Raw genomic sequence first — 121,896 nt, forward strand, 5'->3', positions numbered from 1 at the left:
TACTTTTCATAAAAATATCAAAAATGGAAAAAAAGTTACTTTTTTAAAAATTTGCTATACAAACCAAATGGCAGCTGTTGAAAATCTCATTAAAATGAGAATAAAATGCATTTGCTGGCAGTGGTACCCTTTTTCCTACAGTTGGGTCATTATATCATATTGCAAGGGGCCGTATGCGTGGTATGTGTTTGATTTTGTCTCAACGTGGATCACAGTTTTAGTTGCCTAATTTTCCATTCTAAATGGTGTTACAAAGTAGTACAAGCATTGTGTTGGAAGTCACAGACCTGAGTGAATCCCACCTGCACCACTTTGTGCCTTTGGCCTGAACCTGTTTATTGGTAAAGGTGTGACACCTTCCTCCTGGGGGCTATTGTGAAAATTAGACCAAATTTAATTTCAAAATACTGCCTGGCATATGATAGGCACTTAATACATGGTAGTGATAGTGGCAATAATGTGTGTGGCTTTGAACAGAGGCGGTAACAGGAAATCCTTGGGTTTGAAGGGCAATTGGATAGCTGATATTTTCCTGTTCCTGGGGAAAACTGACTCATCTAGAAAACAAGTAAAGGGCTTCTGTATCTGCCTTTCAACTACTGAACAAGTTTGAGAACCTGCTAGGTACCAAGCATTGTCCTGGGTACCAGGGCTGCTGGAGTTAACAGGCAGACATCATCCTTGCTCTTGAGAAGGTTGGTTAGTCTGGTAACTCTTACTCGGTTTACACCTAGCTTGAATCTCCCAATGATTCTCCGAGGGGCTTTACAGTAAAAAGATCATGGGACCAGACCACAGCCAATGGGTTTTGTTTTGAGTGCTTTTATTTGCCTCCTTCGTACAATCAGGTTTAAAAAAATCTGAGCTAACTTGCCTATTTACAGCTTTTTTAGATAGTTATGTCTATACAGGGCCTAACTATTCACAGCCTTACAGACGTGAATGGTGTATTCATTCACTTAAAATTTTCATTAAACTAAGTACATTAAAGAGAAGTGCAGATATTGTAAGCAGTATAGTCCATAAATTTTTACCAACTTTCTGTTGGTATAAGGTGTAACGGTATACTCATTTTTAATCCTTATATTAAAAATCCTTAGAGCACTCATCACAGCTAGAAGACGTTCAGTGAACATTTGCTGAATGGATGGCGCAGATGAGGCCGTGCTGTCCACGAGATCACACAGGTAGATGAAGGCAGTGCCGGCCTCTTCAAGTCCAGTTCTTGTTCCCAGCTCTCTTGTTTGGCTGTTAGAAGCTCAGATGAGATGAATACATACATATTTAATGCCTTGGCAGTGCAGAATCCCATTAATTGCTCCTGATATCTTATTAGTGAAGGAGATTATAAGTTTAAAATTAAAGGGGGAGAACCTCATCAAAAATCACTTATGACCTGCACTGCAACCTCTGTGTAACAGAGCCTAACTGGAGAATAAGCTACCCCATCACATCTCCTTTGACCAAAGGAAAAAGAAACACAAAGTGACCTTATGCAGTTTAACATTGCCTTCATTTTTTCAACTAATATTTAGTGAATACTTATGAGCTGGCACTAGAAAGTCAGTCAAGCTGTGCTCTAAGCCCTCCACTGTCCATCTGGAATAGTAGAGCCTGGACAATGGTAAGGAAGTGATGGCTGTACCCTGAAGAACATAAATATCTTTTTTTTTTTTTTTTTTTTTTTTTTGTGGTACGAGGGCCTCTCACTGTTGTGGCCTCTCCCGTTGCGGAGCACAGGCTCCGGACGCGCAGGCTCAGCGGCCACGACTCACGGGCCCAGCCACTCCACGGCATGTGGGATCCTCCCGGACCGGGGCACGAACTCGCGTCCCCTGCATCGGCAGGCGGACTCTCAACCACTGTGCCACAAGCCCATAAATATCTCTTTTTAAACTCTTCACCAATAGTTTTAGATTATAAATCCGAAGTACTGCTTGATCCTGGTCCTGAGATCATGTGAAGACTTCTCCAAAGTTCACCACTCATCAGTAAGTGTTATCAGGACTGAGATGGAGCAAAGGCACTCTGCTGTGTCCCTGACTCCTTGCAAGCTTTTTAGCTGATGATGTACTGGTGACTTGCTGAGAGCTGACCCCAGTGGTCTGGGCCATACCTAGATGTGAAGAGGGCTGGCTGTCCCTTCAGAAGGGACTTGTCTTGAGTTCTTATTGTTGTGTTGAGCTAGAGCTGATGGGACAAGAGCCGCTACCGTTGTGTTCTAGACAGTGAAATAAGTGTCATCTGACTTGGGAAACAAGTATTCAAGACTCCGTTGAGAGCCTAATCAGAGCTCCAAAATTATTGGGTAGAGCTCTCTCAAGTGCAGATCCTGGACCTCTGCAGCAGAAATTACTCAAGGTATTTGGTAGAAATGAAAATCCCCCATCTCATCTCATCCTTGACCTAATGAATCAGACACCTCATGGACGGGGGAAAAAATAGAAACCTGAGTTTAAAACAAGCTCGTGAATAACTGATGCACAGCAGTTTGAGAACTGACGTTTAGGACATGACCCATGCCTCTAACAGCTTACACTCCAGACACCTGGAGAGGCAGCCACTGTAGATCGAGACTCTGGCTTCAGTCTTCGCCAAGCAGCACGGGCAGAACAGGAAGCTCTGGGCTTGTCTTGACCAATCAAACTGCAGTATCCAGAGGACAGGAAATCATGTCTGCTCCTCACTGATGTTCATCATTCCCGCTGCCACACAACAGTGTCATCCTGTAACCAGAGCCAGGCCAGCAGTCACCAGGAACACGTAGGCTGCCTAGTTGTGTCTAGTTGGCCTTCTTGGATATCAGCCATCCTCACAACTTCTTAAGAGCTCATTCATGCAGAAAAGCTGCAAAATGTGCTGTTCACCTGTAAGTACCAAATCCAGTGAGGTAAAAATTCTCCCAGATTAGAATTGTACCCTGTCCCCTAAATCCTACTGGGACTATCAAGAGAGGGTGTGATATAGCTAAGGTTATTGCTGGTGATGTTCTCCATGGACAACACTTAGTTCCACTAAAAATGGTCAGGCAGCTATCTTGACCCTTACCTTTGACTGGAGAAAACTGAGATCACAGGTTAACTGGCAGCCACATGGCGTAAGTATCTAACGTGGTGGGCAGGGGCAGCACACAGGTTATCTGCCTAACTGTGTGGCGAGCAGATTGCAGACCACAGGCCAAGCATCTGGGGGTGGGGCTTTAAACCCTGGGCTAAAACCATCTCTGAGCCCTCTGGGATACCTGCTGGCAGGTGAGCTGAGGATGTACACGGCAAACGTACTTGATAACACAATCCAACTGGGGAGTGGGTAAAGTGCGTTTATTTTCTTCTGTATGTTTCTTTTTCAAAACAAAGAAAAGGAAAAGGAGAAAAAGCCTCCTGCCTTCCAGCACCCAATGTCCACTGGGCTTGGAGGGGGTGGAGCCAGGGCCAGCCCCCTAGGAGAAGGTGTAGGAGTAGAAGGCAATGGCATTGACGCTGTAGTCCATGGGGAGGAGGTGCCCGATGTGCCTGGCCCCTAGGCTGGCCCCGCCCAGGGCAGAGGAGTGCCGTAGCTTCAACAGGGTGAAGCTGGAGAAGGAGTTCTGAGCCTGGATCTCTCTGCCCTGGGTCAGCGCCAAAAGGAAACCTGGAGGAAAGAACGTAGAGGATGGAGGTGAGAGACCAGGGAGAAGGTGGGGACAGAGGGAGGGAAAGAAGAGGCCCAGGCCCTGAGGCATCCTGTGGAGGTCCCACATGCCAAATCCCTAACAGATGGTTGCACCAGGGTGCGTGAGTCCAGTAACGGCTGTGGGGCGCTGGAGCCCGAGGCCCCCAGCCCCCGATGCCTCCCGGGGGTTCCTAGGTAGCATCAGGGATCCTGGAGCTACTTCAGAGTATCTAACGGAGACCACACAGCCACCTGAAACAAGCTGCAAGGTTGCAGAAGGCACATTTCTTTCCTTCTAGCTAGGATTATGGTGACTGGGATGTCACCACATGCTGGCCAGAAGCTCCGATTTCAAGTCAGATTTGTCTTTAATTTTTAAAAGGTGGTGCCTATTTAATAAATCCTTTGGAAGAGAATGTCTTTCTAAGAGTGCAAGGAAGCTGGATGGGACATTGTAAAAGGGCTCCCTGGAAGAGTGAAGGATGAGGGTCTTGGTCTGAGACATCTGTGGCCTGCCTGTCCAGGCCTCAGGGCCCGGGTCCCAAGTCCTCCCCAGGGCAGGCTGTTTTCCCAGGCCACCCCCTTTCCAGCCCCATCTTTTGCCCTTGCCTGTCTCAATCTGCCTCCCATCCTATACTCACCTTCCTTCAGCAGCTCCCAGCTCTTCCACACAGAGCCCACACACAGGATGGGGAGGCCAATCTCCCCTTGGAACAAGACCTGGAGGAGAGCAGAAATGGATACTGGGGGCAACCAAGCCTCTCCAGTGCCAGAGGGGGAAGTTCGTTAAGACTAGCCCAACCTATCCCAGTCACTCTCCCTCTAGCTGAGAACCAGAAGGTGGACTCAAAAGGAAAAAAAAGGGAGAAAAATAGAGAGATTCATAAAGGCAAGGTAGAGAGCGGAAGGGAAAAAAGAGTTAAGCAGCAACACAGAGGAAGAAGAGAGAAGGGAGGCAACGGACAGGAGCAGGACTGAAAGAAAGGGGGCAGTGCATATACCACAGTAAGCCCGTCTGCTATACATAAACACGGGTGACGGAGGGCACTGACCCAAAGAACTTTTTTGTGTTCTAGACTTCCTGCAGAATTTTTCTCATACCCTAAGTTCCTTTAAAATCGTATCCAGTTTACAGTTTGGTGGGACAGTCTCATTCTAATGGGAAAGGGCCGAGTCTGGCCCAGCAGCTCCCCAGACTCCACTTCCCCCCTTCAACTCACCGGGTCAATCTCAGGCAACACTGCCACAACGTGTCTGCCCAGCATCTCCCCAGCCTTCCTGAAGATGTAACGGGAAAGGGGATCTCCCTGCTGAGCACCTGGCGTAGGGAGGAAGGAATGGAGTGGGTGAATACCCAGGGAGGCTCCGGTCCTCAGCGACTCTCTTTCTCTCTCTGTCGCAGGGCAGCAACAGTGCAGTGCGAGTACGATGGCTAGCAGAGGTCTCAACCAGGAACAGATGCTCACCTCACGGCGTGTGGGTAAGCCAGCCTCCAGAGCTGCCTCTCATCCTTACCCACCAGCCCCCACCAGCTACTTTCACCCTAGGAAGGGTGTCCTGGACAGAGGTGGCTCACTCCAGGCACTCAAGAAGGGCAGCTCCGCTGGGGAAAACACTGGCACCTGGTCTGTACTCCAACTTACACTGTTATTCAGTCTGTCCCCGAAGGTCTCTCTGCTCTGGGGACCCAGGACCCTACTTGAACAGCTGGCTGGTACTCCTCTCGGGGCTGCCCACCCGCCTCCAACAGTCTGCTGTTAGTCAGCCCAGCCCCTTCCTAGCTCTGCTCTGAAAGGGCCTCAGACCAGCAGGAGCTAAGAGGGCCCTACAATGCCCTGAGGCTTCAGGAATCCAAAGTAAGGGAACATGGACCGCACACTGGAGCAAAAGCAACGTGCAGACGAACAAGCCCTATGGTTCAGCTCCTCCTGAAACCCAACCAAATACGCCTAACCGCTCCGTGATTCCCTAGGCCTCTGGGTATCACTCGTTAAAAAAGAAAGTTATAGATCTGCCCAAAGGATAACTGCTTCATAAATTTCTCAGAAATAGACATACAGCCTGCACAAGCCGTGACAGCTGTCACGAAGAGAAACAGGTAATATAAAACGACTGGCAGTACAACCTGCGTGTCCTTCTGTCTCCACCTCAAGGCTCACCAGTACCAAGGCCCACGGTGGCAGAAAACTGACGGCACTTGGTCAAAGGGAAATTGGCTTCCAATCCCCATCTGAACCCTGCTCCACCCTCCAATTAGGGAGGTCTTTGCAGAACAAAGTCAGATAAAACCCTACCCCATCTCCAGTACCTTCTGCAACTTTCCGGCAAAACCCAGCAAACCTGCATTTATCAAAGTCCCTATACAGGTGGGTGAGGATTCCTAGCCGATCTGGCACCTGAGAGACACAGAAAAGGCACAAGACAGTCATCAGAAGCAAAGGAAAATTCCCAGTCTGCCCACCCAGTTGGCCTTCCTGATGTCTCTACTGTTTGAAAAGCTGGAATAATATTTGTTTAAGCTCTAGAGTACAAGGATTTGAGATTTCTCATTTGAGAAAAGTTATTTGTTTTCCCAGCATGGCCTCTACTGCTCTTTAGAGGTTAGCCTGGACGCAACACAGAGCACAGACGTGCGCTCACCAGAGAGTCTTCTGCAGCTCCTTGAGGTGCTCTTGAAAAGATTTCTTTGGTCGAAGAAATCTAACCACTACTGCTCATTGCACCTCTCCCTTAAGAGTCACAACGCAGATCAAAGGCTCTGAGAAGTCAAAATTGATTTGTTTCTCCCACATTTATTTCACCACATATAGTCCATCTTCTACCTCAACTACCTTACACACCTGTAACGCCTCTGAAAGTCCCAAGAACCAGAGATTCCCTAGAATACGTTACTAAAATGGAAGAGGGCGTGGGGGGCTAAAATCTGAGCATCTGTGGCAACGTATTAAGCATGTCATACGTACTTTGTCATTTAATCTTTCTAATGTCTTAATGACTAAACAATAAGAGAGGGAGCAGTAGACATATTAGTGGTGTTCAGAACCCATCTGCTGAGTCAGCTCGCCTAAGTGGCCCTCAGCCAGAGAGATGTCTCTCAAATAAACTTACTTGCCTTCTCCTCTCTCGGCCTCCACCTCTGGTGCAGCTAAAGGCAGCTGTTTCCTAACCCGCTACAAATGAGCACAGCCCAGACAAGGAGGGCAGTCAATCCCTGATGCCCTCCCTGGGTGGGAAGCTGTACGCTCCCAAGAACTCTCCCTGCCCCTCTTTAACAGGCTCTCCTCCCTGACCCATACAGCCAGAGGCAGCTCACTGGCCAACATACCTGTTCAGACTTCACCTGCTGTCCCTGTGTCTGTGTGCACTGTCTCCTGATCTCACCCCGCACCTCTCACTTCAGCCTAAACGGCGTCTGCCTTCAACTCGCCGCAGAGTCTAGCTGCCCAAGGATGAAGTCCAGCCTGTCCGCAACCTACCCTCTCCTCATGCGGGGAATGCATGCCCACCTCATTCTGAATCCGGTCCTCACAGACGACTTCTCCATCCTCCAGCTCTGACAAACAATTCACCCCGACTTCCCCGGGCCCACCCAGTCCCTCTCCTGAATTCACTCCTGCTCGGTCTCCCGCTGCCCTATCCCAGGTATGCACGTTTACCGGGGGCAGGGGAAGTACCTGGAAATAGTTGAACATGGCCTGTTTGACATAGCCAATGTCATGCGGAGCCGCCTCTAGGTTGTCGATGGAGTCAAACACTATTTTCACTGCTTGGTGTGCAATCCAGTAGGCTGCAGAGAGCAGAGAGGGCTAAGAAGATGGGGCAATCTCCCCGAGTTCACAGGGAAGGAAACTCACACCTACACAGGGTTGAGTATTACAGAGAAGTAGGTGCCCCAGTTCCCAGCCTGGGGTCCTCTAATTAAACCATATCTGACTGATCCACGTAAGGGAAAGCTGAAGGGGGAAGACTGAACAGGTGAAGCTGCGTCACACCAGCTCCCATCCCCACGTAAAGACCAGGTCAGTCAGCTGCCACCCAAACCACGAGAGTCACGGCCAGGAGCTGGACCCTAAGGGCCCTTATGAAAATGTCCACCTGCTACCTATGAAGAGGTGATGGTGGGAGGAGCTTCTAGACCCCCTTCCCACTAGCAGACTGGTACGGCACTTCCTGACATCTATGGCCTTAACCTTCACAGTGTCAATTCCCTCCTAAGGACTCCAAAAGTCAACACGGGTAGGCAACGGCTATCAAGCGGAGGCATGAATCTGAGTCCTGGGTGCAAACCACTGCTGAAGAGCACGGCCAGCCAGTAGTCCGGCATTTGCATCTCTAGATCTCTTAGTCATTATCTTGGACTCAGAGTCAGGCGCTCTCCCCAGGGAGCCCCAGGGGGTCAGCAGGCTGAGGGGAGGGGAGAGGAAGATGGGGAGCTGCAGGAAGTGAACGGTCCAGGACCCTGAGCCAGGCCCAGTCGGCGTGAGCTCACCTGAGCCCTCATCTCCCATCATGTGGCCCCAGCCACCACAGCCGCTGTCAGAGCCATCGGGGTTGATGAGCCTGCAGTTGGAACCTGTCCCAGAGATGAGCACGATCCCACCTGGGGAGAGGGCACAGGAGACTCAGTGCGGCCGAGGCCCTGCACAGAGCGCACAGCTTCTGACTGAGGAAAGAAAGGACAGAAACCGGCCCCAAGCAAAGGGATCACCACCCAGTTTTGTAGAGGAAACCGAGCCCAGCTAGTTTCCTGCCTGAAGGTGGAGGGCCTGGGTCTCAGAGAAACTCCAATCACATGGTGCCCTTCTCTAGGGAACAGAGAGGCACACGAGTCTGGGTCTCCTTGCCCAGCCAGCCTTCAAGTGACTACCTGCTTTACTGAGTCCCTACCGTGCGCCAGGGATTGTGTCAGACCCTATTCACACGGTGATACTCATTCAGTACCCTAGACCACCTTATGAATACAATTACCCCCATTTTATAGATAAGGAAATCGAAACTCAGAGCGTTCCATAACTTCTCCAAGATGGTATAGCTGGCAAAACAGGAGCTGAGATTCAAATGCCAATCTCACGATACCATCACTTCTTATACTCCCGTCACAGAGTTCCTCCCATCGGCTTTTCAGCACTTGCTGCTTTCTCCAGCCAGCTTCGTCGCTGCACTGCCCAGGGGCTCCCTCCTCTGCAACAGAGTCTCGTGTTGCATGGACTCCTTTCTTGCTTCCCATCAGGACACCCTTCCTGCCCTCCCACCTGTCCTGTGCCTGCTCTGGCAAACCTCAGCTAATGAAGGGAGCAGGGGCTGTGATGAAGGCTGCCTCCCAGGTATTTACTAATCAACTTCTGCCAGCTAAATCTAAGGGGCTTCCCCAGGAAAACCGGTTCTCAACCTCACCCCGCCCTCCACCTCCTCACCATCCGGCGTAGCTGTGGCGATGGAGCCGGCGGCGTCAGTGGTGATTAAGTAGCTTTCGCTCAGGTAGGGAAATCGGTCCCTCAGCTCCTCCATCAGGATCCTCACCGCGTCCTCCTGATCCCCACCGCTCAGGGATAGGCCCTAGGCCACGCGGGAGGTGAACGAGCAGGCAGCGCCCCAGACCCAGCTCCTTTCTCGACCCCCTCCCCTCCTACATCTGCTCCCTGCTTGCTACCACTGGGCATACCCTGTTCACGAAGCCCCAGTCCTCCCTCGGCCACACACAGTGCCTCATCGAAGGCTGCGGCTGCAAGAAGAACCTGGACTGAGCCCTGCCAAGACGAAGGATTCAACAATGCCAGGTCAGGAGCTGGGGAGGACGACAGTGCCCTTAACAGAAGAAATCAGGCAGAGGAGCCAGTCGAGGAGAGGTAAACTTGGTTCAGAATGCGTGGGGTTTGGCTGTGCCTGCAGGACATCTCCCTGAGGATACGTCCAGGAAGTAGACGGAGCTACAGCAGCTCGGCAGAAAGCTGAGCCAGGAATAACAGGTAACATTTAGTCAGACCTTATGGGTCAGGCTCTGTGCAAACCACTTTGGGATGTATCATGCCATTTTACCACCCCAGCAACTCTGAGGTAGCTACTGTTTTCCGTATTTTCCAAACGAGGAAACTGAGGCTTCGAGCAGGTAAGTAACCTGCTTAGGGTCACACAGCACAGATGCTGAGTGACAAAGCTGGGATTCAAACCGAGGTCTCATGGCTCTCCAAAGCCCTGTGCCCTTCCAATCCTTGTGGCTTGTAGGTGACAATGCAGCCACAAGAGTGGATGTGATCAGGTGAGTTTCCAGACCAGAGACTAAGCCCTCAAGGCCTTTCCCTTTGCAGTCATCGGACTCATCTAGTTCAAACTCGCTGTCTCAGTGTTGCTGTGACCTAATTCCCAAACTCTACCCAGACTCACCAGGCTTCGTAGAGGAACAAGAGGATCCACCCCTGCTTTCCGTTTGGCCCTGTTCACCATCTCGTTGATCCTCTCCACACACTTGTCTGTCCCGATCAGCTGGCCCCAGTCAAGGGAAGGAGGAGTTACAAAGGCCTGCATGACCTCTGTCGCCCCTACAGGCTTCCGAGTGAGCCCCCAGCCCCCACCTTAACAGGAGTTACAGAGAATGAAACCACAGTCAAGCCCACTGGTCCCCTCAGTGTGGCCTTTACCCAGTGGTTTGTGCTGAGTCCATCCGCTTCTGCCAGGATCTGCCCATCCTCTGAGAGTAAAAGGACCTTGGATCGTGTGCCTCCCCTACAGAACACAAGGGGGCACTCAGTCTTGCTCAGAAAAACCTGCAGATACAGCTCAACTTGTGCAGTCCTTGTCATAGGCAGAGCCCAGAGTGAGGGGGACAGCTTCAGCAAGCCCAGTCACCATTCCCAAACCCTCCTCTGCGGTTGGGTGTTTGCTGGGCTCTTGGACTTCCAAAACATAGCTCCTGCTCAGCTTCCCTTGAGGGTATCCTACTGATCCTGCAAGACCCTACTCATATATCACCTCGTCCTCGAAACCTCCGATGTGTGGCCCACCACTATAGCTCCATTAGTTCAGCCATGTCAGTGCCCCCATGGACTCCTCTGTATGAGAAGTGCGTTAAGCTGTTTTCCTGTCTGCCTCTCACTAGACTACAAGTTCCACTGGGTCAAGCTCTGGATCATTTATTTACCCTCATTCCAGGCACAGGTGACACTCAGTAAACGTGACTAAAAAGAATGGCACGTCTCTCTGCTTCTCTCACAATAGCTAAAGGCTGCCTTTAGCAGCTCCAGCTGCCAAGATTTTCGAGACACGCTTGTGAGAAATGCTGGCCAGATGACAGGAAGAGTTAATACCTGCTTAAGCAACTAAAGGGTCAAATGCTTATTACTGGGAGAAATGGTAGTTTGGAGGGAGGTCTGTGGTGGTGTGATGTATGTTTCTTTATTGATCAGTACTTTCAGGAATATCACAAAAGGACACTGAAGACCTGCTGATCAAACTCAAAGATGACAAGAAGTTTCAAGGGGTAGTTAATGCATGAGGTGGCAGATTATCGTCCCAAAGAACCTCTTGACAAACTGGAAAAATGGGTCATATGTTACTCATGAATATAACAGGGCTGAACGCGAATTTCTCTAGTTTTTTTTTTAAAAAAAAAAACAGTGCAATAAATACAGGGCAAGGGAGATCAATCATAACAATGCATGTGAAAAAAAAGACTTTGGGGTCCATGAGTCAGCAGTGAAATGTGACTGCCACTGAAGTAATGCGATGTCAGATTCAAAAGTAAGTGCCCCAGCTCAGACCCTCTACTGTGCCCTGATTTGACACACCCAGGGGACCCACACCCACATGCAGGGGACTTAGCGATCATTCGGTTCATCCCTCTTATCACTTCACACACGTGGTAACTGAAGCCCAGACAGGGCAAAACTCTTGCCCATAGTCACACCGAGGGGAAGAGCTATTACAAAAAGTCCTGCAGACAAACTTCCGAACAGGAAATAAGCAAGAATAACAGAGGGTTGGATCTAGAGTGAGTAGCCTGGAGTGCCAAGAATGGAGGGGTTTCAGCCTCCCCCAGCTTTAGGTCCCAGATACCTTCCGGCAAAGATCACTGTCCGGGATTCCACCACACCCCCGCTCCCGACCCCCAGTCCAGCAACTTCACACCTGACACCTGTTCTGCAAAACTCTCTCCGGAGCGGGAATGGAAAAAAGAAGCTTCTCCAGCGGAGCACTGTGGAGTGGGTCTTTCGTGGGAGAAAGGGCTGTGGTTCCGCCGCTAAACACAAAGGACCTCCCCCGGGGTGTGGCTGTGGCACACAGTGCCCGCAAAGCACACGACCGCGCGCGCAAGGGCACCGTCGCGCGGGCACACACTCCTCCTCCACAAGACCCCGCAGCCCAAAAGCCCAAAGTGGCCGGACCCTGACTGAGGTGGGAAGTCACCAGCCTGCCGACCTGGCCACGGCCTTCCTCCCGCCCCGCCCTCGGGCCAGAGAGTGGTCCAGGCCGCCCCTTCCGGACTCCCTCCTCCGGACCGCACTCACCCCTCTACACCCCCATAGAGCGCGGCCATGCTGCTGCTACCGCCACCGCGGATCCCGTCGTTTGCTTCCCTCCTGTCGGCGATCCCGGCCCTCCAGCCCGCTGGGCACCGCCCCGCGTCACGTGAACGTCCGTGCGGTCCAGCCGACTCCCAGTGCGCGTGCGCGAGGCGTGGCACCGTGGCCCGCCCCAAGCCTCAGGGCTGCTGGTCTGGCTGTGGCACCGGGCTGGGTGAGTGCGGTCCTCAGCGGCTCCTGCAGATCGCCTCCCCGCCTCCTGAGTCCTGCTTCTGGAGGTGGATACGGGATCCCAAGCGGAGGAGCCAGGAAGGGGTGTTTGGGCCGGACCCCCTAGCCCCGTTGCACTGCTTTCCCCTCAGTGCCCGGAAGTTGCTGGCAGCTCCGCCTCGCGCGTGCGCAATGCGTGGGAGCCACGTAGACTGGGTGAAACAGGACAGTGAGGTACACCTGGCCAGACCCCCACTGGGGTGTGGGATCGGGGAGCTGCACGAAGCCAGGGGACCACTGGGAGTCCTAAAAAAGTGCACTGTTCAACCCAACACCTGCCTGGCGATGGCAGAGTCACACCGTGGGCACACGAGCACCCACTAAGACTTTACACTGGACTTGTGTGAATATGTGTAACCAGGAGTAACCAGAAGCAGGCTGGGAAAGGAGAAAGCCCCCCAGGCTGTCCTTGTAAGCCTAGAGATGAAAGAGTTCAGCTTTCACTACTTTCCAAAGAAAATTGGGTTCTTTGTAGAGGGTATTTGGGGGCTGTAGACTGCCAGGCGAACTAGCAGATACAGTTTGTGAAATAAAATTCATATTTTATGGCAAGACAAAAATTTAAACATGAAAAGTTTTATCTGCCCTTTGGCCTCCTCTCTCCCCCCTATTGTGCATTGTGTATCTGCATTATGGATCGACCAAGCCTCCCCAAACTCTTGCAGGAAGGGGGACCCCTTCCGGAGCCGGAGAGTGGGCTCTTGTCTAACGCTCAGAAATGAATTGTTCGAGGAGACACACGTGCTGACAAAACAAGAGACTATATTGGGAAGGGGCACCCAGGTGGAGAGCAGGAGGGTAAGGGAACCCAGGAGGACTGCTCTGCCACGTGGCTTGTGGTCTCGGGTTTTATGGTGATGGGATTGGTTTCCAGGTTGTCTCTGGCCCATCATTCTGACTCAGGGTCCTTCGTGGTGGTGCACACATCGCTCATCCAAGATGGATTCCAGTGAGGAGGATTCTGGAAGTTTGGTAGGACAATATGGACTGGAGTCCATATTGGGACAATAGGACAATATGGAGTCTCTTTTTGACCTTTACCAAATTCTTTGGTTTGGTGGTGGCTTGTTAGTTCCGTGTTCCTTACCAGGACCTCCTGCCATAAAACTACTTGTGCAAATGGTTACTTTGGAGCCTGGCCAGTGTGGGTGGTTTCGGTCAGTGGTTCCCCTAAACAAAACCTCCATCGGCAGAATTACCAGCTTAATCATAAAGAGCAACGTTCTCCTAACATCGGTAAGACAACTCCTTAAAGATAACATTCCTTCTTGATAAGGGGTCACATGGCACTTAGATCTGGATTATGTAAACTGTCAATAATACATCACTTAATGTACAGCCATCTTTCTCAAAAAACTTGTATTACTGTGCTTTGACTTCTAACAGGTGGAACAGTGCTGAGAGCTTTCTGAGATGCTCTTCTTGGGTTATAATCCTCAAATTTGGCTGGAATAAAACTTTCCATTTCTTTCTTAGATCAACTGATTACTTTTTTGTTGACAGGTTTTACAAGCCTTTTGTTGCCCTCCAGCCACCACTGCACTCTCCTTCCTTACACGGGGTCGTGACAGGGAAAGGGAGGACAAAGGGGAAAGATGCCAGGTCTGGGAGTCAAGCTGGGGCTCCTGCGTGCCTCTGCAGGCTCCTCTAGGTGGTTCTGGGCCCGTAAAGGGCAGCAACTCGTGCTAGAAGGACAGTCAGCTGCCCTTGGTGTCTCTTCTGGAACATCAGTCTAGGGAGGGGTCCTTCGCAGGGCCATTCTCAAGCTGGCCTGTCCCCACTCCCCACCCCCATCTACCTGCCCAATAAAAATTAGTTAAGATCTATGTAGTACTTTATGGTTTTCAAAACTCTTTTAATAGTTAAATCCTGTGTTAGCCTGTGTAGGTGGCTGTGTATCATCTCCATTTTGTAGAGGAGAAGCAGCAGCAATTATGTGTAATTCACCCAAGGTCATCCACTAGTAAATGGTGAAAATTCTTATCTTCACAACTTTCTCTTTTGCTTCCTTTTCTAACGAGAAATACAAAGGGAAACTTTAATATTGTCGTACACATAGATCCCAAGGCTCATTGCACTAGTGCATGGAAAGGTACAGTCTTTTCGAAATCCACCTATATCTCCTTTCCTTCAAAACTGCCAGTTTGGGGACTTCCCTGGTGGCGCAGTGGATGGGACTGCCATCTTCTTAAAGAGAAACGCTGCACTAGGAGCCTCTTCCCCTGATAGCCAGCTGGGTCTGGTTATGCTTTGGTGTGAACATTTGGTGTATATGTACTTTTTAAACTAGAAGAGAGGACTCTTTTCAGTTCTTACATATTTGGGACACTGAAACTCTTCAGTTTAAGCCCCAAGAATAATTAAAAAGTAAAGCACTGCGTCATAGGCAATATTGGAGAGAGGAGTAGGATTGTTTTTTTTTAATGCCCACCTGTATCATTTACATCCATAGCACATCAGACCTGGAAGGTGCTTAATCCAACAAGCACATATTTTTAGAATAATGGAAGTAATAGATTCTGGTGAAATTAAACTGGCAGGATTTTTTTTTTTAATATTTATTTATTTATTTATTTGGTTGCACTGGGTCTTAGTTGCGGCAGGTGGACTCCTTAGTTGCAGCTCGCCGGCTCCTTAGTTGAGGCACGTGGGCTCCCTAGCTGCGGCTCGCAGGATCCTTAGTTGTGGCATGTTAACTCTCAGCCGCAGCAGCATGTGGGATCTAGTTCCCTGACCGGGGATCGAACTTGGGCCCCCTTCACTGGGAGCGTGGAGCCCCATCCACTGCGCCACCAGGGAAGTCCCAAAACAGGGAGGATTTTTGAAGGAAAGGAGATGTAGGTGGATTTTGAAAAGGCTGTACCTTTCCATGCACTAGTGCAATGAGTCTTGGGATCTGTGTGTACGATAATATTAAAGTTTCCCTTTGTATTTCTTGTTAGAAAAGGAAGCAAAAGAGAAAGGTGTGAAGATAAGAATTTTCACCATTTACTAGTGGATGACCTTGGGTGAATTACACATAATTGCTGCTGCTTCTCCTCTACAAAATGGAGATGATACACAGCCACCTACACAGGCTAACACAGGATTTAACCATCAAAAGAGTTTTGAAAACCGTAAAGTACTACATAGATCTTAACTAATTTTTATTGGCATTACTAATCAGTGTCTGCTCTCCAACACAGTAGCCACGTGTGACTATCAAGCACTTGAAATGTGGCTGGTCCAAAATGAGATGCACTGTGAGTGTAAACTACAGGATGGCAAAGATTTCGTACCAAGACAGAATGTCAAATATCTCCAATAACTTTTATACAAGTTACATGTTGAAATGATATTATTTTGGAGACAGTGGGTTAAAATTATATATTATTAAAATCAATTTTGCCAGTCTGTTTTATCTTTTTTAATACAGTTACTAGAAATTTTAAAATTATACACGTGGCTCACACATTTCTATCACACGGTGCTATTTTCTATCCTGTCTCCTAGACATCTGGGCCAGAATCTTTCGGTCATTAAGTGCCTGTTTATGAACTATGATTGATTGAAAGAAGAAAACTGCATTGAATAAATGACTGTACATTTGTGTTGTACATTAAAGTTCTATATAAAGCTCTTTTAGGTACATTTATCTCATTTGATCATTCTAACGACCCCATGAAAATATCAGATTTCTAACCACATATTACAAGTGAGGAAACTCTGAGATCCAAGTTACTAGCCTAGGTTCACACAAATAAGAGATGTTGCTTAAAAGGTGTGTGGGTAGTTCCCGTAATGGGAAGGAAATAAAGATATTGCAAGGCAGACAAGTGTTCACCACCGTATAGCTTGTAAAAGTTTAATGCCCCTTTGTACTGGACTTGCAGCATCCTGACAGCTGCTCCTGTGAAACTCACGAGGTTGGTAAAGTCCTCTGAGTATCTGCAAGCCACGGTTTCATTTTCTGTCTTCTCTAGTTTGTCCCCATGACTCCAGAGAGGTCCTATTTCCTGGGGGATGGAGGGGTCAGGTAAGAGGGACAGGAGGGGAAAATATCTCCCCTCCCAAATCCACTTAACGATTTTGGGACAGAGAATTTGGTGACCCAAGGTCCTCAACAGGTTGTGTTGACTTGGTTCATGAAAGCACAACCACATCCGTTTTTACTCAGCGCTGTATTTCCAGGGCTAACCTCACTATCAGGCACAAGATAGGAGGTCCATGAATGGTATTGAGAGTACTTATAAACTATAAAGCACTCTACCACAAACGTGAGAGCTAGTAAATGCTACTGTGAACTAAAGAAGGAAGCAAGCAGATTCTACGGCAGAGACAATTTGCAGAACAGACTGGGGAAGAGAAAGACGTTTGGAGAAAATAGAAATGAAACTGCGAATCGGGGAAGTGGGAGCTGGACAAGTGGTCAGGGGGCCTCAAAGGGATCTAGCCCTAATCTGTCCTGCATTGGGAGATTGCCAGTACATGTGTGACCTCAGCACCACACTTTAGGATAATTAATCTGGCAGGTTCCTTGTAGCAGGACAACTGGGAGGGAAGAGCCTGGAGCAGGGAGACATTTAGAAGGCTGGGGCAATGGCCCAGGCAAGAGGTGAACAAGGAAGTGATAAGGGACAGGGCAGAGGTCATGGGAAGGGATTGAAGTTGGGGTGCGGATCATACTGACCTCGTCCTCTGTTGATCTAGGATGAGGGCAGGGACAGAGGCTGGAGTTGGCTTTCTTACAGTGAAAGAGAGAGGGGTGAGGGGCTGCCTTGCTAAGGGTGGAGGTGGGACTCTGAGGCTGGTTGATGTAAGGCAAGAGCTCTTCGAGACCTGCAGGTCCCCCAGGAACAATCCAGAAGGGGCGGGGTGCACACAGAAGCAGGTGTGGATACCTGGCCATACACAGTCTGCCCTTCAAGTCTCCTCTGCCTTGACCTGAAGTGGTTCTGAAAGGGGGGCTTTGGGCCAAGGCAGCTACCCCAGAAAATCCTGTTGGTTTTCTCCCTCTTACTGGGCATGTGGGTGTTTATGTATGTGTTTATAAGCACGTTTTGGCTTGTGTCATCTATATGTAGATGTGTGTACATTTATTTATATATTTGAACTTGTCTTTGTATGTGTTTCTAAGTGACTACACGTGTCTACAAGTGCATGATTTGAGATAATATCTTTTTTTTTTTTTTTTGGCCACCCCTGGAGGCATGTGGGATCTTAGTTCCCCAGCCAGGGATAGAATCCGTGCCCCTGCAGTGGAAGCGTGGAGTCTTACAACTGGATCGCCAGGGAGGACCCTGAGATAATATCTTTATGCACTTTTTTACTAGTGTATGTACAGAATTAGAATTAGCATTTCAATTCTTTTTTTTTATAAATTTATTTACTTTCGGCCACATTGGGTCTTCGTTGCTGTTCGCGGGCTCTCTCTGGTCGCTGCGAACGGGGGCCACTTGGCTACTCTTCGTTGTGGTGCTCCGACTTCTCAGTGCTGTGGTTTCCCTTGTAGCAGAGCACAGGCTCTAGGTGCGCTGGCTTCAGTAGTTGTGGCATGCAGGCTCAGTAGTTGTGGCGCACGGGCTTAGTTGCTCCGTGGCAGGTGGGATCCTCCCGGACCGGGGCTCAAACCCGTGTCCCCTGCATTGGGAGGCGGATTCCCAACCACTGAGCCACCAGGGAAGTACCAGCATTTCAGCTCTTAAAGGAACCTAAGCAACCTGCATATCTAGGCACCTTTGAGCGGATGCACAGATGTACAAGTGTAACTTTGCAGGTTGTGCTGGAGCTGGCCTGCACTAGCTCACAGAGAGCTAATTGTGCACATCTTTCTAACTTCTGTTCAGTGGTATGGTATTGGTAGCTCTAACTTACCACGGTGTGAGTATTTATACCACAGAAATCAGCAACTGGTACCAATCACGTTGTTGTTATTTTTATTTCCCAGAAATCTGACTGTTAAACATTTACAAGCACACACTGGATAGATGTTTGTCATGTGTGAGAATGTCGGTGGTCTGTGTATATCAGTGCAGAAGTACGTATACGAAAGCGTGTCTTGTGTAATGGGTCCAATTTTTTTTTTTTTTTTTCGGTACTTGGGCCTCTCGCTGTTGTGGCCTCTCCCGTTGCGGAGCACAGGCTCCGGACGCGCAGGCCCAGCGGCCACGGCCCACGGGCCCAGCTGCTCCGCATCACGCGGGGTCCTCCCGGACCGGGGCACGAACCCGTGTCCCCTGCATCGGCAGGCGGACTCCCAACCACTGCGCCACCAGGGAAGCCCAGGGTCCAATTTTTTTATAGACCACAGACTCAGGGGTGCAAAAATGCAACTAAGTATTTTCCCACAACTAAAAGTAATTTCTGTCTCAACCCTCTGCTCTTAATCTAGTCACTTACAGGGGAACTCGGGCATTTCAGGTTCAATTTAGATTGAACACTCGTCCGCCTCCTGGTTCCCCGTGTTTGTGTCTGAGGGCCAGGCGTAAAAGGCGCTGCAGCAGCAGTGAGGAGGGGCGGCTCCAGGCATCTGCTGAGACGGTGCGGTTTTCCCATCCGGGCCTTTGCTTATTCGCATCCAGTCTCCTGACATCTCCTGCGATTCCCTCGGCCCTGTGAAGCATCCAGTTTCCCAGTGCACACTGCTGTTTTTGAAACCTGTAGTCTTGGCAGGTGTCAGGGCAGATTATGGTTCCCTCTTCCTGAACTCCCTCCAGTCTGCCGCCTCCAGGAGTCACAGAAGAAGAAAAGCAGTGTCACATCCCCTCACAGCACAGTACCCTATAAGATAAATCTTATAGAGGCTGAAATTCCCAGAGGTCAGGGGCCAAGCTGGGATTTGAACTCAATTCTCTCTGACTCCAAAGCTTTTTCCACTCTACCAGACTTCCCCAGTTCTCCATGGATTAGGGGCAGTTGGTACAAGCTTTTGATCATGATGGGTTAGGCCACTGGTACTTAAGTAATCATAGAATTCCCAATTCCATCGTTTGACCCTGTAGCAGCAGGTACTGCTCCCGACACTGCAGTACAACGGGAATGCCAGAAATAAGTGTGTGTGGAGGGAGGGCTGTGAGCTGAACCTCCTCTAGGAAGTCTGTCACATGTAAAGCCAGTGGCGTAAGTTTCACCAACTTCTCCTCCCCAGCCTGTCCCGCTCCTTTATCAGGATTTGTTTTTGGTGCCTAGCTGGAGCCCTGGACACAGAACTTTCTGAGCTACTAACAGTCTATGTCCTAAGAAAGAGGGCCCGAAGACTCAAGGTGGGGTGGGTTATGTGGACCAGAACGGAGGCCGGATTCTCCCAGAATCCTCCTCTGGAAGAGGTCCCCCTGCAAGGGAGGTTGGACAGACATGTAGAGGAGGAGCCTCATCTCTCCCAGGCTCCTGTCTTGCCCCTTAGCAAGTGTGAGGAAACCAGAGCTCCCCTTTTATAAAATTGATTCTTTTTTAATAAATAAATAATTGTTTTTATTGAGATAATTGTAGATTCACATGAAGTTGTAAGGAATACTGCAGAGAGGTCCCATTTTCCCTCAAAGGTAACATCTGGCACAACTATAGTACAATATCACAACCCACATGTTGACAGATTCCATCCATCAGTCTTTCCAATTTCTCCTATTTCACCTGTACCCGTTTTCACAAGTATTTGTGTGTGCGTTTAGTTCTGCAGTTTTATCACATGTATAGGTTCGTGTATCTACCACCTCAGTCATGAGACAGAACAGTTCCATCTGCAAAGGATGCCTCAAGTCACCCTTGGATACCTGCCCTCCCTCCCCCCACCCCCGCCCCTGACTCCTGGCAACCAATAATTTGTTCTCCATTTTCAAAATGTTGTCATTTCAAGAAGGGGATGTAAATAGAACCAGACAGTGTGCAACCTTTTCTCATGCAGCGTAATTCCCAGGAGGTTCATCCAAGCTGTGGCATGTCCCATAGTTCCTTTTCGTTGCTGAGTAGTATTCCATGGTGTGGCTATTGTATATTTCTTTTTTGTTGTTATATACATATATTTTTAAAAATTTATTATTTTATTCATTGATTTTTGGCTGCATTGGGTCTTCATTGCTGCACATGGGCTTTCCCTATTTGTGGCGAACGGGGGCTACTCTTCGTCTAGGTGCGCAGGCTTCTCATTGTGGTGGCTTCTCTTGTTGCGGAGCATGGGCTCTAGGCACGTGGGCTTCAGTAGTCGTGGCGTGTGGGCTCAGTGGTTGTGGCTTGTGGGCTCTAGAGCGCAGCCTCAGTATTTGTGGTGCGCGGGCTTGGTTGCTTCACATCATGTGGGATCTTCCAGGACCAGGGCTCGAACCCGTGTCCCCTGCATGGGCAGGTGGATTCTTAACCACTGTGCCACCAGGGAAGCCCTCTTATATATTTTTTAATTGAAGTATAGGTGATTTACAATGTCGTGCTGGTTTCAGGTGATTCTACAGCAAAGTGATTCAGTTATATATACACACACACACACACACACACACACACACACACACATATATATTTTCAGATTCTTTTCCATTATAGGTTATTACAAGGTATTAAAATAGTTCCTTGTGCTATACAGTAGGTCCTTGCTGTTTATCTATTTTATATATAGTGCTGTGTATCTATTGATTCCCAAACTCCTAATTTACCCCCTCTCCTTTCCCTTTTGGTAACCATAAATTTGTTTTCAATGTCTGTGAGTCAATTTCCATTGTGTAAATAAGTGCATTTGTATCCTTTTTTTAAGATTCCACATATAAGTGATATCATATAAGTCATCTCTGTCTGACTTACTTCACTTTGTATGATAGTATCTATGTCCATTCATGTTGCTGCAAATGGCATTATTTCTTTTTCATGGTTGAGTAATATTCCATTGTATATATACACCACATCTTCTTTATCCATTCATCTGTTGATGGACACTATTGTTGCTTCCATGTCTTGGCTATTGTAAATAGTGCTGCTGTATTTCCTTTTAGTTAAATATTTCACTAGTACAAAAATCTATGCAATGTACATAAAGGTTATAAAGTCATGGATCCTTATCTGCAAACTCTTGAGCCTCACAGAAGAACCTGGGAAATGAGGAGAAACTCTGTTTTGGTACCGACCCTCGAGCCCTTGCATGTGAGAATCCCTCCTTGGGTCTGGAGGGACTGTCTGCAGGGAGAGGGGGCTGATGAGAGCCTCAGGATGAAAAGAGGAGGCAAACCAGGCCTGGGGCCAGACTAGTGCCTGCCTAGAGTAGGGCCTCCCTTTATGCTCAGACCTGTGGTGCAAAGAGGCTGGAGCAGACAGCTGCTGGTGGGGGCTGGGCAGAGACTCTTCTCAGCGCAAGTCACCACCTGTTCCAGCACCATCTGTTACCAGGGGCAAGATGAGCACAGAGGCAGTGCCAGGATCAGACAGACCTCTGCCAGGAGGGTTCCCTGGAGGAGGTGGGAAATCAGCAGAGACACCTCTGAAGCTTTATCCTCAACTCCTGGAGCTGATCCTGGCTAGGACTTCCTTAGCAAGCACTAAGTCTCTGCTTTGGGTATACGCAGGCAGCTGGAGTCTTGGACTGGTCAGGGCCCCAGGGAGATCCCAGCTGAGAGAAGGGACCTGGAGCCTGCGGGAGACAAAGTGTGTGAGGAAATCAGAGGCTGGGAGACTTGCTCAGGGCACCGCTGTCCTGACTGGCTCGGCCACTCCCTACCACATGCCCCAAAGACTCTCCTTCCAGGCTGAGTGCCTTCCTCCCAGAATCCTGAGGGCTTGCAAACCACTTCCCAACTTATCCATCCCAGTGGCACAATTCCATCTTTGTGTGCTCCCCTCCAACCTGACTCTCTCTGGACCCTCCTAAGGGTGGACCCTCACTGAAACTCAGGAGTGGGGAGGTGAGAGAGAGGAGCTGGGAGGGGCAACCAGGGCACTGGCTTCTGAGCCTTTCCAGGTGCCTCATTCAGGGTTTGGCCAGGCCTGGGGGAGGACAGACATGGGTCTCCCAGACGGGCTGGGGAGGCAAGGAGTCAACCGCTGGAGAGTTCAATAAGCCAGTGATACCGAAAATCGGCCTCTGTATACCAGCACGGAATTGAATCTCAGAGACAGAGTTTGGGTGAAGTAGAAGAGAACAGCTTTATTGCTTTGTCAGGCAAAGGGGGCCACAGGGGGCTAATGCCCAGAAAACTGTGTGTCCTGAGACTTCCCTGGTGGTCCAGTGGTTAAGACTCCATGCTCCCAATGCAGGGGGCCCGGATTTGATCCCTGGTCAGGGAACTAGATCCCCCATGCTGTAACTAAGGACTCGCATGCCTCAACTGAAGATCCTGCATGCCTCAACAAAGACCCGGTGCAGCCAAATAAATAAATAAATATTAAAACAAAACTGTGTGTCCTGACAGGGGGATATGGGGAGGTGTTGTGAGGAGTTTTGTTTTGCTTTTTGGCCGTGCTGTGCGGCATGGGGGCGTCTTAGTTCCCCCACCAGAGATTGAACCCTCAGCCCCTGCAGTGGAAGCGCAAAGTCCTAACCACTGGACCACCAGGGAATTCCTTGCGTTGTGAGGAGCTTTATAGTCAAGGGGATGGGTTGCTGATAAGGATCAGGGTACCTGCAGGGCCTGCATTTCTTCAATCCAGAGATCATCCAGAGTCAGGTGGTTTTAAAGATACAGTTGTATAGATCCCTTGAGGGGGAACCAGGACCCTGCCCCAAGGCTGCACTACTGTTTGTTGACTGCCCCTCCCTTGTCTCTGCATCCCCTCCCTTCCCTGATTAGCAACCATTTAAAATTGCCCTTTGGAACTCAGCGAAGGTCATGGAGGCCGAACGAAGCCTACTTCCTACAAACAAGAAACGGGAGACACAGAAAGACTTTTGTGCCCAGGAGCCCCACATGGTCCTGCTTGGTTTCACCAGGAAGTCACAGGGAGGTGGTCAGGGAGTCCAGTGAGTATTGTGGACTCCAGGTACAAAGAGGAGGCCAGAGAAGACGGTGGTTAGAATGGGCTGGAGCACCCAGGGAGGCTTCCTGGAGGAGGGATGTTAAGTAGATCTTAAAAGCCTGGGCAGAGAGAAAGGGCAGGAAGAGCACTGTGAGTCGGGGGAGGAGGGTCTGTGCAGGGCAGGGAGCCAGGAGGAGCAAGGTCCTTTAGGGTTCCAGAGCCATGACTCAGAGTGTCACGTGTGGGGGCAAGGGGTGGAGCCAGGCAGCTTTCCTTTTCTTCTCCACCTGCCCAGGAGACCCGGCCAGTGTGACCGGCAGGGTGGGAGACTGGACAGATGGAAGAGGAAGGGCCGGCTGGTAGCTTTGAGACAGGAAGAGGGCCGGGCACAACCTTGAAAAGAATGACATAGCTGTTGAGGACACGACATAAACGGGTTAGAACCAACTAAGTCCAAGAAGGTGGACAAGTCGACTTCCGCTAGATCTTGAACCTTAGTATACGCTCATTGTAATACATCAGCGCGCTAAATGACACATCCACAGGCGCTATGACAGTTCCGAGGCCGACCATAAAAGGCCAAAAAGTGGGCGGTGACCCAGTTCCTGGAAATCTCCACCCCTTCCCCAAAATAGTTGGAATAATCCTCCCACTCATTAGCCTATGAAATTATCCAGCCTATAAAAACTAACCACTTCAGATCTGGGGGGCCCCTCTCACCTTCTGAGATGGCTCACACTCTGTCTGTGGAGTGTGTATCTCCCTGAATAAAACTTCTTGTACTTTATGGCTCACTCTTGAATTCTATCCTGCAAGAAGCCAAGAACTCACGTGTGGCGGCCGTCCCAGGCCCTGAGACCTGGGACACCACCGTCTTCTCTCCCCTGACACTCTTTCCTGCAACAGCTTAATCAGTTAAAGCAGTCCCTTTCATGGTGCCCTGCCGGTCTCAAAGGGCTCCTTGGAGCCAATCCCCCCTATTTCAATACCTGCTAAGAAATAGGGAGACCAATGGTCTGGTTTGCTCAGGACTGATGGCGTTCCTGTGACATGGGACTTTCAGCTTTAGAAATGGGATGAATTGGTTGCTCTATCAAAAAATCACTTCTGGGGGCTTCCCTGGTGGCGCAGTGGTTGAGAGTCCGCCTGCCGATGCAGAGGACGCGGGTTCGTTCCCCGGTCCGGGAGGATCCCACGTGCCGCGGAGAAGCTGGGCCCGTGAGCCATGGCCGCTGAGCCTGCGCGTCCGGAGCCTGTGCTCCGCAGCGGGAGGGGCCACATCAGTGAGAGGCCCGCGTACCGCAAAAAAAAAAAAAAAAAAAAATTTCTGGAGAGGAGTCCTAGGGCAACTCTGTCAGTCGCCCCAATGACCCATGACAGGTTATATGGCTCAAATGTCTTTAGAAGGAGAAGTGTTTGGTTTTCAGTTCTATAAAACTGTCCCCCCAATTATTTCGGAGCGGGATTTACCTGTCACTGCCGATAACAGAATGAGGTATTGTTCCACAGATCAATTCTGCATTGTTTCCCAAATGGTGTTTCCTGGAAGGTTTAATTGGTGCTTCCAGAACAAAGGGTTCCTGTGGTCCCTGGGCTGAGTCCTCTTCAGTCTTCCTGCTCCACCCTTCTTGGAGAGTCCGGCTGCCCATCAGTACATTAAGGCTCAGAAAAGCCCCAAAGGAGAGAAACCTGTTTTGTCCTGTTTAATGGCTCAATAAACAAGGTGGCACCAAGGGAGTCTTTTCTCACAAGAGGTATTAAGCCCCTAATACATCTGCCCCCGCCAACACACGCGCGCGTGCACACACACACACATAGATTTTCTCTCTCTTTTTTTAAAAAAAAATATTTATTTTTGGCTGCATTGGGTCTTCGTCGCTGCACATGGGCTTTCTCTAGTTATGGCGAGCGGGGGCTACCCTTCCTTGCTGTAGGGCCTCTCACTGCAGTGGCTTCTCTTGTTGCAGAAGACGGGCTCTAGATATACGGGCTTCGGTAGTTGTGGCTCATGGGTCTAGAGCGCAGGCTCAGTAGTTGTGGCACCCGGGCTTAGTTTCTACGCGGCATGTGGGATCTTCCTGGACCAGGGCTCGAACCCGTGTCCCCTGCATTGGCAGGCACATTCTTAACCACTGAGCTACCAGGGAAGTCCCCCGATTTTCTCTTAATTCCAGCTTGAAAAACTCTGGAAGAGGGACTTCCCTGGACGTCCTGTAACAGGTCACTGTTAACAGGTCATCCTACATAGACATTTGGGCTCGGGGCCTTCCTCATACCCTTGTCATCACACCTCACCCCTCCCCAGGGCAGTCCTGTGTGCTGAGCCATCTCTGCTCTCTCCCAAGAGTGAGAGGGGCAGGGCCCACCATCAGAAGTCCCACGCGGCCGGGCATGTGCGGTTCAGTGCCTGTCTGAGGCCTAAGCAGAGGGGACAGCAGCGCCTTTCCTGAGACAAGTGGGAAGAAGGTATCAGCCATGGCTGACCGAGCGGTGACCCAGGGCCCAACACAGAGCCAATTAGCAGCCACCACAGTGGTAGTGGGCTTGCCTCGGCTTCCGCGAGAAGCCCCACGTGCAACTGGCATGTCAGGCCAAGTTAGCACCAGGAGGGCTGAGTGGAATCTGGCTGGAGGCTGCCTGCGTGGGGGAACGTGGGTGATGACACTTCTCCGGGGCTCGGAGGAGCTGGGCCAAGTGAGATGCACGAGCACGTGTGCCCCTGCCTGTGTGTGTACATGCGCGTGGTGCGTGTGACACATGCGTCACCCAGGGCTCGTGTGTCAGTGTGCGTGTGTACACCTGCTCACGTTCCTTCAGCATGTTTAGTGCGTGCTTTGTGGGCCTACCTGGCAAAAGCTGGGAACTCTAGGACTGAGCCTGCCAAAGTCCCGGCCCTCACGGGGCTTACATTTTAGTGGGAGAGACCGAAAACCAAGTAAACACCTACTATATTGACGTGTAGTGGAAAGTGCTGCGAGGAGAGGCAAAGCAGGAAATGGGATGGGGTTCCTATTTTGCACTGGGATCAGGGAGGGTCCCCTGTGGACACGACCTTGACCTAGTGCGGAGGAGACATCCTGTGAATATCTGGAGGAGGGCCTTAGACAGAGGGCGGGGGGGGGGGGGGGGGGGGGGGGGCCAGAGTGAGGGAGCTGGAATTCCACCACGTGGCCAGTGGGCGTGGTGTGGATGGGAGGAAAAGGGAGACCGCATGTCTGGGATGACCAGGCCTGGGGACCTCCGTCAGCGAGAACCTACCTGCCCAACTCGGCTCTGAGGGGCAGCTCTGACACCCTCCCTAAGTCCAATCCCACTGTCCAGCACAACGAGGCACCATCCCCAGGTAGGCCCCTCAGCTCTGCCAATGTGTCTGCATGGTGACCAGCAACAAGAGAAGCCACTGCCCAGGGAAAGAGAACAGGGCTCTCACAGCCAGGCTCAAAACTGGCCTTGAAGATGCATCCTAGTGACCAGAGGCAAGGCTGCTTGTGGGTGCCCTGATGTGTGGAACCCACTAGCAGATGGCATGATGGGACTGCTAAGAGGCTGCTGGAGACACTGGAGACCCTGGACCAGGCTCTCTCAGCCCAGACTTTCCCTTGGGAGGCCTGGCGGGTGCAGCAACCAGGGCTGGGCCTTGGGAAAGCTGGAGGCCTCACTGCCCCTCACCCCGCCTCTCCGTGGGAAGGGCAGGCTCTAGACCCCAGCAAAGGTTCCAGAAGCTGCTCTCAGACCTTGTCCTCCATTTCCCAAACCTCGCAGCCCTGGCCAGAGAGCCTCGCAGGCCCAGGAGGGGAAGCTTAGCGGCCCCGCTGCAGAAGGCCTCCGGCAGACGTTGGGTGGATGAAAGGAAAGGGAGGTTGTTAGGCGGGAAAACTGTTGTCACCCCATCAAACCAGCCAAAGGCTTCCTTCCAGGGGGGCAGACGGATTGGGGTGTCTTGGGATGACGGCAGGCATGGGGCCTGTGTCCGTGTGTCTTGCTGGGAAGCTGCGTCTGCGGGTCTGTTTGTGTGTGTGTGTACAGGTGCGCATCGCATGTCTGGGTCAGTCTGGGTCCTTCCTGGTTGTGTGTCTGTGGGCGAGTACCCGTGCCTCTGCACCCGTGAGCACCTCCGTGGCCCCCGCACGTGCCGGCTGTGTGGGGGCCTCTCTGGGTACGTACCTTTCTGGGTGTGAGTGTGTGAGGGGTCTTGCGGTACGTCGCCTGTCAGCCTCTGAAGCTGTAACACCCTGCTCCCTAGCATGACCCCCAAGCTCTCGGGGAGAAACCGCCTCCTGCGTTCTCGTCCAGGCGGTGGCCTGGGTGGTGGGAGACAAGCAGCTCTTGGGGGATGCGGCAGTGCTGGGCTGGTGGGCACAGACCCGCACCTAGCTCTGCCTTTGCTGTCACTGTCGCCCGCCGCTGCATGGCTGGCCAGGCCGGCGGCCCCCAAACCAGTCCCGCACTGATCGTGGCCTCTTACTGACCTCTGGCTGTGGTCTCAGACTCTCGTCACTGCCACCGCCGACCCTGAAGGGGCACGGAGTGTGGCGGCGAGGAGAGGAGGTGGGTTGGTTGGACGACAGCTGGTGGGAGGGGCTCAGAGATTTCAGATTCGGGAGGCAATTCAGAGGGAATCTAGCCCCCTCCCAGTGTATCCACGCAGCGGCACAGTTCCATCTTTGTGTGCTCCCCTCCAACCTGACTCTCTCTGGACCCTCCTAAGGGTGGACCTTCACTGAAACTCAGGAGTGAGGAGGCGAGAGGGAGGGGCTGGGGGCGGCAACCAGGGCCCTGGCTTCTGAGCCTGTCCACGTGCTTTCCCCGGGGTTTGGCCAGACTGGGGGAGGGCAGGCGTGGGTCTCACACGCTGGCTGCGGAGGCAAAATGTCTGCTCCTGGGAAAGTCACCAGGAGGCAGTAAATGAGCCCGGTGAGGACCATGGACTCTGGATGCAAACAGGAGGCCAGAGAAGATGGGGGCTAGAATGGGCTGGAACACTCAGAAAGACTTCCTGGAGGAGGAATATTAAGTGGGTCTTGAAAAACTGGTAGGGACTGGATGGGCAGAGAGAAAGGGCAGGAAGAGCACTGTGAGTGGGGCGAGGAGGGTCTGTGCAGAGCAGGCAGCCAGGAGGAACAAGGTCCTTTAGGGCTCCAGGGCCATGGCTCAGTGTTGTGTAGGGCTGCGGCATAGGGCCGGGAAAGCTTCAGGGATTGCCCTTTGCTGAGTAGGGGCTGGAAGGAAGGGGAAGGAGAAGAAGAGCAGGCTGGGCACGGCTGGCCATACAGGCAGGCCCCTCCACGGCCAACGTCACTGCTGTCTTACCTGAGGGGGGTGGATACTCCAGACTCTAGTGCCCTGTGTACTTCTCTCCCCCAGGGCAGTGGATCCCATCCTGGCTGCCCTGTGGAAGCCCTGTGCAAACAGTGGGGTATCCGGTGCAAGGGGGGCATTTGAAAAACTGCCGCAGCCGGGGCCCCAGCCCAGAGTCTGATCCCACTTGGTCTGAAGTCATTACGCTGTGCAGCCGGACCAAGAACCCCCTGACTGAGGGTTAAACAACGAGGGGAGAATAGATGCAGCTGACTTCGGAGAAGGCGGTGGGGGGGTGGGCAAACTTCGCATCAGTGTCTTTTGAGCCCTGGTAACCTCTTCCCCTGGGGCAGTTAGGACTCTTGAGTTGCAAGAAACAGAAACTTCGATAAGAGGAAGCTGGGATGGGAAGGGATTGGAACTGGGATCCAGAAAGACTAAGCCACACCCCACTGACCATATCTTCTCACACATCAGCCCGGGGCCTTCTCACCACAGCCTAGCTTCCTTCGTTGTCACCCACATAGTGGGCTCTCAGGTTGACATCTTATTGGCTAAGTGCTACGTGCTACACACAGGCTGGCCCAGCTTTCTCTCAGGCCGCCTTTCCACTTCTGGGAAAGAGAATCTGGCTGTCCTTAAGGATCCACCCCTAGTGTGATCTGGCTAAATATTGCTGCAGGGGCCAGCCCTGTAGGCAGGATGGTTCTTGCGTGCCAGGCCCTGTGCTGGGCACTGGGGACAAGGAAATGAGCACACGCTCATCGCCGTCTCAGGAAACATTTGAGCTGGGTCTTGAAGAATGAGTAGGAGTTTGCCAGGTGGAAAGGTGGGACAGGGTGTAACGGGTGAGGCTGGGGAGTCTGCGTCTCAGACAAGAACACCACAGAAAGAGAAGGAACCTCCAACTCTCTTAACTCTGTGTGAACAGAGAGAGCGAACGCCTGCGCAAGGAGGGACCCTTAATAGGGCAGCACGCTATGGTGCAGTTTGGGTTTGATATGCACCGTATTTCCCCTGCCTACTGCTACCACCCAATCCCCCAATGGTTGGGCTGAAGTTGATAGCAGAGAGCTTTGTTTTGTTTTGTTTGAAAAGCAGGACACATCGCTGCCCTAAGCAAAATAGATGTTCTGTTAGGAAGGAAAAAGGAAAAGAGGGCGATCGGGCAGCAGCCCTTCAGCCTGCACATCCTCGTTCCCTTGTATGGTAAGCACCTGACTCTGCCCATCACAGGAGGTGATACGAAAAGCCTGCAGAAGCGGAGGAGGCTGGCATAGGAGACGAAAGTGTTCCATATGAGAACGACTGGAAGGAGAGGGCTGGGGGGAGTGTGTGTGTGTGTGTGTGTGTGTGTGTGTGTGTGTGAAATATCTGAAGAGTGGATATTCGGAGGCAGTGTATCTGTTGGGAAAGGCATTCTCCTGTGCGCAGTCTTTCTACCCTAACTGGGCCTAAGGACAGGCCTTGGGCCTGGAACATTTCCTCCCCAAGAGATAAAGAGCCCATACAGCCTGTGCCGGGCTTATCACCTCGTGTGGGAATATCCTTCCCCGTTTCAAGCTCAGCGTGTGCTCCTTTGTCCCACTTATACGTGCACATCAGTGCCCTCCGGCACGTCCCCAGCTTTCAGTATTCCGGACTCCAGGAAGGAGGGGTTGGGATGCTTCTGATTCAGCACAAGAGGGGTGCACAGAGGCCAGCTGCCCCGCGATGGCTGCACCTGCCATCAGGGCCACCTGCTGGCCATGAGGAACCAAGGCCCACGGCTGAAGCTGCCCTTGCTCTGTCTTCACATGAGTAAAGGAAGCATTGGGCCGTTCAGTGCTTGACCGCGCTGTGTTTTCCTTGGCGACTCCAACACCCAGATGCAGCGGGCAGAAGTGTTTGGACTTTTGTTCCAGTGGCTGACGCTGTGATGACCTTTGTGATGATCCCCATAGTTGGAGTCCTCCTCTGGCACTGGTTACGGGTACAAGATGTTCTGGGGTTAAGCATGTGGGTACCGGTGCCAGGAAGACGAGGGACTGGGGGTGACCAACTCAATCCAGTTAGCCCGTGACTTTCCTGGTTGTGGCCCAGAAAGTCCTGTATCCTGGGCAGAGCAGCATGGTTGGCCACCCAATCTGGGGCTTCTTAGCTGTGTGACCTTGATAAAGTTACCTAACCTCTCTGTGCCCTGGGTTCCTCCTCCGTAAAATGGGTATAAAAATAATACCTACTTTAAAGACTTTTTTTGAGGATTAAACAAGAGAGTTTGTATAAAGGACCTAGCTTGATGCCTGGCACAAAGACATGTTCGACAAATCTTAGCCATTAATAACAATATCATAGCAGGTGTATAGACTTTTTCTGGGTAGTCCCAAAGGGGAAAACTGGACCACTCTCTTCAGTACAAAGAAATATTTCCTCACAGATCATGGGGTAGTGAATTTTCAAGGTGTTCAAATAAAGGCCCATGTTGGGCCTGCTTTGTGAAGTGGGAGGTAGAACTTCCTCCTGGCCCTGACCCTCCTTAGTCCTTTGATATATTCATCTCAGCCTCCTCTTTCCCCCCACGACGGGAGTTAGCTCATCAGAGAGAGCTGTCCCTCTTCTTCTAATCAGGATTTCCTATCACGGGGGACCACTCAGAGCTGCTTGAATCAAGACAGGGAGACACTCCAGCTATCTGTGTGGGTAAAGGTGGAGTGAATGTGAATGGCTGGCTGCTGTCCGGGCTCCTGGGGCCACCTCCTCTCCTTGGAGAGGAGCTTCCAGCTCTGGCTGGACTTCCATCAGAGGAGGTCCCACAGCCCTGCTCAGGGGCTCTTCTCTCTGTGTGTGTGTGTATGTGTGTGTGTGTGTTTGCATGAGAGAGAGAGAGAGGGAGAGGGAGAGGGAGACATCTGCAAGGGTCTCAGTTGATATGTGCCGAATCCCAGAGTGCTTGCTTTCCCCTGCCTTGTTCTTTCCTGTCATTCTCCAGACACACACACACACACACACACACACACACACACACACACACGCACACACCCTTCCCCACCCCCAATCCGGTCCTCTCAGCTCGCAGGCCCGGCAGCTTAGCTGAGGCAATTAACAGAGCCTTTTGAGGACTTGTCACTAGAAAGCTCTTTAACTCAGCCACCTGAATTGGGGCCCCAGGCATGTGACAGGGATGGGGGAGGGGTGCCAGGAACACCAGGGCAGCTGCCTGGGTGGGGGCAGAGGCATAGCAGAGAAACAGGGTCGGGAGGCCTGTGGATTATGGGGACATAGGAGTGGCCATTGTTTTTCACTGTTTCTGGTTCGTCTCTTCCTAGAATTTTCCTCTGGCCGACCTGCTGCAGAACCAAGGCCTAAGAGGTGAGCTTGCAAACGAGAAACCTGCTGACTTACATGGACTGTCACAGGAAAGGTGTTCCTCTACGGTGTGGGCACCTTAGAGAGGGGACTTTGTACGTGTTAGGGATAGAGTGGGAGGGGGGCGACAGGTACCTACCCCAACACTGTGCTTCTGTTGGCACTGGGGAGCTGGCCAGGAGAGGGGCAAGAGCTACACAGCGGGAGGAGAGGAAGAGGACGGAAGAGGGGCCTGGATCTCCGGGCCTGTCCCTGCCTGTCTCTGACTCCATGGTGTCTCTCACACAACAGTCATTGTCTGTAGCCAATCCAGGCAGGGGCAGCAGAGGCCCGGATGCTGAGGGGGACCCTGTCTCCAACTGTGTGTAGTATAAGTGTGCACTTGTGCGCTCGCTCTCTCGAACCGGCCCTGGCTTTGGTCCTCTTCAGGTCCTCTGGTCGCCACTAGAGGGCGGCAGCGAACATAGCCAGGTCAGGGGAACTGGAGCTGCAGGGTCCCGCACTGCCCAGCCTCTTCATTCCACGCTTCCCCGCCCTTCTGAGCACCTAGGGATGCTCAGGCCCCGGCCATATAACCACTGGGACCACAGAACAAACTAAAGCCAGTCCCCAGCCTTGGGTGCAGTGAAGGTGTAAGTGTGTGAGAATGTGAGAAGGTTAGCTAGGGAGGATGCTGAAGGGGACCAGAGGTGAACAGAGGTGGCCAAAGCCAGAACCCTGATGTGTATTCATTAGCTCCTATAAGGATAAAGGTAGAGGGATACAAGGAAGAGCCAGGGGACCAGACAGCCTTCAGGGAGATAAAGCGGGGCCCAGCCCACGACCAGGCAGGCAGAATCACCCTGACAGCAGGTTAGTTAAAGAGACCAGAGAAAACCATGTGGGTCTGGAGCCAGACTGTCCAGATTCAAACCCCAGCTCCTCCAAGTACTAGCTGTGTGACCTTAGATAAGGTATTGAACCTCTCTGAGCCTCGGTTTCTCATCTGTGAAATGGAGACAGTAATAGCATTATGTCCTATGCTAGATGTGAGTGTTAAATGGGTTAAAACATACAAATCACTCAGAACAGTGTCTGGCACAGAGTAAGAACACTATACGTGCACTAGAGTGCACTTACAGAAACTATAAAAAGAAACAGAAGGAAATGATTGTCTTATGAGGAAGAGATCCACGTGATGCTGAAAGAGCTAGTTTCCCTAGAACACCATCCTGAGATGTATGGGAACTGATCCCCACACACGTGGAAATCAAATGGTAACGTATGAGCTTGCGAATCAGTAAAAGAGGAGTATGTGTAACATTGGTATGAGTGTATGTAGTTACTGAGGTCTGTCCATATGTAAATCAACAAACCTTTGAATCTACAAATCTTTTCACTCTTGAGTTCCTTGAATTGAGCATGGAAGCCCTTCTGCTTCACCCCATCCCTCCTTCAAGAGAGGTTGTTTTTTTTCATCCTGGTGACCTCCTGCCTAAGCACAGGTCCCAAAGAGCCTTCATGAGGCCTGCCCCACCTTCTTGGGAAATCATGGCTTCTTCCTGCTGTCCAGAGGAAACATGAATTCTCAGCCTTGGTACCTGGGGCCAGTTTTGGCTCTGAGACTGTGGGGAAGTAAAAATGCCCAGCTCTGGAATAACAGTCCTGGGTCAGCCATCTGAATGCCCTTAACATTTTCCAGCCTCAAGTTTCCCTTATCTACAATTCTGGGGAGGAGTGGGAGAATACTTTTATATTTTCCTTCCTCCTTGGGAGGATAACGTTTAGGAAAAACTAAGACGAATTGAGATTTTATTGTGCTTCTACTCACTGATGCTTCTGTGTCTCAAATACAAACTCCGCGACAGAAAAGACCTAACCATGAAGCTCCCCTATTGGGCCAATCAGGGGTGGCCAGGTCACGTGATCCAAGGTTAGCTGACTTACCCGTAAGGCGCCACACGCTTTTCTCACAAAGGGACTGATTATCATGACAGACAATTTGAGACATCCTGGCAGGTCCAGCATACTACAAACATTTAAATTTTAAACTTAATTCATGAATAGGTAATACATTTACATACATTTACATAGTTCAATGCTTTAAGGATATAAAAAGGAATATGGAGGAAATGCCCTCTTACTCTTGAACCCCACTCTTTCTCTTCCTAGGAGGCAAGCAAAGTTACCATTTTTTAATGGACTCTTCCAGGGATATTCCATATGAAGAAATATCTATGCAGATTTTTTTGCTTTTTTCAAAAGAGGATCCTCCTCTATGGGTACCTAAAGAACATCCTCAATTTTTTTTATGGCTCTGCTTTATAATGTACCAAAACGTACTTGTCCAGTTTTCTAATAATGAACATTTAGGTTGTTTTCAGTCTCTCCCGGTGCTGTAATGAAGAGCCTTGTAAATAAGCACACAGTCTTTTTTTTTTGGCCGCATTGCATGGCGGCACAAGGAACTTCCCCTTCTCTGACCAGGGATTGAACCCGCACCCACTGCACCCCCTGCAGTGGAAGTGTGGAGTCTTAACCACTGGACCGCTAGGGAAGTCCAAGCACACAGTCATTTAAGGTCCCACTTCTCCTTATACACAACCCTCAGAAATTCTTAACCAGGGGTGTGGGGACCCCTAAGAAGTCAGCAGATATAAAATTCAGGGAGACAAACTGAAGGACTCTAGAAAGTTGGAAGGGAAAAAGTTCCCCTCTTTATTTACACTAAGGTCTAACTGAAATTTAACATTTCCTTCCATTATGAATGCAGGCAACAAACTCAGTAGTTGGCAGTATCTGTGACTCTCTCTTCTTATATGATTGAAGATATTTTGAAAATATTTACACTCATCCCTCCTTTGTCATTGTGGTAGTAAAGGAAAACTGTCTCTTTACTCACCACACTTCTGACACCAAATGTGTGGTTTTTCCCCCCACATCAATCAATTTTCCAACTCTCTGGGCACCACCTGGGTGTCCTATAATTTTATTCAATTCTGAGACTATCTACCTGGAGGTATCGTCAGACTCCACAGCTTTAAGACCCCAGTCCCACAACACTGCCTTCAATTCGGATTCCAGTCACAGTCATGGGTCCCTGTGGTACCATACTTCTGTCTGACTTGGCTACAAAATTGGGGGTTCCCACATACTTCCCCTCAGGTTCGATAATTTGCTACAATGGCTCACCAAACTCAGAAATATTTACTTAGTTTACCAGTTTATCGTAAAGGATATTATAAAGGACACAGATGAACAGCCAGAGAAGAGGTGAGGTCTGGAAGGGTTGAGCTCGGGAACTTCCGTCCTCGTGGAGTTGGGGTGCACCACCCTCCCGGCATGTGGATGTATTCACCATTCCGAACCCTATGGTTTCGAGATTTTCATGGAGGCTTCCTCATGATTATTAAGTCAATCTCCAGTGCCTCTCCCCTACCTGGAGGATGGAGGGTAGGATTGAAAGTTCCAAGCTTCTAGGGCATTCCCTGATGGTCCAGTGATTAGGAATCCTCGCTCTCACTGCTGATGGCCCAGGTTCGATCCCTGGTCGGGGAACTAAAATCCCACGAGTCACGCAGTGTGGCCAAAGAAGAAACAGTTCCAAGCTTCCAATCTGGTGACCAGCCCCCTTACTGAAGCTAACCAGGACCCACCAAGAGTCACCTCATTAGAACAGAAGATGCTCCTATCACCCAGGAAATTCCGAGGAATTTAGGAGTTCTGTGTCAGGAACTGGGGGCAGAGACCAAATATATGTTTCTTATTATGTCACTGGGAGGTAGTTATTAGACTTTCTGTTAGATTGGGTTATGTTACACTTTAATAAAGAAACATATATATTATTATATCACACAGTTTTCTAAAAAACTTTTTGATATCTGTATTTCAGTGTAATTTCTTTGCTTTGTAATCTTATGTTTTTGTTTTGCCGTACGCGGGCCTCTCACTGTTGTGGCCTCTCCCATTGCGGAGCACAGGCTCCGGACGCGCAGGCCCAGCGGCCATGGCTCACGGGCCCAGCCGCTCCGCGGCACGTGGGATCTTCCCAGACCGGGGCACGAACCCGTGTCCCCTGCAGCGGCAGGCAGACTCTCAACCACTGCGCCACCAGGGAAGCCCTGATCTGTACATTTTAGATGGTTCAAATGGTAAATTTTATGTTATGTATAGTTTACCACGATTAAAAAATACATAAGGGCTTCTTTATTTCTTGATAGCATGGTAATCCTATGTTTAATTTTTCTGAAGAATATTTATTTATTTTTATACATGAAAAAATTCTGAGATAAGAAACATACCAGGGGCCCGTTATACATTATTTTGGCATGCCTATCTCGGCCACCAGATGGGGAACTTCTTGACAAGGGCTGCCCTGCTCCTTGGGGCCCCTCAGTTAGCTCTTCCAGAGGTGTAGTAAATGCATTCAGTGCCTAATGGGCGAAGTCAACAGAGAGGGAGAGTTAGGCTTGAGGATGACTAATCAAAGGTGCCCCAATTCCTACCTGTGCCTCTTCCTAGATGTACAATAACCTGAGGCAAAGTAACCTTCCTAGGCCCTGGCTTCCCATCCATAAAATGATCTACATCATCGGATTAATTTCCATCATGAACCTAGAGCCTAGCTTTTACCATAGTGCCTGGCACACGTTAGGCACTCAACAGTTTTGTTCCTGTTACCTGCGGGAGCAAAAGAAAGCCCTGGGCAACTACAGGCTGGCGCAGGAGTGCACAGGGAGGGGCCGGTGGCTACGTTCCAAGCTCCGGTACTAGCGCTGCGTCCCCGCGCCTCAGGACCGTCCCGCCTCCCCGTGGTTGCATTGCCGACCGGCCCCTCTTTGCATCCTCGGGAGCCCGGCGGTCCGCGGGCGCGCGCCGGTCTGGGCAGCAGCGGTTGGCCCTCCGCGCCGGCGGGCGGCGCTAGTCCGGACCCGGCTGGGGGCGGTGCTCGGGCCGGGCTGCTCTCGGCGGCGGCGCACGACCGTCCGCGGGGCGGGGACGCGGCGGCGGTGGCTACTACTCCGTGTTGCCGGAGCCCGAGCGCGCAGGCCCGTCCCGGCGGGCTGGCTGGCGGGCGGCCGGGGCGGGGGCGCCATGTGGTTCATGTATGTGCTGAGCTGGCTGTCGCTTTTCATCCAGGTGGCCTTCATCACGCTGGCCGTCGGTGAGAGTGCGCGACCCCGGGCCGCGCGGGCTCCAGCTCCGGCATCTGTGCTCGCCGGGGGTCGCATCACGAGGGCGCCGGAGAGAGCCGGGAGACCCCCGCCCGTTCCTTCCGGCCTTCGCATCCCCCTTCCTGCCCCGCCTGGTCCTGCCCCTCCTCCTGACCCCAGTAGCCTAGCCTGACCTCGGGTCCTTCCAGGAGTCACAGAGTGCGCCCCAGCGGTGCCCAGGGGAGGCTGACTCAAGTGCCCCTTGCCCGCGCACGGCCAACCGCTGCCGCGCTCTCCGTCGCGGGGCCGGCCGCACCGAACTTTTCCCAGACACCTACCCCCGCCCTTTCGCCTCGGGCCCTTGGTGCTTCCCACTCTGACTTTGACGGGCTTTCTTTTTTGGCTAGTTCCTACTCTTGATCTCAGCTGAGACTTCACCTCTTCCGGGAAGCACTCCTTATGGGGTTTGACTTGTCCTACTGGGATCGTCTGACTCCCCTTCCCACTCAACACCCCCGCACCCCCCGCAAAGCTGGTCAGGGAAGGGACCTCGTCTGTCTCGTACTGTACTCAGCTCTCAGCCCAGCAGCTGGCGCATACTAAATGCCAGCGAATATTTACTGAATGAGTGAAAGAAATTCCCTTTTATGGGCCAGAGGTTAGGTTTGTGCATCAAATACAGGTTTCCATTCACTTTTATGAAATCTTTCCTTAGTTGCCCTGACAAAGTTTTACTTCCGACTTGGGAGGGTAACACACGGATTGTTTGGTTTGGTCCTTACCTAATGGAGTCATGAAAGGTTGAGTGGAATCCAGCTGCAGAGAGAGGGGTGATCAGCATGGTGGGAGTGACCCTGGCTAACGTTCTCCCTGCTTGCTTCCCCCCGCCAGCGGCCGGACTCTATTACCTGGCAGAATTGATAGAAGAATACACAGTGGCCACCAGCAGGATCATAAAATACATGATCTGGGTAAGTGGCAGTTTTCCTCAGGATCCCCCTCACTCTTGCCCTGCCTCAAAAGGAGGAAGTGGGGAAAGTTTGGCCTGGGTGATGAGACCTGTGTCCTTGCTGTTTTCTGAGGGCATCACCCCCTATCTCCCTGCCCTGTACCTTGTACCCCTGGGTCTGCTCTCCTGGGCCTAGGTCTTCCCTGGCCTCCTTCCCCAAGTGGGATCGCTTCACTGCGGGCCTCGTTCTTGGTTCCTTAAGGCGAGAGCTGAGTGCCCATTCTCTGTTGACAGGACCGTGGCTTTGCCTTTGTTTGACCACCTTCAGTGGTCTTAGCCCCTTGCTCTGCTTACAGCATTTAGAACTGAGAGGGACCTTAAGGACAGTTTTGAGTACTTGTTCTTTGCCCTCTTTCTAACTGGATCAAGTGACTTGGTCTAAGAGGGAGACACCTTCCCTGCCCCAGGCCCTGCCCTGCTCAGGGCTCGTGGAAGGCTTCTCTTCCTGAAGACACAATCCTTGCCGTTGATGTCCAAGCCACAGGCGTGACTGCTGGTGGACAGATTTCTGCAGCTGCAGGAAAGGCTGGGGAGGGTCTGGGGGCACGTTTGGACAGGACGAGCCCAGTGCCTCACAAGTCACCTGCTGTCAAAAGCCACTTCCACTTTGGGCATGGCCTGGGGTAGGGAGTTAGTGGTGGAGACAAGACCATAGCTCTCAGCTCTGGGTTCAGAGGCCCAGCTCATGAGTGTTGGTACAGGAATTAGACCTTCATTCAACCAACTGCCTGCCTTTTGTTGAGCACTGACAGTTGTAAGTCCTTCAGAACAATGTTTTTCAAACTGCAGGAAGGATTCATTATTGGGTTGTGCAATCAATTCAGTAGATCATTATCAGCATTAAAAAAAAAAAAAGGAGGGCTTCCCTGGTGGCGCAGTGGTTGGGAGTCCGCCTGCTGATGCAGGGGACACGGGTTCGTGCCCCGGTCCGGGAAGATCCCACATGCCGCGGATAAGCTAGGCCTGTGAGCCATGGCCGCTGAGCCTGCGCGTCCGGAGCCTGTGCTCCGCAACGGGAGAGGCCGCAACAGTGAGAGACCCGCGTACCACAAAAAAAAAAAAAAAAGGAATGGGAAAGACTAGAATTGAAATCTGAACTTTGATCATGTATATGTACATGTGTTGGGGTCACAGTGTAAACTATTTTTCTTACTGTGGGTTGCTGTCAAACAAACTTTGAGATTGAAAAGTGCTGCCCTTTGGGAGCTGAGAGACTAGCTGGGGAGGTCAGAACTGTGGCTGTGAAACAAGGAGAGACTGAAACATGAACAGAGTGTTGCCCTGAGTAGACTGGAGGTTAGTGAGTCCAGAAAGGCTGCCTGGAAGAAGCTCCCCACACTGTGTGCCTCTGGTTGTTTTCAGTTCTCCACAGCTGTGCTGATTGGCCTCTACGTTTTTGAGCGCTTCCCCACCTACATGATTGGTGTGGGCCTCTTCACCAACCTTGTCTACTTTGGCCTCCTCCAGACCTTCCCCTTCATCATGCTGACCTCGCCTAACTTCATCCTGTCGTGCGGTGAGAGGGGACATAGTTGGGGAGGCAACTGAGTTGGTTGGACGTGCCCAGCTCAGTCTAGGGCACTGAAGGGGATATAAAGAAAAGAGGCAAACCACTGAGGTCCTCCAGGAGACCAGGCTGATTGGAGGTTGGGGTTCTCACACATGAGGAGCCTAGAGCCCGTGTTGGCTCTAATGACTAGAACTTGGGGGGCTGGGATACTCAGAAAGGGAGGGCTTTCCTAGGGAGGTAAGTTTGACAAAGGGTTTGAGAAAGGAAAAGAGGTGGGTTGGCCGAGCAGTTATAGCCCCTAAGAAACCACTTGGCCAGGAAAAGCCCAAAGCCTTTCCCTGGCCTGCAGGCAGCTCCCCATCCAGTCCTCTGGCCCAAAGTCGTGATTAAGACGAGCCTCCTGGGGCTCTGGGGGTCCCTGCAGACAGCTGCCTTGGGGTTGACAGACCCAGTTTGGAGGACCCTGGCCTTCCTGCCTTTGCTCTGCCACCAGTTTCTGACCCCAGGGGGTCATTTCCCCTCTCTGGCCTTAGCTTCTCCATCTGTTCAGTGATGTTTAGGAGACTCATTTGGCACATAGATGCTATAGTTATTCTCGGAAAAGGTTCTAGACAGTATCTGGTTACCGGGATTGCCTTTTCTCCCTTTAATCATTACTGGTTATCATAGCCTTTGGTCAAGATATCAGATTGATTGGGGTTTCTTAGAGCTGCTTTTCTGTTTCTGTGAGAGAATCTGGAAAGAGACTGTTACTCACAAGGAGGGCACGGTGTTAAAGCCAGGACTGAGTGCCTTGGTGTGATTCCACCAAAGGATTTGTTCTGCGGGGATTGGTGTGAGGAGTCCTTCCCTGGAGACCAGGCTCCTCTTGCGTCTTCCCAGGGGGGAGGGTGCTCCCCAATCCCCCCACCCCTCGGGGAGCTCCCTTGGCTTCCCTTTGTCACTCCCCTGACTTGCCCTCAAGATGCCTGGGAGAGTTTTTCTGAAGATCTGTGGGTGTCAGGTACCATCCTATCTTCCAGTATGCCCTCGCCCTAGAGCGCGGCTAGGAGCGGCAGAGCTGTGGTTGTCTGCCTTAGAAGGGGAGAGGCAAGAGAGGAGAAAAGAGGAAAGATTCGTGGCAGTTGGCTGTGAGGTGTATGTGAGGCGTGTTGGGTGTGAGGGGATGCCTTGTTCTGGTGCCTGCCCTTCACCTCACCGTGGGAACCGGCAGGAATGCCTGTCTCGGAGCAGCGAGTCCCCGGGATCTCTCTCTGAATTTGGCTGCATGCTAAGGAGGTGGTGGGATCCAGAACATACCAGTTCACACCAGTGAACCTTATCCTGAGGACGGACCCCTCCCCCAGAATTTTGAGGAACCCTAAGATTGCACTGCAAACCGTCTAGCAAACTGTGCCCTTTCATTCCTGAGGAGTGAGAGCCTCCTCCCTGCTGCCCCGTCTGGAGTGGACTCCTTGGGAGCGTGTGCTCTGCATGCCCGTGACACCCTCCCACACAGCCCTGCGGAGCTCTCTTCAGGACTCATGGCTGCTAAAGACCAGGTCAACTGGCACCGTGCTTTGGAGTGTGTAGCGCTGGAGTCTCGTTTTTATAATATTCAAAGAGTGTTTTACCTACTTCTGATTGGATTCATGAGTGCCCTCTGTAGCGGGCAGGTGGGGTGGGGCTAGTTCTTCCATTCTAACAGACGGGAAACTGGGTTCTGGACAGCAGTGCGCTTGGCACGGAGCCATACTCTGAGCTGGGTGTGAGGTCAGGACTAAGAGTCGGCTTCCAACCTCCGGGGCCTTGTGAAGGTTGAAAGTCTGCTTTATGTTATCCACCCCAGAATAAATGACTCTTCATTCCCTCAACAGGGCTAGTGGTGGTGAATCATTACCTAGCGTTTCAGTTTTTTGCAGAGGAATATTATCCCTTCTCAGAGGTAAGAAGTATTCAGTACGTCATCAAACTACTAACCGGGACAGAGCGAGTAAAAGGGACTTGCGTGATTTCTTTGTGAACTTGACTATGATTTGAAACTGAGTTTATTCAGGGATGACACATTTTTTTAAAAAAATGGTATAGGTGATTTTAGAAAGCAGTGAGGGTGAGAAGCAGGCACCCCTTTGGCTGCGGTGGGGAGGACACTGCTGAGTCCTTTGGGGATGCCAGCATCCCAGCCTAGCATCCTAAGGTCAGGAAGGGGCGGTGGGGTGGCCTGGTCTGACGCAGACCTCACAGGGCAGGGGTGGGCCACAACCCTGAACCCTGCTACTCCAGTTTGAACCCCTGGGGAAGAACAAGGTCGCTTCTCTAGGGAACATGGGTCATTCATGGTTTTGCCCTCCATCTGCCTCCTTTGGTTCAGAGGAGTTGCTTGTCCTAGTGACCACGATTTGGGGATTGTGGCCACACAGTCATCTTTGGTCTCCACCTTTCGCCACTGAATTTTCTCCATGTCTGGGGGTGTCCTGTCTCTGCTTCCCGGGCCCTGGTCTCCTTCAGAGATCAAGTGTGGGGCACGCTTGACCACCTCTCTAAGATACATGGTGAGCACACCTGGCCCAGCCTTGGCATCTCCAGGGGCACCCTCATCTCAGTGTCTCTGTTGCCAGGTCCTGGCCTATTTCACTTTCTGTCTGTGGATAATCCCGTTTGCGTTCTTTGTGTCACTGTCGGCTGGGGAGAACGTCCTGCCCTCCACCATGCAGCCCGGAGGTGAGAAGGGGTTTGTAAGGTGGGAGGCTTGGTGGGAGGACGCCAGCAAGGCCTGAGTTGCTGGGGGAGCTGGAGCCCGCCCTGTGATGGAGACACTTGGACTCTGGGTGGGTGGGCAGAGCTGTGTTCACTCACACACACACACACACACACACACACACACACACACACTCCCTGCACACACACACACACACACTCCCTGCACACACACACACACACACACACACACACACACTCATCTCCCTGCCTGTGTCTCCACAGATGACGTGGTCTCCAATTACTTCACCAAAGGCAAGCGGGGCAAACGCTTAGGGATCCTGGTTGTCTCCTCCTTCATCAAAGAGGCCATTCTACCCAGTCGGCAGAAGATGTACTGAACTTCTGCGGAGGGGATGCTGGGGCAAGATCAGGAGAGTCAGGCCCCTGGGCCTCTGCAGTAGGTGGGTGCCGGGAGCTGGAAGGCACCTTCCCCCAGCGCTGGCCCTCCTTCCCTCGACTCCCCCAGAAGCCCCCATCCCCACCGTCCTCAGGAGGCTCAGCTTGGCTCAGATCTGATGCTGCCGGAGGCTGAGACCTCAGAGGGTGCCAGGGAGGATGCGGTGCCTGCTTAGCCAGGAGGCTGTGGTCCACCTGGGTGTGCAGAAGCTGAGCTCCTGTGGCCCTCCCGCCCCCTCCTGTGATGGGTCCGGAGTTCTGGCTCAGCCAGGGCAGGCAGGGCAGGGGCTGTGAAGCTGGAGAGCAGACAGTGATAACTGCTATGGGCAGATGGCCATGGGGAGGGGCCGTGGCTTAGCACTTGCAAGAGAAAGTTTTGCTGTTGAACTGCGATTTCTGTCCAAGTGCTGATTCCCGTTTGAATAAAGATTCTAGGTGGCCCTGTTTGCCTTAATACCCTGAAAGTTCATCTTCCTTTCTTCCTGCTGACCTTCCGCCTGGACTGGCTTTTCTGCGCCAGGGGCTCCTTTTCTGGGTTTGGGTCTTGCCTTTCCGAAGGGACTGTTCTTGTGGCCCTTAGTGGGAAGGGGACAGAGATGAGGAGCTGAGCCTGGAGTGGGGAGGTGGGGGAGTGGGGATGGATGCGGCCTTTCTTAATCCCCTTCTCTCTCCTTCCATCTCTTCTTTCCTCGGGGCTCCGTGACTGTCAGACTGGGGGCAGAGAGGGGATGGTGTGGGACTGGGTTAGATTTTTCAGGAGAACATGTACAGTATCCTATTTATGTCTTCGCCTAGGGAAGAGAGTGGTTTCTGGCTGAATTCTGTCTCAGGCTCGAGGAGAAACGTTAAAAATTGGCTTCTTGGCAGCCTGGGCTACAGCCTGTTTTGTAAGAAACAGGGCTGGTGAGAGAAACTGTTTGTCACTGTAACAGCACACAAGGGCTGGCCCTCTCTTCTGAGTGGTCTTGGCTCCTGGGGAGGTGATCAGTCTTCTAAAAAGTTAGGCCAGGTCCTGGGCACAGGCCAGCATTTGTTGACCTTGCGTTCCAGCTACAGTGCCTTACAAGTACTCAGCAGTACATATGCGAATGAAGTCCCCACGAGAGCCATCACCGGACATGTCCTATACCTCAAAGCAAAGCAGACAGGTGCGGAGATGGACTGCCCACATGTGGTACCTTTCAGCCACAGGGAAGACCTCTGTGCTTGAAAATCTTACCTCTACATCCCGCCTCAAGTCCCACCGTAGCCCTTCATTTCCTTGGGTCTAGCATTCCCGTTCCCTTAAAAATACCAGCCTTCCCCTTTCCTGGGGAGGAGCAGTACATTTTGGCCTTCTCTCAGTGGCACTGAGATTGCCAGGCCCTTTTGTCCTATGCAGACAAGGGAGGACAAGGTGGAGGACACTGGAGGCCAGTGTCCTGACTGCTGGCCAGCAGCTGGCCTTGCTCTCCGTTGCTGTCCATTTCTTTGTTCCTCACCCCAATGGTGTGGCTTTGCCCTCCATTCACTCCACTGCCAGTGTTCTGGGGTTTAGCAGTGACCTTGTGCTAAGTCCAGCGGACCCTCTTCATATCTCCTCTTCCTGGATTTGTGCAGCATCGGGCAGGGCTCGTCACCCCCAGCGTCCCAAGCACTGCTGTGGCTGGTTCTCCCCCTCTGGCTGCTCCTTTCCGGGTCCTGTGCAGGCCCCTCCACTCACCCCCCGCGCAGTGGGGTTTCTCAGGGTTCGGTCGTGTGTTCCCTGGAGGAGCCCATCCGTGCTGACGGTTTCAAGGAATTGAGAGCCGACAGCCAGCCCCAGCATCCCTCTCGGGCCTCTGAACCACAGTTCTGCTGCCTTTGGGCACACAGACAACTCTCATGGCCCAGAGAGCCCTTGGTGCCACCCTTTGCAACCTGCCTTTTCTGGGTACCTGCCTTGGCCCCAAGATCACTCAGGAGCCCGACCGGAGACCTGCTTTCTCTTTCTGCCCCGACATCCAATCTCTAACAACCGTCAAGTTTCCCTTCTTAACATCTCTTGATTTGAGCCACCCCCTCTGTCAGCACCTTTCACCTGGATTATTGTGACAGCCTCCTCCTGCTTCTCTATCCCACAGCCAGAGTTGTCTTTCTAATGCATGGTTGATCTAGTCACTCCCTGGCTTACAACCTTCCATGGCTCCCCCCGTCAGGATAAAGTCCAGACCCTTGAGCATGGCTCGTGAGGCTCGTGGTGTCCCGGCTCTCGCTCGCCTCTCTGGCCTCATCACTTGCCACCTTGCATTCTGATTTTCAGCCTCCTGTATCCAGAGATGCCACTTTAATTCCCTTTCTTCTGCTCGCCTGAGTACCTTCTCTGTCAGTTCTCAACTTAGATTTCACTTCCTCCAAGGAACTTTGAATGTCCCCTCTCCCTCCAGCACACCACACAGATCACTCTGGGCTTACTTGCCTGCTTACTGGTTTATCTCCCCATTAGACTGTAAGCTCCTTGAGGGCAGGAATCGTCCTTCAGTTTTTGTATCAACCGTGCCTAGCTTGGCACCTGGTACATAGAAAGTACTCAATAAATGTTTGTTTAATGAATGATTTGTAGTGGTGTGTACACGGGATAGCAGGGGACCCAGGATAGCTTCCTGGAGAAAGTACAAGTGCTTTCAGTCTCAAACTGAAGCCATAGGTCCTCCCTCCCTTCTCCAGAAAGGCTGCCTGTGCCTCCCTGTGCTGCAGAAACCCCAGTGGCAGCTGGGAATGAAGGATGGCAGCCCATGGTGGCAGGGAAGCCAAAGACAGGGTGACACCTTAGCTCTCTTCCTCCCTGTTCTGGAGATGCAGAGTGAGGCTTAGAACCTGCAGCAGGAAGGACTTAATATGAACAAGAGGCAGAATTTCCCAGTGGTCCCTCATCCTGGAATCCTTGTCCCTGGTGAGCTGTTGGGTGTGAGGAAGGGAAATGGGGACACCAAGGTGTCACTTTTACGATGGTAAGGCCCAGGATAGAGGAGGATCCCCACTCTGAGCCTTGGGCTACTGCCCTAACTTGGATCTCCTGGGGGGGTCCAAGAGATTCCTTTGTGGAGAGAAGGGAGACCTGGGAGCTGGGTTTTGTCGGGGAGGGGGCTCCGATCCTTGAGCTTGGGGGTGGGCACTCCCCTTCCTCCCCATCCATACAGAATCACCACACCTCAGCCTTCACTGGGCAGCCTCCAGTCGGGAGGCTACCAAAATAAGTTTAAGTGGGGGGTGGTTTGGGGGAGGGCAGAGTGGGGAGCCCTTGATGGGCTCGCACAGCTGCCAGGAAGCCTTCGTCAAATGTCTCTCGCAGGTTCATGCTCAGAGTGTCGGTCCAGAAGGTGCCATCACCCAGGCGCCGCTTCCGGGGCACCTCTCTCATGGTGACAGAACAGAAGCCCTGGGGTACCTTCATCCTGCACGGCTGCAGCGACGGGTACAGCTCACGGATTATCACCTCTAAAGGCAGCCGGGGCACAGGCGCCACCTGGTTGCCGGCTACCGTGCGCAGGAGCGCACCGCCGTGCCCGTCGGACCTCACTTCGAGGAAGCAGCGGAAGTCGTGCTCCGGCCTGGGGTCGGGATGCACGCCCAGGCGGATGCCCTGCGGGTAGCCGATCTGGGCGGTGGGGGACCTGTCAGGGTTGTTGCTGAGATTCCACACCTTGGGCCGCCTGACCATGAGCTGCTTGCAGGTGGGTGTAGGCATCACCGAGGGCTGACAGGGCTGCAGTGTCTGCCGCAGGCGCGCTTCTTGGGAGGGGTAGAAGCTCTTGGGAGGCCACAGTGCCCCGTGCTTGGGGGTCTTGGAGAGCACACTGGCCTGGGGTGGAGGACGGGGCTCTCCCTGAGTGTTGCGGATCAGGGATTGGCCTTGGGGCAGCAGCTTGCGATGGAGCCACTTCTTGAAGTCAGCTTCTCTCAGAATTTGGTGCTCTTTCTGCAATATCAGAAGGCACGAGATAGTCCTGGAGGGCTGCTCCCCGTGTGCTTCTGTGGAAGGGGGCCCTGTGGCTGCAGCCCGGGAAACCTCAGGTTTCTGACTGAGTAGATACCTTCCTGCCTCCGGGGAGCCCGGAGTCTGATGAGAGAAACCCCTGCCTGTGGGAGCCCTTGTTCTGTTGGGGAGACAGCCACTGCCTGGAGGGGGCCCCTGGGCTCATGGGACAGACAGAGCCTTTCCCATAGGAGAGATCTCCAATCTGATGGAGATACAGCCTCTGCCCTAGGTGAGGTCTCCAACTTGAGGGGGGAGACACAGTCCCTGCCCTATGGAAAAACTTGAGTCTTAATGGGGGAGACCAGCCTCCACCCCCACTAAAGGAGTTCCCAGTCTGCTGGTGGAGACATGTCCTGCCCTAAGAGAGTCTCTGGGTTGATGGGGAAAAAGGCAAATGAGTGATGTAGACTTATCCTTGACCCTGGAAGGAGAAAGCAGAAAAGTTTGGAAGGCTAGGAACTGGATGGAGCTAATCTGGGCAGGCTTCTTGGAAGTGGTGGGCCTTGAGTGGTCAGTGTAGGGAGAGAGACAGTTTTGGCTGGCTCTCCAGGCTGGGTGCTGATGCTCTCTGTCCTTGCCTCCACTAGAGCTGAACCTTCGACTCGTTGTCACAGAACCGATCCCTTCCCCCCCCCCATCTCAGTGTCTCACTTCCCAGACTGTTGCTAAGCAGTCAGGGGGTTTGGAGATTGACCCAGCTTCAGATGTAGGCGCTGGTCAGGCTAAGCCAATCATAATAATTCCATCAGCCTCGCCCCAGACCTAAGTCAGTCAACACATGGCGTTCTTTTAGCTCTAGGGATTGGAACAAGAATGGACACATGATCCAGTTGAGGCCAATAAGAGATAAGGGGAGATCTTCAGGGGGCTTCTGGGAAATCTTAGAGCCACAGGAACAGATGGGCTTTGCCTCCTCTGGATACATACATGACTATGAAGGCTGGGTGACACTGACAACGGAGGGTAGGACAGGGAAATTTGGCGAGGAATGCAGCTGGAAGAGCTGGAGTACCGGATTTTGCCAGCCCCGAAGCCCTCCCAACTCCTGGATCCACTTAGGATTCCCAGCATCTTCTTTTGGGGTTTTCTGGTTCTTACATCCTGTGTAGTTACACCTGCTTAAAATCCTCTATTCTCCTTTTCTGTACCAGCTGAGGCCTGACCTTGATCTGGGCCCCTGCCGGGTCTCTAGCTTCAGTCTCCAGCTCACATCTGATCCCCTGGCTGTACTGAATTTGCACTTCTTGACAAACTCCACGCTCTCATGTGCCCCTCTGCCCCTCCGCAGGGCTCTCTGTTCCTTCTACCAGGTTAGTCCTTTCCTGATTCTTCATGTGGCCAACTGCTGCCCACCTTTAAAGAGTCCTCTTAAGCGTTATCCCTTCGGCGCCCTCCTCCTCAGAGGAGGGGGTGAGGGAGGCTTCTTCTGGATGGGACCACTTCTAGCCACTCTTCTAACTAACTGTGCATGTGGGTCCCTGCCTCCTCTGCTCACATGCCTGGATGGCCGGTGCCGCTGCCCGTCCTACTGGCCCTACCCCTTACTTGATACTCAGTCAGGTAGTCCTCCTCCATGAGGGCCAGCTGGTTCTTGAGCCTCTTCAGTTTCCCCATCTCATGGGCAAAGTCCTTCTTGTCCTGTTTCCACATGGCATCCTTCAAGAACCTGGTGCCGAGGCAGGGGCGTGTCATTCCCCAGTGACTGAGCTTCGCCCTGGGCAGGGAAGACTGGCTGCTGCTGAGGGCCTGGGTGGGAGTGGGCAGAGCTGCCAGAGGTGAGATGAGCAAGATGACCCATCCCCACTGCCCGAGGCCCCTCTGGCTAAAGCGTCTGATGGATCACCACCCTCCTGCCGAGGAGCTGAGGCCTCAGGGCAGTGCTAAACCCCAGGGGTGAGGCCCTGTGGAGAGCCCTGGGAGTAGCATCTTGGGGAGAGGCGCCCTCTGCAGGCTCATCCCCAGACCCTCCTCTTACATGCTCAGCTCTGGGTGAGGGCCCTGGGGAAGGGTGACAGGCAGGGTTGGTTCTCACAGCCTCACCGGGCACAGATGCGGTGGTTCCATATTTTGCAGTAGTCGATGGGCTTGCAGCCCATGGCATCTTGGGCATGAACATTGGCACCTTTCTGCACCAGGACCTTCACACAGCTCAGCAGGCCCTCGCGGGCTGCCAGGTGCAGGGGTGTGGAGCCGTTGCATGTCTGACTGTGGAGGGCCCCGCCGGGGTGGGGGTGGGAGGAGGGCAGAAAGGAAGGACCAAGGGCATCTGCCTGTCAGATAGGTGAGCCAACCAGCTTCCAGGCCTGCTCTGCCACCAGTCCACTGGGTGACACTGGCATGTCCCTTCTCCTCTCTGTACCTCAGTTTCTTCAACTGTAGAAGGAGGGTTTGTACTAAATGAACAGCAAAAGTCTGATTATGGGGTGTGTGACCGTGAGGAAATGCTAGAAGGAGAGCTGGTTGGCTGGAGCTCAGAGACCACTAACCTCATCTCCTCTTAAACCACTCAGCCCTCCTGCCCCTTCCCCACACCTAGCCACGGCCCACAAGGCCTGCATGGCCGGGGCCCTGCTTCCTCCCCAACTTTGCCCTCTGACCTTACCCCACTCTCTCCCAGCATGGCCTTTACACCTCTGCCCGGCACACTCTTCCTTGGCTTTGCTAGGCTGGCTCACCTCTCCATTCTCTCCTTAGAGGTAACTGCTCTTCCCAAATAGATCTTCTCCCTGCCCGCTTTACTCACCACCCCACCACCCTGTTTACACCCTTCATAACCACTTACCACACTCTGCCATTTTGCTCATTTATCAGTTTGCTAATTGGCTGTCTGCTCCTGCGCTAGTGTACCAGCTTTACGAGGGCAGGGACCATTGCTGTATGTTCACCACTGTGTTCCTCAGCTCTGGCGCAGCGCTTAGCACATGACAGCTGGATAAGTATTTTGAATGAATGCAGTCTCCTATATGCCATCCATGCGCTTTCCATGCATTTTCTCAGTTATCACAATAGTCTCACGTGATGGGCACTGTCATCCCCCCAAATTTCAGTTGAAGACACTGAGGCAAGTAGTTCCCAAACTCTGCTGCAAATGAGAAATAGCTGGGGATCTTTTGAGCCTTCCAGAGTCCAGGCCACACCTCAGACCAATTAAATGACAACCTTTGGATTGGAACACAGGCATTGGTACATTGGCACAGGTGATTCCAGTGTACAGACAGGTTTGGGAACCAGAGCACTGAGGCTTAGGGTTGAGTGACTTGCCTGAGGCTTTTCTGTCTGGTAGCAGGTAGCAAAGCTGGGACACGAACTAGGTCTGTCCTCTCCCAAAATCTCTTAACCACGACACCATGTGGGATCTCTGACTGTTCATGTGGGAATCAGTCCTTGTCGCCCCACAGCCCCTCTGCCTGTCCTGCTTGGATCTGCCTGCCTGGAGGTGGGGTTCTTATCTGCCCAGGCTCCAGGCCACTCTCCCCTCACAGGCTGGACTCACGTGTTGAGGGCCGCCCCTTGCTTAATCAGATAGTGAATGCAGGGCAGGGCCACGGTCTTGTTGTCACTGTGGATGACAAGGTGTAGAGGTGTCTGGCCACTCTTGGTGGGCAGGTCCGCGGGAAACTTGTACTCCTCTACCAAGACCCGCAGGCATGCAAGCTTGCCGCTCTGGGCTGCAAAGTGGATGGCAGTGAAACCCTGTGGGGGCCAGAGGAGGCGGGAAGAGGCTGAGCAGGACTGGCACCCAGGGCCCACAGCCTAACCTAGAGAGCAATTTCTTGGGGTTGCCCTCCCCCTCTTCTCTGTGCCCCGGGGAATCGCACGTACCCCTTTCCCACTCCCGTATCGCTCACCCTTCCTCGCTCCCCCCAAAATGGCCTTCCAGACGGTCGGAAGGTGAATTAGGACCGTCTACCCAGAAAAGGACATCTCCGGATGCTCCACTGTCACTCTTCGCCAGGTAGCTACTACGTACGGAGCTCTCTGTGGGGTGGAGACGACCTCGGTCCCCGCCCCTGAGCTCCGAGCCCTTACCTTGTCATCGGCCGGGATTTTCCCCCGGTGCCGATTTAGACAGAACCGCAACCATTCCAGGTTGCCCAACGAGGCCGCGAACAGCTCGTGGTAGCTCCCGATCGCCCTCTGGTCCCACACCTCGGCGAGACTCACGGAGCTAGAGCAGGCGCGGGGAGGAAGGCGGGAGTGAGCCGGGCAGCGGCGGCCTGCGGGGCCCGCGCGGGCCGGGCCCCTACGTGCACGAAGGCCTTTCTGGAGGCCGGGCCAGGGCGCGCTGCGCGGCAGGGCAATGGGGACGCGACCGTCGTCTAAGGCCCCGGGCACCGCTCAGGAGGCGAGCCTGACTCGGCCGACCCCAGCCGCTCCACGCCCGGCCGCTCCGGGAGGCCCGAGCGGTTTCCCGCGCCCCGACGCCCGCACACCCGCTCCTAGGCCCACCTGGGCCGCTGGGCCGCCGAGTCGCCGCACCTAGCTGACACCTTCTCCGCCAGCCGCATGGGGACGACCCCTGAGAGGCGCCGCCGCCTGCGAGGTGCCGCCCGCCCGCCCGCCGAGGTTCCAGCTCGCGCTCTGGATGTCGGGCGGGCGCTCTCGGGCGAGGGTCGCGGTGTCGGCCCCGCTCGCCTCCTCCACCCCGGCGCCGCCCAGCCTGCCACCCCACCCCCGCGGCCCAGTTGTCCTGGAGACTCGACATCGCACACACCCCACACTGAAAGACGCTTACCTTTTGTTTATGATTATAAAATTGGTTAAGTGCTGATTGTACAAAACAGAAAGGACAATGAAGATATTACAAGTCAATACCACCACCCACAGAAATCACGGTCTATTACTCTATGTGTATGCATATTGTATACGTTTTTGTGCCTCTTTTCTTTCAGCGCTAAATTATGAGCCAGCTTCCATTGTCAGTCCACATACTAAACGTGTATTATGACGCAACCAGAGCCCAACATCGTGATGGATGCGCTGTCAATTTCACATGTGCTGCCGAAAACTAAATGGCTCATTTCTGGTTGTTTTCTTAGGATGGATTCCTGGGAGTAGAATTACTAAGTGAAAGGGAATGAACATTTTTTAGCTGTTGATATGTTTCCAGACTGCCCTCCAGCAAGGTTTTCTATCCCCTTACACTTCCACCTGAAGCGAAACAGATACACTGTAAATCAGCCACGTGACTTTGGTCAAGTAGCCAAGCAATAAATGTTGCTTGAATCAGTGTTAGTGTTACTGAACCATCCACATTCTCACCCCTTCTCAGGGGAAACAGACCCCAAGCTTATTAGAGGGCTACTGAGGCCCCAGGGTCGACTCTAGGCTTATCTGGCCACACCACCCACTTCTAACGACCTTCTTCCTTCTGCACCGGACTTCCCAGTGTTTCCACTGGGAAGGTCTATGATGGAGGGGAGAGGGTTTTTTATGACCACAGTGACCTGCAAGGAGAGACAAAAATGCAGATTCTCCAACCAGAAGGACCTCTCCCCCTTTCCAGGGAAAACCTCCTTTTGTAGCCCACTTGCCTTCCAATCCCAGTGGTCAGAAGGAGCCAGCACCTCTCCTGAGCACCTTGAAAACGAGCAACTCCTACTGGATATTTGCCCCAGGTGGGGCCTTAGCAACTGGCTTCAAAGTAAGATAAAGTGACAATGTTTTGCAGGGACAGATTTTGAGGATTTCCTGGAAGCTGAGGGATTCTTTGGGCTGTTGCTTTTGGAATATGAGGATCCAAACAATGGCAGCAAGACCTTATGTCTGTGTTAGGGGTCGGAGGGTGTATCTCAGGACCTCTTCAAGTAAACGCTCTTTATCTTCACCTGGGGTATCTTGCAGTCTCTATAGCGGTGGTTGCAACCCTGGCTGTACATTGGAATCACCTGGCGGTGGGGGGTGCATATCAATGTGGGGGACTTGTGCCTAGCGATTCAAATTACAAGTCGACCCTAGAACAACGCGGGTTTGAACTGCGCAACGTGGGTTCATTCATACGTGCATATTTTTCAACAGTAAATGCTACATGGTCCCTGGTTGGTTGAATCTGCGGATAAGGAGGAACCGCGTTTATGCAAGGCCAACTCTATGTTAGGTGAGGATTGACCCCCACGTTGTTCAAGGGTCAACTAATTGATCTGGTTTAGAGCCTGAGCAGTTGGTGTTTTGTAAATTTCTCTAGGTGATGGTCACATGCAGCCAGGGTTGAGAAGGACTTTGAGGCATTCCTGCCTCAGTCCTCTTCCTGAGGAGGCCAGAGGCTGCAGATGATCCTGAGGAAAGAAGGTCACAGAGTGAGGCAGGGGGGAGATGGGAGGAGAGGATGGCTTTTACCCTAAAGACCCTTGGCCAGAGCTAGAGCCATGCGGCTGGGCAGACAGTGCCTGATGGAACAACAGAAGCCAGACCACGGGGAGGGCAGATGGCAGAAAATGCCCAGAGCGGGTGGATTTCCTCTCTGGAAGGGGATGATAAGGGTATATCTCCTGAACAACTGGTTTGACAGCCTCCAGGCAAGGGTGATGGAAGGCAGAGGGAAGAGGCAAACCCAGAGAGAAACGGAGGCAGGACCTCAGAGCCTGCTGTCTCCACATCCCGGTCCCATGCCCAAGGCCCGCTCCTCATTGCTCCCGAAGCCACTCCGAGATCCTTCCAAAGCTTAAGCTAGTTTGGATTGTTTCTATCACTTTTAACTGAAGCCCGACTAGTAAAAACTTCCTGAGGTTAAATTCTCCATAGGGACAAATTATTGGGACCAGTGGGGTGGTCCCTGGAAGATGCCGTGTGGGCCAGGGCACTGTGGAACCCCAGAGGACATTGGGACCAGTTCCTAAGGGGTGGGTGTGCTTTGGACGCCAGGACTGGTTGGTTTGAGCAGGGGCACACTCACCTGGGCTAGGGCAGGAGGAGGCTGGCACTTTCCCTGTGGCCTGGCTGGTGCTAGCACATTGTCTGAGGATGGTAGTAGGACAGGGGATCTTGGCTGCAAGCACTTGAAGTCCTCAAGTGATGGGTCTGGCTTCTGCTGTGGTGGTAATGGCATAGGAAATGGGGCTGACTGATTTTGAGGTAGTTTGAGCTGTAGTTGTGGGAGGGAGGAATAATGCTACCTTGATGGGGTAAACACTCCCATCTGTGGTAGAAAGGAAGCTTGGAAGACAGGTCCTAAGAGAGGAGAGGGAACGCCTGCCTCTTGAGACCAGATTTGGAGAAAGACAGGAATCTGGGTGCCTATTACATTGTGAGCATGGAGCTGGAGTCTGTTCAGGACAGGAACCCCTGAGGAAAGAAGGTCACAGAGTGAGGCCTTTTTCAGATTTGTGTGCCCATTTTCTTATCTGTCCTCCCTAGTACTCTCAATGAAGGCGTCAAATCTGAATGAATCCTTTGCTTCAGCCTCAGAGCAATTCCAAAGGATCAGCAGAACCACAGCTGGGCTGGTGTTTTCAACCCACCACCGAGTGTCTCAGAGATTGGAGGTTATCATGAAGCTTTCAGTAACAGTATCGTGCTTAATTCTAACAACCCCAGAAGGGATCTAAAATGTAATTCTAATGTCTCTTGAACTGCTGAGGGCTACAGTGAGTTTGTCTCAAATCCCTACGCCCGGCTTCCACTTCTGGAATGGTAGCATGGGGAGCTTTGTTGACCCACTGTCCTACTGTAACTGGTAAAGATTATTTTACAAATCAATTGTAAAAGTCTCTGGAAAATTTCCTAAGGGCATACAGCGAGTGAAGAAACTTATTCAAGAAAATCTACTAAATCTCAGCGAGAACAGTGAGAGTCTGTGGCACTTAAGCTACAACCTGCTCCCTCCCTCCTCTCTCCCCATCTCAGAGCAATGACTGAAGCTCTGATCCAGGTGAGTGTGGCCAAGAAAATGGGGTTCCTTTTCCCCTCAGCTCCCAGTCAAGAGATATGGTATCTCACTGAGAGGAGCAGGCTGCCAGCATCTCACCAATGCCTCCTTTCTCTGCTCCAAGTTGTAGAGGCTAAATTCCTGGTGAGTGTAGCCAAAAGATTGGGGCTCCCTTCCTTCACCCAGCCCTCACCAACGGGCAGAGGCTTCATTTCAGGCATGGCTGTCTGAGAATACTGATCACCCTTGTCCCAGCTTACATGCTCATGGGGCAGGGGTTCTGTGTTGGGAGAGGCTTACTGGCAACCTAAATGTCCATCGACAGGATCAGAGGCTACCACCAGTGCCCAGAACCCTGCTCTCAAAGCCGGATGTCATTCTGAGAGATATGAGCCACTGTCCTTGCCCTCAGCTCCTCAACAGAGACTCAGAGATTATGCCCAGTCAATCCATAAAAACTAAGAGCTCCGAAGCTCTTCCCTAAATCACTGATTTTAGGGAATTCCTTGGCAGTCCAGTGGTTAGGGCTCCATGCTTCCACTGCAGGGGGCACAGGTTCGATCCCTGCTCCGGGAACTAAGATCCCACAAGCCACAAACCCACAAAAAAAAAAAAAAAAAAAATCACTGACTTTATTTGGAACAGAGCATGGGGACATTCAAACTTAAGAGTGCTCTGAAAACAATGGGGATTCTGGTTGTAAGCAATTAAAAACAACAAGCTGTAGGCCAGCTAGTTTACCAGAGAGAACCAGGGAAAGAGAAATCTTAGAAGAGCCCTCCTGGGGTCAGAACAAACCTCAAAGAATGGCTTTAAAAACTACCTTCACAAAGGGACCCAAGTTTAATTGAATGGGACCCTAGAGCAATTTATGTCATAGGGCATTGTTGACAATAGAGCAATAAGCTGACAATTAGTGGAGCCTAAAAGTCGAGTATGATACCAGCAGAGACAGCCAGTTTAACAGAGAACTCGGGGAAAGAGACAGTCTGAGAGAGTCCTGCTAAAACTACTGCCATCCCAGAGTTACCTGCATATATCCAGAGCTGCATCCTCTTAGCAGTCATATCAGAGGCTTCACACTGATGGGGAAAAATACTTCACTAAAATATTCCATCCAAGTCACTAAATGAATAAACAAGAAAACAACAACAAACAAACCTTGGAGAGGGGGCGGGAAAATCAGTATCCACAGTTGCTACAATATATTACTTAAAAAGTCCAGTTCTCAACAAAAAATTATGAGACATACAAAGAAATAGAAAAAGTATGACCCATAAGCAGGGGGAAAAAAAGAAGCATACAACAGAAATTGTCTCTGAAAGGGCACAGATATCAGACTTAACAAACCAAGATTTCAAAACAGTTATTATAAGTATTTTCAAAGAACTAAAGGAAACCATACTAAAAAGAAAAGAAAGTATGACAATGTCTCATCAAATAAGGAATATCAATAAAGAGAAATTATTTTTTTAAAAAAAGAGCCAAATGAAAATTCTGAAATTGAAAAATACAATAACTGAAATGAAAAGTTTACTAGGAATTCTCAAGAGTAGATTTGAACTTGCAGAAAAAAGAATCAGCAAACTTGAAGATAAGTGGATAGAGACTATGCAATTCAAAGAACAGAGATAAAAAAAAAGAGTGAAGAAAAATGAACAGATCCTCAAAAAAAAAGAAAAATACATATGGGACATCATTAGGCACACCAACATACACATAGTGGGAGTACCAGGATGAGAAGTGAGAGAAAGGAGCAGAAAAAATACTTGAAGAAGTAACAGTTGAAAAAGATTAATCTACACATTTAAGAAGCTCAACAAACTTAAAGTACAAAAACACGAAGCGATTCACACCTGAGCAATCATACTAAAAATGCTGAAGGCAAGGAGAAAAATTTGAAAACAACAAGAGAAAAGTGATTCATCACATACAAGGGTATCCAAAAAAGATAAGCAATTGACTTCCCATCAGAAATAATGTCATAAGGCAGTGAGATGACATATGCAAATGCTGAAAGAGAAAAACTGTCAACCAAGAATCTTATATCCAGCAAAACTATCTTTAAAAAAATGAGGATGAAATAAAAACTTTGCCTACACCCCCCAAAAACAGAAAACAAAAACTGAAAATATTTTGCTAGCAGTCCTGCCTCACAAGAATTACTAATTGAGATTCTTCAGGCTACTAGCAAGTGACCCCCTGCCATAATTTGGGTCCTTGTAAAACAAAAACAAAACAAACAAAAAACCCAAAGAACACTGGTAAAGGTAGTTACGTACTTATAAAAAACAATATAAATGTGTATTTCTTCTCCTTTTTCTCTTAACTGATTTTAAAAGAAATTGTATAAAACAATATACATATAATTGTATTGTTGGGCCTATAACATATAGAAACATATTTCACAATAACAACTACATTTACAAAGGAGGTAGATGGGAGCAAAGCTGTATGGAGTAAGAAAATAAGATTTTAAATATTTATTTATTTATTTTTAAAATTTTGGCTGCGCCAGGTCTTTGTTGCGGCATGTGGGATCTTTTTTAGTTGTGGCATGCAGACTTCTTAGTTGCGGCATGCAAACTCTTAGTTGCGCATGCATGCGGGATCTAGTTCCCCGACAAGGGATCAAACCCGGGCCTGCTGCATTGGGAGTGCGAAATCTTACCCACTGGACCACCAGGGAAGTCCCAGAAAGTACAATTTTAACTTGAATCCACAGGAACAAATGAAGAGAACCAGAAATTGTAAATTAGAAAATTAGTATAACAAAATCTATAAATATATACTGTTCTCAGCGTCTTTAAAGGCTGTAAAATTACATAAAGCAATGGTAACAATGCATGTGTAATATATACAGGTTGTAATATGTATAATAATATTACAAAAAAGTGGAAGAGAAAATAGAGATATACAGGACATATAGGATATTCAGTATCTCCTTGGAATTAAGTTAATGTAAGTCTAAAATATATTCTGCTAAGGTGAGATTGTCTATGGTAAGCCCTAGAGGAAACACTAAGAAAATAAATAAAAAACAAGAGTTTAACTCATCATTAACAGAATTAAAATGTTAAACTACGAAAGATTCACTTAATGTAAAAGAAAGCATTAAAGGAAGAATAGGGGAACCATAACAACAAAAAAGACACATATAGAAAATGAAAAGTAAAATGGCAGATGTACATCCTACCATATCAGAAATAATAGTCAATATGAATGGATTTAACAATCCAATCAAAAGACAGAAATGGGCAACCTGAATAAAAATCAAGATCCGACTATATGCCTTCTACAGGAAATATACTTTGGGTTCAAAGACACAAATAGGTTGAAAGTAAAAGGATAAAAGGAAAGAAAAAGTTATATTTTGCAAACAGCAACCATAAGAAAGCTGGAGCGGTTATACTAGTATCAGACAAAAAAGACCTTAACACAAAAAACTGTTACTAGAGCTAAAGAGGGACAATTCATAATGATAACAGGGTTAATCCATCAGAAAGATATAGCAATTATACAGATACGCAGTTAACAACACAGCCCCCAAAATATGAAGCAACTGACAGAATTGAAAGAAGAAATATACAACTTAACAATAATAGTTGGAAACTTCAACACCCCACTTTCAACAATGGATAGAACAAGGAGACAGAGTACAACAAGGAAATAGAAGACTTGACAAAACTATAAATAAATGACTTAACAGACACCTATAGCACTCTTCACCCAAAAATAGCAGTATACGCATTCTTCTCAAGTGTACATGGAACATTCTGCAAAATAGACAACATATTAGACCATTAAAAAGCCTCAATAAACTTAAATAAATGTAAATCGTACAATTGTGTGTTCTCTGACCACACTGGAATGAAATTAGAACTCAATAACAGAAAGAAATTTGGGAAATTCACAAATCTATGAAAATTGAGAAACACACTTCCAAATAACAAATGAGTCAAAGAAAAAAATCAAAAGGGAAATTACTTTGAGATGAATAAAAACAAAAGCACAGCATACCAAAACTTATTGGGTGCAGCTAAAGCAGTGCTAAGCAGACTATTTATAGCTGTCGATGCCAATGTTAAAAAAGAAGAAAGATCGCAAATGAATAACCTAAAATTCCACCTTAACAATATAAAAAGAAGAGCAAAGTAAAGCAAAGCAAGTAGAAGGAAAGAAAGATTAGAGTAGAAATTAATGAAATAGAGAATAGAAAACAGTAGATAAGGTCAACAAAACTAAAAGATGATTCTTTGAAACGATCAAGAAGACTGGCAGATCTTTAGCTAGACTGACCAAGAGAAAAAGAAGAATTAAATTACTAAAACAGGAATTAAAGAGGGGACATTACTACAGACCTAACAGAAACAAAAAGGACTACAAGGGAATACTATGATCAATCATTTCCCAACAATTTATATAGCTTAGATGAAATGGACAAATTCTTCTTTAACAAAAAAAAAATTTTTTAATTAAAAAAGTTTTTTTGGCCGCACTGTGCAGCTTGTGGGATCTTAGTTCCCCAACCACGGATTGAATCCAGGCCTTGGCAGTGAGAACACGGAGTCCTCACCACTGGACCCCCAGGGAATTCCCTGAAGTGGACAATTTCTTAGGACAAAAATACCAAAATGGACTCAGGACGAAATACAAAATATAAATAGAACTATAACAAGTAAAGAGGTTGTTAGTAATAATAAACTTTAAAAAACCTACCCACAAAAGAACATCCCAGGTTTAGACATTTGATGAATCTACCAAATATTTAAAGAAGAATTATTACCAATTGCTTACAAACTCTTCCAAAAGTAAAAACTAAAAGATCAAACAATTTCAACTCATTCTGTAAGGCTAGTATTATCCTTATACCAAAATCAGACCAAACATCACAAGAAAAAAAAAAATCCTACAGGCCAATAGCTCTTGTAAATAAAAATGCAAAAATTCTCAACAAAACACTACCAAACAGAATCTAGTAACATATAAAAAAGATTGTACACCATGACAAAGTGGAATTTATCCCAGGAATTTATCCCAGCCAATGCAATATTGGCTTAACATCTGAAAATCAATTAATGTAATATACCATATCAATAGAATAAAAGACAAAACCCATGATCATCTCAACAGACACAGAAAGAGTGTTTAACAAAATTCCACACCTATTCTAGATAAAGCACTCAACAAACTTGGAATAGAAAGAAATTCCTCAACTTGATAAAGAGTATCTGTGTAAAATCCACAGCTAACATCATAATAGTGAAAGATTGATTTCTCTTTAAGATCAGGAACAAGACAATAATGGCCACTCTTGCCACTTCTATTCAACATTGTATTGAAGGTTATAGCCAGGGAAATAGGGCAAGGAAATGAAATAAAAGGCATCCACATTCAAAAGAAAGAAGTAAGAAGTAAAACTATCTCTACAGATGATATGATCTTGTATATTGAAAATCTTAAGGAACCCGGTACGGGCAAAAGGATAGACATACAGATCCATGGGATAGATCTGGAATCCAGGGGGAAAAAACCCTCACATTAATGGTCAATCAAGTTTTTTATTTATTTATTTTATTTATTTCTGCCTGCATTTGGTCTTTGTTGCTGTGCGCGGGCTTTTCTCTGCGAAAGGGGACTACTCTTCGTTGCCATGTGCGGGCTTCTCATTTAGGTGGCTTCTCTTGTTGCAGAGCATGGGCTCTAGGCGCGTGGGCTTCAGTAGTTGTGGCGCACGGGCTTAGTTGCTCTGGGGCATGTGGCATCTTCCCGGACCAGGGATCAAACCCGTGTCCCCTGCCACCAGGGAAGCCCCTGGTCAATTGAGTTTTTATGAAAGTGCCAAGATAATTCAGTGGGGGCAAGAATAGTCTTTTCAACAAATGGTGCTGGGACAACTGAATATCCACACGCAAAAGAGTGAAGCTGGACCTCACTTCGTATCATAACAAAAATTAACTCAAAATGAAGGAAGATCTAAATGTAAGAGCTAAAATCATAGAACTCTTAGAAAAAAAATCATAAGTGTAAAGCTTTGTGACCTTGGATTAGGCAATGTGTTCTTAGATATGACATCGAAAGAAACAAACAAACTGGACATTATTGAAATTAAAATCCTTTGTGCTTCAAAAGATACCATCAAAAAAATGAAAGGACAACCTACAGAATGAGAGAAAATATTTACAAATTACTGATTAAGGACTTGTGTCTAGAAAATATAAAAAACTCTTACATTCAACAATAAAAAAGACAATCTAATTTTAAAATGGGCAAGGGATCTGAACAGACATTTCTCCAAAGAAAATATACAAATGGCCAATAAGCACATGAAAAGATAATATGCTCAATATCATTTGTCATCAGGGAAATGCAAATCAAAACCAAAAATGAGATATCATTTCACACCCCCTAGATAGCTATTAATCAGAAAGACACAATAGGGCTTCCCTGGTGGCGCAGTGGTTGAGAGTCCGCCTGCTGATGCAGGGGACACGGGTTCGTGCCCAGGGTCGGGAGGGTCCCACATGCCGTAGAGCGGCTGGGCCTGCGTGTCCGGAGCCTGTGCTCCGCAACGGGAGAGGCCGCAACAGTGAGAGGCCCGCGTACCGCAAAAAAAAAAAAAAAAAAAAAAAAGACACAATAACTGTACAGCTACATGCAAGAGAATCAAACTGGACTCACACCATATAAAAAAATAAACTCAAAATGGGTTAAAGCCTTAAATGTAAGACCTGAAACCATGAAGCTCCTAGAGAAAACAGGCAGTATGCTCTCTGCTGTCGGTTTTAGCAATATTCTACTCAGGCAAGGGACACAAAAGCAAAAATAAACAAATTGGGTCTACATCAAACTAAAAAGATTAACACAATGAAGGAAACTATTAACAAAATGAACAGACTGCCTTGAATGGAAGAAGATATTTGCAAATGATAAATCTGATAAGGAGTTAATATCCAAAATATACAAAGAGGGACTTCCCTGGTGGTCCAGTGGTTAAGAATCCGCCTTCCAATGCAGGGGACGCGGGTTCGATCCCTGGTTGGAGAACTAAGATCCCACATGCCACAACTAGAGGGCCTGCGCGCACAGTGAAGACCCAGTGCAGCCAAAAAAAAAAACCCCGAAAACCAAAACCAAAAACAAAATACACAAAGAACTCATTCAACTCAACATCAAAAAAACAAACAACCCAATTGAAAAATGGGCTGAATAGCTGAATAGACATTTTCCCCTGATTAAAAAATGGTAGAGGACCTAAACAGATATTTTTCCAAAGAGTACAGATGGCCAAGAGACACATGAAAAGATGTTCACATCACTAATTATCAGGGAAATGGAAATCAAAACCACAATGAGATATCACCTCACACCTGTCAGAATGGCTAATTTCAAAAAGACAACAAATAACAAGTATTGGCAAGGAGATGGAGAAAAAGAAACCCTCGTGTGCTGTCGGTGGCAATGTAAATTGGTGCAGTCATTATGGAAAACAGTACAGAGATTCCTCAGGACATTAAAAATAGAACTACCAGGGCTTCCCTGGTGGCACAGTGGTTGAGAATCTGCCTGCTAATGCAGGGGACACGGGTTCGAGCTCTGGTCTGGGAGGATCCCACATGCCACGGAGCAACTAGGCCCGTGAGCCACAACTACTGAGCCTGTGCGTCTGGAGCCTGTGCTCCGCAACAAGAGAGGCCGCGATAGTGAGAGGCCCGCGCACCGTGATGAAGAGTGGCCCCCGCTTGCCACAACTAGAGAAAGCCCTCGCACAGAAACGAAGAACCAACACAGCAAAAATTAATTAATTAATTAATAAACTCCTACCCCCAACATCTTCTTTAAAAAAAAAAAAAATAGAACTACCATACGATCCAACAATTCTGCATCTGGGTATTTCTCTGAAGAAAACAATAACCCTAATTCAAAAAGATACATGCACCCTTATGTCCACTGCAGCATTATTTACAGTTGCCAAGACATGGAAGCAAACTAAGTGTCCATTGATGGATGAATGGATCAAGATGATGTGGTATATACATATATACACACAATGGAATATTACTCAGCTATAGAAAGAAAGAAACCTTGCCATTTGCAACAACATGGATGGATCTAGAAGGTATTATTCTAAGGGAAATGTCAGACAGAGAAATACAAACACTGTATGATTTCACTTATATATGAAACCTAAAAAAAACCCACAAGAAAACAGAAACAGACTCAGATACAGAAAACAAACTGGTGGTTGCCGGAGGGGAGTAGGGGAAGATGAGTGAAATAGGTGAGGGAGATAAAAAGGTACAAACTTCCAGATAAAATAAATAAGTCACGGGAATGTAATGTACAGCATAGGAAATTAGTCAATAATATTGTAACAGCTCTGCATGGTGACAGACAGTAATCAGACTTTTGTGATGATCATTTTGTAATGTATAAAAATATCGAGTCACTGGGTTGTACACTTGAAACTAATATTGGAAGTTAATCATACTTCAATTTAAAAAAGGGGGAAAAAGATAAGTGTGCTTGAGGGTGTAGAGAAATTGGAACCCTCTTGCATTGTTGGGGAAGGTAACATGGTGCAGCCACTTTGGGAAGTAGCTTTCAGTCTGGCAGTTCCACAAATGGTTAAACAGGGAGTCACCATCTGACACCCAGTTATTTCACTCCTAGGTATGTACGCAATAGAAATAAAAACATACATCCACACAAAAACTTGTACATGATTTGTTCATAGCAGCATTATTTATGACAGTGAAAAGTTGCTTCAACCACATGTCCGTATACTGATGAAGAGAAAAAGGTGTATCCATACTGTGTAATATTATTTAGCAATAAAAAGGAAAGAAGTACTGACACAGGCTACAACATGGATGAACCTTTAAAATATTACACTAAGTGAAAGAAGCCAGACACAAAAGACCACATGTTGTATGATTCCATTTATATGAGTTGACCAGCGTAGGCAAAGCTACAGAGATAGAAAGATTAATGATTGTCTCGGGCTGGGGAGGGGGCAGAAGTGTGGTTTGAGAAGTGATAACTTGGGGTACAGCATTTCTTTTTAAGGTAATGAAAATGTTCTAAAATTGATTGTGGTGATGATTGCACAAATCTGTGAATATACTAAAAGTTGTTGAATTGTACGATTATAAGTAGGTGAACTGTATGGTACATGAATCACATCTCAATAAAGCTGTTATTAAGTCAAAACAACCCTATGTCCTGTGGACACCCAAAAGCTTTCCCTAAAATGGCTGTAAATTGTCTTGGGGATGGGAATTTTGTTCTCAAGTCCTCCTTTGGTGTCAGCTCTTGATCCAAGAATTCTGGCCTGGTTCCATAACACATTGACCCAGAAATGGAACTCAGCCTTTTGCTGAAGTTCTATCTTCCCAACCTGCCCTACCTCTTAGGAAGCATCCATGACTTCATCGTAGGTGGGGCAGAGGAGACGGGAAGGGATGGCATTACAGAAGAGCAGGCAGCTTTCAAAGGAACATCAGGTATCCTGGTTTTTAGGAAGCTCTTCGCCCATTTCTTAACTGGGGGGCCTTTCCTCAGCCTTTGCACACTGCCCCCACTGTTCCTCAGGCCATCTTCCCAGCAACTCCCCTCCCCATCTGGAGCAAACCAAATTCCTTCCTAGCATCTCTTAGGCAGAGCTGTTTAGAATCAGACACGTCTTTTGTGGCCTTGAGATTGTCCTTTCTATGGCCCATGAGCTCACATTCCACCCAAGAAATTTATCAAGATATTTTTTAACAAAGATAAATATCTCCCTAAGAAGAATTCTGTTGTCACCTGTTAAGACACTAATGTAGCCTTTTTTGTTTTTAAGGTGGAGAGAATAGTTTAGTGAACTTCATGTACCCCCGCAGCTCCAACAATTATCAGTGTTTTGCCAATCTTGTATTTACATGAGATAAATTCTTGGAAGAGGGCCATGGTACTTTTAAAATACAAATGCTCCTATCAGAACAAGACAGAGAATATAGGCTTAACCACCTTCTGTTTCCCATGTCGGGGAATCCAGGGAGAGGACTGGAGCGTAGGAGCCCCCCTATAACCTGTAGGGGACTGAGGGTGGGCACGGAGCGATGGGTTAAGGTGTGCGGACCAAGACGATAGGGCGGGGTGTGTAGATCGGGCGGCGAGAGCGGTGCCAGGACCTGGCTCCGGGGCCAGGCTTCCCGCGGGGCTAAAGCGCCGTGTCGGGCTCGGGGTCCGGCGGCGCCCCCTCGCGGGAGTAGAATTCATCGATAATGTTCTGCGGGACGCGCTTCAGCATCTCCTTGGGGAAGATGCGCAACAGCTTCCACCCCAGGTCCAAAGACTCGAACACCGAGCGTTTCTCGTAGGGACCTAGGGACAGAGCAGGAGTGTTAAGGGTGTGTGCGCGTGTGGGTGTCAGACCAAGGGGGTTGCTGCCTGAACGCCCCCAACGCGCCTCACCCTGGTTGATGAAGTTCTTCTCAAATTTCTGCAGGAATTCCAGGTAGAGCAGGTCCTCGGAAAGGAGCGCCTCCTCCCCCACCACTGCCTTCATGGCCTGCACGTCCTTCCCGACGGCGTAGCAGGCATACTGGTGAAGCGGGGAGGGGGTCAGCGGTCACGGCAGGCTTACCGCAGGAGCCCCGTGTTCCCCCATGTGACTGTGCGGGGACCCCCAAAAGGGGAGGAATTTTTTTCTTCCAGGAGAAAAGTTCGTGGTCCAGCTAGGGCTCCAATCTCCAGCTTCTGAAACTTCCCCACCAGCCCTTGGGCTCTCTCCTTACCAGCTGGTTGGAGACATCTCCATGGTCCTTTCTCGTCATGCCCTCCCCAATGGCGGACTTCATCAGCCGCGAGAGGGAAGGGAGGACGTTGATGGGGGGGTAGATCTGGGCGGGGCGAAGAATGCGTGTCAGAAGGCAGGGTCCAAACTTTCCCTTCTTTCCCACCTCTACTTGTCTTCCCTCCCCTTGTGGTTCTCAGCAGACTGGTCGTTATTCATCCCACAGAGAGGTCAGCTGGTCACACCCCGCCCTCTATCGCCCACAAATTCTAGGGCTTGGGTATAAAGGTGCCTACATGTGCGCACCTAGACAGGAGAGTGGAGGGGGAAGATGCCATGATATTAATTCATGAAAGTCTCGCTCTTTCAAAACTTCTGATTATTTGGACAAAAGCCAGGTAGAACCTTAATAGTTCATAGTTGCAAAGAAAAACTGCCAAACAAAGAGGAAAGAGTAAGGGGGTGGCCTAAGATGGGACAGACACATTTTCTAACCCTTTGGTACGTTATTCACCACCTACTTGTGTCAGTTACCGATTGTTTTTGCTCACCAAAGCAAATTACTAGAAAGGAAAGAGAAGTGATATTTATTTTGTATCTACGATCTGCTAGATGCTTTCTGTGGGCCAACTTATTTTATTTTATTCTCCACAATGCAACTGTGTGACATATATTATCATTCCCATTTTATAGATGAGGAAATCTAGGATCAGAGAGATGAAATGATTTTCTCAAGGTCCCACATCCAGGTAGGCTGGATTCCACCCAGACTTGTCTTCTGTCTGGGAACCAAACAGTCTTCCTTCCTGGGGATTATCTCCTGTTAGGGGTTAGCCTTGTCTGGCCCCTCCTCATTCACAGGGAGATGAAGTACAGGGGGTGGTGGGACATTGGTTATTAGTCAGCGTACTTGGAGATGGTGGAGAGAGCAGGAAGTGGGTAAGGAGGGGACAGTACCTGTCTGTTATGAAGCTGTCTGTCCACATAGATCTGTCCCTCTGTGATGAAGCCCGTCAGGTCTGGAATCGGGTGGGTGATGTCTGCAAGGAAAGGCACTGGTGTCAGTGTAGATCCAGGTCTCCACCTACTCAGGGCCATGTAGGTTCTATTCCCTCATGGGAGTGGGTGATCGGGGGAGGCAAGGAAGGGACAGTGTCTACCCTGATGGAGGAACAGGGCTACTGCACGCCTATATAACGAAGCATGGGCCCTTTAGGTGTCTGGGTAGGATGGGAGGGCAGGAGGGTTGCAGAGGGTAGTGGGCAGGGAGGCGGCTCACCGTCATTGGGCATGGTGAGGATGGGGACCTGAGTGATGGACCCGCCCCGGCCCTCCACACGGCCTGCCCGCTCGTAGATGGTGGCCAGGTCTGTGTACATGTACCCGGGGAAGCCTCGGCGCCCGGGGACCTCCTCTCTGGCAGCTGAGACCTGCAATGTTCGTGGGCCTTGGGGTAAGAAAGGGGGCAAGAGGCTGACACAAAGGAAGGGGAGTGGGGTCCCAGTGACCATGAGGAAAGGGGTGGGGACAGGCCTGCGTGGGCCAGCTCTGGGCACAGTGACTACAGCCACCTCACCTCCCGCAAGGCCTCTGCGTAGGAACTCATGTCCGTCAGTATGACCAGCACGTGCTTCTCACACTGGTAGGCAAGGAATTCAGCCGTGGTCAGTGCCAGGCGCGGGGTGATGATCCGCTCGATCCTGCAGGTACGGCCAACGTTTAGAGAGCCTCGAGGCCCAGGCCTGTGCTCCATTTAGCCCGTGCTGAGTGGGTGGTGAACTGGGAAGCTGGTACAGTGAACAGCAGCAGAGGACTGGGTAAGATGAGCCCCAGGCCCCAGCCCCCAGATCCAGGCCATGGTTCCTGGGAGTGGGCCCTCAGTCACGTCCTGCTATTCAAGGTAGGAATGAGGACAGAGGCGGGGACAGGCAGGGAGCTGGGTGAGAGAGGGACAGGCAGGGCCAGGAGTGACTGATGACGATGACAGTGTCCCTCGTCCCCCAGGACACCCGAGCTTGGGTCATCTGGAGCACTCACACACTCTGTGTCCTCGGGGTCCTTTCCTTACTGTTCCCCTCACTATTCCTTGCTGGGCATGGGTCAGAGGCTGGCCTGCCCCAGCAGCCCCTTCCACTGGGGGCAGTCCAGGCACTCTCAGTCCCCGGGCTCTGTGCCTGTGGAGCTTTTCTCTGGTGACGTCATCTGGGCCTCCTGAACTCTGCTACCTGGTTTGAGTTCCTTCTGAGTACCTTCAGTTCCCAGGACAGTTTATTAGGTTCTTTTTTCATCACCTAACCTACAAATTTAAACTCACATTTTCTCAACTTTTAAAATAGCAGTTTTTCTAAGCAAATGGTTTAGGGAAATATCTCTTTAGTGGTGACTTTGTGGAAGTGAGTCTCGGATGAGGGGTCCTGACTTGAGATGGTGGCTGGATGCAGGTTGTGGGCAGGGCAGAGGGGTGACAGGTGGCAGGCGGGCTGTGGCCCAGCTCCCTGTCTCTCCGTGTGCTGTCCCTACCTCTTCCCCAGCCTTGGTGTCCCCATCTCCACAATGAGGGGTTGTTCTCCCAGCTCTGGCCCATGGCTGTAGTTCTGGGATGCCTGAGACCTGGTACTCTGGGTCTTGGAAGGGGACAGGGCCTGCTGCCTAAGGGCAGTATGGGTGCCAGGGGATGGCTCACGTGGGGTCGTTGGCCAAGTTCAGGAAGAGGCAGACATTGCCCATGGTACCGTTCTGCTCGAAGTCGGACTTGAAGAACCTGGCTGTCTCCATGTTCACCTGGACACACAGCAGGGAGGGCTGGAGGCGGGGACCAGGCTCCTTCCCTCTCTTCTCAGTAATGCCTATTGACTGACCTGCTAACGGTCACTGGGGTGAACCTGGGGCTTGAGAGGGCAGGGGCTGGGTTTGCTGACCAGTCCGGGATAGGGTCTCATCAGAGCCCCAGAGAGAGGTTCAGACTTCAGGCTCAGCTCTGCTCAGTGCCACCCCTGCCCCTTACCCTACCCGCTGCTTCCCTGCTAAACTCCCCGTCCCTGCCTTGGGCCCTCTAAGGGCCCCCGGGAACCCAGCTGTCCTGGGTTCATCTTATAGCTGCCGTGGCCTCTGAGCTTCTGTGGGGCACACACTGCCCGCTCCTCCAGTCATGCTCTCGCCTCTCTCACCAGACAGACTCCGACTTTGACGGCTTCTCAAGAAGGGGGATAATGCTTCCCCCATAAGACTGGGTGTGCCAGGGGCCAAGCCTGCCTGCCCATAGCTTCCAGAACTTGCCAATCGGCCCAGCCCCTCTTACCCCCATGGCTGCAAAGACGATGGCAAAGTTGTCATCGTGGTAGTCCAGCACGGCCTTGGATTTCTTCACCAGCCCAGCCTGGCGGCAGATCTGGGCGGCGATCTGGGGATGGGAGGAAGGACAGCAGAACCGGAGCTCGAGTCAGCCCTCTGAGCACCACTGAGGAGCACGGACAGGGTAACTCCTAGCCCATCCTGCCGCCAAGGCCTTCGGCGGGAGGGACCCAAGGTCAGCAAGGAAGAAGGGCTGCCCTGGGTCCTACAGCCGCTCTCAGGGGAGGGCTGCCTTATTCTGTGGCATCTGAGGACCCAGGGTGCCTGTCATGAGGAGCAGCGTGGAAAAACAGTTCCAGAGAGCAACTGCCTACCACGGGTTAGGGGCAACTTGGCCCTTCAGAGTCCCCTCTGCCCCGCAGCCTGCTAGGGGTATCTCTGGGGTTTGCCCCAGGCCTGCAGCGTGTGGAGTTTCCAGTCGTCATGTCCAGATCCAGGATGAGCGTGTGTGTAGGGGGAAGGCAGGGACACTTCTGCCGTCTAATCCCTCTGAGCATTTTGAGGGGGAGCCGGGGCGCATCCAGGAGTAGAGGAGTGGGGGTGGTCGGGGGGGGGGATCATCTACAAACCTTGTCACACCAGCCGCTCTGGGAAGAAATGGGCTGTCCACTCTGGGTAGAGGGGGTAGGGCAGGAAACCTGCACAGGGAGGCTTCAGACGGCCGTGGGGCTGGCCCGAGGTGGGGTTCGCTCAGTGCAGGCAAGTAAAGACCATTGCAAGGACCAGTGGTAGAGCCGTGGGCCCAGCTGCGCAGGACACTCAACACTGGGGCTACCCGTGGGCTCTCTCATGAGCCAGTGCGAGCCCCACTCACTCAGGATGGAGGCTTGGAGATCTGTCTGGGGGCCCTGAGTCCCTGAGCTGCCAGGAGACAGCTGCCGGAGACCCCAGCCTGCTCGGCACAGGAGGCCCCCCTCGCTGGCCCACCAGCCCCGGCCTCTGCTCCATCCCTTCCCCTTGGTCGTGCCCACAGGCCCCTCGAAGTCCTCACCTCATTGTGGGGGAGCCCAGCTGCTGAGAAGATGGGGATCTTCTGGCCACGGGCAATGCTGTTCATGACGTCGATGGGCGAGATGCCCGTCTGAATCATCTCCTCCGGGTAGATGCGGTTGTGGGGGTTGATGGGCTGGCCTGGGAGACGGTGACCATGGACCCTGCTCAAGCGTTCAGGTCTTGCCCGCCCTCCCCCACCCCTGTCCCAGACTCCAGGGCAGCACTGTTTAAAAGAATTTTCTTCCATGATGGAACTGTGCTCTAACTGCGCTGCCCAAAACGTAGCCCTGGCCACGTGTGGCTATTGAGCATGCAAAATGAGGGGTTTTTTAAAAAATTAATTTATTTTATTTTTGGCTGTGTTGGGTCTTCCTTGCTGAGAGCGGGCTTCTCTTTGCAGTGGCTTCTCTTGTCGCGGAGCACGGGCTCTAGGCGCGCGGGCTTCAGTAGTTGTGGCTCACGGGCCCTAGAGCGCAGGCTCAGTAGATGTGGCACATGGGCTTAGATGCTCCGCGGCATGTGGGATCTTCCCAGACAAGGGCTCGAACCCGTGTCCCCTGCATTGGCAGGCGGGTTCTTAACCACTGCGCCACCAGGGAAGTCTCGCCATGTGGTTTTGAAATCAACTTTTATTTCATTTGAATTAGTCTGTATTTCAATAGCCACAGTCCAGTGCTCCCTTGGACGGTGCCACCCAGGCACATTAGAAGTGGCAGACAGGTGGATCCCAGAAGGCAGGAGAGTGAGGGTCTTGGGCACCTGGGGAACTTTGCACAATGATGATAGCATTTTATAGGAATGGGACATGAAATGCAGCTGGCCCCAGACACAGGGGCCTTTGCTCCTCTTGTATCTCACCTGACCTGCCTGTTAGTATGACCAGTCCTGGGGGTGAGCCCTGGGCAATGGCCCTGGTCTTTATCTGGGGCAGAATTTCCAAGGGCGAGGTGACAGAGGCAGTGACTGGGGGGGAAAGGTAGTTGGGGGCTGGGTCCCGAGAGCTGTCCCGAGCCTCCGGTCACTTACCATTGATATCCAGGAAGTCCTCTGCCATGACCACTGGCCCCTTGTCAATGGGTTTGCCAGAGCCATTGAAAACCCGACCTGGAAGTGGGTGAGAGGGGTTGAGTGGTGCTCAGGAACAGCCCTGGGTCTCTCACTGCCACTCACCCTGCACACCACCAGCTCTCACCCAGCCCTCGCGTCCCAATTGCCCCATGTCCCCCTCCCCTCAGCCCTTGGTTACCCCCAGGAAACTGGCTACAGCGACTGCCTCCTTGCGGGTCTTTCCTCCTCTCCTGGAAACCTTTACAGGCAAGGCCTTGGCCCAGGACAACGACTCTAATGGGGAGTTTTAGGGCTGGAAACAGGAGAGGGCCAGGTATGGCAGATCTTGGGAGAAAATTAGGGGATGTGCACTTCGTTCCAGCTTGACCCCAAACAGACGGCTACCTCCTCTGCCTCTAATTTACTGAAGCTGCCTTCCTCATGTATTGAGCACCTGCTGTATGTCAGGCCCTGAGCTGGGGTTGGGGGTCAAAGACAAGGCACAACCTCTGACCTTAAAGGGCTCCCAGGGGAGGCAGACTAGGTAAAGAGGCAATGACAGTGCGGTCTGCTAGGTAAGCACTTGGTCAGGGCAGCTGGGCTGGTGGGACAGAGGGATGCCCTCACCCTACCCATCCCTACCCCTCACCCAGCATGTCCTCCGACACTGGAGTCCGTAGGATGTCCCCTGTGAATTCACAGGTGGTCTTCTGGGCATCGATCCCAGAGGTCCCTTCAAACACCTACAGGGTAAGAGGTTAGTTAGTCTAATAAGTGGTTTGCTGCGGAGAACGGGGCCTCCCATTCTAAGCTCCCTTTGTGTCCAGCTCCGGGCAAAGCTCTCTCAGGGGAAATAGAACATTTTCTGCCTTTGGAGTTTATAAGATAGTGTGGAAACTTTGTGGATTCATTCATTTATTCAACCACCAACATCTTATTGACACCACTTACCTGAACAATTGCCTTGGTCCCAGCCACCTCAAGCACTTGCCCGTTCCTCTGAGTCCCATTGGGGAGGGTGAAGTTGACGATCTCAGCATACTGGGCAAACTGGCAGGAGGGGAGAGCACCCCAGAGTGTCAGTGAGACCAGAGGTGAAGTCCCTGTCTCCTCCCCAGACTTCCTTGACCCATTCTCAAGGTCCTTTCTCCCATCTTGTGCCCAGATACTCCTGGAAATGAACTTCAGAGACTGGTAAGTGGAAAGCTTAAATTCTGTTTGGGAGGCAGTATACCTGGGTGGGTAGGAGCACCGTCTTCAGAGTTGGAAGACCAGGGTTAGAATTGAAGCTCTGACACTTAGAAGCTGTGTGACCTTGTGGAAGTTACTTAATGTCTCTGAGCCTTACTTTCCTCATCTTTAAAATGGGAATAATACTAACACCTATTTCGTAAGGCTGCTGTGGGGAGGAAATATATGGAAAGTCATTAGCTGGTGCCAGGACCTTATAACAGCTCAATAAAATGTAGTAGCTGTTATGGCTGTTTAGGTCTCCTGACAGCACCATTGTTTCTGCCCCTGTGGACTAATGGTGAACACACTGGCAAAGTTCTCTCCTCAGCTCCCAGATGGCCCCATCTACCAGTGGCAATCTTTCCCTAGCCATGGGGCTGGGATCAATTCACATGTAGTCCTCACAGGCTTCAGGAAAAAAACGAATCAGGCAATCACTTTGCTTTTGGCTAAGATCAAGTGAAGTATTCATTCTTATCAATGTAGAAAGCATCTGGCCAACATCTGGAATATATAAAGAAATCTTACAACTCAACAATAAAAAGACAAATACCCTCTTTTATAAATGGCAAAGGATCTAAATAAACATTTCTCCAAAGAAGATATACATGCGCCCAATAAGCACATAAATGATCAACTAATTAGTCACTAAAGAAACGCAAAATCACAAAATGAGACAGCACTTCACACTCATTAATATGGCCGTATTAAAAAAGACAGATAATAACAAGTGTTAAGGTTGTGGAGAAACTGGAACGTTCAGACACTGATGGTGTGAATGTAAAATTGTGTGGTCACTTTGGAAAATAGTCTGGTGGTTTCTCAAAAGGTTAAATAGGGCTTCCCTGGTGGTGCAGTGGTTAAGAATCCGCCTGCCAATGCAGGGGACACGGGTTCGAGCCCTGGTCCGGGAAGAACCCACATGCCACAGAGCAACTAAGTCCATACACCACAACTACTGAGCCCCCGTGCCACAACTATGGAAGCCCACGCGCCTAGAGCCCGTGCTCCGCAACAAGAGAAGCCACTGCAATGAGAAGCCCGTGCACCACAAGGAAGAGTAGCCCCTGCTCGCCACAACTAGAGAAAAGCCTGCATGCAGCAACAAAGACCCAATGCAGCCAAAAATAAATAAAATTAAATAACTAAATGAAAATTTAAAAAAAAAAAAAAAAAAAGGTTAAATATAGAGTTACAATATGATCCAGCAATTCCACTCCCAGGTGTACACCCAAGAGAAAGAGAAACACATGTCCACATAAGAACTTGCATATGAAGGCTCATAGCAGCATTATTCATAATAGGCAAAAAGTGAAAATAACCCAAATGTCCACAAACTGACAAATGGATAGACAAAAGGTGGGATATCCAGGCAGTGGAATATGCCAGCTTTAAAAAGGGATGAAGGGGACTTCCCTGGTGGCGCAGTGGTTAAGAATTCGCCTGCCAATGCAGGGGACACGGCTTTGAGCCCTGGTCCGGGAAGATTCCAGATGCCACGGAGCAACTAAGCCCGTGCGCCACAACTACTGAGCCCGCGTACCACAACTACTGCAGCCTGTGCGCCTAGAGCCCATGCTCCACAACAAGAGAAGCCACCGCAGTGAGAAATGAGAAGCCCGCGCACCGCAAGGAAGAGTAGCCCCCACTTGCCGTGACTAGAGAAAGCCCGCGTGCAACACAGCCAAAAATAAAAAAATTAAAAAAAAAAAAGGGATGAAGTACTGATCCATACTACAACATGGATGAACCTTGAAAACATCATGCTAAGTGAGAGAAGCCAGAAACAACAGGCCACACAGTATATAATTCCATTGATATGAAATGTCCAGACTGGTCAAATCCATAAAACAAAAAGGTTAGTGGTTGCTGGGGACTGGAGGAGGGAGGATTGGTGGTGACAACTAACAGGTTCAGGGTTTCTTTCTGAGGTGATGGAAATGTTCTGGAATCAAGTAGTGGTGATGGTTCCACAACTCTGTGTATAGACTAAAACCCACTGAACTATACACTTGAAAAGAGTAAAGTTTATAGTATACACATTATAACTCAATTTTAAAAACCAATCAGGCTGTCCCTTCAGGACCCCAGGCAGCAAGTGGGTAGGTGGATGTCTGCCCCAAGGGAATCCCCGAGCTCCGCTGTCAGTGTGTGCTTCAGGAACCAAGTTCTAGATGAGGCTATGAGCCAAGACAAAGAAGCTGGGCTGGGAGAGCAGACGCTCCCAGCTGACACTGGTCCTCAGCTCTGGTCAGCACCAGGAGAGCTAAGCCCTCCACCTGCACCTTCTTCCCAGGGGAGGTCCTGGAGAGAATGCATGGCATCGCCCAGGCTCCCTCACCTTGCTGCCCATCCACCTGGCTTCCTTGATTCACTTCAGGGGTAAGTCATAATCTTAATCCAATAAGAATACATGTAAAAAAGACTGCATCTCTCCCTGCCATGTTTCTAATATTCTGGGAAATTAAAGTACTCCTCTAAGTTACTCCTTGGACATTAGAAGAAATCAAAACTAAAATCACAGAAGAAACAGAAAATAATGAAAAGGATATCACTTCGAACACATCAGTGTTTTCTGATCATAATCAAAGTAAGTTAGAAATCAATAACAAAAGGATAGTTAGAAAAACTTCATACATTTGGAAATTTTGAAATGTTCTAAATATAGAAAAAGTGGGACTTCCCTAGTGGTGCAGTGGTTAAGAATCTGCCTGCCAATGCAGGGGACATGGGTTCGAGCCCTGGTCTGGGAAGATCCCACATGCCGTGGAGCAACTAAGACCATGTGCCACAACTACTGAGCCCGCATGCCACAACTACTGAAGCCCGCGTGCCTAGAGCTTGTGCTCCGCAACAAGAGAAGCCACTGCAGTGAGAAGCCCACGTGCCACAAAGAAGAGTAGCTCCCGCTTGCCGCGACTAGAGAAAGCCCGCGCACAGCAACGAAGACCCAATGAAGCCCAAAATAAATATAGAAAAACTTATAATCAGATTAGAAAACATTTAGCACTAAACAATAATGAGAAACTATTTTTCAACACACATGTGATGCATTTAAAGCTTTAAATGCTTATATTAGAAAAGAAAAAATGTAGAGGTAGTTTAAATGTATGCAACATGAAAAGTTAGAAAATAGAACAGCATTAAAATTCCAAATAAAATAAAAGAAATAATAAAAGGGCAGAGATCGTTAAAATAGAAACAAATATACAATAGAGACGATCAACAAAGCCAAACTGGTTCTTTGAAAAGACTAATAAAATAGACAAATCTCTGGCATCACTGACTAAAAGACATGAGTAAATAATTGTTGGAATAAAAAAAGTCAAAGCTAGCCCTACGAATAATATTATAAATAATTTAAAAATTATGAATAACTTTATGCAATATATTTCAGAACTTAGATGAATAAATTTCTTGAAAAATACAAATCAAACCAAATCCAATTAAAAACACAATAGAAAGCCAGGATAGTCCTATAATCTTCAAGATATTGGATAAATAACTTAAAATCTTTCCAGGAAGAAAACACCAGTCCCAGATAATTAGTGAGTTCTAACAATCAAGGAACAAATAATTTGAAACCTACTTAAGCTCTTCAAAAGACTGGAAGAAAAACTCCAGTCTTAATTAATTTTATGAGGCAAGAATAATCTTGATAATAAGATAATAAGATAATATCAAAATAAGATAATAATGGGAAATCTATAGGCAATCTCAATCAGGAACATAGATGCAAAAACACTAAGCAAATATTAGCAAACTAAATCCAGCAATGTACCAAAAAAGACCACAAGTTACAAACAAACCAAGCAATAAAAGAAAAAATTTAAAAAACAAAAAATGAAGATAAACACATACACACAAAAGACCAAGTTGGGGTTATTCCAGGGATTCAAGGTTAGTCTAACATTAGAAAATCTACTAATAAATTTATCTTATTAATGAATTAAAGGATTAAAAAACATGTTATCTCAACAAGTTTTACAAAAAGTTTAGAAAAACACTATGATTGAAAACAAAGAACAAAACTATTGTTTGAAAACAGAATAAAAGGGAAATTCTTTAACCCCAAAAAGTAGCCTCAGAAAACCTACAGAAAATATACTCAATGGTATAAAGTATAAAACAGTCTCTTTAAATTTAGGAGCAAAACAACACCGCCTGCTATCAGCATTCCATTCAGCATTGTACTGGAGGAACTAACCAAAGTAATAAGATGAAGAGAAAACAGAGATTAGAAGAAAACAAAACTATAAAATGGAAAACTCCCAAACCCCAAATCTAATATAGTACCCCCAAAAAACTATAGACTAATTTCTCTTATAAATATAGATGCAGAAATTATAAATAAACTACTGGCCAGTCAAATCAAACAATGTATTAAATAAATAAACACGTATGACCGAATAGGGTTTATTCCAAGCATATAAGTTTAGATCAATCAACCTCTGGGAAATTCTGAACCGGAGTCAACATTTCACAACATCATTTATAATAATAGGGAGTTTGTGAACCTAAAAGAAAAACCCCACAGGATTATGCAAATAGAAATCAAAAGGCTTTTGATATAACTCGGCAGCTGTTTGTAATGCAATTCTATGTGAAACAGGAATGGAAGGTAACTCCTTGAATACTAGACTATTTACCAAAACCAACATCAACATCCTTCTAAATAGTAAAATGCTAAGCCTATTTTCATTTCCAATAAAATCAGTAATGCACAGAGAGAGATGCCTGTATCACCATTGTTACATAATGTTGTTTTGGAATTTTTGGTTTATACAATAAGACCAAAAAAAGAAATTGAGAAGTATACCAATAAACATAAATAGAGAATGTTCTATTTTTAAAAAAGATAGTGAGGGAAGACCGTATTCTTCAGAAATGTTAAAGAAAGGCTGTAGAGGGCTTCCCCGGTGGTGCAGTGGTTGAGAATCCACCTGCCAATGCAGGGGACTCGTGTTCGAGCCCTGGTCCGGGAAGATCCCACTTGCTGAGGAGAAACTAAGCCCATACGCCACAACTACTGAGCCTGTGCTCTAGAGCCGATGCACCACAACTACTGAGCCTGCGCTCTAGAGTCCGTGAACCACAGCTACTGAGGCTGTGCACCTAGAGCCTGTGCTCCACAACCAGAGGAGCCACCACAATGAGAAGCCCGTGCACCGCAACAAAGAGTAGCCCCCACTCACCGCAACGAAGACCCAATGAAGACCCATTTTATAAAATAAATAAAGTTATCAAAAAAAAAAAAAAGAAAGGCTGTGGAAATATTCCAGGTTATAGGAGGCTGAACAGACATGATGATTAAATGTGATACCAGGCCCTAGACTGGATCCTATACTGGAGGGAGAAAAATGCTATAAAAGACTTTATTAGGTCAGCTTATAAATTGGAATATAGATTGTAGATTAAAGTATCAATGTAAATTTCTAAAGTTGATAACTACTGTGGTTGTGTAAGAGAATATCCTTATTCTTCGGAAATACACACTAGAGTTTTGGGCATAACTTACTCTCAAAATATCTAAAAAAAAAAAAAAATTAAGCACACACACACACACACACACGCATATACACTCAGAGCAGTGATAGAACAAATGGGTAGATGGATATTCCTTGTACTATGTTTTTTTTTTTTTTTTTTTTTGCGGTACGCGGGCCTCTCACTGTCGCAGCCTCTCCCGTTGTGGAGCACAGGCTCCGGACGCGCAGGCTCAGCGGCCATGGCTCACGGGCCCAGCCGCTCTGAGGCATGTGGGATCTTCCCGGACCGGGGCACGAACGCAAGTCCCCTGCATCGGCAGGCGGACTCTCAACCACTGTGCCACCAGGGAAGCCCCCTTGTACTATTTTTATTTTTGCAACTTTTTATAAATTTGAAATTGTTTCAATAAAAAGTCAAATTAAAGTATGCCAGTGGAAAAAGAGACACGATTCCCTTTATTTGCAGATGATATTGTATATCTAAAAAACTCTAAGAGGATCTAGTTAAAAACAAAAACAACCCCATCCAGGATTAATAAGAGAATTTGGCTGTATACAAGATAAATATATAAAAATCAATCTCAGATTATTTTCCATTGTGTTATTATAAGATATTGAGTATAGTTCCCTGTGTTATAGAGTAAATCTTTGTTGCTTATCTATTTTATTTAAGTAGTTTGTACCTGTTAATCCCACACTCCTAATTTATCTCATAATCTGAAAAAATATATATATAGGGCTTCCCTGGTGGCGCAGTGGTTAAGAATCCACCTGCCAGTGCAGGGGACACTGATTCGAGCCTTGGTCCAGGAAGATCCCACATGCCGCAGAGCAACTAAGCCCGTGCGCCACAACTACTGAGCCTGCACTCTAGAGCCCATGAGCCACAACTACTGAGCCCACGTGCCACAGCTACTGAGGCCCGTGCGCCTAGAGCCTGTGCTCCACAACAAGAGAAGCCACCGCAATGAGAAGACCGCGCACCACAACAAAGAGTAGCCCCCGCTTACCGCAACTAGAGAAAGCCTGCGTGCAGCAACGAAGACCCAATGCAGCAAAAAATAAATTTATTGAAAGAAAAAAAAGCTTCTCATTTAAAATATATATATATAAAACTGATTCACTTTGCTGTACACCTGAAACTAACATATTGTAAATCAACTATACTTCAATTAAGAAAAGTGTTCCCCCCAAAAGAATCACAGAATATTAAAACGTATCATTAAACAAAATTTATGCAAAAAGTGAAAGAAAAACAATCGCTATTTTTTTCTATTCCAGCAATCAACGGAAGAGGAAATGGAGAAAAATATTTCATCCACAAGAGGGCCAAAACCCATAAAATATCTGGAAATAAATTTAACAAGAAAGGTACAAGAAAATAATAAACTCTTACTGAAGGACAGAAAACAAGCCCTGAACAAATGGAGAGCACTAGTGCTTTCCAAGACACAATGACTTACTATCACAAAAATATAAATCCTTTTCAAAAATATATAAATTCAATGTTTTCCCAATGGATTGCTTCTCCTGGAACTTGATAAAATGATCTTAAAATTCATGTAAATGTCTGAGAATATCCAAAAACAGTATGGAAAAGATCAGGGGTGGAGGAGTTGCCTTGTCAGATATTGAAACGTGCTCTAAAGCTACTGAGGTCAAGTGGTCAGTGTTGGCATGAGGCAGATGAACGGAGATGTTGGAAGGCTAGAGTCCAGAAACAGATCCCAGATGTTAGGAGACTATTAGAGAACAAATGTGGCATATAAGTTCATAGGGAAAAAGAATTTATTGTACAAATGGTGCTAATACACTGGGTATCTATCCCTATCATAAACACAAACGCATTCCAGGCATATAAAAATTTAAATATAAAACTAAAACAAAATACCAGAAGCTTTTCTTCTTTCCTTTTTTTATGGAACAATCCAGTTAAAAGCTGGATAAGAGAGACATCTTTAAGCAAGATAAGAAATCCAGAAGCCATAAACAAAAGAATAGAAATCTTTGATAATATAAATATTTGAAATTTCTGTATGGCAAAGATACCATAAACAAAGGTGAACAATAAAGCAAAACGTACAACTCAATGTGTAGGAAACGGTCACAGAGGAGGAAGTGCGACCTCAACTGATAAAAAGATACTCAGCTCCGCTAGTCATCAGAGAAATGCAAATAAAAGCAAGATAGGACTAGTCTTAACCATTAGGCAAAATTACTGGAGAGCACATATTCATTGCTGGCAAGGATGCTGGGAAGTGGGTCCTCTCATGCATGGCTGGTTGGAATATGAATTACCACAACCTTGCTGGGCAAGCAATTTTGCTCCGAATTGTCAATATCTATTTTAAAATATATATAAACTTTGAACCAGTAATTCCATTTTGGGGGAATCTATCCTGTAGCAATAAGGGCACCAGTATAAAAAGGATATATATCGCTATGCTATTTGTAATAGCAAAACCTGGAAACATGCTGATTGTCTATCAAAAATGGAAGACATCACGGTACATCCGTACCACAGTATGTCCAAACCATAGTCGCTATCAAAAAGAATGAGCAAAATGTGTATCTACTGACATGGAGGAAATACTCGATACATTTTAAGAGACTAACACCAACGTAAACATCTAACTTGCTTATTTGCCCGTATAAGCAGGATCTTTACATTGGTTATCACACGAGGGTGGGAATAAAGAGGTTAGGGGCAAATAGTTAATTTTGTGTATTTTATTTCACTAGTTACAAAAAGCATGTTTTGTGTGTGCGTGGAATTAAAATGTAAAAAAAAAAAAAAATGGGGGGGGAATTCCCTGGCGGTCCAGGGGTTAAGACTCCGCGCTCTCTCTGCAGGGGGCCGGGGTTGCATGCCAGGCGGGGAACTAAGATCCGGCAAAGCAGCGCAGTGCGGCCAAAAAAAAAAAGGGCGGGGGGAGTAGGGGAACATGTTCAAGTACAGTGACGTCGTTGTCACCATCACGACTATCATTATATCCCCTGCTGTCCACACACCAGTGACCTTCAGGGCCAGGGAAGAGGGGTGGATGGCTCAATTCCCCTAAGCGGTGTGAGTAGGGTGAGGTCCTCCCCCCAGGGCTCCCTGCGACCGGAAGTTGAACCTGAGACAGGAGGATTCCCAGCTCTGACAGTCACTGAGAGAAGCTCTGGCTTGGGGATGGCAGGAAGGCGATCTTCTTTCCTCCCAAACCACCGTCAGGCCCCGCGGAATGGGGTCACTGGGGGAGGGGGCTCGCCCCAAGAGGAGTGCTGAGGTCCACGGAGGGGCTGATGCCGGACAGCTTTTGGCTTCATAAGCACAAGAGGGAGCCCAAGAGCAAGGACTGCGAGGCCCCGGGAAACAAGTTAAATACAAGTCCTGGCTCCAACCCCTCTTCCGGTCTCTGTGGGCCTGTGTCTCTCTCTCTCTGAAATGGCCACTGGCCTCATTGTCTGGGGCGCAGATGGTGGGCTGCTAACCTCAGGAGGAAAAATGCTCGACAGAACACCAGCCTGAGCGGGCCCCAAAGCAATTAGGCAGTGGGCCCAATGAAAAACAGGCAGCAGGCTGATAAAAATCGATCCTTTGGGAACTTCCCTGGTGGTCCAGTGGGTAAGACTCCACGCTCTGGGAACTAGATCCCACATGCGTGCCGCAACTAAAGATCCCGCATGACGCAACTAAGACCCGGCACATTCAAAATAAATATTTTTTTAAAATTCTCTATTACCTTAAAAAAAAAAGCGATCGTTGGTATGTGGGTTTGTGCGGGTGATGGAGAGGGGAGAAGAGGTGGCACACTGTGTGTCCCTGAAAGATGAAACATCACAGAAAGGGAACTTTAAGCAGCAGAGAGGTTACAGCCAGATAGGAGGAAGAACCCTCAGAACCATGGAGCCCAAGCATGGAGGGTGTTATCTGGAATCCTTAGGAAGAGAATGCCCGTTATTTGTTTGGGGGGGAGGGGGTTTGCAGCGGGAGTATTCCAATGTGCAGCAGTGAGCTTTTATTTATACCCCGTTTCCCAGCCGCAGACGTGATTCTCTCAGCTCTCATTGTTGGTTACTAAGAGAATTGCAGGGAGTGTGTGGATGATTCAGTGCAGCCCACCTCCTCTGCTGGAGATTCAACCGAGTTCCCAACCAGCCAGGGGTCAGGCACAGGGGTGCTGTCGCATCCACTCAGGAGCCTGGGAAGTTCTTAGCAAGCCTGGCAGGACTTGGACAGGGCGTGCTGCCTCCAAGGCTTCCCCCCATGACAACGCCCAGGGCAGTTTGGGAACTCCTCTTTGGAAATTGTTTTTGGAGCTGACGCACACACTTTTTTTTTTGGTTCGCGGGCCTCTCACTGTTGTGGCCTCTCCCGTTGCGGAGCACAGGCTCTGGACGCGCAGGCTCAGCGGCCATAGCTCACGGGCTTAGCCGCTCCGTGGCATGAGGGATCTTCCCGGACCGGGGCACGAACCCGTGTCCCCTGCATCGGCAGGCGGACTCTCAACCACTGCGCCACCAGGGAAGTCCTGCACACACTTTTGAAAGCTTTTTCCCTGATGAGTTTGGGAGCAGCCACAGACATTTGGAACTAGTCTGGTGGGTAATGTGAATCTCAAACAAGGGCCAGTTTGAATCACAGAATATAGCAGGCGGAGATCGTCTAGAACAGCGGTTCCGAGGGTGACCCGGCCCTCCGGCAGCATTAGCCACCGGGAGCTTGTCAGGAATGCACATTATTGGGCCTCAACCCAGGCTGCTACCTTAAGAGGTTTTCATACAATTTCAAGGCCCTGATTACCTGTCTAAGAACTTTGGATCTATGCAAAATTCTTCCCCCCAATATTTTTCCATTTGAGAAGGATGGAAGCAGAAAGTGTTATTGCCTGTGTGATTCAATTCACACAGAAGGTGGCGCTACAGAGACAGAATTGTGGCACTTTTGCCCAAGCAACTCTAGAACAAGGCGTGTGGGACAGTGGAGAGGGGTGCATAAAGGTGCCTTCTCCATCTCCTGCACTTACGAGACTGTCAACTTCTGATTCCTTTCCCTCCCTCTGCAAGCCCAGGATTTTCTGGGTGTCTCCCTCACCCAGTTACTCTGTTCTACTTGAGTTACCGATGTGTCCAGTAATCACAGAACCATAGCCTGGGAATCTATGCCCCACCTTACAGCTGGAAAATGCATGTCGGCATAGGTACTGACTCTCCATACAGAGTCCTATGTAGACTGACAGGGAGTGTGGCAGAGGTGGGCAAAGGGGCAGGAGATTCACCAGCTGTTTATTTAATGAGGTATATTAGCATTTCCGCATTCCAGGCAGGGCTCTGCTAGCTGTTCTCAAGGAGGAATAATAACAATACATTTATCGGATTTGATCCTCACAACAGTCCTATTGTCTTTTTTTTTGGCCTTGCTGCAGGGCATACGGGATCTTAGTTCCCCAACCAGGGATCAAACCCATGCCCCCTGCAGTGGAAATGCAGAGTCTTAACCACTGGATGACCAAGGAAGTCTTCTATTGTCTTTTAATGGCTGAGGAAACCAGGATTTACAATCCTAGACGGATGGTTCTCAGATCACCTGGAGGGCTGTGAACACAAACTTGTGGGCCCTCAGAGTTTCTGATTCTGTCAGCCTGGGGTAGAGCCCGGGAATCTGTAGTTCTAACAAGTTCCCAGGTGGTGCTGATGCTGCTGATCTAGAATTGACGGGTAGCTGATAGAAAGGGTGGGATGGATCTGGGATTAAAGTTCAAGAAGTCTGAATCACACGGGTCTGGTTCCAGCGCGCACGTGCAGACCAACTCCGCCACACTTCTTCCCAGGGCGTCCCTGACACTAATGGGCCCAACTGTGATGTCTCCATGAGCTTGGAATCTGTTTTCCAGAAATGAGTGAGTCTGATCTCTTTAATATAGTTGGCTCAGATTTTGACAGGCCCATACTTATTCATGCTCTTTTCATTCATTCATTCACTCACCCTTCCTTTGAACAAACTGAGCCCCCATGATGGGCTAGGTGTTCAGTAAAAGTACACCGTGGGGCTCTGGGAGCTTGGGATTTACAAACACCATCCAAGTCCAATAGGAGGGCACATTGTGGTGGGCGGAGAGGGGCAGGGAGAAGACATGTGGCCAGGTGGTGACCAAATGCCTCGATGGATGCTGCCAGCAAGACAATACACAAAGCTGAGAGCAGGGATAGGCTCACCGCTTCCAGGAGAAGGTGAGTCAGAAGAAGGGACCAGGGGGACAGGCAGTGGAGAAGGCAGAGTATGCGCAAAGGCCCAGAGACATCAAATGTCAGCTTCACACAGAGACAGTGTGGGTTTCTAAGTGGGGAAGGGAGGGTGATGAGATGTGGAGAGGTATGCAGGACCCTTAAAGGACAGAGGGCCTGTAAGGTGAAGCCATGGGGAGACCTAGTGAGGTTGGAGCAGCAGAGGGAAGGGGTCAGGGCTCCTATGGCTGCAGGGTAGAGGATGGGAGGGCGCTAGGCTGGGGCCCCTGAGGCCATGGCCATGATAAGGGTGTGGTGGGTGGGAGATTGCCGACAGAACACGGGCCAGGAAGGGAGGAGTCAATGTGGCACCCAGATTTCCAGTTTGGGGTTGGGTGGCGTGGGGTGGGAGACAGGGGCGGAACTGGTTGGGGGGGAAGCAGAGTGATCGGGTAGCTTTGCAGAGCTCTTTACGCCTCGAGAATCCCCAACCCCGGGACTCAGAATACTGCCAGTGTCTGCCATGGTCCTACGGTTCCCTGAGGACACCAAGTCGCCCACACACCACCTCCTCCGTGAGGCCCGCCTCACTTCCCTCAAGCTCAAGCTGCTGGCTCCCAGGCTGAGACAGTCCAAAGACCTTTGAAAGCCTCAAGCTCTGGAGAGTCAGCTGGTATCCATCTGCCTGCCGCCTCCTCCTCTTCCTTTTAAAAGAAGACCCGTGAGGGCTTCCCTGGTGGCGCAGTGGTTGAGAGTCCGCCTGCCGATGCAGAGGACACGGGTTCGCGCCCCGGTCCAGGAAGATCCCACATGCGTGGAGCGGCTGGGCCCGTGAGCCATGGCCGCTGAGCCTGCGCGTTCGGGGCCTGTGCTCCACAACGGGAGAGGCCACAACAGTGAGAGGACCGCGTACCGCAAAAAAAAAAAAAAAAAAAGAAGACCCATGAAAGACAGCCATTCTACTGATGAAGAAAGAGGCACGATAGCTGCAATGCCCCTGTTCATTGCTGGTAGGAGCAGGTCTCTTAAGGCCCACAGCGGGGCCCACAGAAAAGGCAGGAAGAGAAAACCTCGGGTGGCCAGGGAGGGAAAACGTGGAGGTGGGTGTCTGGGGATCTGGAGCATGGGGGCCACCAAGGGGCAGGGCAATTTAGAAGAGATCAGTACAGGGGCCGGGAGTACTGGGATTTGGCCGTGGTGCCTGGGAAGAGACAGAAGTCTTACCTTGACCTGGTCCAGCACCACCAGGGGCCCATTGACGCTGCACACGGTCCTGTAGGCTGGGGGAGGGGTGGGGGGGTGAGGGTCTCACACCGACACCCGGAGAGACAGACACACACGCATAAGCATCCTCCACCTTCCCTCCCTCTAAGCACCACCCCCTCCCCTCTCTGGAGCCTGGGCCGTCAGGGTCATTAGCTGTGACAGGGCCAGCCACCATTGCTGTAAGGGTCATGCCCCTGCCCGCAGGGCCCCCGCTGCCTCGGACACCTGCAGGAGGCTGGGGGAGGGCCAGGGCAAGGGCAGAGGCCCCTCGAGTCCTTCCCTCCCACACCCCCAGCCATCAGAGGCCTTTCTCATCTCTGAGGCTACTTCCCGTCTGGCCTCGGCCCCCACTTACCCACTACTCCCTCCTCTCTGACCCACAGCATTTTCCAAAAGCTAGAGATGTGATGAGAGCTGCCCTCCCTACACCTCAGCAGGGCCACACTTCTCTCCATCACCCCACACTGACTGGGCACTCCTGTGTGTGTGTGTGTGTGTGTGTTGGGGGTGCAGGCATCAGTGAGAAAAGTCAGCCAGGGCCCTGCGCTGTCACGAGGCCGGGCTCACTGGGCGCCTGTGGGAGCGGGGAGAGAGCAGAGCCACAAAGAAGGAGGATGAAGCAGATTGCCCCCGTCCTGATGGCTGGAGAAAGCCACAGATGGGGATGTGAGCTCGGCTTACAGGGAGGGATTGGGTTAGACATCAGGAAATACTTCCCAGCTCCAGTGCTGGGGACCCCAGTAGGAGAAGCACAGACTGGCAGACAGGAAGCTTACTTTGGTTCTGTGAGGCACTAGCTGAGGGGCCCTGGGTCCTTCCATCACCCATGACCCCGGGACATGGTAGCCCTTCTCCAGGGTCCTTTTGAAGTACCATTGGGACAACTGGGGTGAAGGGACCTGGCAGGGCAGGATGGTCAGGGGTGACTGTGAGGTCGCTGGGTCACTCCCAGGCTGGAAGGCCCTCCGACAGGAGAGCGGTGCAGCCCTCCTCTCAACAGGCCAGGAGAATGGGGCTCAGAGGAGTGGAAAGTCCACCCAGGGACACAGAGCCCTGTGGCAGAGCAGGGGCAGGGCCCCCCTCGTGCTTCCTATCACACCACATGGGCTCCCACCTGCCTTCATGGTTTTAGCAGGCCTGCTGCCCAGCTGCTCCCGCCAGGCAAAGCTAAGCGGGGCTCAGTGGTCAACCCCTTATTTTTGTCAGATCGAAGTTCCTTTCCTGGGGACTTAGTCTAGGAAGACCGACTAGGCAAGGTGATCCTTGCACAGATGTTTTCTATGTTCTCCCAAACTTAAGGACTATTAGGAAAACTCAAGAAAGCTAAGTTCTTCTCAGACTTGGGCCCAGAGCTGGGGCACTCCCCTCTCCTTCCTGCCCTCAAGCTACCAGCCCCCACGTGCACCTGAGCCACTCTCTTGTCCTTTTCCCACGGAGGTGGTGTCCCATCTTCCATCTAAGCCAGCCCCTCCCCGGCACTGGGAACCAGGCCCTAGAGAAGGCTGAGCACTAGGGTGACCCGCCAGCGTTCCTTCTCTCTGTGGCCTTCTCATCAAGCAAGTTCTGGTATTTTCCATCTTAAAATCACACCCTCCACCCCAATCCTTGTCCAGCGACAATCACAGCCCGGCTCCACTGCCCTCTCCACCTGCCACCCACACCTCACCTTCCAGTCTGGCTTTGCCCCTGGAAGGAACCAGGGCCTGGATGTACTCTCTCCTGCAGGTTCCTGGAGGCCCTGCCCCTCCCCTCCCCCCCCCCCCACCCAGCTACTCCTCAGCCTATTTCCTTACCTTTGGATGCTGAGACCTCAAGGCTGGGACCTGGTTCTTGACATCTCACTCCTGCCCTCCAAGCTCTGCTTCCCTCCTCCCTCCTCCCGTCCTATCTTCAAGCCTGCCTCTCGGATGCCTTCACAATACTGGGCTAGGCAAATAAAGGAGGCAGATGAAAGATGGAGCCTACAGTTTAAAAGGGGATAAAGACAAAACAATTGCCAACTGGTCTGAAGGGAAAGAGCAGGGTGGGCGGGAACGGGCTTGAACACCAGGCTTGGAGCTCATGGAGGAGGCGCCTTGCAGGAAGGGCCATTTGAGCTGAGGCTCCAAGGTCAAGTGGAGTCATCCAGGCAGCACCCAGACAGCTGGGCAAAGGGCACATCTGGCAGAGATAAGGAGGCCCAGGGGCCCAGAGAAAGAACTGGGGGCCTTTGGGGAACAGTGTTCACTGCTGGATTCCACCTCTTAGAAGAGTGTGGGCCTATGATGGACACTCAGTAAATATTTGTTGGGTGAATTATGGAAGGTGTCACTTTGTCCCACCAGCCCATTCCCGTATATCCCACATCAGGACCTATGAGTTCCCCCTACATATACACACACACCTTCCCATCCCTAGACCAAATGAGGAACCTGTCGCCTACTCTGGCTCCTGCCACCCCTGTGAAGGTAGAATGGAAGGGATGATAAAGCAAATACACAGGCTAAAGGGGTTGTAGGCACAGGAAGACCCCAGCCTCTGGAGGGTTAGGGCAGAGGCCAGGGCATCCACCTGCCCACCAAGAAAATCACCAAACAGCCCTTCCTGCCCACGGGGCATTTTGATCAAACCCTCTGGGTTACTAGGACTGTGTGAAGTAGAGAGGAGCCAGGGAGCCCAGCAGAGGGAGGGTGGAGGATTGTGAGAACAGGGGAAGGAGCACGGGACGGGGAGACCCGCGTTTTCAATAGCCCTGGGGAAGAGCTGGCATCTTACTGGCCCTGTGGAGAAAATACCAAGACAACTCTAAAGTACCAACAACTCTACCTGCCAAGGGGAGGCGCGGTGAAGATCACAGGCACAAAGAGGGGAGCGATCTGGAGGTGGGGGGGGCCACTCCAGCTCCCAAGGAGGGGCTGGTCTGCAGCAGAGCTGGGTGCTCAGCACTTCTCAATTCTATGCAGCGTGAGGTCTCTAAGTCCCCATTTCATCACACCAGCCTCATCCGTAAGCTGCCTTCCCAGGATTCCCGAGGACTCGGTGGTTCTGGGCTCTAGTTGCTGGGTGAATACATCGCTCCATAGCCTGGACCTTTCATTGCAGATAATCCACTTCCGTGGCCATTTCGGTTCAGTGTCTGGCTATTGCCTTCCTTTGTCCGAGGCCTCGCCCTTGACTGACTACGGCAGCTCACTGGGCCCTTTCCCCTCTGAAGTCCCACAGCTGCCACCCAAGTGGGTGCCCTGCCCTCCAGCTTGTCTGGAACTGGAGACAGATCGTGTCGTCCCTTCAGACCAGGGTGTCTCCTCTGTAGGACTAGACAGTATCTTTTCTTAGAGGCTGTCTGGTTTGGACACAGCCAAGGTGGTCCTTGACCAGAAGCCAGGTCTTTTGTCTGCACCCACCAACTCTGATGGTGTCTGTCGCATGGAGTGGCAAACTGAGGCCCAGGAAGTCGGCGGATTTCTCCTAGGGCCCACCACAAGTCAGGACAGTAGCCTGTGGCACTCGAGGCCTAGGGCCCTACCCCAGCCCGGGGCACGTCCCTGACCCTGGAGGTGGTGCTGGAGGCAAGGGCTGGACGAGAAGACCCCTGCACGGACACGTTGCAGACACTCCCTCCAGCTGCTCTGCCCACCCCCTCTCCATTGTCCTAGCTGACACTTCGGGTTGCTCTTCGGGCTGCGGGCCCCTTCTGCTCCCACCTCCCCACCGCCTTCCCCGGCAAAGGCTCAGCGGGGCTCCGCTAATTAGGGCCGGCTCAGCCACACCTGCAGCGTCCTGGGAGCCAGCAGAGGCGGGCGTCCATGCGTGAGGCCGGGGGGCGGGGCGGAGCGGATCAGGCCCTGCACCTCCTCCCAGATCCCCGCTGGAGGGATTAGGGGAGGGAGGGCAGGGGTGGAGGGTTCTTAGAATCGGCCCAAGACCCTGACGGTGGAACTCTCTCCGTGTAACCTCCCTTGCCTTTCTGTTGAGGAAACCAAGGCAGCCAGCGGTTTGGCACTCGGGGCCCTGGGCCATCGTACCGGGCTCCAGCCCTCCAGCCAGACTGCCAGCCCGTCCGTCCTAACCTCTGCTCCTGCGGGGCGCCCCGACCCCTCACCCCACCCCTTCTGCCCCACACAACCAGCTAGAGCTCCTGCCGCCTCCTCTCCGTGGAGCACAACTCCAGCTCTGAGGAAGGCAGAGGGGTCCCTTCCTTCCCAGGGTGGATACTGCTGGGGTTCCTCCCCATCCTGATTCTACCCACCCCCCTTTCTGCCCTATTCCCTCCCTCAGCCACTGCAGAGAAATCACCTTTAATGCCTCTGGCCTGTTTAGTCCACCTCCTCCTCCAGGAAGTCTTCCCCTGGACCCATGCGCATGGCCAAGCGAGCTCTGGGGCTGGGAGTCAGCTGCCCCGTCCCCTGGCCCTCTGGTCCCCCAGCTCTCCTCCTAGGCTCCTTCTGCCTCTACACAAAGTTCTGCCTGGAAGTGCTGAGTCCCCTGGTGGGGCAGGAGGGCACAGAGGGGCACTGGAGTCCACCTGCCCAGGCCCCCGAGGAGGAAGGGAGGTGTTGGAGAAAGCTGCAGGTGCAGACGCACGCTGAGGAGTCCAGCCTCCCTCGGGCGGGGGGTGCCGGCCGGCCCCCGCGTGGACCTGTGAGGACAGGACGCCGGTGTGCAGTGAAAAGCACAGGAGCTGCCTGTCTTCACAGCAACACCTTTAACGCGGCACTGGGCGAGGGGCTCACCTCGCGCTCACCCGTGACTCTGGGTGGGCTGTTGGGTGTGAACACAGTTGCCTGGCTGGGGGCCGCATGGTGCCAACGGGGGCGGGGGGGACACTGCTGTTCCTGCTTCCAGCCGGGGTCAAACCTCCTGGGCCTTGGCCCTAGTGCCAGGGCTTGTGGACTATAAATAAGAGGCCGGCTGGGAGGGGATCCCGGGTAAGGCTGCACCCTGGGAGGGCACATTCCAGGGAAGAGGAAAGCCGAGCTGTAGGTCCAGACCTCAGACCCCACCCCCCACTCAGCACCCAGGCGGCTCTGACGTTCTCACAGGGGGAGGGGAAGACGGGGGAGGAGCCTGCGGGGGTGGCCTGGACAAAGGTCAGCCGACTCAGGTCTCCGGGCCCGGGCTCTGGACCCCGGGGGGGCACAGTCACTGCATATTTCTGGGCCTTGGTGACCCCGGCTTTGCAGTCGGGGAGGATCTGGACCTTGGTCCTCCCCGGGCCCGCGGGGCCTTCTTGATAAATCCGACCCCACTCGCTGTCAGTTTTTCCTTAGCTGGAGTGTTCCGCACCCCGCGGTGCCTGCCTCGGGCCTCAGGTGGTGGCCCACCCAGCCGAGGCGCTGCTCCCCCCGAGCCCTGGGCCTGGCCGTTCTGCTCCTGCTTTGCTCTCCGTGGTGTGGCCCCGCCGACACGCAGCTCTCAGCTGCCTCTCCAGACACTCCCCCTGCCCCGGTGGGGCTGGCTGGCTGCAGAGGGAGGGGTGGCCGTGCTAGGCCAGCTTCTCCCCATACACACCCTCTTGGGAGCCTCTGGCTCTGCTTAGCTGGTGCCGGCCAGGCCGGTTTACTCCAGTGAACGGGGCTGTCTGAGAATTCAACAATTCACCACACCAGGGAATGTGACCTTGGACAAAGAAATATGGCCGGAGCAGGGGTGCTCACTTTGGTCCTGGGGACGTCCAGGGTTTTCTGCCCCAGACACCCGGACTCGGCCCACCCCTGCAGGACGGGCACTCGAGCCACACCCACAGACGCCCCCGATGCCCCCTCGGAAGCCTGCAAGGGTCCACTCCAGTGCCCGTGGTCCCCACACCCCTACGCCCGGATGCCAGGCATGTGCCCTTCTCCTAGCTGCTCACACAGACATGTGACATCATCTGACCACACACTCATCCATGTTCTCCCCGTGAGCACGCATGCTTGCACACACACCCCCACCCTGAGTGTACAAGCACGCACACACAGTCTCACACATTTCCTTTCTGATCACACACACGCTGTCACATACATATTCACACACGTATGTCATCACCCAAGTGAAGGTGGGGGCACACGCCCATCCAGGCACATGCCTGCCCCTGGTTCCACACCCAGGCACCCTCCCCCAGAATGCACACATGACGTGACACACACGGTGTCAGGTGTTCCCCATCCTGAGAACGCACACGTACTCTGCGTTGCCACATACATCCCCCAGGGACACTTGATTATACAACTCCTCACACGGAGTATTCTGGTGTACACATGCACACACCCCGAGTGCACACACACACACACTCTTGGGGGCAGTTGGGAGCTCTCTGTGGACTTGGGGTCTCAGTGAAAGATCACTGATGACAGGAAGGTTCCTGCAGCCACTCCCCTGCCCTTTCTTCCAAGGTACCCTGGGCTGGGGACCCCCATCCCCCTACCCGCATCACTCCGCAGGACCGAAAGCCCCTTAGGTCTCCCCAGGTCTCAGGTCCTTCGTTTTCCCTGAGGCTAAGAAGGAGGACCTGCAGACCCAGCAGCCCGCCCGACCTCACCCACTGGGGGTCATACTCACTGACACGGGGGTGGGTGATGTAGTTTCGGGTGACCGCCTGCATGTGCTCTCGGGTGGCACCCAGGTTGGAGCCACTGCTGGGGACCCCCCGGGGGCTACTGTCTACCTTTGCGGCCATGGTGAGGTGGAGGGCTGGGAGCTGAGTGCCTGAGCCTCCAATACTTCTGGCCCAGCTGGAGCTGGAGAGAGCCGGCCGGCCTCCCCCTGCGGCCACCCCTCCCTTCCACCCTCCTCTCCTCCCCCGGGGTTGATTGTAAACACGGAAACCTGGCGCTTTGGCTCTGAGCTCTTCCAGATCTGGGAGGTGCCCTAGGCCACCTGGGAGTGGGAGGCTGGGGGAGGGGCAGAGGGGTAGGGCAGGCTTCTCCCATCTCTGTCTGTTCCTCCATTCCCGCCCCCGGCCCTGCAGCCGGTGTGAAGTCAGCCCTTCCCCCGGAACCTCAGGTGCTCTGACAGCCCCATGCCCCTCACATCTCCTGCTGGGCTCCCTCCCACACCCTGCTTCCGGCAGGCTGCCATCTCCTCAGGTCTTCTTTCTCACTGTCCTCCCAACCTGCTCTCACCCTGCCCTCCTTGCCCTGACCACATCTGGGTGCCTCTTCCCCCGCAAAATTCCATCATCATCTTTTTTCGCACATCTATAGAGGATCATTCTTGGGCCAGCTTCAGTGCCACCTCCTACAGGAAGCCTTCCCTGGATCCTCCAGCACCCTGGATTCACCACACATCTGATCTCTTTCCTATGTCCTGCCTTTTGGGGAGTTCTCTCATTGCCACCACTTGGCTGTGAGCCCCCACAAGCTCAGCCTGTGTTGTTCCATCAGACTTGGGTCTCCTTAAGCCTTTCTGTCTCATAATATTGAGGGCTCCCTGAGAACCAGGGCATGTCTCTCTCCATTGATCACAGGACCCTGTCTCACCTTATATTTCACCTCCAGGGTCCCGGACAGCAGGTCTGCCCTGACATTTTCAACCCAAGGTAGAAAGTACAAATAGAGGATCCCTCTTCATCCCTGGTGGCTAAAGAAGTTGTCCCCTGGGCCGTGGAGCATGCACAGGTCTGTTGGGCAAGGCATCGTGGGCACCGGTGTTTGGCTGCTCCGGTGACCTACGTGTCTCCTTGCAGACTCAGGATCTCCCAGCATCTCTAAGGACCTCCCCAAACTACACTGCCCCACAGCACAGCTGTCTGGGGCTCCCTGTCTCCCAGCACCCCCTTCTGGGTAACTCAGGGCAGCCAACTTGAAACCAAATATGCTTCCCAGAGCAGACTGGAGTTGAAGGTGCTTGCCTTTTCTTCCTTCAGAGTCAAAATCTCACCCTGCATCCTCCGACCTGAGAACCCATTTCAGGGTTCTCCGTCTCCCACTTCAGGTTCAACCCCCTCACGATTCCTTGTCTTTCAAAGAACTTTCTTGGGCTGGGGTGGGGGATGGGTGTGACTTTGAAGGGCAGCACAGGGGAGATCTTTGTGGTGATCAACAGTTCTGTATCTTGTTTGGTGGTGGTTCCACGAATCTTACACAGGTGATAAAGTGACATGGAACTACACACACACACACACAGCACCAATGCCAATTTCCCAGTTTTGATACTATACTGTAATTATGGAAGATGCAACCATTGGGGGGAACTGGGTGAAGGATACTCAGATTTCTCTGGACTACCTTTGCAACTCCCTATAAGTCTACAGTTATTGCAAAATAAAAAGTTAAATAAAAGTGTCTTCTTTAAGCAAGAAAACATCTTAAGAAGTGCTTCAAATTGGGGTGTTTGTAATGGGTGGGTCCTCTAAAGCATTGTGCGGTCATGCCTGGGTTTACCTGTGATGCCCTCTCTCCAGCTCTCTGGATCCTGGTGCCACCCTTCATTAGTCACCCTCTCCAAGGCCTTGACATCCCCCCTCTCGAGTACACGTTTGAAAGAGAAGCTTGCAGAGGGCAATGCTTACCAACGAAAGCATCGTTGGTGGTACCATGGGACCTGTAATGCCCGGTGGGGGCTCTAACAGGCAGCGGGAGTCAGGTGGGTACCCCTATCCCCCGCAGTTGCGAACGTGGCCCCAGCTTCCGCCTCTCCCATCAGAGGTCCCCCTGTCTGTAGCCCATTTTCCTTCCCAGTGAGGAGCGGGAGAGGGGATTGAGGGGCAGTGGCAGTGCTGTGGGGACTCCGTTTCCCTTCTTGTCATGTTTTCCTTTTATTTCAGTTAGAGGCACACGCACACACAAGCTGCGGTACCAACGTCATCCACTGGAGAGTCTCTGAGCTGCAGGGCGGGCGGGGCAGGTGTGTGGCTGCCCCTTCAAGTCTCTGGGCCCAGGAGGCCAGGGTGGTGCTGTGCTTGGGGACCCAGTGTCACACGGGGGGTGGAGACTTAAGCGCTGGCCTTCTTGCCGCCGGGGCTGCCTTCCCTCCCGTCCAGCCGGCTGTAGGGCTCGAAGGCCGAGGAGCCCAGTTCGTAGCCAGCAGGCAGGTCCAGGAGCGGGGCGGTGCAGAAGCAGAGGGCTGGCGGAGGGGGCGGCAGCGGGGGCGACGCTGAGGCTGAGGTCAGCGGGGTGAGGTGCGGGGACGAGTTCCTGGGGTCACCCAAGGAGGCGCCCCTGTGGCTGGCAGGCAGGCGCGGCGGGCCGGGGGTCAGCGTCAGAAGGCTGGGGGCGCTGGGCGGGGACAGCAGCCGGCCCTGCTCCAGCAGCCGCAGGATGTCGGGGGTGGCGAAGGCCTTGGAGGCCGAGGAGGACGCCCGCTTCTCCAGGTCTCTGCTCTGGTCTTTCTTCTGCTTGGTGCGGCGGTTCTGGAACCAGACCTTCACCTTGGGGTGGAGCAAGGGGAGGGGTGTCAGCGAGGGAGAGGGGACAGGCAGAGCAAAGTGGCGGAGGGGGGTGGGGGTGGGGATGAGCAAAGGAAGGGGCAGGGGAGTGGGGAGGGGGGAGCAGGGGTGCAGTGAGAGAGGAAGGAAGAGTAATCAGACTGACATTAAGATCTTCCCACAATCAGGCTGACTGGGGGAACTGATAAAGAGACACTGGCCCCCTAAATCATGGGCACCCTTCCACTGCTACGCTGACCCTAGGATGGAGGGCTGGATTGGCAGCTGGAGGGTGGAGGTGGGAGGGCACAGATGAGTTCCCCTCTTGACCCGCACTCCTTCCACTCTTAGCCACCCCCCTCCTCCTGTCTCGGCCCCCATGCTGCCTCTGAAGGGAGCTCCCTAGCCCATCTGGCCATCCCCCTGTTTGAAACTCTCAGCAGTTCCCTCCCACCCCATCACCTATAAGGGCTTCTCACCATGATACCAAGTGTTAAGATGTGTCAGGATGGTGAGGGACACTTCCAACGGCCACACACCCAAAGCTGGGGACATCCTAGATGGAGCCACCAACCAAAGGGCAGAGACGTCTTTCAAGGCCTTTGAGAGGAGAACTTGCCCTCTGCCAGCACCCGGCACCCGGCACCCAGCACCCAGCACTCCAACCCCATCCTAGTCTGTAGAAGGAAAGGAAGGCTGGGGGTTGGGAAGAAGCCCAGTGGTCAGTTCTGCGGGCCCCCTGACAGTGACGGGATTTTCTCCCTTCTCTGGGAAGGACAGGGTGCTCCCCCCAGGAAGCAGGTTTTGGGTCCTGAATCACTTGCAGGACCTGGAAATGCCTGAGAGAAGGAGAGACTGACAGTTGCTCCTCAGCTGGAAAACCTGTCAATCACTGCAGCACCCAGACCCGTGTCCCCAGGAGCACAGAGGCTGGTCCTGCCTCTGGCCCACAGGCTGGCAGCTGGCTGGGTAGTCTGTGCCAGCAGGACCAGGAGGGACCACGGAGTGGAGGGCCCAGAAAGAAAAGCGTGGGGAGACCCGCTGTTTCCCTCCAACCTCGGAGGACGTAAGGGAAGCTGCAACTCATGTAGTCCCGGGTGAAGGAGAGGTGGAGAGGAGGAGGCTGGCCTGGGCAGGGTGAGCGCAGAGCTAAGGCTGCCTGGGGCCATGCCTAACATGCCACCTGTGGGAGCAGCTGCCCCTCTAGCAAAGACCTCCAGCCATGAGGCTCCTCAGGCCAGAAGGTGCCACTCTCTTTGCCCTCCTACCCTGGGGGAGGTTGCTGGTGGGCGAGGGTGACAGGTGGCTCAGACAGAGCACACTCCCTTCTAGCGGCTGTGATGGGAGGGGCTCTTCCCCTGCAGGTCCCTCCAGCAGTGAGTCAGGCCTGTTCTGAGTGGGCGAAGGGGGAGGGAAGAAACGATTTGAAACAGATGTGAGTTGGGTGTTTTAAACGGGATTGGATTGAGTTTCAATAACTGAAAGTGACCAGGGAGTTACGGGATCTACTTGAGGTTGACTGCTGCGTTCACTCACTCACTCGTCATTCAGCAGATAGATATTGAGTGCCCACTCTGTGCCAGGCACTGTTCTAGGCGGGCGGAATCAGCAGGGCACGAAGCAGAGCAAATCCTTGCCGTGTGGCGTGGACACACGGGAGAGGGAGATAGAAGATAAACAACCAATCAAAACAAACAGGCGTGGCTGTCGGGTGGCAATAAGTGCTTTGAGCAGTGTCTCTCAAATTGTTCTTGGTGAGGAACCACTTTTTATTTAAGTTTCCGATCTGTCGTGGACCAATACTTTTGTAAAATACAATTAAAATGAGTTACTAGAAGAATTGCTATGTGTATTTCTAAACACTTATTCTCCATTTCTGTACTTAACTTGGCATGCACAGATAACAGTTTGTGGGCTGGCCCTTTGGAGGCACAATAAGGAGGGGAGAGGCAGGGAGGTGACTATCTTATCAGTGGGGTAGCAAACACAGCACCTCTGAAGAGGTGACATTTGAAGGTGTTATGGGTAAGGGATGGCCGAGGAAGATTCAACCAAGTCTGGCTGGAAGTGACTATTAGTCACTCTGGAATTTGATTGCTCCAGGAAGTGGCCCCACCAGATCCGTGGGGACCGTGGCTCTGCGTGTCACTGCAATCCTTTCCCCTGCTGGGAAGCCTCCTGGGTTCTCGGCCAGGCTAGCGCCTACCTCAGGCCAGTCACCACCCCCAAGAGCCCCTGAGTCTCAGTTTCTCATCTCTATCATGAGGATAAAAATACCTGGGCTGGACTTCCCTGGTGGCACAGTGGTTAAGAATCCGCCTGCCAATGCAGGGGACACGGGTTCGAGCCCTGGACTGGGAAGATCCCACATGCCGCGGAGCAACTAAGCCTGTGAGCCACAACTACTGAGCCTGCGCTCTAGAGCCTGCGAGCCACAAATACTGAGCCCGTGAGCCACAACCTACTGAAGCCTGTGCGCTTAGAGCCCGTGTTCTACAACAAGAGAAGCCACCACAATGAGAAGTCCGCGCACCGCAAAGAAGAGCTGTGCAGCAATGAAGACCCAACGCAGCCAAAAACAAAACAAAACAAAACAAAAAACCTGCGCTGTGGCAGGGATCAAATAGGAAATCCCTGTAGAGGGCTTAGCCTGGCCCACACTCAGTGTGAGGTATTGTTTATTGCTCACTTTCTCTGTTCCTACTGCTGAACTAGAGGGAGAGGACAGACTCAGAAGTCATGGCTCCTTGCCTCAGGAAACTGAGGATGTAGTGGAGAGTGGCACTGACCACTCCCAGCAAACGGAGGGCAAGTAGGTACAAAGGGAGTGGCAGTAACAGGGGTGCCACCAATGATGAGGGAAGATTTCACCAGTGATCTACCTGTCCAGTCCTGCTGCAGCTCTGGGTGTAACAGAGAGGGGAGGGCATGCCTAGAACAGCACCTGGTACATAGCAGGCATTCAATAATATATTCACCCCAAAGTATGGGTGAATATACTGAGAATTCCACAAAATTCTAGCCATATAAACTTGGGCAAGTTAATTAGCCTCTCTGAGGCTCAGCTTTCTGAAATGGGGATAATATTACCCATAAAGTCATCTTTTTTTAAAAAAATTTTTTGGCCATGCCACATGGCATGTGGGATCTTAGTTCCCTGCACCCCCTGCATTGGAAGTGCAGAGTCTTTTTTTTTTTGCGGTACGCGGGCCTCTCACTGCTGTGGCCTCTCCCGTTGCGGAGCACAGGCTCTAGATACGCAGGCTCAGCGGCCATGGCTCACGGGCCCAGCCGCTCCGCGGCATGTGGGATCTTCCCGGACAGGGGCACGAACCCGCGTCCCCTGCATTGGCAGGCGGACCCTCAACCGCTGCGCCACCAGGGAAGCCCGGAAGTGCAGGGTCTTAATCACTGGACCACCAGGGAAGCCCTGAAAGTCATCTTTTTATAAAGATTAGAAGAGCTAATGAATGTGCCTGCTTTACATTTTGAGCATGTGATTTAATTTCTGTGTGCCTCAGTTTCCTTCTCTTTAATGTAAAAATAATAAAGAGCCATTCTGGTGTACTGAAAAAATACACCTGGTCTTTGTATCTGGTTCTTGGCCCAGAGCTTTTTGTCATCCATAACCAGTTCCTTCTGAGCACACCTGAGTTTATGCTAATGAGGTGACTCAGGGTGGACCCCTAGTTTCAGAATGGGGGTTGGTCACAGAAAGACCAGACCTGTGACTAGAGGGTTGGAACGTCCAGCCCCACCCCTCCAGGGAGCGGAGGGGGCTGGAGACTGGGTTATAAAGTCTCTTGAACAATGAGGATCGCTCCATGAACTCTCCCCACTCTACCTGACTCTATGCATCTCTTCCATCTGCCTATTTCTGAGTTGTATTCTTTATAATCAGTCCGTAAAAGTAAATACAGTGAAAAGTGTTTTCCTGAGTTCTGTGAGTCATTCTAGGAAATTATCAAGCCTAAGGAGGGGGATGTGGGAATCCCCCTATTTGTAGCTAGTCAGAAGTATGGGTGGCCCTGGGACTCGCTACTGGCATCTGATGTGGGACTGTCCCATGAGGCTGAGCCCTTAACCTGTAGTGTCTGTGTTAACTCCAGGAGTTAGGGTCAGAACTGAATGGAGTTGCATTGCTGAAAACCCAGCTGGTATTGGAGAATTGGTTGCTGTTGGTGTGGGAGAACACCACATATTTAATGTGGGAAGTGGTGTCAGAAGAAAAACTGCGCACCTATCCCACGAGGCTGTGGTGAAGACTAAACCAGTTAGAACACATCTAGCACTTAGAACAGTGCTTGGTGCACAGACGCTCTCAGTAAGTGTTAGTTACACTGTAAATTATCTGCAAAACCCCAGGATGGGGAAAGAAGAAGGAGGGTGGTAAGCAATAACCAGTTAGTCGAGGATTCACTGAGGGCCCACTGGGTGCCCAGCTGTGTGCTGGGCTCCCCAGGGAGGCCTGAAGAGCAGATGTGGCTTTCAAATACATTCTTGCTTTTGGGAAGTGCATACTGGTTGGTGCCCACCACATCACACACACACACACACACACACACACACCCACCCCACACTTTTACAGGTCAAGCCATGTGGAATAGGTCTTGCAGCAAAGTCAAGAAGCCTTAGGGAAGGCTTCCTGGGGGAGAAGGGGCTTGGTCTTGACCTTCAAGGGCAGATAAATGTAGCCTGTACTGCAGGCAGGGCAGGGGAAGGATGAGCACTGAGAAGGAGCTTCTGGCCTGGGCATCTGAGGTGCCCTTGGAAAGAAAGTTTCAGGGGAGAGTTTGGGGGTAAAGCTAGGCAATGCAGAGGGAAATTAGGGCAAAGAGGAGGGGTGACTCTGTGCCTAGACCTCAGGGTCTGAGGGGGTCTCCCTGACTCCCCACCCAGAGCTCTGGCCCCGCCTGGCCGCTGCAGGCCCCCTGAACACAGCCTGGTTTCCAGCCCCAGTGACTCAGCTGGACAGAGGGCCCAGCTGCCCCAGGCCATTTGCCAGGTTGTTTGGGGCTCTGCAGGGGCAGGTGGAGGAAAACAGTCCAGGCGGAGATGCCCCGGCCTGCAGGACAGCAGCTGCTCCCAGCTGCCCATGATCCTGACCTCACTGCCGCAGGACGGCGGTACCAAGGCCAGGGCCAGGGCAGCAGCGGGCGGTGCTCGGAGAGCCTCACAGATCCTCTGGCAGCTTTCCCCAGACTGTCTGCTTCCTTCTCCTCCCCCCTTCCCTTCATGTGTCCTGGTTTGGCCCTTTCCATACATTTATTGACTGACCTCCCTTGCTGTGTACCTGTAGCTGGACTTAGAATGTCTAAGTCTGTTTTGACAAGCTCCAGGGTGGTTACCCAGTTTACAGGCAGCATAAAGAGGCCGGGCTGCTTGTCTAAATCCTACTTCTGGAACTTAGTGGTTGTATGGCCTTGGGCAGAACCTCTCCTGATCTGTAAAATGGGATAATATTGGTAGCTATATCATAGGGTTGTTGGGAGGGATTAGTAAACTAACAACTAACTTAGAACAGTGTCTTAGCACAGTAGGTGCTGGGGAAGTATTTTTGGGTTGGCCAAAACTTTCGTTCAGGTTTTGCCCTAAGATGTTATGGAAAAACCGAACGAACTTATTGGCCAACCCAATACTATTAGTAGTACTATTACTATTATTATTATTTAGCTCTATTACCAGCTTGAAATACCTCCATTCACACAGAGTAGGTGCTCAGTGCTATGTGATAAGCCCTTCCTGGGTGAAGGGGGCATTCAGACCCCTTCTCTCCAACAGGAGGTTTACAGGCACACTGGGATGAAGGGAGGATGGGAAAAGGCCCAGAATGGGGAAATGAGAGGTCCCCAGACCAATTTTGTAATGCCTCATCTCGCTGCCGAATCTTTGCTCCCAGCAAGCTCACCCCTCACCATGCCTTCCTGCAGGCTCCCTCCTGTACCAACAAACACCCCCCTGTAACTTCCTCCTATTCCCATACTCCACTGGAAGTAGCACCTGATACTTTCAGAAGCCCCCCACCCCACCCCGACTCCCTCACCCACACCCTGTTGGCATATACCAACTTTCTCTTGTCAGCACTATATTTATTTTCTCTGGTTTATCTATAACTTTAAGCCCTTCCCTAGTACATGTCTGAACTCCAAAGCTGGGTCTCCGAGCAGCAGCCCACAGGCCTCACACCCCAAGGACTTCCCCGGGCTGCCAGGGCAGGGATGGAGTGGCCTGGTCCTGCCCTTTTACCTGGGTCTCCGAGAGGTTCAGCTGACGGGCCAGCTCAGTGCGCTCACGGCCCACCACATACTGGCAGCGCTGGAACTCCATCTCCAGGCGGTACAGCTGCTCAGCTGTGAAGGATGTGCGGCTCCGCTTGGGCCGGTCCAGGTCCAGGCCCTTGGGCAGGACAATTTCCCGGATGGTTCCTTTGGCGTCTGCAGGGGTCATGAAAAGAGGCGAGTTAGTTCACTAGTTAAGGATTTAAGCCACCAATGAGCAACTTAATGAGAGGCAGCATGATCTGATGGGGAGCTCCTCATGTCTGGGTCTGGCTGTGTGACCTCTGACAAGTAGTTTACCCTCTCTGGGCCTTACCTCCTTAATCACCCAATGCAGTATGTTGTATCTAATGTATGTATGCAAATGGGCCTCAGCACAAATGTCAGGTCTATCATCATAGCCTGGTCAGAAAGGACTCAGTCTGACCCAGTCAGGATTGTCTTCCCTTAGCAGAATAAGAAACAAGTGGAAAGAGAAATACCAAGTCCTCAAGTGCAGAGGAAAAGATGGGTTAGAATTGGATATGATCAATCAGGTAAGGCTTACCAGAGGAAATGTCCAGAGCCAGGTCTTAAGCCCTGTGTGTGTGTGTGTGTGTGTGTGTGTGTGTGTGTATGGGTTCAGTCTCTGTCCACAGACCCTCCTGGGGTCCATGAAGAGGCTTGCTGGTGTGGGGTAGAGCTGGGATCCCCAAGAGGAGCCCGAGGACCATTGCCACTGTATCAAGCTTCTGGGGTGCCTTTGAGAGGGGGAACTTCTGCCACTCCTCGTGTGCCTAGTTCTGTTCAGCAGGGCCACCCTCCTGGGCCCTGGTCCGATGCCCTCCATGCATGGGGTTTCTAATATTTTTTATTTATTTATTTTTGCAGTACGCGGGCCTCTCACTGTTGTGGTCTCTCCCGTTGTGAGCACAGGCTCTGGATGCGCAGGCCCAGCAGCCATGGCTCACGGGCCCAGCTGCTCCGCAGCACGTGGGATCTTCCCAGACCGGGGCACGATCTCGTGTCCCCTGCATCGGCAGGCGGATTCTCAACCACTGCGCCACCAGGGAAGCCCGGGTTTCTAATATTTTGGAGCCTACTTAGGAAAGGTTGAAAAATCTGTAGCCCACTTTCACCATACAGTCCCACTGAAAGAACTCAGCAAAAGCAAGACAAAATTTCTTGGGGTGGGGGGTTTTATATATACATATACACATCAGCTTTCAGTATAGGGGCAAAGACGATCCACGTTTGAACCACATACACTGATGGCTTGAAATCTAGTTATTAGAAAAGTTTTATGTCAAAAATTAAAGTGTGGAAATATGCAGCAACATATTCTGTAGGATTTACCAAACCTCTCCCAGCACGCGCTGTTAATAACGATAAAGCTAAACCAAGAGTAATTTGCTGTTACATAGGAAGGTGAGTGTCACTGGGAAACTTACCAACTCGAGGCAGCACTTGTTACCAAGCACAGGTAACAAAGCAAACCTCCAAGCTTGCAGGAACTCTGCCCATCTCCAGGGGGCATGCACAGTGAAAGTCTGCAAGGCGGTCAGAAGCGTTAGTGGCTGTGGCCGCTCATAATAATAGCTGACATCTCTGCAATGCTTGCTCTGGGTCAGGCACCGTTTTAAGCACTTAAACTTTGCCCATGTCTCAGTGAAGTTGGAACTGTTATTATCCCCACTTTACAGACGGGGAAATGGAGGAACAAATTTTAAGTCACTTACCCAAGTTCATACTGACAGTGTTTAATAAGGTCTAGAGACACCCTCATTTTACTTGATGAATACCCTCTTTTAGTAATCCTTAGTGATTCAGTTGATAGGTTATAGTGAAGAAAACTTTGGTCATGGGTAGAAAATGGAATCTTCTGAACTTGTTCATCATTGCCCTGGAAGATGTAGGAAAGGAATTGCATTTGGGATGTGCTGTTTGTTAAGAGGCTCCTTCTAAGCCACAGGACTGTAAAGCCTACTTTTAGAATCCCTACTCTAGAGGGTGAACCTGAGACCTCTCCCTCCAAGTCGCTCTGTGTATTTTATGAGACCGGTTCTTCCTGCCTCCTGCTAGGGCCAGTTAATGTTCACTCCTCCAGGGTACACTTCAGCTCTTCATGGGCTCCTAGCTCGAAGGTCCTGCCCCCGATCTCAGAGGTTCGAGCACCTTCATGTTCTCAGTCAACCTTCGGGGAGAAGGTGAGCCTGGATCGGGGACAGAGTCATGGCCCAGAGGCTGCCCTCCCCCACCACTGGGCTAGTGTTGCCAGGGCGCTGGGCAGAGCACAGCACACGGAAGGGCGCCCTGCTCTTGGAGGCTTGGTAGAACCATAGGCCTTTGGGGACAACTCAAGCTTCCCCTCACCCTGATACTTTCCACATTTTAAAATAGTGGCATAATATTTGTGATCCCATTGTGACTGGGTCCCCTTTGCACAGGTTATACTGTCTACAACTGTGAAACCAGTCTCAGAACTTTTCTCACAACACTCAAGTGATCCCAGCTCCACAGGCACTGATTTTATTAAAAGTTTCTTGGGGGGTGGTGTGAACAGGAGACAGGGTGAGGGGTGTCATACGTGGTGCTGGAAGCTTCATATCCTCTTCCGGGTAAGCCTCCTGGAGCCGACCTGAAGCTCTGAGCCTGTGCTCCTGACCACTGAGGTCAAACCATATAGCGCCCCCTCCTTTCCTCTTTGTAGAGGAGCTAAGAGGAGCATTCCTGCCTCGGGGAGCAGACAAGGGCAGCCCTCCTCCTCAGGGCCAGGAGAGGCAGGAGCATGGAACAAAGGCACCTCAGACTGGTCCCCAGATACCCAAACAGGCCCTACAAATCAGCACATGAAAGAATGTTCAACATCACTAGCCATTAGGGGAAAACAAATGAAAACCAGGAGAAATTCGTATCAGAGTAGCAAAAATTAAAAGACTGAGGGGCTTCCCTGGTTGCGCAGTGGTTAAGAATCTGCCTGCCAATGCTGGAGACAGGGGTTCGAGCCCTGGTCTGGGAAGATCCCACATGCCACGGAGCAACTAAGCCCGTGCACCACAACCACTGAAGCCCGTGCGCCACAACTACTGAAGCCCGCGTGCCTAGAGCCCGTGCTCTGCAACAAGAGAAGCCACTGCAATGAGAAGCCCACACACCGCAGTGAAGAGTAGTAGCCCCCGCTCGCCGCAACGGGAGAAAGCCTGCATGCAGCAACGAAGACCCAACACAGCCAAAAAAAAAAAAAAAAAAGTCAAGTTTTATGTTACGTGAAATGCATCTCAATTAAAAAAAAAAAAAAGGGTGCCAAAAGGCTGGTGAGGATGCCAAGAAACTAGATCTCTCATTCCTTGCTGGTGGGAATGTAAAATGGTGCAGCCACTCTGGAAACTGACCTGGTAGTTTAACCTATATTAACCACCCCATGACCTCATTCCTGGGCATTTATCCCAGAGAAACGAAATCTTAGGTTCACATCAAAATCTACACGGAGATGTTCATAGTAGCGTTATTTGTGGTAGCTCCCAAATGGAAACAATCCAGATGTCCCTCAACAGGTGAATGGATAAACAAACCGTGGTACCACAATCACTATTGATAGACACAACAAATTGGATACACCTCCAGGGAAATTATACTGAGTGAAAAAAGCCAAGGCAGTCCTTCAGATTATGTACTGTATGATTCCATTTATATTACATTATCAAAATGACAAAGTTCCAGAAGTGGAGGACAGATCTGTGCTTGCCAGGGGTTAGGGAAGGGAGGCTGTGACTATAGAGGGGTTTCTTGGTGGTGACAGAACAGTTCTGTATCTTGATTGGGGTGGTGGTTATACGGATCTATAACTGTGATAAAGTATCAGTACTATATACAAAGAAAAAAGTGCATGCAAAACATGGGTGAAATCTGAAGAAGGTCAGTGGTCTAGTTAATTACATGGTACTAATGTCAATTTCCAGATTTTGAGCATTATTATAGTTTTATAGGATGTGACCATTGTGAGAAGCTAGGTTGTAGATACACGGGATTTCCCTACCATTTTTGCAACTTCTTGTGATTCTCCAGCTATTTCAAAATAAAACATTAACAACAACAACAACAAAACATGCCATGAAGATAGAATGATGTTTTGTCATAGAAACTGACAAATCCGTTAGTGGAAAGAATACAACAGTGTTTCCCTAAATGCCTTTGTATTTCACTTGTGGTTTATAAGATGATTTAAAATGGTACATAAGTAAACCTTTGTCATTTCAAAAGATATGCACTTATTTTAGGGTTTACTAGAAAAAATTTAAATCTATGATTTTATATGCTTAGCATGAAGCTAAAGTAGGTATTTCATTTTAAAATATATTATGCTAAAATATTCAGTAAACAAATGAAACATGGACATGATAGAAATGGTAAAGTTGGTATTCAAATAACTGAATATTGGGAAACAAAATGGAATAAGGAATACACAATAGAGCCATGTACATATAGTGACAGAGTTTATGATAAAGGGAACATTCTATATGGGGACAGGTTGGTCTAGTCTATCAGTGGGGTTAAGTGGATTGATGACCATAAATTATCCATTTGGAATAAAATCAAGTTAACTTCACATCTCACGCCATAAAGAACAATGTTTCAAATGGATTAGAGAGCAAATCATAGACTATAATGTGATAAAGGGATTAAAAGAAAATATAGGAGGCTATTTTTAGAATCCTAAGCTTGGGAAGAGCTTTCCAAGCAAAATGCAAACCTGGACTGTAACGGAAAAATAAAGGATGTATTTGACTACATTAAAGCTAAAAACTTTTGTATGAAAAAGGCACCAAAACCAAGATAAAATATGAAAGACAGAATTGAAGAAAATCTTTTTTTAAAAGGCAAAGAAATAATATCGAGATATATAAAATGCAATTATGAATATACAATTTTTTACAAAAGGGCAATAGTCTAACAGAAAAAATGGTCAAGTAATTTATGTGAGCCATTCACAGAAAAGATATCCAAATGGCCAATAAATATATGAAAAAATGAGCACAGCTTCACAGTAATCAGGATAATGCAAGTTCAAGCAACAATGGATAACCATTTATCTCCCTTAGATTGGAAAGACATTAGCAGATGATTAATAAAGCAATGATGCGCTGTTGGGGAATCCACACTCCCATTCACTGCTGGTAGAACCATAAATTGTCACAACGTTTAAGGCCGCATTTGTCAAGTTTAAAGATGCACACAACTACTGCCCCAGCAATTTTATTTTAGTAGGTATTTATCCAGAAAAGCACAGGCTCACGTGCTCCAAGGTATATATAAGAATGTTTGCTGAAGCATTGTTCAAAATGTTGAAAATTCGAAAGCATCCTGAGTGTTCCCTGTAAGGGAAATGGCTGAACAAACTGTGGTACATTTATGCCATTCATATTTTATAAAATGCCATGTAGCAATTTAAAAGAATGAGGCAATATCTATATGAACTGACATTAAGTGAAAGAAAGTAAGTAGTACTACCCCATTTATGTAAATAAAACAACTGTGTCTATTCAACCATTCAACATAAATTTAATAAGTGCCTACTATGTGCCAAATAGTATTCTCAGGTCTGAGGATATAGAAATGAGCAAAATTGACAAGGTCCCTGTTCCCATAGACCTTGTGTAAGGGAGAAAGACACATAATAAATTTAAAAACGAATATGAAAGGTACTGATGAATGCTGTGAAGAAAATAAAACAAGATAAGGGGATATTACTGACCCTCTCCAAATAGCTAACATACAAGAGTCATAGTGTGTGGGACTTCCCTGGTGGCGCAGTGGTTAAGAATCCACCTGCCAATGCAGGGGATGTGGGTTTGATCCCTGGTCGGGGAAGATCCCAAATGTCGCGGAGCAAATAAGCCAGTGCGCCACAACTACTGAGCCTGTGCTCTAGAGCTTGCGAGCCACAACTACTGAGCCTGTGTGCTGCAACTACCGAAGCACGTACACCTAGAGCCTGAGCACTGCAATGAAGAGTAGCCCCCGCTCACCACAACTAGAGAAAACACGAGTGCAGCAACGAAGACCCGAGGCAGACAAAAAAAAAAAAAAAAAGAGTCATAGTGTGTGTTTTTGTATTTGCTATTTTAGCCAGGAGTGGCAGAGAAGGCCACTCATCAAAGTCAAGTTAATGTATAAGCCATGAATGCTGTTCGCCAGTGTTTTCAACTCCTTCCAGGCACATGGTGGGGTTGCACTGATTTTCTGCCCTTTGCAATCAGATGTGGCCATATAATTTGTTTTAGTCAAGAGGAAAGGATGCAGGCACTTTCAGGAGAACACGTCAAAAGCTGGCTCGTGATTTGCCACACCGCCTTCGCCCTACTGTGGTAGTCATAGAGGCAGGAGCCAAGCTGAAGCTTGGGTTTCTGAGTACCAAGACCAGCCCCTGCCCACTTGTGATGGACTTATCAAGTGAGTTAGAAATATACTTGTGTTTTGTTAAACCTCTGAAGTTTTGGGTTGTCTCTGCAGCAAAATCTAGTCCATCCTACTGACAGAGCCCCCTTTCCGGAATTGTTCCTTTTCTAGGTGGGGTTGCGGGGGAAGCACCCGGAAGGAGGGGCAGCTTAACTGCAGAGCCTCTTTGTGGGTAGGGTCTTGTTAGGGTGAATTGCGTAAGTCTAACTGGAATGAAGGCTGAGTTTTGCTGTCTTTCAGATCTCCTCAAAGAGAGGTGAGCCCTAGGGGTAGAGGGGAGAGTGATTTCCATCCAAAGAGCCTTTGCCATGGGAGAGGTGATGACCCCTGCTTGATAACAGATAGCTAATGCTCTTGACCTCCAGGACCAAAAATTACCCTCTCCACCTACCTCTCCCAATAGACCCCCTCAAAGTCCTACCCGACTTCATCCAGGTAGCACCCAGGTAGTTCCTTTGCATGATAAGCTGTTAACATGCAGATTATTTTGTTTTTTGGCTGCATTGGGTCTTCGTTGATGTGCACGAGCTTTCTCTATTTGCAAGGAGCGGGGCTACTCTTTGAGAAGCGCAGGCTTCTCATTGCAGTGGCTTCTCTTGTTGCGGAGCACGGGCTCTAGGTGCATGGGTTCCAGTAGTTGTGGCACACGGGCTCACTAGTTGTGGCTCATGGGCTCTAGAGCACAGGCTCAGTAGTTGTGGCACATGGGCTTAGTTCCTCTGTGGCATGTGGGACCTTCCCAGACCAGGGATCCAACCCATGTCCCCAGCAGGGAGATTCTTAACCACTCTGCCACCAGGGAAGTCCTGTGCTGATTTTTAAGTGTGACAAGGTCCTTCCTGCCTTAACAAACATAATGTGATCACTATAAAGATTCCTTATAAAAAATTCATTCTCAAGTTTATTGGGAAAATTAAAAATGGAAGAATAGTTGAGAAAAAATGTAAAGAATGAGGAGAGAATACTTGTATTACCATTACAGCAAAATATATTTCACATCTACAGCAACTAAAATGGTATGATGATGACACAAGAGTTATGAAGCAAATCCATGCCTATATGAGGAATTGGTATATTATAAAGATATTTCAAGTTAGTTGGAGGAAAGACGAGATTATTAAAGACCTGGCTTTTGGACGATTAGCTCATTATCTGGAATAAAGTAATTTATCTCACACTGCATGCAAAAATATACACAAGATGGATTAAAACTTTAGATGTAAAAAACAAAGCTCTAAAAATGGAATAAAAACTCTGAAGAATTTTTAAAAATAAACAGCAGATTTGAGTACCTAGAAATAAAAGCTTCTGCAGGATGAGAGACAGTTAAAAGACAAGTGACGGATTGGGAGAAAATGTTAATGATACATGCATAACAGTCTTAATGTCTAGTACACACAAAGCCTCTATAGTCTAATAAATAAAGTCAAGCAGTCCAGTGGGAAACTTAACAAATTAAACGAAAGGGTTATTCAGAGGAGAAGAAATACTAATGGCTAAAATATATGAAAACATACTCAAGCTCAGAGGGACTTAGAGAAAATGAAAGTTAGAACAGCAATGAGATAATTTTTTTTTTCAGATACCATATTTTATTTATCAGGCTGGGAAAGTTGTGCTGGCAAAGGTGAGGGAAAATAGGTTTTTTCAAGCTCTATTGGTGAGAATACAAATTAATACAAAATAAGCTTTTCTTGGAGGGTCATTTCACAATGTCTAGCTAAATTAAAAAATGCATAGTTCCTTTGTTTCAGAAATTTTATAGAGGTTTCTACCCCTGAGAAATATTGGTATACTTTCATAAAGATGGACTCACTGTTTGTAGCAGTTTGTAAGAGGACAAAAAAAAAAAAAAAGGAAAAAGCTGAATGTTTATCAACAGGAATACTGTTGATAAAGTCACAGTATAGTCATGCCTTTGGCTGTTAAGGTACCTCTTCATACACTGACCTGAACGATGTCCATTAACTCCTGCTACGTGAAAACAACAAGTACATGTGTACAAACCCAGTTTTATAAAGAACAAAAGGCAAAACTAAACTTTGTGTGTGTGCGTGCTTGTACCTACATAGAATTAAGTCTGGCAGGTTGAACACCTCTCTTTTCTGTTGGCTCTGTGGAGTGGGAGCTGGTCTGGGAGAGAAGATTTCTCCCATCTTACTTTTTTTTCTTTTTGGTACGCGGGCCTCTCACTGTTGTGGTCTCTCCCGTTGCAGATGGCTCCGGACGCGCAGGCTCCGCGGCATGTGGGATCTTCCCGGACCGGGGCACGAACCCGTGTCCCCTCATCGGCAGGCAGACTCTCAACCACTGCGCCACCAGGGAAGCCCCTCTCCCATCTTACTTTATGCACTTCTTTATTATTTGGTTTGTTGCCAAGACTATCAGAGTCTGTGAAGAGGCTATTTTAGCAGTGTGCAAAAATATCCCACTTTTGTAATATATAACTTACATATTTATGTTTTTCAATTACTAGGGAAAGTTTGGGAGGTTACATCTTGGGAGTGGAAGGAAGTGTATCGTGTGAGGGAAATGAAAAATTTTCAACTTTCTCATGATTTCAGCATGGATTGGGTTTGTAATTAAAAGGATATTTTACACAATACTGAGCAGAGTTCCCTGTGCTATACAGTAGGTCCTTGTTGGTTCTCCATTTTAAATATAGCAGTGTGTACATGTCAATCCCAAACTCCCTAATATCTGCTCAACATTATGTAACAACCTAAAGGGGAAAATAATTTGAAGACGAATAGATACGTGTATGTGTATAACTGAATCACTTTGCTGTACACCTGAAACTAACACATTGTTAATCAACTATACTCCAATATAAAATAAAAAATTTTAAAAATGGATATTTTATACGTCATAAATGAAGAGACATTAGAAAGAAAAATAAAAGATAAATTATAAACTCAAAAAATTGTAATGTATACTGAATTTTTTGTAACAAAATTTAAGAGTATTGTATTATAAATATATATAACATATACATTATATATAATATATATAATATTGTTGCCTTTTGTTGGAGAAGAATTTTCTAGTTGAGAACTAAAATGTAGAAGCCCGAAAGGAAATGACCATTAGATGTGATTAAAGTTTAAATTTGAGTTCAGAAAACCCCCCAACTCACAGCAAAGTCAAAAAAAAAAGAAAAAGAAAAAGAAAAAGATCTGGGGATGTTTGCAACACGTCACAGAAAAAGGGATCATTTCCCTTTTATAAAATATTTTAAAATATGTATATGTTTGTATGTTTACATATGCTACATATATGTTATATGTTTACATAAGTATATATAACATATATTGATATATAAATATGCATAAATAATGTTTACTACTATAAGAAAACAATGAGCAAACCAATAGAGAAATGGCTAAGTATATGAATGAAAAAGTCACAGAAAAGGAAATAAAAATGAAAAATAAGTATATGAAAATATGTTTAACCTCACTAGTAATTAAAAACGCCAAATAAAATAAGATTTTTTTTCACTTGAAAAGATTTTACTCTAAAAGATTGAGTATATCCTGGGTTGGGAGGATGTGGAGAAATGGCACATTTATATACAATTTCTGCGAGTATAAATTCGTACATTTTTGGCATTTAGAAATAACAATCACAGTTTTAAGCATATATACTTGTATTTTAAAATTTCACTTCTAGGACTTTATCCTGTAATTATATGCATACCAGACATATGTGAAATTATGTTTATAATTTTAAAATTTTTATCATGAGAAATTTCAAACATACAAAATGAGAGAGAATAGTATAATGAATTCTGATATACCTATCCCTCAACTTCAACAATTATAAACTCAGGAATAGTTCCATTCCTTCTATACCCCTGTAATTTTAAGCAAGTCCCAGACATCATATCATTTCATCCAGAAACATTTTTATACATATCTCTAAAGACTCCTTTAAAAAAGCAACCACAATACTATTGTCACAATTAGAAACATTAACAACCATTTCTTAATATAATAAAATGTCTCACCTGTTTACATATTTTTCACATTGTCTCATGAGACTTTAAAAAAAATCTGTTCAAATTAGGATACAAAGGTGTTCACTGAAGCATTGTTTGTAAGTGTGAAAAACTAGAGCCAACGTAAATATCCATCAACAAGGGACTGGTTAAATAAAAGTTTATTATATCTGCATAATGTAGTACTATGCAGCTGTTAAAAATAATGAGGCAGTTCTAGACAGAAAGATATTTATTAAATGAATGTTTATTAAATGAAGAAAAGCAGTTTGCCAAAACTCTCACTTTTATAATATATAATTTACATATTTATGTTTTCCAATTACTAGGGAAAGTTTGGGAGATTGCATATTGGGAGTAGAAGTGTATTATGTGGAGGAAATGAAGAACTTTCCATTTTTACATGATACAGCAAAATAGCACAGATTGGTTTTGTAATTAGAAAGATATTTTGTATTTCAGCAACAAGACATCAGAAACAAAATTAGAGAACAATTTATAAACTAAAAAAACAATTGCAACATATATTGAAAGCAATGAGCTACCATCCATAATACAGAATTTCTACAAACCAGTAAGGAAGGGAATATTTGAAAATTAAAATGGTCAAATGAAATGAATTAATAGATAGCAGAAGAAATACAACTGGCCAATAAAAATGAAAAAATGCTCAACTTCACTAATAATCAAAGAAATAAAAATTAAAATGTCGGTGAGGTACCTCTTAGCAAAGGTACGTAAGATATACAATGTCCAATATGGGGAAAGGGCAAAGGCGGGGGTATAAATTGCTAAACATCTTTTTTCCCCTGGAAGAACAACTTAACATCTATCGAGATACAAAGTGTGAACTGTGATAGCAAGATTTGGGGATACAAGCACTTTCAGGCATTGCTGGGCAGTGGGTGGGTACCATCTTATGGAGGGCTCCTGGGCACTGTCTTTCAAATTACAAATACAGATACTCTTTGACCCAGTAACCTACTTTCAGGAACTTCTCTGACAGATATACTCACACATGTGGAAATGACCAAGGAACAAGCTGATTTATTGCAGCATTGTATATAATAACAGAAGATAAGAAAAAAGCTAAATGTCTGCCATTAGGGCACGGATTATATAATATACATTATGGTCCATCCAGTCTCTATAAATGGAATACTATGCATCTGTAAAAAAAACTAACAAGAAGTTCTTAACATCCCAAGATACACTGGTAAGTGAAAATAACAAGGTGCAGAAAAATATATAGAGTTGTCACCATATGAGTAAAAAACAAAAGGAAAAAAGGTAATATAGCTGTACTGACTTGCATAAACATAGAAATTATTTCGAAGAACATAGTGGAAAGCAGTAAATAATGGCTGCCTTTGAGCTGGGTGGGAACTGAAGGATGGGGCACACGGATGGGAGAGAGATTATTCACTGTGTGCTTAAAACAACTTTTTGATATTTGAATCAAATGAAATAGTTACTATTTTAAAATTAAAGGAAACACATTAAAAATTTTTTTAGTGCGTGTAAACCTTTTGAAGCAGCAATTCCACTGCTAGGAATTTATCCTTTGGAAACACTCAAGGGCACAAAGACCCAGGCATTGAGAGCTCATTTCGCAATCTCCCAAGTAATTGAAAAATAATAAATATGTAAGTTGTATATTACAAAAGTAAGATTTTTTTGTAAACTACTTTTTTATTTGATAAACTTTATTTAATAAATATCTTTGTATCTAGGGCTTCCCTGGTGGCGCAGTGGTTGAGAGTCCGCCTGCCGATGCAGGGGACACCGTGCCCCGGTCTGGGAGGATCCCACATGCCACGCAGCGGCTGGGCCCGTGAGCTATGGCCGCTGAGCCTGCGCGTCCGGAGCCTGTGCTTCGCAACGGGAGAGGCCACAACAGTTAGAGGCCCACGTACCGCAAACAAACAAACAAACAAAAAATCTTTGTACTGGAAGTGCTTTAACCACTGCATAGTACTGCATTAAGCAGATATAATAAAATTTAATTTAACCAGTCCCTTGTTGATGGATATTTAGGTTGGTTCTACTTTTTCACAAACAATGCTTCCCTGTACCAGGGAAAAATAACAGGAACATCCTCCCAGAGGATAGGAGAATCCGGCATTCCCCCACCAGAGGAGTACCGTACAGTCACGGAACTGTGTGAAACGGGCCAAAGAGACGATCCCTGCGGACTGAATTTTTTTTTTAATGGTAAATCGCAAGACAGCTTATGTAATATGATTCCGCTTTCGCTACTGTCTGTATAGGAGAGCGAGGAAATCTCCTGAAACACACCTGAAACTGGGTATGCTGGCTTCTACCACTTCGGTTGGTTTGTTTTTACCTTGAGCACGTATTACTTTTTGAATTTAATTTCTCTATCTTCCTGTCTACATCGTGAGCGTGGCCTTTACATTCCTCGCGGGGGGTCCTCCACCCGCCGCGCCCTGGCTCCCCGCAGCTCCGCCGTGGGCGGCGGGACAAGCAAAACACAGAACAAACCGTGACTTTAAATACCCGGTTATTTCAGGCTCCAACAGAGAACTGGGGACGTGTGAATTGGGCGGGGAGGAGGAGCGCGGATTTATCTAGTTATTTACCTGGTTGGCTTTGTGGGTGGAACCTCACCCTAAGCAGTTTTAGAGAGCCGGGAGACTCACTACCGCCCTTTCGGCCCTGTGCGTCCCTCGGACTCCTGCTCCTCTAGGGGGCCTCCCCGGCCCTGGGGATCCAAGGAACCAGTAAAACAAACCATATTTGAACTTTTTCAGGTTTTGTATTTCAGTGGTTCCCAAGTTGAGGATTGCACGAAATTACAGAAATATGGCGTCGTCAACTTTATATTTTAACAGTTATTCTGTGCTCTGGCATCATAACCATTTCATGTAAGGAACGACTTTGTAACGTCAAAAAATAAGGAGGTCATTTCACAACAGATGTTCTTCCCAGGGAGGGGCGTTGCGGCCTCCTACCTCGTGAAACACGAGATGTGGATGGTTTCGCCTCCTCTCATTCGTTCGGCAAATATTTACTGAGTGCCTACTGTATGTGTACGGAACGCGTCTGGGGAGATCGCGTGGGTTTGGCGAGTGCGGTGACTACCTCCTACGTGGTCCCCGTGGGGCATCAAGGGAACCGGGCTCCGGCGCCCGCTTCCCTTAAGTTTAGCGCCGACATCGCTCCCTCGCCACCCGGGCCCCGCCGCCGGGGCGGGTCAGGACCCCGGCAAGTCCCCGCTTGCGAGGCAGTCTCTCGGTTGGTAAGCTGAGTACCAGCAGCCCCACCGGGTCGGTCTGGCACGTAGTAGGTACTCATTAATGTTTGTGGAATGAATCAACTAGCAAGCAAAGGGCAAGATCATGGGAGAACTTGGGAGAGTTGGTTCGGGGGATTTTACTAGGCCTGCGGGGAGGGGTGGCAAGCAGCATCCCACGGTCGCCCCCATCCCCCGGCCGCGCTCGAAGCCCTGGCTTTTCCGGGTCCGCCCACTCCCCGGCTTTGTAGGCCAGAGTCGGTCCTGGCACTGCCACCTCTTTCCGTAGTGTCCACTGCCACCCCGGCACCCCTAGCCGAGACCCTCCAACCTCCCTCCTGGATGGGCGCGGGGTGGGGGGCAAACCAAGCGCACTGACCACCCCTGGTCCCGGGGATCCCTGGGCAGGCCTACTCTGCCTCGGCGTCCTCTGTCAGAGATGTTCAAACTGGGGTACGCAACTCCGCGGATGCACGGAGAGCAATCCGCTACCCGCTTTCCGAGGAGAGTCAAGCCGATCTTTAGTTTATATTAAGCAAACAGGAAATAAAAGGCAAAATTCACATGCTTTTCTCTATACCGCCCCCGCCGGCCCCACGCCCACTTAAAGTACAAATCAAAGAAACTGCGAACTGAGAGGGAGCTTGGGTTGAGAGGGAGCTTGGGTTGTTTACTACGGCCCCAGACTTGAGTCCGGCATAATTGAGGAAAGAGCGTAGGGCCAACAGGAGCCTTAGAAGCCCTCTGTCGCCACGGGGGGTGCACAGTGTGCGGAGACCCAATCTGTTTGGTGTCACCGTACAAAGGCCCAGGGACACACGCTGCTGCAGTCCGTTCCCTCCCCTCCAGTTCCGAGTACCCACATGCAGTCCCAGCCTCCCTGCCCGGCTGGGTCACCTGTGGGCCACCTGGGAGCTCAGACCTTTCAGGTGTGCGTGTGTGCGCGCGCGGGATGCGGCAGCGGGTCCACCGGCACCCGAGTTCAAGAGACCACCCAGGGCGACAGCAAGAGCTGAGAACACAAGAAGCCGCCAAATGCCCTGCACAGTTCCCTGAAAATGAAACGGTGCACGCAAGACACACCAACAAGACGATGCATTTGGCTGCAGGTCTGCTTCTGCTTGTGTGTGTTGGGGGTGGGGTGGGGGCATGGATATAAAGGAGAAAAATAAAGAGCAAAAATGAAAGGGCCCAGCACAGACCCGCCCGAGAATGTGGGTCCTTCTGCCAAAAACAAGGCATAAACATAAAACAAAAACAATCCCAGGAAAATATAAAAGAAACCTAATACCCGCCACAAGCCCCCAAACTAAAACTAAAACCAAAAACCCCAAAATGCAATCTCCTGCATGAATCATTTAAACCTTTCAACCACTGCCTGGCGGGCTGCTCCTGGGTTATCTCCTCTCTTAGCAGACTTATACTGAGGCTATAGTCCCGAGGTCCGGGGTCTGGAGGGCCCAGGCGCTGGGACTCGCAATCCAGTGCTCCTTCCAATACAACACCCTGCCTCACCGACTCCACTGCCAAAACACCCCATCGGCAGGTGTGCCGGGGGAGGACTGATAGGTCTGGGTGGAGTCCTCCTAGGTCCAGGGGCTGCTGTAAATTCAAGTAGAAAGGGAGGCGACGCTGGTCAACGCTGAGCCCAGACCTGGCTGCAGAAGGGGGTTGTCTGTTCCCATGGGTCGATGCTAGCTCAAGCCCCGGAAGGCTTGGCCCCTTGCCCAGCGTCCTCAGACATGTCTGCAGCATCCATCCAGTGCCCTGCCTGGTGTACACCATTGTGCTGTGTTTCGACTGATGCATTTCTGCAGCGCGGGTCCATCACTGCACTCAGATTCTCAGGGGGCTAAATTCAATGACCCCCTGCCCCAAACCCACATCCACAGAGGGAATTGTTCAGCCACAGCCAGAGGCCCTGGACTTCCTGTGTCCTCCCACATCCCCAGCCACTGGTCACATACATCAGGCTCCCAGATGAAAGCATTTCCGCTAGTGGGTGTTGGTGCTATGGGGTGAGGGGGTAGCCATTCACTCAGTCAAAGGATTCCACAGTTCTCCTGTCTCCCTGCTCCCAGACAGAGGGGTGCTGAGCCGGGCCCGGAGTGCCGCAGGCCTCAAGGTGCGGGAGTGCCCGGCCGGTAGCCTCTAAATCCTGCTCCACTCAGGCCAAGGTGGCAGCACGGAGTTGGTGAAGCCCGACTGGGGTTTTGAGACTGGCAGGTCAGAGGGACGCTTTGGGTGAGCTGGGACCAGCGCTAGGCATTGTTCCTAACATCTGCTGGGTGGGGTGACGCTGGCAGGCAGCCATTTCCGGCCCTATCCAGAGGGATTGTTGAATTCGACTCTCGATTAACTTGCAAATCACGTAGGTGCATCTGAGTGTGCGTAGACTGTGGGGTTTGGGAGTTTTGGGGGGAGAGTTGTCCCACCTCTTCTGATTGCAGGGATCCCGGCTCAACCGAAAAAGCCATAGCACCCAAGGCTGCAGCTAACTTAGAGCCATGGCTCTCCTTCCATCTGCTTCCTGCCCGCGCCTTGTCCTTTCCAAACATAAAACAAAAGGATCTCCCACCCCTTCTTGTCCTTTCCAAACATAAAACAAAAGGATCTCCCATCCCTTCCCCTCATCAGTCAACGGGCTGTGCAAGCAGAGGTGTGGGGCAGCCTAGGCGGCTCTAAAGTCCCTGTGGAAGCCTAGCTGTGTCCCCGGTGGGGTGTGTGGGGTGCCTGTTGTGTGTACGTCCGTCATCCCAGTGGCCTTGTTTGTGCCCATGTGTGGCACGAAGCAGCCTCCATTTTGAGGCAGGGGATGCAGCAAGGTCAGCCTCCCTGGCTCCCTGACCCACATTTTGCAGAGGCAGGGAAACGTGAGTGATTGGTGGAGCGAGGGTTCCTCAAAGGGGATGCGGGGGGCTGCACTGCGTGGTCTGCAAGGTGGCACTGGGCCTCCTTTCATTAGCCGGTCCTTGACCCCTTGGCCGTTCACCTCCCAACACTTAACACAGCCTCTGGGCCCAGGGGGTGCAGTTGGGGAGGCCTCTGAGGAAGTAGGCCCACTGCCTGAAGCAGTTTGAGTCTCCTGAGTTCTCTCCCCTTTCATTCAATGGAATATTTATGGAGATCCTGTCGGTTGGCTGCAGTTTTATAGACACCATCTCTGACCCTTAGCATAGCCCTTGTAGGGAAGCACTATGCTTTCTTTGTACAGATGAGGAAACTGGGGCACGGAGAGGCAAAGACACAGGTTCAAGTTCAAAGGGCTGTAGTAAGGCCTGTATTGAAAACCAACTTCGCTTAATTCCAACACCAGGCTTTCCTCTTCTTCCCCTGCACCTTGGGACTCCCCCAGCAGATCTGCTACCCTGGGGTAGAGCCCTCAAGGGAGCAAGTGCTGAGTGGAAAAGAGACAGAAAGAAAGACCCAGAGAGAGTGGGGCTCTTTCCCAGAATCTTCACCCCACCAGCAACCTGACAGCTGAGATGCTAACCGCCTACCTCCCCCCTTTTTATGGTTTCCTCCAAGGGTACTTTGGGAGGATGTGTCCTTGGAAGTCAAAGGTAAAAGGTACTCTTCGCTTAGAGCATACTGGAGGGACATTCAGCCAGGGGCCAAGACGCTGCAGACTTCCCTTCACCAGTGCAGGGCCTTTCATCTGCCAGAGCCTCTGCCCTGGGCCCAGCGGGGCTGGAGTGACACAGGTGACCCTGGCTAGGAGGGATTAGCGGTAAATGATGTCCCTGGTATCTCAGGCCTGTAATAACCTCCTTGTCATTAAATGGAAAGGACAGAGGGATTTAGGAGGGCCCTGTTTACCTTTTATTTCTTTTAGGTGCATAAATACCTCCTCTGTGCTCTATTTCCATTATACTGTATAAGTGTAATGGCACTGCTGTATTGCCTACACGCATTTGTAAAAGTACACCTGCCAATGCACACAAGCTGCCCCACATACAGTAGGGGGTCCATCTCTTCCTGGCTGTGGATTGCTCCTAGAGTGGGTGGTCTCTTGCAGGGTAATTTTTTACTCCTACCTTTTGTGAGTCTACACCTAGGAGTTATTATTATTATTTTTTTTAACCTAGGATTTATTTGACTGACATCTATACACAAAATCTATTCGATCTACATGTGGAGTTAGTAGAGCAGAAGGGATGGTAGGTGGACACAGAACTCACAATTGTCCAGGCAGAAGGAAATGACTACCCATAGATGGAGTGTGAGGTGGTGAGTGTCCTGCAGGGACTTGAGGTCCTAAATTTGGGAGTGTGGGCTTAAGGGGCTGATTTCTCTGTTTCTGGAAGCCCTGCAGATTTCCTTAATGGAACTCCAAGCTGGCTGCTAACACCTTGTACCCAGGACATCCCACAGTCTATGGAATGAGATCTAATTTAATCCCAGGTGCCCAACAGGTCCACATACCTGTTGAAATCCCTGTTGGGTGGGGACCACCTCCCCATACCGTCCTTTGACCCAAGCCTGACCCAGAACAGTGCTGGGTGACCATACCTGGCCTGGAGTTTCCTGTGTTTTCTGAAGACCAGGGTCCCTGAGTCTGTGTCCAAGATGGTCATCAGCCAACTTCACATTGGGCCGCCTCCATGCTCTACCTTAGCCCCTTTGCCCAGAGCCACCCAAACCCAGCGGCTGTGCCCGACCAGGCCAAGGTGTCCCAGTCTGCGTGTGGGTAGCTCCCACACAGCCCAGCCCAGATCAGACAAACTCGGGGTCCTAGCGCTGGAGCGAGCTCGAGCCAGTGTCAGTCAGGCTGGTTTCCCTTCCCTAGGCGGTGGCCGAGGAAATCAGCTCTGGCTGATTTCTTTCTAGGCCCTTAGGCTTGCAGGAGAGGTGCTCAAAAAAAAAGGGGCAAGAAAAAGGCAGCGGGAGGAAGCCGGGAGCGAGTTGGAGGAGGAGGCCGGGGCAGCCGTTACTCTCGAGTGGCCTCTTCTAGGCGCTGGGTCTCCCGGTCCTGGGACTCCGGGATGATGGGGGAACAGACCTCTGGCTCCGACCACGGCCTAGGGACGGGCTGAAGGCAAGACTCCGGGATTCCCTTTCTTCTCCCATCTCGCTAGGCCAGGCCCGGCTAAAGGCGAGCCTAGAGCTTCGCGTGAGGCTGTCTTTGGGGGCCGGAGTAGCCTCAGCCTCGCGGCGAGGAAGCCAGGCAGAGCTGGGCACTCGGACGCTTGCAGGAAGGGAATGCGAGCTCGGCGGAGAGAAATGGCCAGGAAAGAAGAGAGGAGGGCGAAGGGTGAGGGAGAACGGGAGAAACGCAAAAGGCCCGGCCGGGAGAAGGCCGCGCCGAGAGCCGGCTGCGCCCAGGCGCCGCGAGGAAGTGGGAACCGAGAAAGCGAAGCCCAGGCGGGCGAGCGGGGCGCACGCCGCCCTCCGCGTCCCGGCACCCTCTCCCGGGAGCAGCCCGTTGCGTCTGCGTGGCTGGGAACGGGAAACAGGGCTGGGCAGGGGTCGGGGAGCGCCCCAGCTGCTGAGCGGAGCCTGGCCTCTTCCTCCCGCGGTTCCGGACGCTGGTGCCTCCTTGTCCTGACCCCGCGGAGCGCTCGTGACGCTTTTCTCCGCACCCGCCGCGAGGGCCGCGGGGCGGGGACTCGGCTCTCTGCATCCCGCACTCGCAACTCCGCCCCCGCCACTGTAACCCGCCAGGATGGGCCTGGGAAGCTGAGAATCGTTAAGGCAGTGAAATGGGGATTTCTTCGGTACCGGGCGCCGCTTTCTCCCCTGCACTCAGCTTGCTGTCCAGCACACAATAGACGCTCAAAACAATGTTTGCTGAATGAATGACTGAATGATGACTGTCTGAATGAATACATGAATTGGGAGGTGGAGGATGCAGGAAGGTCGGAGGCGCCAGTAGGGGATGGGAGGGGCGTCCGCTGGGCCAGGGCTTCGAGCTGTCCTCTTACCTCGCACCAGGATGCGGCGGCAGTGGTCTGCCTCTCCGAGCCCCGGCTGCCCATCGCTGTCGGCGCCGCTCTCCCTGGAGCCCGCGGGGCTGGAGGCGGAGGTCCCGGCAGTCTCCTTTGGGCTGCGGCCGCCGGCATCAGCACTCGAGTCCTCCGCTCCGCCGCGGTCCCCGCCGCGCCCGCTCCGCGACTCCCGGCGTGAGGTGCCGCGGTCGCACTCGGCGCCCCCATCGCCCATGCCGGCCGCCACCTTCGCCTTAGCCACCGCCTGGCCAGCCTGGGCCGGCCAAGCCTGCTCCTCCCCGCCCCTCGCGCCCCCCGCCCCCTCGCCCCCCCGCCCCCCCTCGCCCCCCTCGCCCCCCTCGCCCCCCGCCCGCGCCCCCCGCCCGCCTCCTCTTCCTCCGGCCCTGCCCCCGCCCGGCCGCTCCACCCCTCCCTGCTGATTGGTCTCGAGTCAGGGTTCTCCGACTCCCAGCGGTGCGCGAGGGAGCTGCGCCAAGGGATGGGGGTTCGTTGGCCCTGCTCCCCACCCTTGTCTAGCCCCACACTTAGCCCGGCAGAGGGAGGCCAGGGAGGCCCTACATCCTCTCCTAAATTTTATCAATTCCCTCCCCCAACCACCAGCCTACTCCCCTCCCCACTCCCTTCATCCCCAGGGAAGCGCTGTCTCCGCACGCCGGCTCTTTCAGCGGGATCAATAACCCAAGTGTTCCAGGAAGGCGACACCTACGAGACCGAGCAGAAAACAGGAAGTTGGCCTTGCTCGGGCGCTTGGCGGGGTGGGGGGCTGGGGCTCAGGCCTGGGGTTCCGTGGCCGCCCTTGCCTCCAGACTCATACCTCTGCCCACACTCAGGAGCACAGATCGCAGGCCCTTCCCGGCGCTCCTTGCAGGGCAAGGCCAAGACTGTGGTAAAAAGAGCCCGAGACAGTGAAGCAAGGGTACTGAGGGAATGACCCGCACTCGCCGGGGTGAGAAGACAGATTTGCAGACGGATAGCCGGGTCCGGGAGCCGAGAGGGTCGAGTGAGGCCGAGACTGTGGTAGGCTGCAAACGCCCACGTCCCTTGCGGCTCTGAGGCCTTCACACGGGGTATCTCAGACTGAGATAGAAGGTGAAAATTTCCCTGTCTCCCCCACCCCACTCCCGGCCCCGAAGAGGTTTTCCCGGGTTCCAGTTCCGCTTCGCCGGGCTGGGGAGAGGGGAAGGGCGGAGGTGAGCGCGGCTGGAAGCCGAGCTGGGTTTTGAAGCTGAGCAGTGGGGTCCCTGGGCCCTCCGAGTCCCAAGCACTTTATGAGGATCCTAGTGTTCTCCTGAGTCGAGCTTCTCCTTGGACAGCGCCTGGAGAGGCCAGGCCCGGATTTCCCTTCCTTTGACTCAGAAAGGGGCTTGGAAGAAAGATTGAGAGGCCTCAGCGAAGACGTGTGTGCAAACCTGTGTGTGCGCGCGGGAGGGCCCGTGACCCCCTTCCCTAAAACGCTATAACTTCAGACTTGTCTTCCTTTTTCTGTGCCGCATGCTAGCGAGCGGGGGTGCTTCGGTGTGTCCGATCGAGAGTGTCTGGGGGCAGGGCCCATGGCTGCGCCGGGTGCCAGTGGCAGTGGGGTGGCAAAGTGCGTTGCTGGTGCAGCCTCCATGACTCCCTGAGCCGGAGGAGTGGTAAATGAGTGAGCGTGTGAGT

The 121,896-nt window shown here is 50.3% G+C and overlaps 5 protein-coding genes across 5 annotated transcripts; 1 reads left to right on the plus strand and 4 right to left on the minus strand.

Moving 5' to 3' along the window:
- Positions 1-3,299: 3,299 nt before the first annotated feature.
- Positions 3,300-12,218, minus strand: NAGK (N-acetylglucosamine kinase). Its single transcript, XM_065890994.1, has 10 exons — positions 12,153-12,218; positions 10,287-10,371; positions 10,033-10,131; positions 9,066-9,207; positions 8,141-8,251; positions 7,326-7,438; positions 5,960-6,047; positions 4,872-4,969; positions 4,293-4,371; positions 3,300-3,630 (listed from the first exon to the last, which is right to left on the minus strand). Exons 1-10 carry the CDS (start codon positions 12,179-12,181, stop codon positions 3,440-3,442), a joined length of 1,035 nt encoding a protein of 344 aa, XP_065747066.1. The 5' UTR covers positions 12,182-12,218; the 3' UTR covers positions 3,300-3,439.
- Positions 12,219-37,058: 24,840 nt separating this feature from the next.
- Positions 37,059-42,713, plus strand: TEX261 (testis expressed 261). Its single transcript, XM_065891408.1, has 6 exons — positions 37,059-37,128; positions 38,009-38,088; positions 39,489-39,642; positions 41,493-41,560; positions 42,234-42,336; positions 42,598-42,713. The coding sequence occupies exons 1-6, from the start codon at positions 37,059-37,061 to the stop codon at positions 42,711-42,713; spliced, it is 591 nt and encodes a 196-aa protein (XP_065747480.1).
- A 3,275-nt stretch (positions 42,714-45,988) lies between these two features.
- On the minus strand, positions 45,989-51,473 carry ANKRD53 (ankyrin repeat domain 53). The gene is made up of 6 exons (XM_065890812.1): positions 51,218-51,473; positions 50,798-51,087; positions 50,262-50,461; positions 48,809-48,973; positions 48,314-48,434; positions 45,989-46,708 (listed from the first exon to the last, which is right to left on the minus strand). The coding sequence occupies exons 1-6, from the start codon at positions 51,471-51,473 to the stop codon at positions 45,989-45,991; spliced, it is 1,752 nt and encodes a 583-aa protein (XP_065746884.1).
- Positions 51,474-64,470: 12,997 nt separating this feature from the next.
- On the minus strand, positions 64,471-91,691 carry ATP6V1B1 (ATPase H+ transporting V1 subunit B1). The gene is made up of 14 exons (XM_065890784.1): positions 91,518-91,691; positions 84,957-85,012; positions 71,752-71,850; positions 71,450-71,543; positions 70,780-70,857; positions 69,752-69,891; positions 68,708-68,809; positions 68,093-68,190; positions 66,986-67,109; positions 66,689-66,839; positions 66,367-66,449; positions 65,411-65,515; positions 65,088-65,217; positions 64,471-64,997 (listed from the first exon to the last, which is right to left on the minus strand). Exons 1-14 carry the CDS (start codon positions 91,633-91,635, stop codon positions 64,834-64,836), a joined length of 1,542 nt encoding a protein of 513 aa, XP_065746856.1. The 5' UTR covers positions 91,636-91,691; the 3' UTR covers positions 64,471-64,833.
- Positions 91,692-93,891: 2,200 nt separating this feature from the next.
- Positions 93,892-120,454, minus strand: VAX2 (ventral anterior homeobox 2). Its single transcript, XM_065891672.1, has 3 exons — positions 120,217-120,454; positions 100,570-100,757; positions 93,892-94,326 (listed from the first exon to the last, which is right to left on the minus strand). Exons 1-3 carry the CDS (start codon positions 120,452-120,454, stop codon positions 93,892-93,894), a joined length of 861 nt encoding a protein of 286 aa, XP_065747744.1.
- Between the last annotated feature and the right edge of the window lie 1,442 nt (positions 120,455-121,896).

The sequence above is a fragment of the Phocoena phocoena genome, chromosome 14 (assembly GCF_963924675.1).
Source record: "Phocoena phocoena chromosome 14, mPhoPho1.1, whole genome shotgun sequence".
Classification (NCBI taxonomy): Eukaryota; Metazoa; Chordata; class Mammalia; order Artiodactyla; family Phocoenidae; genus Phocoena; species Phocoena phocoena.

Coding starts and splice junctions, on each gene's coding strand:
- ATP6V1B1 (XM_065890784.1), bottom strand. CDS start 91,635: ATGGCCGCAAAGGTAGACAGTAGCCCCCGGGGGGTCCCCAGCAGTGGC. Junction 68,810..69,751: donor CTGGGCTCCCCCACAATGAG/GTGAGGACTTCG, acceptor TCCCATCCCCAG/ATCGCCGCCCAGATCTGCCG. Junction 66,450..66,688: donor CCTCACCATGCCCAATGACG/GTGAGCCGCCTC, acceptor CTTTCCTTGCAG/ACATCACCCACCCGATTCCA.
- ANKRD53 (XM_065890812.1), bottom strand. CDS start 51,473: ATGTCGAGTCTCCAGGACAACTGGGCCGCGGGGGTGGGGTGGCAGGCT. Junction 51,088..51,217: donor TCGGCGGCCCAGCGGCCCAG/GTGGGCCTAGGA, acceptor CCGGGGCCTTAG/ACGACGGTCGCGTCCCCATT. Junction 50,462..50,797: donor AAATCCCGGCCGATGACAAG/GTAAGGGCTCGG, acceptor TGGCCCCCACAG/GGTTTCACTGCCATCCACTT.
- VAX2 (XM_065891672.1), bottom strand. CDS start 120,454: ATGGGCGATGGGGGCGCCGAGTGCGACCGCGGCACCTCACGCCGGGAG. Junction 100,758..120,216: donor CCGCCGCATCCTGGTGCGAG/GTAAGAGGACAG, acceptor TGACCCCTGCAG/ACGCCAAAGGAACCATCCGG. Junction 94,327..100,569: donor TGAACCTCTCGGAGACCCAG/GTAAAAGGGCAG, acceptor CTCCACCCCAAG/GTGAAGGTCTGGTTCCAGAA.
- NAGK (XM_065890994.1), bottom strand. CDS start 12,181: ATGGCCGCGCTCTATGGGGGTGTAGAGGG. Junction 4,372..4,871: donor TGTTGCCTGAGATTGACCCG/GTGAGTTGAAGG, acceptor GCTCTCCTCCAG/GTCTTGTTCCAAGGGGAGAT. Junction 3,631..4,292: donor CTGGGAGCTGCTGAAGGAAG/GTGAGTATAGGA, acceptor TCTTTCCTCCAG/GTTTCCTTTTGGCGCTGACC.
- TEX261 (XM_065891408.1), top strand. CDS start 37,059: ATGTGGTTCATGTATGTGCTGAGCTGGCTGTCGCTTTTCATCCAGGTG. Junction 37,129..38,008: donor CTTCATCACGCTGGCCGTCG/GTGAGAGTGCGC, acceptor TCCCCCCGCCAG/CGGCCGGACTCTATTACCTG. Junction 39,643..41,492: donor TAACTTCATCCTGTCGTGCG/GTGAGAGGGGAC, acceptor TTCCCTCAACAG/GGCTAGTGGTGGTGAATCAT.